We start from the raw sequence: 144,179 nt of genomic DNA, 5'->3' as shown, positions 1-144,179 counted from the left end.
GGGGGAGGCAATGCCTCAGGACCAAGAGGGTTCGGTGTGGGTACCCCTCGGCCCCAGGGGGTGAAAAATATGGGGGGGACAGATGTCCCAAAGTTGAGACTGTGCCTTTTTGGAGTGGGACGAAGCATCCTTAAAAGTCGACCCTAGAAGCAGCTCTGGTCCGTGTTCAGTGGTGAGAGCGCTGGACATGAAAGGAAGAGGTCACCATTGGCACAAGAAGGACTCCTTCTCCTCTTGATGAACTGAGGATTGAGTATTCTGAAGGGTGGTGCTGGACCGAGAGTCGATGATTTGGGGGATGTATTGTATTGGGAATTTGGTGGGGAGGAGGAGGAGATGTATTTGTGAAGTTTTCATTTTCCTTGTGTGTGGTTTTTTTTTTTTTCCCCTTTCCCTTGTAGTTTAGTTAATAATTTATTTTTTTTTTTCCAGAGTGGGAGCCTGCTTTGCTTATTCCTGGTCACATCTCACAGCAGAAACCAGGGAGAGAGTATTCTCATGGAGGCACTAGCATTGTGCCAGTGTCAAACCATGACAATGCCACATGGTCTGGAATATCCCTTTGGTCAGTTTGGGTCACCTGTCCTGGCTGAGTCTCCCCCCAATAACCCCTGCATCCCCAACTTCCTTACCAGCTTAGCAGTACAGAAAGCAGAAAAGGCTTTGGCTCTGTGTAAACTCTGCTCAGCAATAACAAAAACATCCCTCTATTAGCAACCTTGTGTTCAGCACAAATCCAAAACTCAGCCCCATACCAGCTGCTGTGAAGATCATTTACCCCAGCCCAAACCAGCACATCTCATCTCTTTGATCAAAAGCAACACTTTAATGAAAGGAAGCACAAGTTTTCCATGTGTACTCCGCTGGTAGGGCTCACATAACAGGAAACCTTACCTGATCAGGGAATCCTACTGGCAGCCAGGAAGAAGAGGGGACAGGCCAGCTGCCTAACATACAATATGCAGGAACAAACTTGATATTTTGTTCATGAAATATACAGCAATTGGCCCCTCATTCTGCACTCATCATGAGTAAAGACAGGAGTGAGGGGAAATGCCCTGTTTTCCACTAGGTCTTTTGAGGCTCATTAAATTACCCATTGTTTTCTAACCTGGATATTTATGCCCTTCCCTTGTGAAAAAGGACAGCAAATAAAACTGCAATCCCCAATGCAAGTAACAAACCAAACTGCCCCAATCTTATATTTCTCTCAGGGACCATTTCTAGCTGTGAAAAGGCAGCTAGGAAAATACTTCTCAGAGTCACAGATTAGACTAAATTAATTAATGTTTTTAAGGCTCAGGTATTATAAGAATGCAAGTCATAGAAAAAGCTTATCCAAAAAATTAAAGGATCCTAAGTGCCTACCTCTAATCTTAGGAGCTCTCAGGATGGGGAAGAGAGATAAATAAACCCATACTTGCTCTGAGGGTTAACTCACTGTCATGGCTAAAATCCAAATTGAGTAATTACATTCTGTCTCCTGAGTGTGCCCTTGAAGTTTCTGCTAAGCATGTGACTTCTCTTCACTTCCTGTTGCCAAGTTCTGTTACGTGTGCCTAAGGATCATCTGTAGCCACCCATATGACCTGACACACTGCAGGAAGAGGAAGGTTTTGTTCATTCCCCACCCTGCAATTTTTTGATGAAAAGTCTTGTTGCATTATCATACCTCATGTGACTTCCAAAAGCACTTTGCTGGGGCTGCTTCACTATTAGCAGCAATACCGTATTTGCTCCATAGCACATTTTATAAATACCTTTTCCAAGTGACAGCTATACTAGGAGTGTGCCAAGCCTCTAATATCCACAGCACAGCTCTTTATACTGCCTTATTTAACAGATGCTGAAAAGGCTGAGAACATGCTGGCTGTTTGTTTTCAGCATGGGGTTTAAAGTTTAACATTAGAGTCATTCCCTGTACTACAGCAAGGGCCTTTAAAAACCCCCACAAAAATCTCCTTGTGATACTAACAGAGCCATGAATTTTCTCTTGAAGACACTTTTATACATCTCTTTATTGTATATTTACTTAGGCTTCCTTCTTTACAGCACATTTTTTCCTAACAGGAAACATGTTTTATACCCCTACAACATTACTCCAGAGAAGCCAGGATAAAGCCAGAAGCAGCAAAGGCAGCATCTACTTCTAACAGGCTGCTTGATTTTCCTGGAATCCCTCCTAACATTAGAAATGCTGTAAAGGAGATTTTTAAAATGCCATTGGGACAGAAAGGAAACAAAAAAAACCACACACACTCACACAAAAAACCCCAAACAAACAAAAAAACCCCAAACAAGCAAACAAAAAACCCACCTACATGAAATTGCTTCCCCAACTAGATCTTATATCCTAAAGATATACAAGCACCTTATTCAAACTGAAAGGGATTACCATTCGCTACTTGAATATTCAAAAATCTGGTTCCCCAAGTCTCTATTCTCTTTTTCACTTGGCATCTTGGACCCTGCTAGCCAAGATACAGTATCATCTTATAAAACCAGGAGATCCATAGGCAGAAGGCTTCCAAAAGATCCCAAAATGCACACATCCAAACAGACTACCTGTATTTCCTGGAAGCTGCAAAACAAGAGAACTTCATTCTGAAGTTAAATCAATTACCAAGGTTTTTTTTTTTTTTGGTTTTTTAAATCTAATATCAAGCAGCAACTGGGAAAGGTAGATTTTCAGTATCTGTAAAAAATAATAAAATAATCGTCTACTTGTTACAAATGTTTTCCATCTACACAGTAAGTAACTTCCATTAACAGAGAAGAGGTCTGTCTTGTAACATGACATTCCAAAGTGCTAAAAACCTGAAGCTCCATTTAGCTTTAATAAAAGCTGTGGAGAATAAACCAAAAATTAGACCAGAGCTGTCTGATAGTATTTAGCTATACTGGGGGCAAGAAATTGCCTTCATCCATACCTGAAAAGAGGCCAACTGCCATGTAACTTGGCATCCCAAATGACTTCAAGGTTGAGCTCATGCTCTGGCTGCACAGAAGGATGCTCAATGCTCACCTGCTCTTGAAGGAGCAAGATGAGAAAGGCACTTAAAATCCAGCCTTCTGAACATTGGCAGAGCAACAGCTGCAAAATACCAGTCAAAAAGTTGGAATTAGTTGCAGAAAGAGCTACCAAGGAAGGGGCAGCTAGTCCTCTGCTTGGAAGTCTTGCAAGTCTCCAACTGTAACCAGACAAGGGAGGCACTGTCTGGACTGTTCCGCGTCTGTGTCAGTGACTAACCACAGTCAGGAGACACGTAGGCAGCTGACTCCAACACCTCAACAGCAATTCTACTCCTCTGAATTGCATTACTTTTTTAATAACTTCACTCCAAGGTCAAGATATATGTTTATGTGATCCAGACCCACAGCTGTCACCTGTAAAAATGAAAGCCATCTCCTTAGGGAACACTGGAAATGCCCCATGCAGTTGAAGCCCTTTGGCAGTGAGAACAGAAATGTTCAACTGTTCTAGAACAATAAATCACAATGACAACACAGACTGACATGGAACATTTTCTCTCCAAGAGAGCATTTTTATGCTTTGCACTTTTTCCTCCTATTTGTGACACAGCCCACATTCTGTAATCTGAGTAAATGGCCATTTTCCATGCTTGACTCAGGCTAGCTACAGAAATGGAAAGGCAGGAGCATCACACCAAAGTGACATAAGCGAATGAGCCATCTGATGACTACCTACTAAAAGAGACCTAGGAACCTCCTGTTCCCCCCACCCTCCAGTTTGTCACTGCAATGTAGGCTAGGATACTGAGGTCAGAGCACTGCGCACTCAGAGGATTGATGTCAATCTCTGCAAGGCATCATGCACTCTCTTCATACAGGACAGCCCTCTAGCTAGTTAAAATGGGCTTCAGCCTTGCTTTGGTTCCCTATGCTGTCTCATCTCCTCATTGGACTTTGCTTTGCCTCAGTGAACTCCCATTGTTCACAGCAGAACATGAAGGTTGATGAATTTATCCTCACATTACTCTCTGGAAGGCAGAGAAGTGTCAACTTCTCATCTGCAAAAGGGTGATAATTAAATGCTGAGAGAATAAATGACTCGCACAAGGTCACTTGGGAAGTATGTGGCAGAACTGAAAATTAAATGCAGATCTCCAGAGCTGCAGGTCAAGGCCCAGAACACAAAATCTTTCTGCCCTAGTGGCACAGTGAAGATCAGGTGTCCAGCATACCATAAGACCCTCTGTCAGAATGTGTGTGTCACTGCTACTGACACATCTTACATGTTGTTTATCTGTAGGAAGAATTTGATACATTTCAAAGAATCAGCTAAGTATTAAAGATTAAGCTGAGAGGAAAGCAACACAGAATCTACCTGAGAAGTTATTAAAGGCCTTTTCAACATCTTGCATAAGGCAAATATGCCCCATAGCCTTCTCTTGGGCATGCTACTAGTCCAGGGCAAAAGCTAACATCAACACCATACTTAATGTGTAGAAATCATTAAATGCAACCATGGATTTATCTTTATAATTTAACATAAGACTTGTTAACAGATTAAAGGCTTTGGTAGTGCTACAGATAGCATCAATAGTTTAATAACTATTTATCTGCAACGTCACACCTTACTTGCTGTGCAAACCTCTGTTGTCTTCTTATTGCAAAGCTCCCATACCTTCTTGGCAATTTCTCATGGGCATCTCCTCACAGCACTGACTCCTTCTTCACAGCACAGCCAATAAACTCCAACTCTCTCCTCACCCAGCTAACCCACTCTTTTGTAGCACTCATCTTCTTATTGGACACAGCTGTGGCCTGTTAAGGGCAGGCCTGTTCCTAACCTTTGGTGATTAGTGCAGCTGCAACTCCTCAGGTGTGAGACTACTTTTGCACTTTCTTACATTCTATCTCTCCACAAACTTCTACTAAACACAGACTTTTCCTTCTCTTCTTTCATTTGCAGATGCTTCCAGCAGATATATGTGATCAGACTTCCCCCAATATGTGTCGCAGGTTTCCTTCAGATCTCTCCCTAAAAAACTTTTAGCTCTCAGGCTTTCAAAAGGAAATGAGGCACTGGAACAGGTTGCCCAGAGACGTTGTGGATGCCCCATGTCTGGACATGTTCAAGGCCAGGTTGGACGGGACTTTGAGCAACATAATTTATTGGAAGGTATCTCTGCCCATGGCAGGGGTTGGAACGAGGTGATCTTTGAGGCCCCTTCTGATCCAAGCCATTCTATGATCTTAACTAGTATGTGAGTCCTCCATCTGCTGTATTTTGAAGGTAGGAGTGACACAAAGTTGTCTCTGCAGGAGAAATGTAGGGGTCCTGTAAGCCATAAAGCCTCCTTAAGAAACCAGAAAGGTATGAGGAAGATGACTGGGAAGCAGCACAGAGCTGAGCTGTTATGGAAGTGACACTGGGTGGCAGGGCAGGGAGGCACTTCTGAAGGTACTAAGAGAGGAGCACATAAAAAGGTGGAGAGCTGAGAGAGGAAGAAAGTCATTCAAGTAGAGACCTGAACCAGCTGGATTCCAGCCCCAGAAATCTTTGATTTCATAACAACCAGGCAAACCATAACAGTATTCTGTAATTCTTCAACTCTTGGTGCTTCTTTTTAAGAGGTATCAGTAGCACAATGGATTCCAGTGGCTTTGCTCATCACTAATCCCAGGTGTTTGCCTCAGCTCTGTGATGATTCCTCCTCTTGTCTAATGCATGTTGCTGCACTGCTTTGGTGCTCTCTGAACTCTCTGTGAAGTCCCAGAGTGGCCTTTGTTCTTAATGTGTGCACAGAAGAAAGCAGATGGGTAAAGCTTAACTCTGAGAATCATAATAATAATTATAATAATAGAGGTAATAATAAAAAATCAGATGCTTTCATCACAGTTCTGAAAAGTTGCTACTGATTTTGTAACATTTGTATTTGTATTCAAAAAACTCAATTACAAATTTGTGACACTAATTCCCTGCTTCACTTGGACAGCTCAGCTTTCCATAGTGCAGTCAAGTTTCCACATAATTCCATGGTGTTTCATCAAACAAAATATTTGGAAATATTCTAACTATAATATTTTCTTTCAAGGCACATTTCACCATCAAAATAAGTTCGTATTTGTTTTGCATTTTTTTAAAGTAATATAAGTATTCATGGTCAGAAGTAGTATTTGGAGTAGAGAAAAAGATCAAATGGCTATAAATTATAGCCCAAAGGGAGTTAATAACTGTACTCAATTTTTTCTAGTAAATTAAAGTACTGAGGAAAAATTTCACCATGAAAAAAACCTCTGAAATAACTGGGGGAAAAAAACAACCAAATATGTTTTTATGTTTCTTACCTGTTTTTTTTAAGTTTTTGCTTAAGGAAAAACATTACTCTTAAGCTGGTCCCTATAGTGTGTCATCAAATTACACTTTTGGAATTACAAAAAGTTAGGATTATCCAAAGGCTGAATTCATCCTAAAGAACATCCCCAGATGAGACATTCAACTGTTCTCTATAAGAACCCAAATTTGCCCTCTACTGCTATGACAGTATTGCAGAATATCCATAGACAAATCTGCTCTACTGCCAGTGAAGAGACAATGCTGCTGCCCTGTCTTGCTTCTGCATTCACATAGCAATTTTGGTTTTAAAAACAACCCAAATAATCAACAAAAAAGTTGAAGTCAACATCCTAAAGCCTTTCTTGCCTTGTTCTTGGAGGATGTATATGTTGGTACATAAGAATAATCTTGAACATTTTTTATTAATATCTCAGCAATGCAACACTGTATCCCTATCAGGTCTATCTAACCACTGCCCACTGATTCCAACTGATTACTTACATCAGTTTACAGTGCCTAGGCAGAGATAACTTTATAGATCTAATACTGCAGAACTGCCAATGGCCCAAAGCCAATCAGTGGATTTGGCTGCTAGAACCAAAGCTGTACACCCCCTTCATAGCCACTATCTCTGCTAATGAAAAAGGGAAGGCTCACCTGGTATCACTGGGAGACTCACCCCCTCCTTAACAAATATTTCTTTTATGTCCTTCTTTCTCTTCCAAATCCACTGCTCTTAGCTCTAAGAGGCAAATTTCAGTAGGGCACCATGAATAGCTATCCAAAACAAACAGAAAAAGCTAAACCCTGTAACATTTGAGCAGCAGCTAGGTCAGGACTACTAACTTCCATGGAAGAAGAAAACTAAAATTACTTTTACTATTAACAGGGCAACTGTGGGACTAAGGACCATTGGCAAGGGCTCAGGTACAGCAGATCTCTGCACACAAGCCTCAGATGAGAGCTCTGGTTGCCCCACTGCCAGCACTACCCCAATGGATCTCACAGCCAGAGCTGACAATAAAACAGGACAGCTCTCCCTCCAGGCTGCCACTCTGTGCTCTGAGCAGCACCACCCACACAGGAATGGGGCAGCACCACCATCAGCAGGAGAGGAGCTGTGGGAATGGGGCAGCACCACCGTTAGCAGGAGAGGAGCTGTGGGAGCAGGGCTGAATGCAGATGGAGCTGCTGAGAGCCCTCCAGGCACTGAGCAGTGCAGTGTCCTACTCAGCTCAGAAAGGAGCAGTCCCAAGGGGGTGAAGCAGACCCACAACGCCCTCCCACAGCAGCCTGCATGGAGACACGGATTTTACACCCATGAATATACTTAAAATGTGATAAAAGGAGGAGGGAGATGCTGCAGAGGGGGAAATGAAGTCACATTTTCATGGAACAATGGTTTGAGGGGTCCCACAGGATCACGTGCATCATTTTCAACCTGGCAACCCCAAACGTGCAAGGCATTGGGTGACTAAGACACAAAATTAGACACATAAAAATTGTTAACTTTCAAACCCTGGGGGTTTCTCCCTTTGATGGAAACATCTCTTCCCATTGCTGCAACTTCATCATCTTTGCTTTTGAGGGAAGCAAATTTTGATGACTCCAGCGGAAGAACACCAAACCTTGGATGGGAGTCAGAGCTTTGACATCAAAGTCAGCAATGCCCCTGCAAAATGAAGTGCAACTGAGAAGCACAAGCACAGTCACAGGCCCCTTCTCTTCTGTAATTTTGCTTTCAGCATGCTCACCCTTCCCAGAGAGGAGTGAAAGGACACAATGACAGCTTCACCACACCTTTGCTGGGATTGGCAGCTTCACACTACATGAATACCACATTATTCTCTCCCTGATCTCTCATTTTCCACTCTCTAGTTAAAAACATCATCCCTGTTGTGCCCTTCACACCCTTTCCCTCTCAGATACACTTCACCATCTAAGCCTTTTCCCCACGTTTTGCCACTTCCTGTCCTCCGTGCAATCCCATTCCCAGTCCTTCTAATCTGTTCCCACCTACACATCTCTTGCTCTTTCCTTCCTCAGCCTTAGCCCCTCTCCAACCTTTCACGCTTTCTCTGTTCTCCTCACATCTACAGTTGCAATCCCATTCTCTTCCCTACTTCTCCCATCAGCCTGTACTCTATTCCCAAACCTTCTTGCTCCCTCAGACCCTGTTCCCTGCCCCACAGCTCACTTTCCTGTCTCAGTTCCCACACATTTTTTTGTATTTCTCAGCTCTCACCACTTTCCTGAGGGATCATCCCTCCCACCAGGCCCAGCTTGCCACCTTTTGTTTATACACACAGTCAGGTCTTCCCTCTCCAGCTTTGCTTCTAGATCTGCCACATTTAGAGAGTCACCCTGACCTACTTAGGTTCCCTGACCTAGTTATAGCAGAAATACCAATTCTAAACACTTGAGAAAAAAGGGCAGTAGGAGGAGAGAAATAATATTATTATGTTTAGAAATAAAAACAAATCCACCAGCCCAGGGCTGCTGAGTTATTTCAGCTCTGACCATGCCCCCAGGGAAGCAAGAGCAGCAATTCACTTGATATTTCAATGCCAGCATGGCCACAGATAATTCAAACCAAGACGTCACCTGCAAAGATGGTCTGTAGTCTCTTGCTCTCATCCCATTTTTTTTTTTTTTTTTATTCCAGCCTTATTCTGTCTGGCCTTACTCACCCAGAGCTTGTCTTGACCTCCACACAGATATTTCACAGAAAACCTGGGTTTGCCCACTGCTCTCACCAGCCCTCCTTGACTGTGGATCCAGGCGACAGCAGCAACCTGTTGGCTCAGGAACAGCATTTCTACAGCTGGGATTCATTTAGAAATCAAGCAATGCTTTGCATCTGTTTGTATGACAGCCTCAGCCCTTTCATTCTACTTCAGCTATTGTCACAGCTGTCTTCTCCCTTCTTCTCCAAACTGCATTGTTCACTCACCTTGCTCCTCCACCTGGCTTGGTGTTGCAGTGCTGTCACACCTTTTCTTTACCAGCTCTGGAAAGAAATGTTGTCAGCAGTGCCAGCACTGACACACAAACTCAACTAGAAATAGCAAATATTCTTCAGAACTAGTCAGGAATCTTGGGGTTAGCAATGCCCATTCACTTGTGTTCTGTGTCCTGTGCTCATGACTTAGCAGCCAGGAACCACTGCTCTGTGACAGCTGGGGCTGTGATTCACTTCCAGCTAGGCTTTTATTTTAGTCACAGTTAATAGACTTCCCTGTAGTGTTTGTATTTTAGGAATCATATTAGCCCTTTAGTTGCCTGGATGAGTTCATTAAATCAATGTCTCTTTACAGCTGACACTTGTGGTCCTGACCCACCCTGTATAGGGCCAGTGGCCTGACTAACACTAAAAGCAGCCTGCTCTGCACCCTGAGCTCACAAGGTACTCCCACCACCACAGCTTCAAATCTTGCCAAATGTTCCAGCAGAGGCTCTCCCTCCATTGCCAAAGTCCCATCAAAAAAATGTAGCTGAGTGCACTGTAGCCCTCCCGCAATTCCACCAGCTATGTTTATTCAGACATGAGAGTGTAGTCATTCTGCATTTATTTACTGTGATTTTGTACCTGTTTGCCAGCTTCAACATAAACCACGTTTTTTGGCTATTGATTTCTGGGTTATGCACTAATCTGCTGAGCAAATGGCTTTGGAAATTTACTGTGGAGCCCCCAAATCCCTGTGTTGTCATCAGCCACTGCCTGCTAAATGTGCACTTGTAGATATTCAACTGCCGTTTTAGCTCCTGCATTTCCTTTACACCTGATTTCTCCAATCTGTCCCTCTACCTATTGGTTTTTTACTCCTCATTGTACTGTATCTACATTTAGGTCTGGTCCTACAAACGCAGTGCACACCCACAGTCCATTCAACCACCCTTGGTTTTGACTAAAGGCATCACTTGCTGTTAAGATCCAATTTTTGAAATTATTACAGAGATGCCTCTGCCCAAATTAAAGAGCAAACAAGACCACATGCCAAAGTCAATAGTAAGGATTTTATTTAACTATAAATGTGAGGTAGACAGATAGAAAGAAATAGAAAAGGGGAAAAGTGGAGAAAGAGAGAGACAGATTAAGTAAAAAGGTATCACCACTCTGTGGGCCCAGTGGCATCCTGTTGGTCCTCCTGTTCAGTCTTCTCAGTGGTATGGGTGCCACAAAACAAAGAGTTCTATGAGTTAATATAGTCCAGGTATATGTGGGAATGCCCCAGCGCTTACCCTGCTGGGGGGAGTTTTACACTGTCTTTTGCAACCAGCTCTGGATCTGTTGCAACACTTTGGATCATGTGCAGTCCTCTGGTGGAATGCCTCAGAAATGAGTCTGGGGGCACTTTGGGGGTCCTTGATGATTTATGACACTTTTTAAATCATGACAGCTGCCTCTCACGAGTGCCCCATGTGAATGTGACCTTTCAGGAGGAGTTCTACAACTGAGCCCATGTGTGCAAAGGAGGATTCTCCATAGGGTCTCCTTCTTATCTGGTTTGTTGCCTCTGGTGGTGGGTGTTCAGCCCCTCTGTCTTATCCTGAACAAGGATAGAGGTTACACCATCACACACCCAAAAATTCTTCTCTTCTCCCTCAGCTGAGGGAGAGCATGCAAACCCAGCCTCAGCAAATACATGGCCTCCCCGTGCCAAATCTAGCCAGAGCTGATTTTCAGCACAGCTGCTGAGCTTGGCTTTCCTTGTGGATGGATCCTCTTCCCCCAGCTTTGTTTACTTGTCCCATCAGGTGGCTTAACTCATGGTCTAAATTCCCATCAGAAGGCATATTTGGGGGTGTGGGCTTCAGTGGTCACAGATCAGCAGTTGCTTCTTTGCACAGTTTGGTGCAATGGGCAAAGTTCCTCTGTGATTTAAAAAATGTTTGAGCCATTGCCCATTTCAGTATCTCACAATGGCCTCTCTGCTCTTTCCCCCACACAACTCTGCCCTCCCAGCCCACATCAGCATCAGCAAGCCCAGGCACAGGCCTCCACACCATTCTGATAATGCCTCTGTCCTCTGACCTGCATGTTTAGTCAGAGCAAAATTAAATTCTTCCAGCATGCAGAATTGACAAGGAGAGTCTGCAATTTCAACAAATCTTGAATTCTGAATACACTGGGAAAGTGCCTCATGCCACAGGCAGGAACATCCTGTGTTAGCATCACCCCATTACCTCCATTTATAGACTGCCAAAAAGGGGTAAAAGGACTGGAAAAGGACAAAGCTGTGCCTGCACAAAGTATGGGCAGAGGATCCTGGCCAGCTTCTCAAGACAATATAAACCCAAGGAATTAAGACAATTCCAGACATGCTAATTACATTTGCCTTTGCAATTTCTGATGGGATTTTCAGATGTCTCAAAGCATTCTCTACCTGGCGTGTGTCAGCCACACTTCACTGCTGCTTTTATGTTATTAATATTGACAGCCACTCCGTTTAAATGCAGGTTAGGTTTGAAATCCTGTCTGTTTGCTTATCTCTGCCTTTTGCTCTTGTTTGTTTCCATTCATTATGGAGAAATCCTTCACTCCATAAAGCCCCTTTGAATGCCTCAGCAAACATGCAAACACAGTGCTAAATGGATTAACTGGGAGGTACTGGGGTCTGAAGCTGGCCCGAATGGATGCTACTGGATCAATCAGCTCTGCGTACCAACTCACGGTCTACATTCCCCCTATGGTGTGAGATCTTTCTTTTGTGGAGTTCAGAGCAGGTCTAGTGGCATGCTGGGTATAACTTCCATATGATTGGAAACAAGCCATTCACAACTCAGTGCGTTTAATGGGGTTCTGGTAATGAGCACTGACTGCCTAGGAGCATGGGAACAGAATAACTAAACTGAAGATTTTGAATCTTTGTAGAAGAGTTGTCTTAAAGCTGTCACAAGAAGAGGGAACTCCTTTAACAGAAAAGATGGGTGTGAGCATAGGAAAACACAGGTGATGGTCTGGGAGCTCTAGGAGGAGCTGCAAAACATGGAAGACCCAGCCATGATTACTCATCAGATCCTAGCATTTCCTAGCTTTGACATAATGTAAGGCTGCAGAGGAAGGATGGGAAGAAAGCAGTTACTTGTACTTTGCACAAGTAGTCGTTGATAATGTGTGTGGTCAGAAAAGGCAGTATGACCTTGCATTTCAAAGGCAACCAGGACAGATATAAACCACCTTGGAATGCACCTCCAACCTTGATAAGCCATTTTGATAATTCCTGAAGTTCTCCTTCCCCTGCATATTAACGTTGTGATGAAAAGTGACAAGCTGCCTGATGAACGAAAGCAGACAAGCTGATCCTGAGAGCACAGAAGGAAGATATCTGTTAACTTAGACATTAACTTTTGGGGGTAAAATCCCATCAAAAAATAAAGTGTTCATTTCTGTCCACCCATAGAGGTATTTTGATGTCACAGGCAAAATCTGATTACTGATTTGGGGGGTTTTCAACCAATTTAATTTATTGTCAATGAACAAGGTTCTAACTATCGATTCTGGTACTGAGACAAATAAATGGGCACACAGGGAAAGCAGTTCTTGCCTCTGCCAAGATTCTATTCCCTACTTTCTTCTCCCCAGTCCCCCCCTCACACGTTATACGCCGTTCCTCTGACTGACCCTGAGTGCAAGAACAGTGCAAGAAAACGAGGTCGGTGCCTTCGCCTCCTCCGACTGCAGCTGCCGCCCCCGCCCAGCCAAACCCAGCCCAGCCAAACCCAGCCTGCCAGACCCGGCTCAGCTGCTGCTCTGCTCCAACGCGGCCTCGGACTCTCCTCGGTCTCCCCTGCTGCTCTGGCCTCCTTGGTCCCTGAGCATGGCCCTTGCCAGCCTTTCCAAAAATGCTGTGGCGGAGGTGCCACAGGCTCCCAGGGCCCGCCGGCCCCGCGGCCGAGCCCTGGTCCTGCGCGGGGCGCGCACAGCGGCCGCGCCCGCCCGCGCCCGAGCCCGCAGCCCCGGGACAGCCGCTCTTCCCCTGCCGGGAAAGGAAAGCTACCAGGCTCCCAGGGAAAGCTGCTGTCCCCCACAGAGCCCTCGTAGCCCTGCAGAAGCCCCGGTCCCCACAGAGCCCTCCTAGCCCTACAGAAGCCCCGGTCCCCGCCGCCGCTGGTGGCAGTGCCAGCGATGTAAGGAGCGGCCCCTGCGCCACCGGCCGCTCCCGCTTTGACTGATACATAGGTTTTCTGCCTATTATACATATATATTGGTTTTCAGGGAGAAAAGCATTTTTTGCTTTTAGCATGCTTAGGAGTTTAAATAAAAACAAATATATCTATATTGACTGTAGTTATTATGCTTGGTTTCATACAGAGTAAGTGGTTCAAACAAAAATAGATTGGTTGGAGTGAATGTGCATCAGTTCCAATAATAACACAGGCAGCTTCGAGGAGCATATAAGTTTCATTTAATGTGCACTGGGCTTTCAATGAAGAGGCAAGAAACACTGGGTTAGAATAGCTTTTAGTCTACATTTTCTGTCTAAAGGCTTCTGCATTTACCAAATTTCTGAAATAGAATGGAAGTCCATAAACAAGTGGAGAGAGGCGTTGGTCAGGAGGCCAGAGTGGTGTTACAGAGGGAGGAAGTGATATACAACAAAACATGATCCTGAGGTAGAATTTCCCACCTACAGTATCTCTTTGCAGTTATTCCCCTATGTGTGGGATTATTTCCCCCAGAAAGACTGGGCTTCAAACTGGAGCAAAAAAAAAGCTTAGTGTAACAAAGGGTTGCAGGTTGTGAGAAAACTGCAGTAGCTGAGAGCCAGTTTTCACAGGGAAAATTGAGAATGAACTGGGAGTTTAACAATTTTCTTGGGTCTAGGCCACATCCCTCAAGAAATGCTACAGACAACTAGGAGAGGGGTGCCTTGGGCAGGATTCAGACAGGCTTTCTGCCCCTGGTGTCGTGAATCCAGGAGCTACTACAGTCATAACAGCTCCAGGTTAGATAAACACAAAAGGAAAAGAGATCTCTTTAAGATAGCAGATGTTCTTTCAAAAACATCAGGGAAACAATCTGAGGCAGTGATTCATTTCCAGGAATGGCTGTTGATGGTGAAGGGATCAATTAAATCCAGCACCTCTGCTTCCCAAGACTATAAGATAGAGCAAAGCTGGGACTGTAATTCAAGAGTGAAGATTGAACAGTGACTTGTTCAGATCCATGTTAGATCACAAGAGACCTAAAGCAATGGATTTACACCCCAGACTCCAGTCATGATGGAGGTATGTGATGATCTTACCCTAGCAGTGCAAGATACTCCTCTGCAGGCAAGGAGCCATTTGGGAGGCACCAAAAAGTAAGGCCATTACTTCATAGTCTTTGAGTCTATATGTTTTACCTATTTCCCTCTTCACTCCTCAGATTTCTTCTATGTCCTTCAGAAAATTGGACACTGCCTGTGCATTGGAACCCCCTGCTTCAAGGACCCACTCTCACCTGATGGTAATGAAAGGATATTTCTCATGGGATGAGAAACATGCTAGAGGAGAATGCTCTCACTGTGCCTTTAGGATGGGCCTTTGAGGTAAAGGATGGGATCCCATCTCCCACAAAAGCTCCTGGAAGTTCCCAGCTCTGAGGCCATCTGTTCCCCATGGGACCATCTGTTCCCAGTGAGCAACACCCCAGGAGACTGTGTTTATCAAGACTAGCAGGTTGAAGTTTGGCAGGATCTGCAAGTAAGTAATAGGAGGCCTTTAAATGCAGACTTTCTATTTGCAGTATGTGAAGCCTGCATGTGTGTGTTTCCTCCAACCACCCATATACCACAGGGGAAAGCATTCAAAACCAGAATCCAAAAATAGAAGAAATTGTGTGACTCACAGCATTGCCACCCGGAGTTGTATGCTCAGCACAAATCCCAGGCAAAGCAGCTTTAGGTGCCAGGCACCCTCTGCACTCAGAGCTGCAGGTGGCCCCAGAGGAAAACCAACACTGTAACATATATTGATGATAAAGACATGTCACTCAACAGTGCTCTTCCCTTCAGATGGGTGCTGGTCCAAAGTCACATTCAGGGGGATGGGTTCTGCTGGCTCTGTGGGTCTTTGGTGAGAAATAGCTGAGAGGAGCAGCTTCCCCTGGTGTGCAAAGCACAGGCCTGGCTGCCTACATGTATTACAGCATGACACATAAAGAAGTATTAACACCACTGTCATTGGCCACGTTTCTATTTCCCTAGGTTTTTCAGCTAAGAAAGTTATGCTTTACTTCTGCTCTTAAATGTCTTCTGTTCAATATCATCATGGTCCTTCCACAAGATGTGCATATTTCAGAGGTCACTGAATTTGGTTTTGTCTATAGAGAAGAAAAGGTACATGGGAATTACCAAATTTTTCTGGGTAATATCCAGTTTCATGTCAGATAAACAGCAACCAGCTGAACATTTTCTCAAAAAAATGTATTTCTAAAAAAACCTATTTTTGGCAAGTTTCTTTATTTTTTTATTGTAAGACTGTCCAATATTTCAATATATTCTGGCCTCTTCTGTAAGAAGTACAAAGGATAAAATGGGTTGTTTTAAAGCAAGACAAAAAAAAAAATAACAGGATTTTCTTTGCCAAATCCCATCTTGAAGACAAGTGTCAGTCAGAAAAGATAAGTAAAAATTTCAGAAGGGCAAAAAACCTTATTTCATGATCAGCTCCGGCCATTTCTTTTTGGACCATGTTGGCCAGGTGAACTGTGTGATACAAATAGCAAACAGGTTTTCTGTGTGTACTCATGTCTCTCTCTAGTGGAAAGCCCTCATCACTACACAAATACAGATAAGAGGCGTGGACTCGTCAGCTCAACAAGGGGAGACCTGCGCCCCACAATACCCCTGTGTCCTGGGGGCTGATGCTGCCCCATCCTTGGGGCAGAGCTTTCCTGCCTTGCACAGGAACCCATTCCTTTTGCCCTTTGCCCTCAGGCAGGGCTATGCCATGACTTACTAACCATGGTATCTTGGAGAGTGGGGGACATTAGTGTCATATGCAGAGATAAATCAGTACCAAAAAAGTGTTGGCATTTAAGGATTTGAGTCAGATCCATTTGCACTGCAATGGACAAAAATAAAGAAATCTTCAAATGTCTTGTTAAATGCGTTTGCAGGTAGAAAACTGCACAGAAAGAGGCAGGCATCATCTAAATTCTCATGGCAAACCCTTGGAAATGCAGCCAAACACCTACCAGGTACCAGCCATCTCTGCCCAGCTCCTCCTAACCCCTAGGGACAGGCAGGTGGTGAGCCCTGGCAGTGCCCACTGGCCTCAGTTTACCAGTCCCTGCTCACATCCCTACACAGCCACTAAATCTTCACTTTAGGCTGTGATGTAGCAGTTCTGAGCCTGCTGGCGGGAGGCACATGCACCCCTGACTCCTCTTGCAGTGCAGCCAACACCATTGCAAAGCCCCCAGGGAGTGTGGCAGGGGGTGCAGCAAACAGTGCTGAGCCCTGGGCCTCCTGCTGGCAAGGGCCAAGCAGAGCAGCCCCCTGCCGAGCAGATGTTGGGCTTGCACATGGCTGGGTTTTCCTTTCTGTGCTGACAAACCAGCACCATTCATCTGGCAGAGATGGGAGCTGTACAGCATGGAGAGGGTGGGTCATGCCTTGCCCTTTGCCTCTGCATGGCTGGGGGAAGCCAGATGCTCTCTGCTTGCCAGGGAATTGCTCCTTACTTTGCCAGGCCTGGCTCAAGCATTGCTGCCCCCATTTATTCTCAAAGGGCCTTGTATTGCATTTGCACAGGATCACTGTGGAGCACTGTTAATCTGGGAGCTGCAGAGTCAGCACCAGTCATCCAGGGGCCCTGGGAGCAGCCTGCATTTGGACTGGCCACAGCCTGCTTTTCAACACACAGGGACCCTATCAGTGGCAGCACTAGGGTCCATCTCTGTAGTGTGCTGTGCCTGAGAGCACTGCCCCACAGAAACCATGGGATGGCTGGAGGCTGCAGGAAACTCCAAGGGCTTAGCTGGGGTGAGCAGCCTGTGATGGCACTTAAGACCCAGGTTTTCTTAGGAGTGCCAAGTTACCCAAAGTTTACCTGCTGCCACATGGGCTTCCCACTAAGCAGTTTATCTCCTGCAACATTGCCTCCATTTCACAGAGGTAGGAACTGAGAGATGCTAAAAGCAGAAAGCCTCTCTTACAACTGCAAGATGCCAAAATGCTGGCTGACTTGATGAACAGATGCACAGAGGCATGCTAGGTCCTGCTGATGGAGGGGCATCTGCAGGTGCTCCACACTTGGGTTAGCACTAATGAAGCACTCCAAATAACTGGGCACTTCTGAAAAATCCGGCCTAAATGATGCATCTGGGGTGGCAAAGCGTGTGTGAGGCATAGCTGGGAGCAGCAGTCTTCAGGCAGTTTCCCAGGTCTAAACACTAAGCTTTCTTTTCCTATGAACCCACATTTGACTGAATACCTTGTTATCACTGGCTTCTAACCTCTGTTTTAACAGAATTTTGAGCCCTTGAGGCCTCCTGCTGCTCCAGCTCCATGGTTTCCCTGGGGCAGTGCTCTCAGGCACAGCACACTACAGAGATGGACCCCTGTGTGTTGAAAAGCAGGCTGTGGCCAGTCCAAATGCAGGCTGCTCCCAGGGCCCCTGGATGACTGGTGCTGACTCTGCAGCTCCCAGATTAACAGTGCTCCACAGTGATCCTGTGCAAATTAACACAGATTCCATGACAGAAATCAGCATTTTGTTTGTAAGTAATTGTATTTATTTCTAAGTATTTGATGTATGTTGAGAGAAGAGCAGTGCATGCCCATGGGTAATATGGTCACCAAGGCCCTTGAGCTAAGCAGCACCCACAGTGTCCTCTGCTTATGCCCAGCAAAGCTGAAGACTGTGATATTCTTCACTCAGGAGAGATGACTACCATGTATCAGGCATGAGCTTTGAACTAGGGAGTAACAGGCATAAAGCTCTTTACTCATTTCATTTCTGTTACAACATCAAGAGGCTACTGAAAACAAAATAAAACTATTTCAGAGAAATATTTCTACTTTGCCTGTTAAAAATTGGCTGAAAGTGATACCTTTGATTGCCTAATTTGTAACATGCCTCTAAGATGGGATGACAGCAGTGACTGTCAAGGCATGAAATCCCATTTTTTGCCAGCAATATTTGTCTTTTACCAATGAGCTAATTGATTGAGCTTGGCTGTTGGAAGCCATGAGTTTTATCCACAATGAACCCTGTATGTGTTTAATACCTATCAGCTAGAGGTCAAAAATGAAAGGTATTTAATCTCCTCCTCTCAGTCCTAGCAAGAACGATTTTAAAGTGATAGGTTTAAGGGCCCACATCAATTTTGTCTCCTAAACAATCGTTTCGCCACATTCTTTCAGTTACACTTTATCTCCAGCAGGATCTAAGCAGCCTGTATTGAGCCTGACTTTAAATCTCGTCAAGCCCTAGCTTTCCCTGTGGCAATAGAGAGGGAAATATTTAGTGCCAGCCACTCTGCCACTTCACCTCCTGACACAATATTATTTCATCATAACCTGTCCAGTGAGCAAATTGCTTCTTTGGCCCCCTTGCTGTCTCTACGCAAGGGTTGGGCTATTGATTGTGACAGTGTGCCAGTGTGCACAAGGTGATTCCTGGAGAGGAGGGATCGATGGGAGCATAATTGCTACCTTGTTGGCAGCAGCTGGGGAAGAGGGGCTGGAACAAACAACTCAGTGGCAGAAAAAAAGCTGACACTGCTTCTGGAGCATCTTCTTCTGGCTGCAGGGTGCCTCACCATGGGGCAGGGGACACAGCTAAACTGATGCTAGGGGAAAAGGCATCAGTTATTTCCATGGAAATGGTTTTGCACTTATGGAGGATTAGAGAGCTGCAGACCAGGGGAAAGAATGGTGAAGGATTTGTATCTAGAAAGGAGCCATAAAATGAAGAGTTGGTGGGAAAAGTGCCATGGCACTGCAGTTTTTTCTCCAAGGTTCATGTGCATTGCAATCACAGAAAATAAGCCTGGAAGGGAGACTTCAAGGGTTATATAATCCATCCCCCTGCCCCAAGGCATGACCAGCTATACTTACACCACTGCAAGGCTGCAACCCTAGCTTGGGGCAGGATACAGTGGTATAAAATGGGCCATAAACCAGCACTTTAACACAAAACCAAAGGCTTCTATACTGTAGACTGTGCAGAGGCTGTAGCATGCAGAGTGACCAAAATCATGCCAACATATTACCTGTTGGAGCAATCCACTTTGTAAGCAGCACCTCTGTATTAAAGTGCCTCAGTGGAATATTTTCCAAACTTTGCCTCAGAGAAAGGTGTAAGCTAATGGGAGTTTCAATTGGAAGCAGGTCCTTACAGGAACTGAAGCCTGCTTTCAAAAGTTGGGCATACTGGGCTAGGCTCCACCGCTTTCTTCTCTGTTTTCATTTCCTTGCAATGCCACAGATTCATTTCTGCCACACTGATGATGCAAAGTCATGACATTAACAGCTCTCAAATCTGTGTGGAAAAACATGTCTTCAAAATTCAGCAGTGATCTCATGCCAGCAAGCAGACACTCAGCTGGCCAGGGTCTGAGGTGACAGTCCTTTTTGCTTTCAACACACATTGCTGTTTTTCTCACGAGTACCATCCCAACTTATTGCAGCTTCGTGTACTGCAAAAGATAATGTTTGTTCTAAGTGCTGCTTTTGTCTCCCTGGCAGGGAATGGCTGGGAAAGAGCCAACACATTGCTGGTTATCTCCATATCCACCTGGAAGTGGCAGCACCAGAAGTCATGCCACAGAGCATCAGGCTTGGCAGAGGGCAGGGAAGCAGCAGTGTGCTCCAACCACCCATGGTGAGACACACAGAAGAAGCTAAGCAAGGAAGGCCAGAATTGAAACAGCAGCAGTGGGGTGAGGGAGAGCACCAAAACTCAAGTCTCAGCAGCTTAGCTTTTTTCCAACCTAATGTTCAAGAAGCACAGAAGAAAACAGAACCCAGACAAAGCTGAGCTCTAACATTCCCCTGCTGGAGAGCCTGTCTGCAGTGCAGCTCGCTCCACAAAGACAGAAATTGCACATGGTCTTTTGCACGAGGTTCATATATCTTTTGTCTCCTCACTTGTCATGTTACATCATCCTAGGGACTTGCACAATATATCCCCGTATGTGGAGATTGTGTAGAGATGCAAAGTCACTTACTAAAAAAGATTTTTTAACTCCCCAACTTCCCCGAGCTTTATCTAAGTCAGGAACAGACAGCAGCAGGGAGGGGAAGGAGGCAGGCATGTCACTTCATGTTTTGATCAAAGATTCAAGTTTGTTATTGATTCATCCAAGCCCATTTACCCATCTTCCACCCCTGAATTCTTCCTAGCATCACTAATTCTATCTCTAGTACGTACACACAAAGCCAAAGAATTTCCTCCTCAAAACTGTGCTATGAGAAAGCAAAGGCAATGTCTCATTCTCAGAAATTCCATCTTTTCCATCACACACTGGCCTCCTGCCTTCAGGCTCAGCTTGCAGCAGAGAACAGCTTTGTCATCACTTGTAAACAAAGTGCCTTAATGCAGCTGGAGAATAAACACCAACCACAGTGCTGTTTCACAGAGTTACTTCTCTGATGTTCCCAACAGTGTGTAGAGCTTACCTGGTGCTTTGTCCCCTAAGATCTCAAAACAGCAGTCAACTTAGTGGGGAAAAGGGCTTCTCCCTACACCTCAGTCCTAAAATGAGATTAACAGCCTAGAACAGACTTCAGAAAAGTTAAAAAGAGCTTGGAGTAGCTGTAAAGCTGTGTTTAGTGTATGTATGTTTATGATAGCAATCAACAATATTAACGTTAAGTAACTGCTCTACTCTGCACTGATGTGGCCTCACCTCGAGTCCTGTGTGCAGTTTTGGGCACCAAATATAAGAAGGACATAAAGCTATTAGAGAGTATCCAAAGGAGGCCTGAGAAGATGGTGAAGGGTCTGGCAGGGAAGCCTGAGGAGTGATAGAGGTCACTTGGTCTGCTTAGCCTGGGGAAGAGGAGACCAAGGGGAGACCTCATTGCAGTTACAGCTTCCTCATGAAGGAAAGCAGAGATGCAGGGATTGATCTCTTCTCTCTGCTGACCAATGACAGGACCCAAGGGACTCACATGAAGTCGTGACAGCACCAAGGCTGCCAGAGTGCAAGGAGTGTTTGGACAACACTCTTGGTACTTGTGTTTCTCTTGGGGCTGTCCTGTACAGGGCCAGGAGTTGGACTTTGATGATCCCTGTGGGCTTCTTCCAACTCAGGATGTTCTATGATTCTATTATTATATATAATAATCATATAATAGTAGAATAAAAAGTCAATAATCTCCAAATATTGGCAGTCCCTCAGAAGAAGAGGTAAGGTGTTATAGGAGGGTAAATCTAATAGAAGAGAACAAAAAGAAGGTAATAAAGGAAACCCAGCATGAGCATTAGTATACATTTATTGGAAATTCATCTAGTACAGGACTCAGAACTGGAGCACTTATTTCCTCTACTTGCTATAAGTTGTTATAGTTTCTGAGACTAAATACAGGGGAAGATGCCCATGGAAAAACAACTGTCCAGGCTGGAGAGGACTGTGTGCTTCACCCATTAACAGGGTGGCCAATCTGTATCACTCTTCTAGCCAAACCAAGCATAATTCCTCATGGAAAATTGGCAATGATCTCATACTCACTATAACACCATGTTTAGAGAAAAAATCCAAATCGATTGCTATTCATACATCAGATGGGCAAACAGATACCAGCTGCAGAGTAACCCACTTACTCTGAATTAGCAACGACTGTATTGCAATGCAGGCTTTGAGTTTTTCTAAAATATAAGCAGGGAGAGACCATCATAATGTCTGTGTTAATGACTGGGTATGAGGATCATGGAGCTGAAAATTATTTCTCCTAAACTTCTTTCTTAGAAGAGGACATGTGTTCAGATTTGGCTGGTTGGTCTGAAACTGTGCCTGTGTTCATTCATCTCTGGTTCATATCCAGTTTGTGTGCTGGGACGTATCACCATGCTGATTTCGGTTCAACAATATAATTTGAAATAGATGAAAAGCACAACCTTAAACTAACCTTCCACTGGTGCATTATTTAATAATTTAATAACACTTATAATTTTGGAATCAAAATTATACCATGTAGAAGCTTGGATAAGAATGCCAATTTGGTTATACACTGAAAATATCTCCTCTTTTCAGGAGCACAAGCAAGTTTCTATTATAGATTAACATTATAGGCCAGATCTTCACCTAGCATAAACTGGCAACACCACTGTGCTGTACCAATTTATACCTACAGCTGATGTAGCCCAGTAACTTCAAAATAATCAGATCAGCAGCCCCATCCACAGCACTAAGTAGAACCATACACAGGGATAAATTACACATGCCTACTCACTGTGGGCATAGAGCAAGCTAAACTGAAAGGAGTTAAAACTGTGCACTCTGATGCATTCAGTCCTTTGATGTGAGCAACAGGGGTGATGGCAGTGTTGTATTGGAATTGGATATGAAGGCATGAACGTGCAGACATGGCTAAGTGTGACAGCTATGCTAATACTTGGAGACTCACGTAGTACAGAATGTACAGAATTTGTGATTTTCTTGCACTGAGAAAAGACTTCTATCAGATTCAGCTGAAGGTTATTGGTCTCTGAGGGCAAGGGGGACATATGCATCCTTCTTCGCAAACTGCACTGTAGTAGGAAAAAAGTTCGTGTGTCCCCATAATTTTATGGGCTAAAGAAGCAGTTCTAATGGATGCCGAATCAGATAAATCCTGGCCTTCCATATGCTGGACTAGGTCAGTGTCCTAGTCTCAGAGGAAAGCTATAGACAGAGCAGGATATAGCCTTTCACATATGCTGCTAGACAAGATGAGCAAGAGAAGTCCAAGTTTGCATCAGCAGAGCACACCTTGGCTCCAGCTCTTAGTCAGCCTCCCACTCTGCCTTTTCATCCCACACAAGCAGCATAGCACCCCCAAATACCTGCATAGGGAAAAGCACAGCTTGCAGTATTTGTGCAGGCTGCCTGACCTGGCTCCTCCGAGAGCAGGAGCAGGTACAATCAGGAGTGCTGAGCTCTGAGAGTATAGCTTTGCCTTTGAATCTAATTAGCAATGCAAAGTTGCACCCGCAGCAGAGCCTGCCTAACGTACAGAATAAAACTGGCCTATTTCTTAATGCTCTTATTAGCACTAAATACCTTCCCTCTCTGCCCAGACACATGGCAGAGAGAGCAAGAGACGAGGGCTTTAGCTTTTGTGCATAATCAGGTGGGGCGAGCTATCTAACCCACACTTGCCTCTGCCTCCCCCCTTCCAGTTAGTGCTTTCATCATGTTGAGCTCCTGTGCTGTGGTTTCCAGGCGAATTTCCACTCAGTGCTCAGAGAGCTGAAACCTTTAGATTAATCCCAGATCTGTCAGCCTCCATCATTTTCAAGCAGGGCTGTGAGCTGCAGGGCACTCCGTTACTTTCTCTAGTACTGAGGAGCCTTAAGCCTCTTGCTCTCACTCTCCTGGAGAGTGGGCAGCCCCATTCTTCTCCCTCCCCAACCTGAGATGACCTGAGTCTGTGGCCAGTGTGGTTGCAGGAGGATTCTCTGTGAATCAGGTGATAAAATTGTTTCCTCTCCCTCAATGAATTTTGACTTGATCTGCAAAGTTCCAAGTCAAGTAAGAGACAAAGACTGCCAGCAATCCCCAGCAATCCCCTTGTTCCCTTACACATGGTTGCCCAAGCCCTTAAGCTGCAGCCACTCTGGCTCACACCATTATCCTGCTTGGTTGCTGCAATTGTGGAAATGAGCCTAAATACCCCACACAGGAACTCTTAAGCCATTTCACTGATAGTTTAACACTCTTCTTAGGCTAAACTTGAGATTTTGCTCAGATCTGTTTTGGTTAAACTGAACTTCTCTGGTTCATCTTTTGGTGATCAACTGCCAGGGGAAATTTTCCCCTGTTCCAGCAGACCATCATTGCCAGTTACCTAGCCCCCATCTCTAAAACAACACTCAGCAGTCACTCGTGGACTTTGCATCCTTTCCTCCTGCTTATTTCTGTTTTTGCCCTGCTGCAGGCAGCAGCAATGGCTGCTGAATAGTAGCTGAAGTACCTAGAACTACTGCCTAAGACAGCATGGTTCAGCATGGTTCAGTTTGGTTCCCAAGATCTTTGTGCTCACAAATCATGCATGAACCTTGAGAACTATGGAGAGCTTGCCTCCAGCAAGCTCTTAACCTGCTGGAGATGCTGCATGGCTAATCTATCAGCAGAACCCTTGTAAGATCAAGCAGAACAGACAGAGGATTTGCAAAAGTACTCACTGAAGACTCAGTTCTGGGCTCAGCACTGTACAAAGCACAGGCAAATAACTGGTCTCTACTGCAATGACCTCTAATCCACCACAACACTTCTTTCCAGCCTCTCCCCATCTCTGGAAGTGAACTATGCTTACTCAATCTGCAACTGGCTCTGCTGGATTTCCTCCCATGCTCTCTAGCATGGCAAAGGGATAGAAGTCTGCAAGAGCTGAGCACTGCAGAAGTCACCACTGGTAGAGCAAAACAGTCCTGATCCTGACTTGTAGGCATTAATGTCATGTTCTGGAAGCTGGAAGGCTGGTATGAGAAGCTGGCCTGAACCAGAGCACATGTTTCCCTGTATGAGCCTGAAAGTTTTGGAATACCAAGAACCAAGGTTTTCCATGTCTGTGACAGCCCTTTAGTGCTTTAACCCCACTGATGCCAGGGAAGTGATGGGCAAAGAGAAAAGAACAATGCTGAAGCCCATAGAGGGGGCATGAAATGAAGCACAAATAGAACAGTGAGGACTTGAAAGATGTGTCCCTAAAAAACATTGCATACCTTAGGAAAGCCAGAAAGTGTGAGCAGGGTGGTGCTGGTAGCCGCTGCCCATGATACCAGGACTTTTTCTGGGGTCCTTTGCATCACACAGGTGCTGAGATGGGCTAAAGAAACCCCATGTGCTGGACACCAGGCCATGCTTCTGATACCAACCACCTCTTGGAAGAGCAATCCTTGCCAGGAGTTTCAACAGGGACTATTTGAAACTTCAGATACAGCCCGGAAGTAAAGCCAGACATGCACACCATCTGGGATGCTGAGAAAACTGCGGTTTGCTCCGACCCCAGAGGAGCAGATGACTACCTAACACTGCAAGGAGGTCTCCCAGCCTGTAGGCCCTACAAGCCAGCCATGGGCAACTGTGATCCTGTCCTCTGAAACCCTGCCAACCTGGAGAGAAGAGCTGCTCAAGGTGCCAGGCTCACTTCTTCAGCAATTATCCTTTCTATGCGTACCTCCTCCTCATGTGGGTACCTCCTCCTCCTGTGTGGAAAGGAGAAATACTCTGGTGCTAGGTGCTGTGGGAAGAGTTTAACCCTTCAGCTCATAACAAATAAATCCCATTGTTCCAGCACCCTGGCTAGCACTCCCTCCAGTCTGTACCTCCTGAATCCCTTTTGAGAGCAGCTGAATCAATGTTTGACTTGTACAAACAGCTGCCTGACTGCAATTTGGAAGGGATTCAGATGGGGATTACAGCAAGGCAGTGGATAAAAATCTATTACATGGCAGTATTTATTTTAGATCCCTGTGGCACTCAGTGTGAACTCTGGCAGCATCTCCTGCTCCTTAGTCAGTGGCACAAGTGCAAGGGATTGAGAAGAATCACTTTCAGGAGTGTGTACTGCAGAGCAGTCAGAGGAGAGGACTAAGATCCAAACTGAGTACACATTTCCAAGCCAGACTTACTTGGCTCCACAGTGGATCCTCCCAGGGATGGTGTCGCAGACATCTTTTTATGAAAATCCTTTTCTTAGGATTTTTCTTCCTGAGAAGCTGGGAGGCTCCAGGAACAAAATGTAAACAATGGTTGTCTGCTGCTGTGGAATGCAACAGGTGCATCTGTGATTGGCCCATCTTGGATGTTTACAATTAATGGCCAATCCCAGCCCAGTTAGCTTGGACTCTCTGTCCGAGCCACAGACCTTTGTTTTCATTCCTTTCTATTCTTAGCTTACCTAGCCTTCTGAGATGAAACCTTTCCTTCTATTTCTTTTAGTATAGTTATAATGTAATATATATATTATAAAATAATAAATCAAGCCTTCTGAAACATGGAGTCAACATTCTCGTCTCTTCCCTCATCCAAGAACCCCTGTGAATACTGTCACAGGATGGGAACATGTTTCGTTTTCAGGAGGATTTGATATTGGTAAAATTGCATTGCTTTGATAGCCCTAAGGGCCTGTGCCAGCTCTGGTTTACCAGACCAATGTTTCTGGCTTAGTGCAGCTGCATCCAAGATCAAACCCCAATCCTGCCTTCTCTCTTTGGGCACAGAAATGATCCAAGCCCTGAGTCAGCAGTAGGACCTGCCTGGGAGGAGGAAGCTCTTGTGTCTGGAGCAACATTGCAGCAAGCCCCACTTGGCTGCTGTCTACTAATAGCTTAGCAATGAAGGGAATAGGTCAGGCAAGAGGCACCTTCCTGTAGGTGGCGATCTCTGAGATGAAGTGTCCCAGGAACAGGACTGCAAAAAACCCACTCAGTGCCCACAGGGGTCACCACCAAACCACCACTGCTGGCCCAGTCTTGCCAAGCTAGTCAGGAAGGTACTCATACCCAGGACAGGCATGAGTACCGTGAGTCCTTTCCCAGCTTAGGCACACACAGGTTGCTGGCATGAGGGAGCACCGGGGTAGTGCTGAGAGATGCCGCTGATTTAACAGGCTGTGACAGGGCTGTCCAGCAGCAAAGAGAGGCAGAGAAACCACCACTCTTGAAAAAGAAACACAGATAGGGGAAAGGTCTAAAGAGACCGAATTGCCCATCCCCAGCTTTGCCTTTTCTTGTGATGAAAGTACCAAATTTTCATCTGCTGGAGGTACACCACGTGTTGAGGGAGACAGACCTCTCTACACCAGTGCTGCAATATTTTCTCCACAGGGTGATAGTGCTAAGAGCAAAATGAGCACTGGCCAAGGCTGCCACCAACAAGGCAGCACATGTAGGCGCCCAATCCCTGGCAGCAGCATTTATTTCTGGACTGAGTGATGCAGAGATGACAGGAAGAAATGGACTGGAGAAAGGCTGGAGGAGCCAGAGCTTGTTTGGGCAGCCCTGGTGATGAGGGACCGGCCCTGAGCACAGCCACAGACTTCAAAGCCCAGAGTGGCTGTGTCCTAAGCACTTAACAATTCCCTCTGGGGACTGCTCACATGGCTGCATCTGTGCTGTAGTCAGCCCCATGCCAGTGGATGAAGCTTTCCCAAGAGGTGCCAGCAAAAATACAAGGTAGCAGAACCTCCTCTTGCTCAGCTCTTCCATGGGCTCTGCACAAGTCACTGCTCCTCCTGCTGCTGTATGGGTGACTGTGTTGATGGACAGGCTTCAAATTAACCAGCATTGCTGGGGCCTAGGATGGTGGGTCATTTTCTCAGCTTAGCATTTTGAACTTTTAGTTTAAATTTTGCTATCTGTAGTCCATAGATAAGCCAGCCCTACAAAGATGCTGGTATACTTAATGAATGGAAAGCTTGCAATGTGCTTTAAGATCACAAGGGAAAAGATACAAGAGACAGGAAAAATATTGCAATACATGTAACATTTTATCAGATTATAACAAATTTTAAAGTGCTTCATGCATCAATCTTTATATATAAAGATGTGCTCTATCATAGATCGTTTTCTAAAGGACCCACATTGCATTGAAAAAAACTAAAGATCTGGAGGGCTGGGAAGAGGCCATAATTCAGATTTCTATCCCCTGGACTCATCCCCTCCATATGGTCTTTTTTCCCTTCACTTCCTCTTTCACTACAATCCACATTTCTGTTATCCTCCATTTCACCCTGTCTTCCTCTGTCTGCTGTTGTGAAGTTATTGCTCACTGGGTTTTGTTTTCACACAGAAGCCAGAAAGTGTAAGAAATAACATGGGGCCCCAGAGGCAACCACACCAGGACAGCAGCATTCACATCCTTTCCTCTGGATGCTCTGACTGCCTTTAGGAGTTGCAACAGGAATAGGAATCTGTGACTCTCCCAGCTTTTTATGTCATTTCTGTGACCACACAGGCTTTACTGCTGGACCAAGCTGAACTCCCCAAGAAGGAGAGCTTCACTTTTTTGTCATGGAAGAGCCTTCATCCTTGTTCATGTAATTTAGTCCATCCTCATCCCCAGAGATCCTGGCTTACCTGAACAAGCCCAGCTTTTCCTCCCAAAGCAAGACACTGGGGCATTATGCTATATTACTGCTAATGAAGTTGCTTTGTTTGTTCTATTGCTTAGGGGAATAAGTTAATGTCTCAGAATGCCCTTTAACAGTATTTGTCTTTGTTTATTAAATATTTATTTTGCAAGATAAATGCGGATAAGAGACTCCTAACAGGATTCCTTCTGGAAGGAGAGAGTGCTAAGAGTTACAGAGGATAAAATGGGTACAGAGATACAGGTTGAGTTCTTATCCAGAACAGGATACATCACCCCTCCTTCTTAACATGTAAAAGATAAATAGTTTCAACCTCCTAATTCTCTGATTTTATTCCCCATCAACCAAAAGAAAGTGGATATGACGTGCTTATGAATCTTCTGCTCATCTTTGTCTGTGGCCTGACACTCCTTCCCTCCTTTTGATGTAAAAAGACTGAACTTCCCAACACAGTGAAAGGGAATCTTACAGGCTGATTGCTCCAAGAAGGATTTTGCAGGACAGGAGGAGAAAGCAGGATGGCACTGGTACAGAAAGCCTTCTGCAGCAGTATGAAGGGAAGGGACGAGGGGAAAATCACATGGATGTATCACAACCAGGATTAGCCTGTTCACTGGTAGCCTTGCGGACTCTGTACAGATCTGCTTAGCTTTTCTTTGAGTAAGCATATGGCAGAGGAGAAATACAGATAAACCATAGAATGTTAAGGGGATGAAATGGACCTTAATGATCATCTAGTCCCAACTTCCCCTGCCATGGTCAGGGATTCCTCCCACTAGACCAGGTTGCTCAAGGCCTTATCCATCCTGGCTTAATGCAAGAGGGTGAGCAGTTGGGATCAGAAGTGAGCACTGTGGGCTATCCCAGAACTTTGCAGGAAGGTTGAAACAGCCTCCCAACTCCTCCCCATGACAGCAGTTTGGTGGGTCCCTGAAGCCAGTCTATAACTCACAGGATCAGAGTTTTTAGAGAGAGGAACAGAGGTTTTAGAAGGGACATGCCTGATGCATCCCAGCTCTCTGACCCTGATGCCCTGAGTAGAATTGGCAGGCTGGGAGATGGTGCTGGTCTCTTGCACTGCCACATTGTATGATCAGAGTGAAGATGCCATCTCCTCTCTGTCCATGCACATCCCTGGCATTTGAATCCAGCCTTTTTAGTCAGAGCCCACTGTGGCTCCTTGCAGAAAGAGATTCTCCCCCATGGCATCCTTCTGCTGGGAGGGTGACTCCCCTGGCCTCTTCCCTGGGAGCAGCTGTAAGGGAGGAATTGCCATCTTTTCCCAATGTGCATGGGAACTGAGCTGGGAGGGAGTGGCGTGGATTCAGCCTCCAGCCACCTGCAGTACAGAACGAACGGGCACATCATTACCCAGAGAGCTCTGTAATTTTGCTTTGCAAATGCTCGCCCACTGGCACAGAGCCCGAGGAGGGGAATAGGGAGAGGGTGGTTGCTCACAGCTCTGCATGCCAAAAAGGCACTTTACCATGCATGAGGCCACCAAAGCTTCCCCAGCCATGAGACCTTGCAGATTTAACTCTCTCTGCTGCTCCCCAAGGCAGCTTTTTGTAAGAGGGGTGGAAGAGTGGCAAGAGAGGCAGAGAGGGAACAAAGAACAAGGATTTTTTGAAGAGAGAGATGAAAGCAATGCAGGGAAGGGTAGAGGACTCTGGCTAGGGAAAGGGGTATGTGGAGGTTGTGGAAGTATGTCAAGACAGGAGTTCCTACAAGAGTTGCATGAAAGGAAGAAGATTCCATCCCCAAGGCTTTCCAAGCAGGCAAGCTGTAAGAACCCTCTGGGTACTAACAGCAAGAGTGGGAAAGAGCCTGCTTGGGACTTGCTGCTAAATGCACCAGCCTGCTTGTAGGGAGGCTGGTTCACACATAGATACTGTGTGTACCTGCAGCAGCATGCCATTCCTCCTGCCTCCACCACCTCCCCAGAGCTTTTAATTTGTGGACAAATTTCAGCTAAATCTATGACACAGGTACATCTCTATCTGAGAAGATTCATGGAAACAGGCAAACAAACAACAGAATAGAAACCAAATTTCTATTAAGAGATGTGAAATGTGAATTCAATACCAGCAGAGAACTCATACAGAAGAGTGCTTCGTTGAATGTGTCACGAAGTTCAAACTCTAGCTCTGAAAAATATCTTTTCTGCCACCAATTGTACAAAACCACAATAATTTGAGTAAGCTGGATCCCTATGCCCTGCTCTGTGCTCATACTTGCTCACCTGCTAATTTTGAGCTCATGCCCTAGAGATGTCCCCTTCTCTGAGGTGTACATCAGAGATGGCAGTGAGCTGATCCTGCTCAGAACAAGTGTAAACCCAAGTGCTCAGCAATCATCTTTAAAGAAACTCTCCCTGCCCTGCAAGTCTGAGTCCCCCCACACACTGCTAGAGGACTGCTACATCCTACAGAGGATCTGTACAGAGTGCTGTGTAGATCTTCCCAGGCAGCAGGGCCTTGCACTGACTTGGATTGCACCAAGAAACTGTGGCAGAAGTATGGCCCAAGACGCTGTGTGTGGCCAGGCTGCTGCACACCAGAGAGGGACAAGAAGGCTCAGCTGCTTTCCACTTTTCCCAGTGTAATCTTGTGATTTCTGCTGCTAGGCCTATGCCCATCTGGGAAGAGATTTTCAGGACAAAAGGGAAACAAGGCTGAATCCAGCTCCAACTTCTCTAGCAAGCTGGGAAATCATGTTCTGTTTAAGCAGCTCTAGACATTCCTTTTCTACAAGCAGGTAGCTCCAAAAAGAGCAACCTTTATGCTTTTCAAATACCATTCCCCAGCCTTGCCTTAAGGGCTCTGGCTAAATTAAGCAACATGTCAACATCAGAAACATCTGAGAAAAAAAACCAGAAATCATGTGGAAGCAGGTCTTTGGGATGCAGGGTCAGATGCTCTCCCTTTTATAGCAGAACACCTGTTTTCTACTTCACTCTCAATTTCTAATAGCATAAGGCACAAGCAAACTAGATCCACTCTGGTCACTTGGCCTACTGTACCAGCAAACATGCATCCCAATTCTGCTGACACTCTTACATGCTCCAGTAGCATCTACAGCTTACAGTATATTTACTGGGTCTTAAGTCACTTCAAGAAGCAATTTTTAATGTAATTTGATGACATTTTGATGAGCCACACCATTTTATTACAGATTTGGATCAGCCCTTATTTTTAAAATTATTTCTAGAAGTGTAATATGATTTTTTTCAAGCAGATAATTAGGGGTTAATGCCCTGAAAAGCTTCAATCTGTGCCCCTTGATCTTACACATATACATGTAGACTTGACTTCAGCATCAGGGCTTTAAAAATTAATATGGACAAGGAACAGGCAGAAAGGGGGCAAACCCCAGAATGACTAAGAGAGCATTCAACATGTTGGTTGCTGTGATTTTTACTGGTTTTCTTCCCTTTCTCCCGAGTTTTTCTTCCAGTTCTCACCCATTCACAGCATGGTGCGGTGGCAGGTGAGTATTTCCTTGGCAGAGCTGAGAAACTAAAAACTTTAATTTTAGAACTTTAGAAAGAGTCCCTTCAGTAATGCTAACATCACTCAGTGTGATGTTGGAATACAGCTGGGAATTAATGGGTCAGAACAAAAAATTTTCCCCACTCTGGGAAAAAATGTGTATTGCTGTTGATTGCTTCATTTCTTTCCGAAGTACATGGAAGATTTCAAGAAAAGACCCAAAAAGAAAAGGAGAAAAATCACAGAGACTTTCTATATTTAGTAGCTTCTAAATTTTGGCACATTTTCTTGCTAAAAATACCTAGATGGTATTACCCATTGCTGTGGTGGGGGAATCAGTATTCTGCTTTTTACCATCCAATTATCCAAGCAACAAGAGAGGCAGACAATTGGAATTTAATATTCTCTGACAGTTGTCTGCTGAACACAGAGCATTTAAATGCCCGTTTGCAGAACATGTCGAGGAACAGAGTCCAGTTAGTGCGTAGCTGAGGTGCTTGGCAGTGCACCCAGCTCAGCCCAGAGAGCCAGCAGGCAGGATACCAGTGCCACTCCTCACCTTAGGCTGGGAGGAAGTGCCCTCATTCCCCTTAAACAAGGCACAGTGAATGGGACCACAAGCTACCAAAGACAGCAGCAGGATGTGCACAAGGAAAAGGGACATGCCTGAAGCAAGGTGCCTGCCCAGGCTCTCATCCCAGGACACCTCTGAGCAACTGGGGTACACAATCTATCCTCATTTCTGGATCAGGATGCAAGTTATTTCTTTAGGGAATGTGGGACTATGCTTACTCTGTTTCTTTTAAGCACTGCCCCAGCATAGTGCATGTTAGGCAGCCCAGTGCCCAGCCCAGCTGAAGACCCAAGCTGGGAGCATCCACAGCTTGAGGGGGCTTGGTTGTCATAGCCAGCTCTGCTTGGAGCCTGCATCTCTGAGGAAAGCTACTGATGCTGCTGCAGAATTGTGCTGCCCATTGTAACCTGGCTTACCTGAGTTATGTTTTTGGACCAGGATCTAGGAGCAAGTTTCCTTGCGTGGGTTCTTAGTTTCAACCTTCTTTATGTGACCAATCATCAGTTTCCTAGGACTCAGCCTTCAGTATAAATACTAGTAGTAAGTAACTACCTCCAAGTAGGAAGTGGATTTTATGAGTACACCTGAAGCTGCTGAGAGCCATTAGTTTAAAGTGCTGAACTGTATCCTTTAAACAGGAGCACCTTGAACCTAAAGTAGAAATTATTCCTTAAGAGCAGTATAATAAACAATAAGGATTTACAAGAGCATCTCTAGTCACAGAGATCTAGTCTCCCTTTCCAACAGAGTAACAGGGCTAGGGAGGCAGCAAGTGCAATGTCTCAACATTTTGACATGTGACTCAAGATATTTAAGAGAATATTGTCTAGAAGAATGTACTGAGGGATAATAACATTCAGTTAGAAAAACATTTCTTTAAAATAGTTATCATTATTACATTGCCAAATGTATTGAGTGGATCTTACAGGTATTCATTGGAGGGTCCAGCACTAGTCAGTGTTTCCATTAATGACTTGGATAATGGAAAAAAGAATATATACTTATTAAATCTGCCAATGCAAGCTGAGTGGGACTGAATACACCAGAGGACAAAAATAGAATACCAGATAATCACATCAAATTGGACAAATGATCTGAGAACACAAGATAAAATTCAACCAGGACATATTCATGTAATTAGACTTAAGCAGAAATAATCAACTTCATTAACACAGAAAAAGGAACAGCTGTCTAGGTGGCAATTCCACAAAAAGGGGTCTGGAAGTTACTGCACACCACAGTCTGAAAAGCAATTAAAAAAAAGCGTCACCACCACAGGACAAATAAATATCGTATTGGGACTCTAATGTCAGTCTGACAGACCTGTGATGTAGATTTTTCCCTGAAGGATTATGTCCAGTGTTAGGTGTTCCACTCTGAGACAGAGGCCAATTGGACAGAGCCCAGGAGAGAAGGGGAATGGACAAATATTTAGGATCCGTGGCCAACAAGAGTAGACAGAACAGAGAATGTCCAGATAAAGAAATGATAACTGGGGAAGCACACCATAACCAGTTTTCAAATATCTGAACAGCTGCTACAAGGAAAAAGGTAATCAGTTTTCCATGCCCATGGTGAATAAGAGGCAATAAATTCAACTCCAGCATGGAAGATTTGGGTTAATCTGTTGAGAATAGGGAAGCACTGGAATAAATTGCCCAGAGCTCAGTCAAAATATTGACAAAGGCAAAGGAGGTGCAGCTGGATATGCCGTGGGCAAGGAGACAGACGAGATGATCTCTCAAAGCCTCTTCCAATCCTATTTCCTATAGCTTTTTTGTAGTAGCAAGTTTAAACTGAAGCTGTTCACACAGCTCTGCATTCCCCAACTCTCACATCAGATATTTTCCACAATGAAGAGTTTTGAAGTTTTTACAGTACAGCAAAACACACCCACCATTCCATACCCAGCTTCAACAAATCTCTTTTCTAAATATGCCAGACACATATTTATGTGCTCTCAACGCTATGAGGAGCAGAGCCTGGAACATTAATCTTTCAGCAACAAAACTATAGTCCTCTTCCAACAAGCCTGTCTAACTGTTCCTAGGGGTGACTACAGAGCCTCAGACCTCCATGGTTGCCTCTCCCTTACTCCATAGCCCCAGCTAGGAAAACTGTTTACATCTCAGACTCGCTGGGCTGTGCATATTCCAAAAATACAGAGGTTTGGGGGGTTGTTTTGTTTATGTCTTCCTGTGTGAACTTCTCACACCCTAAATCTAATGCACCCACCCAACAAACTACAGTCACATCTAGAAAGATTATAAAACCCTAAAACCACTGTCAGTCTCAGACTCCAAGAATAGGACCAACAGCAACAAATGTTTGTAACACCTGTATTTAAAGTCAGCCCCCCATCTCTTTACAAAAAGAGGAGAAGTCCTTCTGCCAAGAGCTAGAGCTGTTGCAGGATCTGTGGTGCAGGCAGACATGTCACAATGTTCTGCTGTGGGGCAGAGTGTGCTTGAGGAAATGGGCAGGGAGCCTGTGCTGGGAGTATCATGGCCTGCAGTGCTCCTGGAGGAACATGACACAGGTTATGGAAGTGTTTACTACCAAGAGGAGAAAAGTGACCACAGGACTGTAACTAGTGGAATGAGGGCAGACAAAGACATACTGCTTCCTTCTTTAGTGATATCATAAAACTTTCCTGGTGTTATGACCAGGAGTGCATGAAACACCATTTCCCATGCCATACATATGTCTCCTCATGGTTCCATGGTGATTCTCTCCAAATTGAGAAGGTCATGCTTCCTATTCAGTCTGCCAGCAATGAAGATCTTTAAGGCCATTTCTTTGATCAACCATAAAATCACAGACCAACACCTAGCAAAGTCAGTGAGTAATATATTTTCATGCTGAAGAGTTTCTGAGACAAGTTGTCAGCTGGCCCCAGTCATCCCAGCTCTTCCTGCAAGGGCTCAGCTGCAGCTGAGGGGTTTTTCTTCCCTGCTGCTCTGTCTAGCAGGGGGCTACTGCTGTTGCACACTGGGTATCCCCACCTCCTGGAGACTTAGAGGAAACAAGGGCATATCCTTAAGTGGCTGCCCAAGAAGGACACTGAGTAATTTTGGTACAAGACAGAAGGAGCCCGTGTGTGCTTCATCCGGGGAGATGTGGGTCCCTGCAGCCCAAGTGGACGTGCCACAGGGACAGGGCACAACTACACTTTTCTTATCAATGCACTCAAGGGGGAAGGGGGACCCCTGGGGCAGACAATCTCTGCAGCTGCCCATTCTTCCTCTCCCATCTCTCGCCCACGGCAACTCCCAGCGATGCTCCCAACACTGGCTGTGCCCCTGCTGCTTGAGTTAATTACAGTAATTATACCTGTGCTCCTCAGCTCCAGCTCACTTCTGTTGTCACTTCCCTGCCCATTCATTTGCAAACCTAATCACTCCGTGGATTTTTTTTCAAAAGAAAAAGCGGTAGGGAGAGCAAGGATACAAATGAAAAAAGAAAGTATGATTCCTGCAACAACAATACAACAGAAATTGAGACACCATTGAGCAAAACATGGGGTTTTATTTAGCAACCTTGTGAGGACTGCACGCTGCTCCCAGTTCTGATAGATAGGCCTTTGCTGGGTTACAGCACTAGAACAGAGTGGGGAATAAAGAAAGAATTGCATCAGCCTCCCCCAGTGCCTGCCAAATTGCCTCAAGATACTGCCCGGTGCTTGAGAGCTCACCTGCAAAAAGGCAGGAGAGCTTCCTGAGCATCCAGTGTTCCCTGCACAGCAGGATGCCCACATGGACACAGACACCATGAACCCCCAACAACCACTCTGCCTGATGTGAGTCCTACCCATTTCTTGGGCAGGTTTTATGTGTACAAGGGGCACTGCAGGATCTGCAGCTGTGGAAACAGAAACCTCTTTTCATGCCTGGGAGGCTTTCCAGCAGTGACCCTGGAAAAGCTGTGGCTAGAAGCATGCACTTCAGGTCATCTGTCTGATGAGGATAGATTTGAGGTCAATCCTTTGAACACAGAGGGGGAAAAGTGTAACCAGGAAAAAAATGGGCAGAAATGGCTTCCTAATTGTTTGCAGGTGCTCTGAAGAAGCGAAAGCAAGAAAAGGAAGCTATGATGTGCCCCGCCAGCTGACACTGGGACCAGTGTTATATTGCTGCCAGGCAGCAAAGGAGAGCAGATGGGTTTTGTCACCCAGTACTGTGGATACAGTTTTGAGGAGAAAAATACAAAACTGCTGGTTTTGCCTTTTACTGCAAAACAGTGAGAGGCAAAGGGACAGCCTGGCTCCTTTGCACTAAGTACAGCAATTTAATTACACTGCACTGAAGCACTTTCACACCAGCCATTACACCAATTGTTCTGTGTAGCCACACACTTGTGAGCTTGTTCACAGTATCATCCCAGATGCCAGAATTTCCCCACTGCGTACCAAGGCTTCTTTCTCTCATTAACCATGCTGGAAAAGCGGCCCAGGGGCTGCAGAAGTCCAAGAGGCTGAAAAGCTTAGGATAAACCTTGATAAAGTACTAGAAGTATTTAAGAGGACTGAAAACAATTGATATTTCTTATTACCAGAGTAAATGTTTCACTGTATGCTTTATACGCAAAATATTTCTTGTTTTGCATGTCTGCATAGTGAGCACTTTTCTGGACAGAAGCAGGAGGTAGAAAGACCTTCTGAACATCATGGGCAGGAAAAGAGGTAGTCAGGGAAACATGTTGGAACTATATAGTATTTCTATTTGCAGTTAATATCCAACTGGAATATTTTTTGGTGAAGTGAAAGCAAAAAATTCATTTTAGTGTAACAGGCAGGAAAATGCAAACACCCCAAAGTAATGCCTTGTTTCCAGGCAAGAAACATGAAATGAATACTGCACTGCAAAACATGCAACTGCAGCATGACAAACTAAAGGGTCTCCAAGTCCTTTAGGTGATGTGTTCAAAAGGGCTTTCTATCTCCCAGGAGGCTGATTGCTGGGGGAGGAGAGAGAGGACCTACAATTAGGTTGATTAAAATAGTGGTCCCAGCATGGTCTGTTCTTCACTGTTGCCAGGAGACTAGAAGGCTAGGATGAACAGTTCAAACTTTTTGTAACAAAAATAGGTGTTTACTTCCACACTATATGTTCTTGGCCCTCTCTAAGGCTTAGCATTCTCCATTAGTTCACAAGGAAAAAAACCCAATCCAACTTCACTTAGACTTGTGTTAAAATGGATTTACCATGTTCAAAACTGTACCAATTCTTCCGTGCCTCCATCATCCCAGCCCAGTGCCAAGCTCCAGGCTCTATGCTAACTGTTCAGTGGCTGTTCTTTCACTTTTTGTGATATTAATCTGGTCTTTCTTTCCAGATCTGGGCCCTAGAACCCAATAAGCAGGTCAATTCTAGGTTGCTTGTCCCCTCCACGGAATCTACATCTGAAGTAAAGGGTGGGCAGGTGGCTCAGCTGATGGGTGAGGACACTGAGATGGGCAGCCATTCACAGGTTATTTGGCGGACATGCACTACCCTCAGTCAGTGACTTATGCTGGAAGAGGTGACAGTAATACCTCAGGAAACAGAAGATCTTGATGGAGAAACTAAGCCAGGTTATCTTACCAACTTGATCCACCTCCCCCTCCCACACTTTTCCCACCTGATACAGACGTAAAAGAAACACCAAGTATATTGGGGGAAAAAGGTTATAGTCCAGAGTGAAGCCCTAATTTTTTGCTTGAGTCCCTTTTAGTTAGCATCCTAAAGCATACAGAAAAAAAAGCCCCAAAACCCAAAACAACAACCTAAAAAAAACCTGCAGTAGTAGCTGTTCCAAAGTTCTGAGCCTGAAGATCTTTATGCATTTGAAGCATTTGACTTAGGCCCTTTGCTTCAATGTAGGTCTTGTCTTTCCTAAAGCCAAAGAATTAATAAATGCATTAATAAAACTTAGCCAATATGCCTTTTCTAAGGCTTTCACTTCTTGTTGTATCTGTTACTACAAAAACTGTACATGCCAAGCAATGTTTTTGCTTTTTAACACCCCAATGGGTGTTAAAATCCTGAAGCAGGTGGCAAGGGGCTGTTATAGGTGGATGGATAGCAGGCATGGCAGTGTTTTAGAAAAGACTGATCAAGATGACAGTGAAGGTAGAAGATTGCAAAAGTAGCAGCAAAATTAGCTGAAAGCTGAAGTCCCTGCTACAAATGTACTGAACATGCAGAGTTTGAATGCCAAAAGAGAGAGGATCCTTGCTCCTGTTAACACAGCAGCAATCAGGCAACAGCTGGAAAGAGGCATTTAAACCTCCCTGTGTAGCTGTGTTGCAACACAGTACATAATTACTCATCATGCTCCTTTCCACAGCCTGCACAGGCTGCCTGCTGGAATTCATAGAACCACAGAATGGTTTGGGCTGCAAAGGACCCTAAAGATCACCTAGTTCCAACTCTCCTGCCATGGACAGGGGCCCCTTCCACTAGACCAGGTCACTCAGAGCCTCATCCAACCTGGCCTTGAACACTTCCAGAGATGGGGCATCCACTACTTCCCTTGGCAACCTATTCCAGCATCTCACCACCCTCACAGTAATGCATTTTTCCTAGTATCTAATCTACTCTCTTTTCTAGTATATAAATCTACTTCTCTTTCAGTTTGAAGCCGTTCCCCACCTGCCCTATCTGTTGGGGAAGATGAAACAGGAAAGCCTTATAAATATGATTGCCTGGCAAAAGATTTTGAGAATATGGAAACTATAAGCAAGATTGAAATGAAAGCAAGCTTTGAGATACCAAGCCTTAGTTACTGAACAACTGGAAAACAATAGTGTGGCCGGCTGAAGGTAATCCCCTTTTGATTAAACAATACCCTCTGCTTGCAGACAGGTCTAAGGGTCCGAGCAGACCCTACTAGCTTGGCAGAAGGGGTTCAAAGAGCAGTTTTTAGGGTTTAAAATGTAGCACAGTATGGTAATGTAATGATTCTTATAGGCGGTATGTAAATGCTATAGGATTTGTATCTTGTACTAGATTGGTTAGTGAAAATTAGAATATTCAACACAGAAGAAGATTTGCTGTATTGTAAGAGGAACTTCATCCTCTTATTCCTCTCTCTCTCTTTTGGGCTCCTCTTTGGGGCCTGCTCTGAGCTGTGGCTGGCAGCTCTAAGCAGGGCCCCTGCACCCAGGCCCTTTGCAAGAAACCACAAGTTCCACAATCTGGCTTCAGAGATCTCTTGTCTCCGTTCATCCCGACCATCCTACCCACCGTCACTCCTACTCTATCACTACATGATCTTGTCAAAAGTCCCTCCCCATCTGTTTTGTAGGTTCACTTTAAGTACTGGAAGGCTGTAATTGGGTCACCCTGATGCCTTTTCTACTCTAGGCTGTACAAATTCAGTTCTCTCAGCCCTTCCTCATAGGGAAGGTGCTTCATCCCTGTAAAGAACTTGGCCCTTCACTGGATGTACTCCAACAGGTCCGTGTTAGAGCTTCTGTGTTGGGGACGCCAGAGCTGTACACAGCACTGCAGGTGGGCTCTTACCAGAGCAGAGCAGAGGGGCAGAATCCCCTTTCTGACCCTGCTGCCCACACTGCTTTGGATGCAGCCCAGGATACAAACTGTCTCTCTGGGCTCAAGGACCTGGGTCATATCCAACCTCTCATCCACCAGCACCCCCAAGTCCTTCCCAGCAGGGCTGTTCCCATTCTGTTCAACTCCAGCATGTGTTGATACCAGAGATTGCCCCAACCCAGGGACAGCACCTTGTTCTTAACCCTGCTAAACCTCATGAAGTTCCCATGGCCCCACTTCTTGAGCTTATCCAATCCCTCTGGATGGCAACCCATCCTTCAGGTGTGTCAATCACACCATGCAGCTTGCTGTCACCTGCAGATTTGCTGAGGGTGCACTTGATTCCTTCATCTATGTAATAAATGAAGATATTAAATAACACTGCTCCCAGTAAAGACTCCCAAGTGACACCACTTGCCAATTGCTGTACTACGGCCACTTCATCATGGTTTGGCTGTGACACTCCTTGGATACCATCTGGATCACATAGAGAGGAATTCACACAAGAATCTGACTAAATCCCATCATGTGCATGAGGCCTTCATAGTCACCACACCAAGCTTGCTGCTTCCTTGTACTCTTGTGGAGATATGGCACCACCACAGGGATTTCTAGCCAGAGAAAGAGGGCAAGCAGTAGCAGTGCTACCACAAAGTCTGGTTTGGTCCTTAGTCTTCAGGTACTTCACCACATTCAGACTGAACAGGAGCCCGTTAGTGGCCCTTCCCTGCATTTGCTCCAACATGTACACCCAGTACTAGGAACAAGGATCTCTGGCAGACATACCCAGGAATTCTTGGAGGGGCTCAGATGGGAGCATGAAAGCACAGCCACATTAGAGAAGGATACAAACCCACTATTAACAGCACTAGAAAAAGAGCCTCAGATTTCTCAACAGCATTTTAAGAGGACTGTTTCTGCTTCAAAACCACCTTGACTGGATGTCAAGGACATATTATAAAGGCAGGTCAGTCCAGGTGTGAAGCAATGTAGCATAGAGATAGCAGCTGAGACTGCCAGAAGCAAAAAACTAAGAACACAACCCAAAACCTTAAGCCCAGCAAGCTCAGAGTGGAATTACTAAATGAATTGCTTCCTGCAACCTCAGATGCTAATTATTTTGTGTTTTAATTTTTGTACTTAACATTCTTCTGTCCAAATCAAAATAAATCTAATTTAATGCCCCCACACAGACTCCAAGCATCTTTTTCCTTAAGAGCTTTTGCTGCTAGCCAGCACCTAAATACCATAGGGGGAATAGTGTCATTTAAACTCCTATTGTGGCTTTTGTCTTCATGTTGTGAAGACATTAAATTGTGTAACAGGGAAAGAATGGGCCTTCAGTCACGCCCTTCAACTAGACATAGCTATCCACCTTTCAACAAAAGCTATTGGGAGGGTAACAGAGCCCAAAGAGATGCACCACAATGTTAACAGAACATGTGGTGTAATGTCCACAGACATGTTAACAGAATCCAACAGATGCTTCTCAGGTTCATTTCCTGCCTCTGCAAGAAGGAAGAGCCAGACAGAGCTCAAGGGTGCATTTCTAGCTTACCCTCTTAAATTCCTAACTATTTACAAACTCTTCTTGGATAGCAGCCTCAGAGCCTTGCTTATATTCCTTCCATCTTGGATATTGCTCCTCTGACATAGTTCATTCCTCAAGTTTCCAGAAAGTCCTTGTGGCTAAGACAAAAAGAATTAAAAGTCAAGATTGCTTTCTAGGGTCTGCAAAGCCAAAAGTTGTTATTGAGCACCTTGACATCAAAGTAGGTGGTGAATTTACAGAACTATATATCCAACACCTATTTTGCCATAGATTCCTATCACTTCACAGAAGCTCTTTGCTTCCACCTTGATGACCTTTGCCACTGATGGTAGGAGAGGAGGGCATTTGTCTCAGCAGATGAATGGCTTCACAGATACAGAGGAATTCTGTGAGATAGGTTATTGAGTAGCTGACACAAGGGGGATTAACAAGAGTATGGGTTATCTTCATAACAAATACAGCCTGCCACAGACCTTCATATTTAAGAGCAGCCTCTCAGGGTAGACTTGGTAGCTTTGGTCAGTCAGTAAGACCTAGTACTAGTCTCAGCAAAAGTCTCAGATACTGCTTAGTAAAACATGGTTTATGATGTTTTGAGTCTCCCAGAGATGTTTCTACTGCAAACTTCTCCTCACATAGCCAAATTCTGTAGAAGACCAGGGAGGAAAACAGAGGTGCTACTGAGCCAACAGGCAACAATGTTTTTTGTCTGTGTAAGCAATGCATTGATGCACTCAATCAAAATTCTCTTCAGTAACATGGGGTGACAAGGAATATAGACTGGCAGAGACCACCACAAAACACAGCTCCATCCAAAAGTCTCTGCACTGCTTTGCTTTTCTCCCACTCTCATATGTCCTCAGCTGTGATCACACACCATCCCATGCCCACAACCAACATACAAGACAGGATGAAGGTCCCCTCGTGTACTCATTGTCAGGCTCACAAAGAAATTCAAGAAGACATACACTATTGTATTCAAAAGCCACCATCTCCAGGAGCATCACTTCCACTATCCACCCTTGCCTTAGTTGTTTCCCAGACAAAGAAGCAGACAAATGCTCACCTTTCTCCAGGTCACCAGACAAAACAACCCTGCTCCTTGGGACCCTCCCTGCTCTGGGTTCTTCCCCCCGCCCCTTCTTCCCTTCCTTCTTCACATATTATACCAAATGAGCTACCAAAGCCTTCAGCAGATGCACTCATTAACTTCAGCAAGAGAAGACACAACCAAAATCCAGAGCTGCAACCTCATTATCATTTGTAATGAGTTGATGGAAAAATATTTCTGCCTGATTAGAATCTTTAGTGATCTCCTGATTACTTTGAGTTGAATATGGCTGGCCTTCTCCTTTGCCCCAGCCATAATTGCAGGACAGCTTCTAGTACACAGCATGTATCTCTTACAGCTCATACAGCTGCACCTCTTACCCTCAGCCCAGCAGGAAGAGGTATACTCACTCTTCCCCTTCTGTGCCACACCCTGACAACAGCAAAAGAAAAATAGTGCTGGTATTAATATATCAGCCCCTGCTATAAATCAGGGTTAAACCTTCTGCTGCTTGGGAAAAACCTTTAGTCATCAACGATGTCACCAAAGACGTCAGCCAAAGACACTGAGTCATGTTGCACCAGATAATGTGCTGTGGCTGGGGGTTTTAAGACCCTTTAACAAGTGCTTGGAACCAAGATGCTCTTTTTCCCTTGTATTGTATCTATTAAAAAATTGCTCAGTTGAAGCAATGAGTACTGTTGAGTAATTCCATTTGCAGAGAGAAACTGCAAAATAGGTATTTACAAAAAAACATGCACTCAATACAGCATGGTAACCACAGGGCTGGGGATTCCCAAGGCTGAAATGCAGCTCAGGAGCTATCACACTTTCCTCAGATATCCTCCTTGCTGGCAGCTTCAGGAGGAGCCAGAGCGATCATGACAGCAAATGTTCCATCATCCCAAGAGGGCTCCCTGCAAGGTGAGCTGTGGTACGTCTGCAAGGCTGTTCCCTGAATCATACTGAGAGTTTTCTTTTCTTCTTCCAGCTTGGAACTACAGATGGCCCCACAAGACCCTGCTCCTCCATGTTTCCCCTGCACTGCAGGCCCACATGATGACCAATAGAGATGAGCCCCTCTCCACCCCATATTGTCAACTTATTTCAAAAGTTCCACACCTTCTTGGCAATTGCTCATGGGCAGCTCCTCACAGCACTGACTCCTTCTTCACAGCACAGCCAACAAACTCCACCTCTCTCCTCACGCAGCTAACCTACTCTTTTGTAGCACTCATCTTCTTATTGGACACAGCTGTGGCCTGTTAAGGGCAGGCCTGCTCCTAATCTTTGCTGATTAGTGCAGCTGCAACTCTTCAGGTGTGAGACTACCTTCCGCACTATCTTTATTTTCTTACATTCTATCCCTCCATAACCCCATATACAGTCTGGGATTTTATATGTGAAGAGTCCTCCACCTTCACCTCCTGTCCATTGTCTCCAATTCAAGGCCCTCAACTCCTCCTCCTTCAGATTCTTCAGATAAAACCCTTGCAGCCTGTGCTCTTGACTTTCTCTCCAAAAGCCATGACAGACAGCAGTTCTTCTCATCAAGTGATTCCTTCTTCCACAGGGACCAGCAGCATCTTTTCTCTGGCTCCCCAACATCCCAAACACCAGGCCAATTAGTGGGAAGGGACAGGAGAGGTTCTCCAAGCCCAAATTACTTTCTAAAACAACTGATGCACTTGGCATGGAAATCAGTTTAAGTTAGCCCCTTAGTATACACAGAGGTAGATTTTGAAAAAGGGGTAGGGGAAGGCAGGGAGAGAGGAAGGCTGGCTTGGCTCTAGACTTTTCATGCAGTTGACTGGAGCAACTGAACTCATCTTGGGAACTGAGATGCCTCATATGGTCTTGGTGATTCAACTCCAGCCCACATAACCTAAGATTATCTGGTGATAGAGCCAAGTGATTCATATGACTAGGAAGGCTTGGACAGGACACCTTGGTGACCACTGTGACTCAGTCTTTGCCACTGTTGTATCACAAGGAATGGCTGGACCCAGAAAGAGTCAATTGGTTTGTCACTGTACCCTGAATTGCTTATAAAAGTTTCAAGGTACTCAGGCACAGCTGTAATATATGTAAATATATACATACATAGATATTCATAAATGTTAAGAGATACAAACTTTCTTGTTGTAAGTTTAGCCCTGTTATAAATAGAAGTATAAAGTAGGAAGAAACTGCTCTACTTGGCAAGTTTTAAGTGTTGCCCATTTGTGTGGCTTTTCCACCGCCCTCTGCACCAGCCAAAAAACCCTACTTTTAGAGGCTGCAGACTGGACTAAATGGAGCATTGGTCTAATCTGGCCATTAAGATTCCAGTCTCATGTTACAAATTGTGCTTTTAAATCATAAATAGTGCTAATATTTTAATTACTTTTTTCCATCCATTGTCCTTTAGTCTGTGTAATGCCAGATGTTTAGAGCATGTGGTTTGTCCTTCCAGCAAAAGAGAACTAGATTTGTGTCTGGGAATAGTGTACACATTTGCTTTATTCCTGCAGCCCTGGAGCAGAGGTGGTGAACAGCCTGCAAGTGCTCTCAGGGACCTCAGTCCAGGACTGGTGTAGATTTCCCTTTGAACTGACATCGACGAAAACCCACAACAAAACAGTGGTGCTTACAAGGCTCTCCCTTTAGGTCTCTTGACTCTGTCCCAAACCTTGCAGAATCTCTGTGCCATATCACATCCTTCTGTGGCAAACAAAATAAAAACAAATTGAAAGACTCTGTAGTGGGATCATCCATTGGCACATGCCATGACAATATAAACGTATCCTGTCTCTTGACATTTGTTATTCAATTTTTAACTCAGGCATTAATACTCAGGACTTGCAATGCTTTCAACCTCTATATATCAAAGCCCTTCTGTGAAAAGAGAGATGCTGTGTAGGCTGCTAGAAGCCTAAAGATAACCCATTAAGATTTGGAAATAGTGGCTAATATACTCACTGACCCAGCTGCAGATTAGAAAAGTGAAAAACCCTCTGCCCAGCATACAGCTGGTTTGGTGTGAGGCCCAGAATGGCTTCCCTGGAGTAATGTAGAATGGAGTTCAAATACATCTCTATGTGAATGTTGTAGTAACAGTCCCAGTTGCATAGAGCTGCCTTTGTAATCTAAATTCCCCACTCCTTAATACAGTCTCAAGCAGAATCTGTTGTTTGAATCCATAAGGCATAATATACCTGCCTGAGCACTTCTTATTGCTATCCCAATACAGGCAATGAGGTCAGAGATTAAAAAGCACTCTGCTCACCAACCTCTCCCATTTGTAACTGTGCATTGTGTGTATTTATGGGCAGAGGCTGCAGTGTCCCACTGTGGAGAGATCAGTGGGCAGCTGTTTTCCACTGAACATGTGAGAAATCAATGACAAAATGAGGGTGCTGGTGGAGGCTGAGTCCCACCCTGCTGTAATAAACCCAGTCATCTTCTTCTCTCCTGACCAAGCAAGAGCCCTTTGACTTTTTGCTGCATGCTTTTAATTTCCATTTTGTTTCCTCTTCCCCTCCAAACCACACTGTTTTCTCTTAGAATTGCTCACCCTCTCCTTCTCCAACTGTTGTCCATGCTCAAAGTGATTAACTCTGCCCCTTTCTCTGTGCCTGTTCCTCTGAAGATTACTGTCTCATGCTTGGAGTGGATAATCCATCAAGCAAATGGCCTGCTGCCACCCAGGGGTCTGTCGCAGTCCTTTGGCACTGGTGCACAGAGGTCTCTGACTGCACAGCCAGCGGAGCGTGGAGAAGGCAGCGCACCAGGAGCAAACCAGCACAGGCTGGAGTTTAGTGTTCCAGCCAGCATGGGCACACACAGAAATCAGCACATATGCACACTCATACTAGCAGCTCCACAGCCTCAAATCCCAGAAGATGACTGGAAGAGGAGCACAGGAATGAATTAGCTGTCAAGAGACAGCTTACCTGCTCTCACACTGCAGTGACCTCCATTACAAATTCTCCTTGCTAAGAGCCAGGTAGTTTTCAGATGACTTATGGAACCCGAATAGTGTTATTAGCTAAAGCAAATATGGAAGTGAGCTGGAGATGCACATCATGCCCATGCTGAGCTCACATCCTATGAGCACACAGGGTTCCCTGAGCCCTGTTCTTTCAACGCTCTACAAACTTCCCTGCCAGAACTGGTGCTTCTACAGGATGGTTGACAAACTCCTGGCCTGGTGATGCCATTGCAGGCTTGGCTCTTCTCAGAGCCTTGCCAAAATGCTTCCAGCCTGACTGCTCTGCCTGTCCCAGCTGCCCAGGCTGAGCAGAGGTCTGAGTTACACCACTATTAAAGACTAAACTATTGGTCTTTGAAGTGATCTAAAGCACACCCAACATCCCTCCACAACAAGGACAACTGATAAGCAACATCAGCATCTTTACAATATATCCTAACCTACAGCCAAGTCTCCTTCAGCCTGGAGAGGCAAACCAAGCATGAGAGAAACATCACTGCAGAGTGGGCTAAGAAGGAAGGGTGCAGTAAGAAAAGTAACAGAGAAATGACTCAGCACATGGGTCTGCCATGCAGACTGCTTTGGGCAGGTGGGCACAGCCCTACCAGCTTCATGCAGCCAAGATGGGGCAACATCTGCCTTGTGGCTAAAGCAGGGAGCCAAGGGAAGCTGTGCCCCATGCTGTCAGTCCCTCCCTGTGCCTTGTTTTCTGTGCCCATAGCACCAGCCAGCAGTGCCATGAAGTGATGGCACACAGGCTTCCAGTGTAGCAGAAACTGGGGAGAAATCAGGCTCAGAAAACCAGTTGCAAGTGGAACAAATATGCAAGAAGAGAGGCAAAGTGCAAGACACAAGCTTCTTGATGGGAGTGGGACTAAGCTGTCCAGGCTGCTGGCAGAGTGAATGGACATCTGGCTGATATAACAAGCCATTGAAGACATCCATTTTCCTCTACTTTTCACCACTTTTTCTTTCTTTTTTCCTTTGTGTTTCCCTTATTAGTAATTTTTTTAAGGGCAGACAGCTTATCCCATCAAGCTGCCCTGAGAGGAGGGACTGGGCTGCCTGAACCTTTACAAGTTTCCTACTGACAAACATCTATTCAAGTTTTTCTCCAGTTTCAACCGAGAGAGGCATACAGATCCCAGAGATAATTAAAGTCTTTTAAATGTAATGAAAATAGGTAGGTGGAGAGGGGAGAGAGGACTCTCTGAGCACCCCCACTGCGAGAGACTGCAGTGCAAGCTAAAATACCAAGTACCAGCAAACCTTCATAGAAGAAATCCCATAACTACCACAGGCCATAGAAAAAAAGCACATTGAATATGCCTCTGCACTCAGAAGGGCACTTGCAGCTGGACATGGAGCAGGGAGTCAGCAGGCCGATGGACGCAAGCACAGCCCATAATGGTTGGAGCAGCAGCAGGTCTCTGTTTCTGTGGCCTCTCTGCAGACAGTAGGCAAGCATCTGGGAGCAGACGCATCCATTGCACCCAGTCTATCATGAGGGTTCCCTTCCTGGCATCATTGGCCAGCCCTGAACTGTGCATTCATGGCTGGGACTGCCAAAAGTGTTTAAAAGACCTCTCCATCTCTCACAAAGAAAAGAGCATTCTCGTCCCTCTTTACATCTGTCCCAAGGAGACTGTATCCTCTATGCTAACGATGCTGGGCCAGCTTCCTAATGAAGCCACGCTGTGCCACTAATGCTCCCACATCCTCTAGGCAGAGCGAGGCCAATGAGTCTGCTCTCTGAGCAAGTCTTCCCACACCCTCCCCGCAAAGAAGCTCGTGCCAGGTCACAGCCTGACTCCACCGCTGACTCTGCTGGCACAGGAGTGCCCGACAGTGCCTTCAGAAGTTGCTGAACAATACGAACCAGGCTTAATGATGGATGCGACTCTTGCATGCTCCCTGTGGATTTTCTGTACTCTGCTTGGGAGATCCCATTTCCCCTCTGAAGGAAGTAGGCAGCAAATGGAAGGGCATTATCCCTCCTATTTTCACCAAAACTTTGGCAGAGACAGCACATAAAAAATGGAAGGACCCATATACCTTCCTCTTTTAAAAACAGAAGGGCTAGGATGCTTTCCAAGCCTAGAGACAAACTTCAGGCCAAGGCTGATATTTCAGGGATCATTGCCAGTTAACTTAATGAATAAAATTCTCTTCTTCAGCCATGCTCTGCGCATGCTGGAGAGGAGCTAGATTGTTTTCCTGCCCCAGTTCTGGATAATAATTTTTGCTGCATTCACTCAGAGACATCTGTCTGTTTTCATGCCTGCAGTGTAAGCTGGTGTTGAAGTCGCATCTGCTAAGGAGCCTCTCAGCTCCCTATCCTGGGGGCTATTTCAGGGCAAAAGTACCCATTAACTGCTTACTCTGAAGCATGCATTTAACAAAAGCACGAGCAAAAAACATAAGGCTCAAGCTCCATATATAAGTCATTGGCTACGGCTGTGCCTGGAAAGACAGCGAGGGAGTGGTTGGGAGCAGAGTGGCGAGGATGCATGGGCTCCGAAGCCCCAAGCCTGTGCCATGGCCTGGGCAGTAGGACTTGCTCCCGGGCATCCCAAGGCAACTAAAACTTCCAGCATGCACAGTGCCCCCAGACAGTCACCGTTCCCAAGGGCAGCCGGACTCTCATGGCAGCTCTGCCCACCTCTCGCTGGCCCTGGGGGGAAACTGCTTTAAACACTCACAGTCCTGCAGATCTGAATCCACATCACATCCCCTTCCTCTCACTGCACCTAAGGCCCGAGCAGTGCACCCCCATCTCACAAAGGGATGCTTCACCAACCACAACTTAAAAGACGCTGAATAAAATAGCAGTGAGTTCCAAAACCTATGATAAAAAGAGAAAGGGTGAAAGAGAGAATTGGGTGTGGTCTGTTTAGGGGGAATGAATGACTGGAAACAAACCCCAGATCCCTAAAAGCTTAGAGAAAACAGGAACAAAAAGTGGAAGAAAACCACATAAGCAGGGGGGAGGCAGTAAGGAGAAGAGCTCTTGGTATTGATGTTTGAAACGGTCTCTTTAAAATGGAAGATAATGACACTGAAAATTATTCTGAGCTTTTCAAAGGCATAAATGACCAAACTGCCTCCTGACTCCTGAATTACATTATCCAGAAAGAACTTAATAGCATGTTATTATCGCTTCTCCTTGCTGACAGGATTTCGGCACTGAAAAGACAAACAAGAAGAGCATTCATAATCACAGCCGCATTCACCTCTGCAACGCACTGGCCATGGCTAATTTCAGGTAAGTGTCTCGGCAGCCAGCCGGGGAGCTCAGCAGTGAGGTAATTGCCTTTGTCACTACCTGAGAGGGAGCAGCTGGGTGTCCCCAGTGGCAGCCAGCGCCAAAACCCTGCTTTATGGGGAAGAGGGGCACAGCCCTGGACTGGCTGATGGCAGCTGATGGAGACCTACCTCCGTGAGGCTGGCTCCAGTGGGTCACGGTGTGTCCCATCCTGGAAGGTACCCGTGAGGGGCCCGAGGCTGTGTCGATGGCAATGGGTCCCTATGTCTGCTGCAGCTGTGATGCTGCTGGCCTGATGGGAGCTTGTAAGAAAAGCAGCAAGACAATAAAGGGGTATATTGGGATATGTGAGGGGTGGGGAGTGTGAGTAAACAGTATGGCCTGAGCTGTCCAGAGATAGCCCCAACCTTTGGCATTTGTCACGCGGTTAGTTTTCATGACCAGCAGCCCTGAAGAAGACAAAAGTGTTGCTGATTTCCAGAGCTGGAAGTTTGGTCAGCCTCTCTCCCTATTCCCTACCTTTGCTACCCCATCCCCATGCCTCAATTGAGAGGTCAGAAGGCAACTTGGTCATATTGTGCTCCCTGCCAACACTCATGCCCTGGCAATGTCCTGGAGGGGCCTGGGAATCATCCTGGTGTAAGCTGGGAGTGACCCTGGTGTCATATAAAACCACTGTGCCACTGTCTGACAGCAGTTTGCTTTGGGCAATTCCCAAGGTTTTTCTTTACATCTTCCTTGTGCCCTGCCAAGGTGTGCCACTGCAATACAAAGGGGGTGCTCCATCTTCTCCTGAAACCACCCCCAATGGCCAGAGACTGGGCTGGCTGCAGCTAAGGCAAGGCAGCATGGGAGCTCAGCCCAGAGGGAAAGCAACAAGGAAGGGAAAGAGGCAGAGAGCCATGTCTGGCTCTGCTGAGCCGCCACTGCCACTGCCATAGATGCATTTGCATGGACACAGATCATGACACAGCCCAGCAAGATCTTTGTGCAAAAGACCATCCCTGCTATGGTACTGATGCAACAAGGCCAAGCTAAATGCCAGGGGCAGCCTTCACACAGCACTGTGCCCATGATTTATGTCCCAGGTTTAAGAGCATTTCATTTCAGCAGCCACGCTCTGACATCTGCAAGCCCCTGAGCCAGTGAAGAAGGAAACGGCCAATGGTACCTAGGCAGCTCTGTGCTCTGCTGCCTGCCTGTTACTCATGTAGTTGTGATTTTTTTTCCCCCACAGCACAGTATGGCAAATAATCCTTCCCCCACTCCCAGCAGAAGACAGGCTGTGGAGAGAGTATGCAGTGTACCCAGAGCTGTCCACGTCATCAGGGTAGGACTCCCCAGCCCTGACTTTGCAGAAGGCTCCAGGGTAGGGGCCATAGGAGCACCTGCTCCCATAGCAAAATTTGGGTGCTGCCGATGCCCATGTCACAGGAGCACCCAAGCAGCTTTGCAACCCTGTACCCTCTCATGGACACCCCTACAGGATCTGTTTCTTGTGCAGCCACTGCTTGGTGGAGAGAGCAAATGCAGCAATCAAAGGAAACCATGGGAAGAAGACCTTGGACACAGCTCCCTTGAGTAAGACCACGGAGCAGTCGCAAAAATGAAGGAGTTCCATCAACCACATAACCTGGGCAGGATGAAGACTGAAGAGCAAACTGCAGGAAACAGCCCTCAGCCAGCAAGGGCTGCAAGGGCAACCTGACACAGCCTAAGCAGCTCTCCATCACATTCACTGGCTTCAGGAACACCCTGGGAACACAACTGAACAGCCAAGTATGGTTTCTCCAGGGCAAGACTCTTGTTCCCTAAAATTGACTGTTTGGCCGGCTGTGCAAAGTTATCAGTGGTACCACACTTAGCTGACTCCTGCACCACATCTGTCTGCTTTCCTCTCTTGTCTTCCTCTGCTGCTCTCCCCAGTACACACCAATGTGTTTTAGGCCCATTGATACCCCAAAGTAAAGATCTCAGTTTGCATCACCTCATTGCTTAGGTCTCCAAACCAGCTGTTGCAGAACAGCTATTTGCCTACTGACCATTTGCTTACAGATACTATAGTTACAGGCTTGCCCTTCTCCAGTTTATTTGATGACACAGAGAAGCTACTGCAGTCCCAGTACATAGTGGGTGCAGTTCAGGCAGCCATGGGACTCACTGCCCTGTGAAGTATGCATCTCATATTGCCAAGTTTTCCTTACAGCCTTATCAGCATGATGGATAGTTTAGCCTTGGCGAAGTACAAGACAGCAATAACAATGCCCCCCTATGACTTTTTTTTCCCCACATTTTCATTAAGAGCAAAATGGTATTACCAGGCTTTATGCATGTCACTTTGTTTATTAGCTACCATTTAGTAACCTCTTCCATCTTTGCTTTATTAAAGCTAGATGTACTGCTAGGCTGAGGGTTGAAAGGAGAGAAAGGGCTCATGGTACAGCCACCCTGGGAAGATGCTTGCTTGTGTACATCAATGCTGAGCCGAAAGCTGCAAGCCTGCAAACCACCACCAGCTAATGTGCATTTTACATGCAGACTTGTCCTGCTAGATCAGGCCCATGTCCTGTAACCGTCTTAGCAGAGCTTCAGTTACAGGAAGAGACTTTATGAGTGTTTTTAATGCTCATATGTATCAGAGTATGGAAAAGTAGCCTCAGCAAATAAGATTCTGAATCAAATGGAAATAAAAAGAAAGTAAAACAAAATAAAATAATAGTAAAATGCCATGGCTCCTCCCTACTCCACTGTTCATGCAGTCTAGGTGAACAGTCTTTACCAGACCACCAAAAGTCATGAGTACCTGGTTAAAGTAAGCAGCTCAAAGGGGAAGCTGCGCACAGAGCATCCTGAGTTCTGACATTGTGGCTGATCTGGAGTGACATGGAGAATGGCACAGGATAATGCTCTCTGGGTCACACAAGTCAGCCCAAAAAAGTTGCTAGCATTTGACAAGGTCACCATGAGCTGCACAGGGTCAGCAGAAGGTGTGTGGGTAAGAGTATGGTCAATGTCCTGTCCAGGGCTCCCTCAGGCACTGCTGTGGATGGACACACAGCCATGTTCCCTGCAGGGGACAGAGGCACTGATCACTACCCCAACAGGTGTAGCTTCAAATACCCTGTCAGGGAAACTTCAAACTGTCTTGATGGGACCTGATTACCATCACACAGAGACCACTGAGCATCCTTCCCACTCAGGAAGCCTTCAGCTGGATGTACATATAATTTACTCCCTCCAGGTTTAAAACCTACTTAAAACCTGCATAAGCCACAACAGGGTCCTGGGAAGACACCCACTGCCTTCCAGAAGGGACTGGATGTGCAGGTTTTGCCCAAGAAAGAAGGACACAAAAGGCAGCTGGCTGATAAAAACTGCAAGGCAAGTTATGCAGGCTGGCATTTGCCAGCACAGGCAGGCTCACCCACAGCTCCACAACTGAACCAAACAAAAACAGTTGGTAAGCCTGGACTTCAAAGCAAAGATCTGGTCAGGGACATTATCTCATGTCTGAGCACAGACAGTGACACAGAATGAGAGCTGAGAAAGCTGAAACCCAGATCCAACCTCATCCCACAGCACTGACTCAATGGCCATGTGAGCCAGCTCCCTACCTGCTCCATGCCATGGCTGTATGACTTCACCAAGAGGCTGGCTGGGAGGGCCCACTGGGTATCTCACTCCTCTTCTGCCCTGAGGGAGACTCCAGCCAGCATACCAGCTGAGCCACTCTGCTGGCCAACCAGGATGGAGACCCCTTCTGGGTGATGTCTCCTGGCTTTGCACCACCCTCCTGGTGAAGTTCATTACTAACTTTGCAAACTCTGACTTGTGGCCATCAGCCCTTGTTTACTCAATGGTACTGCCAGAAGGAAATTGGCCCCAATCTCCTTTCAGAGCCTCCAGCCATTATCAGTTCATCCCCTTACTTCTTCTTTCCAGGACTAAACAAGTGCATCTCCCTCACAGGCTATAGGAATAGGTCCTGACCATGTCATGTGCCCTCCACCAGACCAAATACAGTTCTCCAACATCTATCTTCAACCAAGAAAACTGAAAGAGGGCATAGTTTCAGGTGTGGACTCAGTAGCACCAAGCAGAAGAGGAGAATAAGCAGCCCTGGACATGATTTCCACTGTAAGTTCATGTTCACATGGGGTCCCCTGTAACCCCTTCCTGCAGAGCTGCTAGACCACTAGTAGGTTTTCTTAGTTTTAGTGATACCTCATAGAGTAACGTGCAAGGTATGTCACCATCACCTGTATGATTCTTGAAAAGGGTAATTTTTCTCAGGCAGATAATTAATTAATTAATTATTTGACAGTCTCTTACTGTCCAGGTCTTTTACAGTCCTGGCCAGCACCTGAGCAGATGGTGTAGGAAGAAGGATGACCCACATCCAGCAGACACCTCAGCAAGGCTGACTGAGGACCAGCCCTTCCCTTTCCCTTCCCTCTCCTTTCCTTTTTCCATCCCTCTCTCTGCTCCCATCTGAATGCTGGGCATCGTGCCCCAGCCCACTGTGTGTGACAGCTTCTTGCATGCTCCAGGACCCAGCAGGCTGCCCATACCCCTCTGGATGCAGGGTACAGGGGCAGATGGAATAGTAGAGGGGGATGCAGGGATGCACAGTGGAGGTGGGAGAAGAGCCCTGCCAAGTGATGCTCTGGAAGAGGGAGTCATTGTGAATGACTTTGACACTGGCCAAGCTGCACTCAAGTCACAGTTCATAAGACAGATGCTGGGAGAAGCAGCATGTGATTCATTCTGAAGCTTCTACACTGCAACTGCATGAGGTTTTTACACCCCTGCAAGATGGCAGACAGCACCATGCAGCCTTGATCTGGAAATCTAAATGCCACCCACCTGTCATCATTAGCATTCACTAGATGGACTAGGCAAAGGCTATGCTGCCCAGCCTGGACTAATGCTCTCTCTGGCTTTCCTTCAGCTGGATGTGCAAAAGCACGTTCACTTCATACCCAAGATTCTTTGAAGTTTTGCACAGCAACTTCATTTTCCACCTCCAGCAGATGTAATGATGGCACATATAAATGCCAGATTAAATGTCCACTGGTTTCCCAACACATCTGAGAGCACTGACAGCATTAGGATTGGTGGTGCCATAAGGCTACAACAAAGTACTTCATATTGCAGGAGCTGAAAGATGCCCATCAGTTTTGCACCTCTGGCCACAGCTCTAACCCCCATGTTAGTCCTGAGGAAGAGTTGGTGGGCTGCAAGGCTAACATTTAGGGTCTGCACCAAACTTCAGTTCACTCACCGCTGAAGCTGGGCATACAGCAGCACACGTGCTGCCTGTAAGCAAAGCAGCAGAAGCTGTGTTTGCTGGTGGTGAAAACACCATTAAATGCAGGTTGGAAGGAGAGGCCACGTGTACAGACCTGGTCCAGGTTACTCATGTTTGACAACTGCAAATTGGGATGAGAAAGTGTCTTTTCAAAATCCTGTTAACACATTCACCTCTGAGAGCTTTCAGCAAAAAGACAAGGCAGGAATGTTACAGGGTCAAACACCATGAGTTTGCTTGTTCTTTCTTAAGACAAACCTTCATTGATTGACTGTGGGAAGGGTGAGAGCTGAGCACAACTGATGGAGGAGTCCCTCTGCTAACACTGCAACACAGAGCTTCCCAGGAGAGACTAATTACAACAGACAAAGCCCTGCCAAATATTCCCTGTTCTCTGCCTGCTGCACAATGCCAGAAACCAATCTGAGGGGCTGCTGGTTCCCTACCACTTTTAGAGTCAGGACTCTCCTCAGGTAGCAAAACTAGCAGTCATGTGGTGGGATTTTGAAGGAGTGAAAGAACATGCATGGCTGAGTGTGGCTGTGAGCTTGACAGCCAATGTAAATGACAGCTACAGGGAGCCTCTCCACAACATGAGATCCTCTAGAAATGAGGGCCTAAATGTGGGATGAGCTTTACTCACAGATGAGAAACCCAAACAATGCTCTGGTCAGTATATCCAGCCATGAACAGGCAAAGGCATTTGCAGAGGCAGCTACAAGGTGAGGATGTGCAATTGGTGACCATTACTAGAGGGTTCCAGGACTTCAACAAGGCACACCAGGCCAGCTTTCTGAGAGGAGCTCTACTTGTGATAAGAACAAGTCAGGTCCACCCATGCTGGCCAGCCTACCAGCTCTAAGTGCCTGAGCAAGGCACTGATTCAGCCAGACTGCTCACATGAGCAAAGATTAGTCATGTACAGGCTGCAGCACCAGTATTCCAGGGCCCCAGTGACTCTTTGTCAACTCAGGAGTCTCATTCTGCAATTACCACCACTCCATTCCCTGATGCCATCATATGACCCAGAAGCCAAGGGAATCTCTGACCTGTCATTGCAGGGGTTGGAGACAAGCTTTGCAAGGACATTCAGTCACACTGGGTTTCTCTTTTGATCTTAGCAAAGATCAGAGAGCACATCACTCCTGCTGCCGCCCCCAAAGCAGGAAGGGCTCAGAGAGCCAATGCCAGGATCAGGTGACTGACTACCCAAAGAGACCTAAAACCCACATTCAGCAATACCTTGTCCAGAACCCTGCCAATCACACACCACTTCTTGGCAGTCCTGAGCCAGCCAGTTCTGCCTAGATGCTTTTGCATGTACACAGCTACTGTCTGCACATCTGCAGTCCCTAACCCAAGGGGACATGCCCAAGCCCACCAGCAGCCAGGTACCTTTTCTGGATTACCTTCCTTCCCTTTCCTGCACAGCCATCAAGATGATTGATTTGCCAGGGACACACACACACACACGTGCACTTACCTGCACTCTGTCCCCTGCTTCCCTTCCCAAGCAAATAAACTCACTTCAAGGTGGGGTCTCACACCTGTGCAAGTTGGAAAATTGTATGGAAACTGGGAGAGTGAATGGCCTTCTTGTGGCTTGCTCTCAGGTACAGTTTGGTGTAACCCTCATCTTTGCAAGCTTTCTGACAGTACATGGACATTCCCATCCTGTCCTTCACATCCCCTTTCACCAAGATAGTTTGAGAAAAGCTGAGATGATGTAAGCAGCCACCTCCATCCACCTTTCCTGGCTAAAGGAATTCTTACAAGCAGCAGAGCTGTACCCCAGTATCTCAATTACATCTCACATAAAGCAGACCTCTAGGTGAGGCTTTCTGTAGCTGTCCCACAACTGCAGAATCAAAGCCATCAGACCTGTCACTTGCACCACCAAGCAAATGGCAAGTTTTTGTCTGGGCCAGAGCAGTAAAACATCATAGGCAGTGACAAGGTGAAATGCTCACTGTGCCATGGGGATGGTGACATCTCACAGATGTGCTGCAGTGCACTCCCACAGGCAGGGAGCAGACAGGCTCAGCATGGATCTGGGAAGAAAGGTGTGAGGTGTCCTCCCAGCAGAAAGATGCCCGCTCCTGCATTCCACCCACATGAGATGCAATGCCAGAGGACTCAGATGTGGCACAAACCTCTTGGACAGAGAAAAGACCAAGTGGACATTTTGCTTACAAGGAGTTGCCGGCACTGCCTGGCATCACTCCCTTGTGGAGAAATGGAAACGGGACTTAGGTTAGAGGCCCAAACATAACTCTAGTGCACAGTCAAGCATCCCTCCCACAAAGGTCTTCAATACAACACATTTATTTTGTTGTGTGGAAGTATTGTACAGTACACATACATTACCAGCAGTTTAGAGCACTGAGCTGTCATTCCTACTGCCTTCCTGGAATTTCAGAAGAGGGGCAAGATCACTGTCCCCTTCTCCCATTTTACCTGAAACAGGTAAGGAGAAGAAGAAGAAACAGGCCAGGAGAAGTCCAAAAACAGAGACACTTGCTGACAGGACTGGAGATGAACCTTAGAAACTTGGACTCCCGGTCCACCACTCTCACCATTTGAGTCCTCTTTCCCTGGAGAAGAGAAAACCCTAGTGACAGCTTTCCACAAGGTCTCAGTCCTCTGAGAAACCTTCTGCACACCTAAACAGAAATCAGACTAAGGAGATTGCACAAACTAATATAAACCCTATTGCATTTTAAAGGGACTCACCACCTCTGAGGGTCTGAGAAATGTTTTGGGGCATTCTAGGTAGGGCTGGGATTCTCTTAAATTCTTTAAGGTTGTTTAAGAAAGAGTCGAAGAGGCATTTGCTTCCAGCACAATCCCACTAGAATCTGAGTGGAACTTAACTTGCACAAATGAAGAAAGAAGGTATCCTTACCTGTCTTTCCTGGCACAAGGTATCATGCACCTACTTTTCCTAAACCACAAAATAATAGGGCTCTGGTACCAACTCAACCTCTCTGTGCCACAGAGGAAGCTAATGCTGTAAAAGAAAAGGACAGTGCAGTGTGTAATGTGGAGTAATACCCAAAAATAGACAGAAATAGTCAGAAAGACAAATGTGCCATGGAGAGCAGAAGGGAGGGAGGGAGCACCCAGGCCTCTCCCACCAGTTCATGTCAGTATGTGAAATGTTGCATCCGTCTCAGGAGAGCAATGACCCAGTTCCCCAGCTGGGACCCCTTCAGCCACAGAAAGAGTTCATATAAGTTGATCTGCCACAGGCTTAGGGCTTCTGTGAGTGAGATCTGGGCCCTCCTGTAAAGCGAGTGACTCTTGCTCCTCTGGTACCTAGAATGAGAGAAACAGCTGCATTAGATCCAGCAGGAAAAAGCCCAGGAGGAAGGAGGCCTGTCCTACATCTTCTACACAACTGACCCTCCCCAGGGGTGGCAACATCCTCCATCTGGAGAATCCCCAGGAAGCAGGGATTTTCTCTAAGCAGTGCTTCTGAGGGGATGGGGACCACCTTTCTTAGAATGAATCTAGCAGAAGAGACAGCCTGCTCCCTTGAGAACTCAGTTCTCTTCCCACTGTGTGTAGTGATCCTGGGGCATGGCATTCCTCTACTTCTATGCCAGCTTCACCTCAGCTTATAGAGACAGGTGCACACTCCTATTGCTTTTCTAGGTAGCACACTTTTAAGAGTCCAGCAATCCTGACACACAGACTCCAGGAAAAGTATTTCTTCACCTTTCTTTAGCAGGGGCTAATTGGGATTCATAGGTCCCTCATCAGCCCAAGAAATAACTGTTATTTCATCTACAAGGAGGAAGAATCTGAGGCAGAAGTGCATTGATTCATAAGACTCACAGAAGGAAATCACTTGCACAACTCCTGTTCCTGGCTTTTAAACATCAGCCTGATCTTCAGTCAGCCCAATCCCCTCAATAAGGCTGTAGTGAACTTTCAGATCTATGCTACTCCCAAATACTGCCTAGTGGCAATGCCTATAATGGGCAAGAAGCCCCTTCCTCTCCTCTGGGGGGAAAAATCCTAAACCCTTAACCTAAGGCCTCCAACTCTAACTCTGTCTCCAGCCCCAGGGTGACAGGTTTGTCCTCTGGAGAGGGTGATGGGTGAGAACAGCACAGACAGAGGCTGAGATGTGTAACTGAGCAGGGGTAGGACCACAATGAGAGGAAGAGATCCACAGCTAACAATAATAGGTCAAGAGGTTGAGTCAGAGCCTTGTCAGGCCCCCTGAGTGGGGCCCTAATAAGCCTTAATGGACCTGACTAGCCTGGAACCACCCCCAACCCTCTGCCCATAGGCCCAGGAACTTCAGTTAATCTCAGACCTGCACCTTCAGTTCCTGCCTGAGCTACACTGGAAGAGTAATGGTCCTCAGCTCATGCCCTGCTGTGAAGCCCCATGGCCTGCACCTCAACTCACATATTGACCTCTTTGCTTGACCTCAACCCTAGCTGGTCACCATGGACCTGCTTGACAACCAACAGACATAATCTACAGATTGACTTTCTGGTTTGTTCTTAGAGCTGCCCCATCACCAGGATTCTGCCTTATCATGTGAACTTTTGATTGGATCCAACCACTATCTCAGGGTCTGTCCTGCAGCTCCTGCTGCTCCTTGTCTGGCCTCTGATGCCTGGCTAAGAGACTCACGTGGAAACAGCTCTGATGCAGCAGCGAGACATGTTGAGGAAGGAGCTGGCACTGGCCCGTGTGTGCAGGGCTGACTCAATCCCCCTTAACAAGTCGTTGGTCTTCAGCAGAAGCAGCATCTGGCGGGGAACGTTGTTGAGGAGCTGGGTGATCTGGGGCAAGTAAGCAGCAGCGTTGGACCGGATCTCCATGTCCTGTGGCCAGCCAGGTCATGTCAGGGAGAAAGGAGAGAGAAGGTGAGAGTACATGGCAAATTCAGGTACAGATGCAGCTGAGATTGGCCAGGAAGAGAACAGTGTTTTAACAGACCATGACAGTAGGCCAGAAGCTACAGAGCTCTGTCCTGCTTTCCTGCAGACACTGGGCACAGCACTCATAGCACAGATCACTCTTGCCATATCCCATCTGCCCCTCAGTGAGGTAAGGACCCTATCCCCTCACTGGCAGGATTAATAGCCTCTCAGGAGAACAGCCACTCACTGCTGTCTTGGTTCTTAGTCCTAGGCAGCCTGCAGCAACCAGATCTCAATACTGCCCTTGGAGACTTCTCACCTCACCAGCCCCAAAACTGGCAGAGTTGAGGTAGCAGAATTGCTCAGGAAGGTGGAGGCATGCTGCAAAGACAACCGAGCTGCTTGCTCTTCACTGCCCCACGCAACTCATGGCTCTATGCTATATTGATGAAGCCGTTTCCAAGGTCTAGTTTAGTCCTCTGTCCTCAACACAATTCAGCAGAGGTGAGAAAAAAATTATGCAGTTAAGCATCATGTTAACCCAAGAGATAAAAATCATCAAATTGTCATCTGTCAGATCTAGATTTATATCCTGTATGACAGCAGCCAGTAGCAGATAATTAAGGAAAGAGTGTAAGTTCAAGGCAATCCTTCATTTTCTCTGGTTCTCCAACATTGCCTACTGAAAGAACCCAGTGCTAACTTAGGGACTACAGCCTGAGCCATTTAAGATGAGATCCTCTCCAAATACAAGCCACCAGAGCATGCAAGACAGTCAGCCACGCCTCTTCATGTTTTTAGATCTGAGAGTTCCCTCACCATCCCAGTAAATGTAGCACAGTGTAGCTGGGAGCTGATCCTATATACACACCTTGTCCCCACCTCTTCCTACAGAGGCCATGACATGAATCATGACATGACATCCAAAGACAAATCTCTGGGACATCTGAAATCTACAAAATCCAGGAGGACACATGCAGGGGGACAGTAAATAACTTCATACAGGAAGGAGGCTCTTTTGTGGGAAATGACAGCTCTAAAGCCTTCTCTCCTCTGGAATGAGGGATGACCTATATTGCATGACATGGGATCTCACACTCTTTGTGAACTTCAAACTTATTATAAAGTAACAGACCTGCACAAACTGGGTGTGCAGGTCATCATGGTCAGTGATGTACATAGCTCACACACCACCATGGTTGCTGCTGACAAACCAATCTTTGTGTCCTCCTGCCTCCATCACTAACCAGATACACAAGGTTTCAGCAAGAAGATGCTTAGCTCTCCTAAATGTTGTTTTGTTCCATTATTTGTTGGCAGAAAATTCCTCCCTGATTATCTCTTATGCCTTTCCCCAGCCTGCATCATTACAGAGCTTACATTATTTTCCAGACATAGGTTTTCTTTTCTATTTCTTTTCCTTTTATTTTTAGCTCTAGCTGCTTGTCCACATCACAAAACAACCACATGATCAGTCATCACAACTGTCACTTTCTGTCAAGGGCAAAGCTTGTGTGCAGAGGAAGAAATAAGCTAAGCCACAGGACCTGAGAAAAGCCCCTTGGCTGCAGCTGCTGAGGCTGCTGCAGGATGCAGCAAAAGACATCATTAAATCAGATGAGATGAGGCTAGCAGCCACCCTGAGCAATCAGCTGCCTGGCCCTGGCTTAAGGCAGGACCAACCATACCTACGGCAATCCTCTTACATTTGCCCAGCCTGCACCTAAATTCTCCAGTAACACGAATCAAAACCTCCCCAGACCATCTACACTGGCATTTCACTGCTTTGCCACTAGATCTGGCTTTTCTCATGTTTAGCTGAATTTAAACCCATGACTGCTTGTCCTGCTTGCAGCACTCTTTAAGTGCTGCAAGAAAATCACTTAAGAAAATCACTTCTACAACTCTTCCTGACCTGCCTTTTCCAGATTTTTTTCTGACCTAACTTCTCAGACCTACCTCATGGATTGCATCTGCTTGTCCACTAGTCCTTGTAGATTCCTACTGGACTTGCCCCAGTTTCATCAAACCTTTCTTGAGATGCAGTGTCCCAGACTGAGTACAGCACTACAGATAAGATTTTGTTTCAGGAAGGTTGTTTCCTTGTCTCACAGGCTATTGCCATGTTGATACATCCTCAGGCACACTCTCAGGAGCTCTGCACTGATGGTACCTGCCTACAGAGCACTCAGCTCTTGCTGCTGATAAAATCTTTCAAATTCACCTCGAAAGTAAGGGCAAGCAGCAGCTCATTTCCTAATGCCACAGCAAATCTGCTCAGCTCCCCATTATCTGCTGCAGGATTATCTAGTTTCAGCATTAATTGCGTCATGTAGGCAAAGACAACAGAGCTGGTTCCATACACGCAATTAAACTCAATGACAAAGTTCATTAGCACACACAGGGTACCATGTAGCTGCAGCTACACCTCTGGTGTAACCTTCACAAGCAAGTTGGGAATAAACATTGCTCTCTAACTCAGATTCAACAATGGCCTTGTAGTATTGGAGTCAATGCTGTGCCAATTTGCTTTGGCACCTCTGAATTTTCTTCTGGAGCTACCAGCTCCAGAACTCACCAGATCGAGCACAGATCTGTTAGACAGTCATTATATTATTTCTGATGTGCAGAAAATTAACTCAGGTAATTGGGAGGGAGGGGTCCATTACCCAAGATATCTGACCAACTCATTGCTATGGATAATGGCAAGCCAGTACAGCAAATTCTGCCACATCCATCAAAATGAAGGAACTTTTGGAAGAGACTTTCATAGGACAGTACTATAACACTACTTAAATGAATTTCATCCACTCTACTACAGATGTGTGCAGATAAAAGCAAACCATAGGATGCAACACACTTCTACTTACAGACACTCGTCCATTGGCTGAATCACATCACTTCATGATCTTCTGTAGAAAGAGCACATTGGCAGGGCTGCTACTATTCTTAAGGTGGGGTATTGTGTGTATCAGGTGTGCAAGGAGGCATGAGAAGGATCCCAGCATGTGTGGATACAAAAGGGTGGAACATGTAAGTGGCAATTTCCCAGATTTGTAGTGATTGAGTTGACAGGATCTGCAGTTAAGCAACCTTGACTCCAAGTTAATAAGGTTTTTGATTGGGAGGTAATTTCCAGAGTTTTTTAGAAGTTTATATCAGTGGTGATAGTCATTTACATGAATAGTGACAATGCATTATCCTTCTCATGTCTTCCCACTAAACCTTTATGTCTCCTGTACCTTATCCTAGCCTCCTTGATAGTTTCCTGCACAGCTGCATTCAACATTTTTTTAAAGAAAAGGACAATCCACTATTTTCCCAGCCAGAAATAGTGAATACTTAGGTATTAAAATATTATACAAAATTTAAGCAGCCCATGACAAGTGAATCTGGGAAATTAAATTCAGCCACTATAAAACACATTGCATATTCCAGAAGGAGTTCTGGTTTTTTTCTAGATCAGCTATCACTGCAGAAATTGCTACAGAGCTGCCAGGGATTGCCCAGCACCGCTGTACTATCAGTGGTGCAAGTGATTTCAACATAGAAAGGTACTAAGGAGAAGCAAGGGCACACTTTAGGGAAGGACACACAAGACCTACCTCGCTGGCAGAGACTGGTGACTGGTCAATGCCCCTGTTGACAGATTCCCAAGATCTAGCAGTCAGCATGCAGGCAAAGAGAGGATACAAATCCCCTGCCCCAAGCCGCCGGCTGTACTTCTGCACCCTCTTCATATCAGCCTTGATGAGGGCCTGCCAAAGGCGGCAGTAGTCCATGCGGAATGACTCACTCAGCACCTGGGAATACAGACATGGTTCCCAGAAGCCCACAGAGGACAGGAAACAGGGGGGAAAGTCTTCCATCCCTTACCTCTGCTCTATTCTCCACTTCAGAGTCATAAAACACCATTAGAGTATTATGGAAGTATCAGGAAAAATTTATTCATATGTGCTTAGAGGGGCAAGGCTGCAGCCTGATGCCCAAAGGCAGCTTCACAAGGCCCTGGAAGCCCCTCATACCCACATACCTGGTAGAGCCCATGATCCAGGAGGATAATGTGAGCTTTGCCAGAGGCTGGGCACTTCTTCACTAGCACATTGCCTGGGTGTGGGTCACAGTGCACAAAGCCATTCACGAAGATCATTTCGCTGTAGAGCTTCCCCAAGTTGCGAGAGACCTGTGAGGAGACAAGAGATGGTCACACGCTGCCACCCACAGTAGGGTGCCTGCAGGGAGGGGAGGCAGCCTCTGTGTGACAACCCAGGAAGCCAGGGTCTGTACATGCTCATATCCCCACAAGCTCCTGCAACTCCTCACACTGATGGAGGCACAGGGTGGCTGCGGGCATCAAAAGGTAGCAGGGTGGTCCAGGGCATTCAGGGAAGGATCCATGCAGGAAGAACCATGAAGGTGTTTGTGGGATCACAGGTTATTTAAAGCCACTTGTCTAGCATAAAAAAAAGAGATAGTACCTGTGGGTAGGAATGGGGTTTCTGGTAATGAAAAATGCGGTTTCTGGAGGAAAGTGGGACAGCAGATAGTGGCAGACATTCATTCACAGGGAAGGCAGGGATATTGCTGCTGGCTGGGTGAGACTGCTTGGAGGAAGACTCAGGTGTTTCCATTCAAGGATGGCAGCAGGACACGGTGAAGAAAGTGTGAGGGTAGACTCAGCTAGTCAGTCTGCCCACCAGAAGGAACATGGGATCCCTCTCCCCTCCCTCCATTCTCTCCATCACACTGTCCCCCACTTCCCCTCTTCCTTTCCTCAGACCCATGCTAATCTGATTTGCAATGTCTGTGAAGACGAAGAAGCAGAGAAAAGCTGTTTAAAACATCCTATCACTGCTGTGTCCCTCCTTATACTGCTCCTTATCACCAAGAGATGTTATTAAAGTTAAAAACCTCCTAGGAGAAAGCAAACATCCCCAGGGCATGAGATCAGTCCCCTGCCATGCACTAACACAGCAGCCTTGCCCTGCCATCCTACCACCAGCCCTCCCTACCATCCCAAGAGGCACAGTGCTCCACAGCAGAGTGCTGAACAAGCAACTAAAAGACAGTTGTTATAAATTATTCCAAGCATATCTCCAGACACACTGTAAGCAGCAAACTGGCAACTGTCCCCATAAGCAGAGGTGGTAGAAGAGGTAACAGGGACAGTAATGACAGCTCATCCTGCAGAAAACCAGACAGACAACAAAGGGCTTTCTTTACTCTGAAACATGGCCACCTCTGAGAGGAGCATTCACTATGAATAGTGGCCGAGTAACTACAAATGAGAAAAAAGAACAAGAACTCTTCCTGCAGCACATTAACAGAGACAGTGGTAGTATCAGGTGAAACCATCCTCTGTCACTCAGGTGGGACCTGGAACCACTGCTGAACCACGTGAATGCTGGCCCGCCCCACGATGAATCACCCACACTGACGAACAGCACAGCCCTGTGATCTCCTGTACTTCCCCAATGCCATGCAGGTGTTATTTTAAGTACTGCCTGAGGGGAGTGATGTTTCCCTTCTGAATCACCAGCAGAGATCACCAGAGCCATGAAGTGATCCCTTACAAGTCTCCTTGATCGGCAAGCTCTATAATTAGATAGGACCAATGTACCAGGTGCTGTGATCTCATATAAGAGCTGAGTAGTCCTTGCTGACAGTCCAAGGACATGCCAAATAGTCTGCTTTAAGCCCATCACATAACTCATTCACAAAGCCTCCCAGGGACCCATACACCAAAAGGAATGGACTCAGACATTATGACCAATCACAGCATCAACCCTGACACTGGTGCACACACCGGGCTAACCACACTCGACCCTCACTGTCTCAGCTGTTTGTCTTCCAAGGCCATGGAAAACCACAGAATTTTAGAAGATGAGGACTTGGGGACAATCTGGGGCCCAACACGATGCCTCATACCCACTGAACACAAGTCCAGACAAGGACTGGCAGTTCTGCAAACCTATTGATTGGTCATAGCTGAAGGGGTTGTGCAATCTCTATCCTTAGAAGTTTTACAGACCTGACTAGCTAACACCCTGAGTAAGCTGGTCTGACCTTATAACTGACCCTGCCTTAGAAGACTTGATAGAAACCTTCCGGAGGCTCCCTTCCAAACCCAAATATCCTAGGATCCTACAAAAACTCCTCTCACCAGGTTATCCATGCCACCCTCATTAACAGCATCTTATGATATGGCTGCAAGTTCCATATGCAGAGATGGTCCCCCCCCCCGAGTCACCATCAGCAGAAAAGCGACTAAATAGATCTATGGTCATAGTCTCTTGCAGCCCATAGTGCATCACAAAAGCAGCTTGAGATCCATCTTCCCATCCTCCCAAGAAACAGAAGGGTCATATCTCTGCTCAGACTCACAGGCTGGATCATGGGAAGAAGACAATGTTCAGTGCAAGATCCCCATCCTCTTGCTCTTCCCTGCTGTTCTTATCGTTACCCATTCCCCAACATACAACCTTGACTATCTCCAGTATCTTCAACTAAACTTTGACTTCTTTAAGACATATGAATGTATTCTGCACTATTTCATTAGCATACAGAAGATATGTTACAGGGATTTATGATGCAATCATATTTCTGCAAACAGTCTTCACTTTCAGAAAAAAATTACCATGGAGCTGTGGTGCACACTAAAGTATTTTCACATAATTTTGTCTGTTGCCATACCTCTAAAATAGGATACAAAATAAATTAAGACAGAAAGCAACAATACTGTCAAATTCTAAACAAAATAGAAAGCTTTACACTCTAGGTCTTAAACTGTAGTATGTGAATAGCAACATATCATCATAATTCAGACAAAGGGACTTCACATTTCTTGAGAAAGAGTTTAGGAAAAAACCATGAAACTTTTATATACATTAATTCTTCAGTACTGTGCCTTGTCACTTCAGGCCCTTATTCCACCCTTATTGAGAAGGCCACTGGATAAATAATAACTACAGAATTCACTTTGGAAGAACACAGGTGAAATGAGAAAACAGACTTATGAAAACCTCTGCTCAGGAGAAGGGAGGAATTCAGCACACATTTAGGCTATGTAAGACCTCAGGGTGAAGGTGCATCACAAATTAGAAAAAAGGTTGCAATGATTTACAGAAGCAAAGACCACAGTTAAAACACAGGCTTTTTGTTATGACACAGAGAGGTCATCAGTCCTTTCCCTGTTTGTCATCCAACAAAAAAAAAGGTCTTTATCATTACCAGTGTCCCACCAGTGTCCCCCAGCATTGTTCTGCTGCACACTGTAAAAAAAATAATAATCAGTCTTGGAATTCTGCATTCACTTCCAGACACCTCATTAACTCAAGAGACACAGACTACACAGAGGGAGTTCAGAAAAAGCAAATAAATGAGCAGGATGCAGGAGGCATTTACTTGGGATAAAGATTAAAAGAGCTGAGATTCCAAAGTTGGCTAAGGAATGGCAGAGGAGGAACAGTCTACCAGTCAGGAGGTTTGAATAGCAAGGAAGCAGAAGCACCTGTAGCTCTGTATGTGCTATAAGAAATACCACCAAAAAAAGCGGGTGTCATCATGAATGGCATAATTTAGGCACAACACATAAGAACAAAAGCTATGCTGATCAGCAAGCAGAGCTTAGCTTGATATATCAGGATGACATCAGGCTCTGGGTCTCACCAGAGGCATGTCTCTGCTATTGCCAGAAGGAGTGTTATTGCCTAAAAGAAGCTAAATTTTCCTGTCTGCGCTGCAGCAGAACATGATGACTACGGTCACCAAGTGAGGCTGTGGCCTTTACCAGTCAGCGTAAATACCAACCTGCCATTGCCAAATTATGTGACATGACCATGACATTGTGTCAGGCAAACCAAACATTTTCAGCCCAATGTTTTCATTTTGAAAAAAAACCAGAGCTGAGGAATAAAAAGATTGCTGACAACAATCAAGCAATGGAGTGACAGATACATTTATAAGAGCTGGACTTCAGAGCAACCTAAACACATTACCCAAGTGCTTTTTACCTACTCAATCTGACTTTCCACTTGACATTGCTCCTTTTTATTCCTTTCTACCACTTCAGTCCTCAAGGTCAACAAGTGCTATTGCTACTCTGGTCCTCCTCTACAATGTCAGACCTCCCAGCTTGGTGTCATCAACAATCTCCTTGATACAGTTCTGTTTGTGCTGAAGTCATCACCAATCTGTTTAATGAGATCTGTCTGAAGAGCAAATCTCATTGCTTCTATGAGTTTCTTACCTGCTTTGCAATTTCCCTACTAATCCCCACTTTTTCTTGGTAATGGAGTCATATCCAGTGTACCAAATATTTTAACAAGTACACCTACTGCATTTCTGTCACCTAACTAAGAGGATCCCAAGCTGTAGTGCAGGTACCAGCAGTGATATATGCAGCCACAATAGGTTGCTGCTATCAGTTTTGAAAGCCTAGACAACCTGTCACGCTTGCCCCTCTATGCAACTCTCCCCTCAACAAATCAGCACACCCACTGACAGAGCAACGTGACAGTAACAAAACTCTAGAAAGTCCATCACAAGTGAGCGTCTTTAAAACACCAATATACAATAATTACCAAGAAACCTCTCAGAAAAGAAAGAATGCATGCAAATTTGAGTTTATGAGCATTCCTACAGTAAAAAGCACATATATCATGCTCATGGGTAGCATGATATAATGCAATGTAACAAACCAGCTTGGATTATCTGGGGAAAGTCACTGATGCTTTCTTTCCTGGACTTGTGAGCAAGCTGGAGTGGTTCTGGCTCTATGCCTCTAACTGACATGAAGAAGAAAGGCAAAGAAAAAAATACTGTATCATGGTCCTGTAGAGATGATCTCACTGCCTGCCCCTGATAAGTCCTAGATGAAACTGCCTGATAGGGCATCATCCCTTCCCATCCCACCTCCATTTGTGACTGTCTCTTTAGATCAGGAGCAGATACTAGTCTCTGGCTTTAATTTGGCTGTAATATTTGCCAATTATTTTAAGAGATGGCGACACTAACTTCTATTGATCTCATTAAAAGTAAAGGTCTTTGTGCAGCTCATTTCTCAGGGCTCAATATTACCTCCTCCGGCCAAAATAATAGCATTGATTTTGGAACCTTAATCGAAGGTTAATTGGATTGAAGACTGTATTGGGTTTTTGCTTGCTTTCATTGTTGTTATTACAGCCATTGTCTAAGGTTTTGCTTAATCCTGCTAGGGCAATTCTGGGCAATTAAACTGGTGTCAAATTAGCAAAGGGTGTGGATGGAGAATAGCCACAATTTGAAGCCTTCTCTGCCTCTGCTCTGAAATGGCTCTGATCCATAGTAGATTAGGATGGTCACACAAGAGATCTGATTTCATACCCTGTGATCCACTTGTGAGGATCAAAAGTGTTCTGTTAGGCAGTTCTATTACTATGCAGTGATCTATCATCACAGCAAGATGATGTCTGAACACACTTGATGTCCTGAAGATACAGGAATAGTTTTTAGGACTCCTGGAGTGCACTCCCAGCATGCCCCGTATATTCTCTGCTGCGGGCTCAGGAAATTATTTTCATGCTCAATGCTCCATCTTCCATGACATGTAGGTGGGGAGAAATACTCTGATTCATCCACCCAGGGAACCAATGGACTAACTCGTCAAGTTTGCAGATTCTCAAAAGGGCACAGCTAGAGAAGACTAGTCATTGTTTTTTTATTGTTTCTTGCATCTGTCAGACCCAAAATGACCATGGGGATCATTTCCCTTGGTTTTAAATGCAGTTGTATTTCCTTGGATTTAATGTAAAGCATCTTGTTGAGACTTAAGCAATTGATTGACACTGATGCCCAATTACAACTTTCAGTAAGTCTGTGTGTAATTTAACTCTTTTACCTGGTGTCTGTGCACAGTTCAAAAGCTGAAAATAGCGGAGGTCATTACCCCTGCTTATCAGTGCCTTGTGAATTTCACTAAGCTCCAGACAAGATGAAATGTAAGAGAATCTGCAAAGAAACCTCTCGCCAGACTAACTCAGTAAGTGCAAAGAGCAAGAATAGCCATTTTCCCTAGAAACAGTGTTCTTCTCTATGCTCTGCTTCATCTAACACTTGAGTGTTATAAGCACAAATACTTCAGACATGAGAGGTTTCCACTGCTGACAAAAGGATCCCACCCTGGGAAATCCCACTTAAATTTTAGCAGCTACACAGCTACAGCTCCTGACTCTTGGCAGAAGGGTAAATCCCACACTGAAAGCCTATTTCAAGTTGCAAAGCCGTCAGCTACAGGAAGGTACCAGGCTCTTTATTGAGCTAAGAGATAGTGTTTCAGTGCAGAATCCATTTAGTAACAGAAAGAAGGAAAACAACACAGTAGGATGGAGTAACAGATGGCAATAATTGCACACAGTAGCTCATCTTAAGTACCTTAGCTGTTTGCTTTCAATTCTCAGCTGGACAAAACACTTTTCTGACTTCTGAATCAACCATGGCTCATGATGAGGCTCTTAGCAAGCTGAAGTACACGGCATTGTTTCCTTTCCTTGACTCAAATCCACATCAGGCTGATCATGGGGACTCTTCACTTGGCTACCTGAGCTGGCTGGTTGGTTTGAGGCTATACAGTACATGCCATGAGCACATCTGGAAGTTCCACAGGTCCTAGAGCCCGCTGATACAGCAGCCTCTGCAGTGACAAGCAGAGAACTCACAAAGAAGGACACAGAGAACCCATGTGGCAGACCAAAGATAATGTTAAGATTTGTATACAAATACAAATTAATCTGGTATCATCAGAATGGATACAAAAAGAATGTTTGTGCTATTTGTGATCTTTAAAAATCAATGCTCTAAGTAGCCTTGCTGCCCTTCCTTTCCTCCTGTATACAGTACTCTACAAACCCCTTGAGAGCCCCTCAGTCTAATTTTTCTCTCTCCCTGCTCTACCCACTTCTTCCAAATATACCTTCCCAACCAAGACTGCAAATGTTATTGTGTTTTAAAATAGGAAGAGCCCAGTGTCCAGATGCCCCCTTCTGAGCCCTGACATGTTCTAGTCTTCCCTTAAAATTCCTGCCAGCTCATTCTTGCTAACTCCCCTCTCCAGATTTCCCTTTCACTGTCAATATCCCAGTTGCATGTTCCTCCTCAGCTACATCAGAGTGTACAAGTACACTTGTACATGAATAAGTAACTGTTCCACAGACAGATATTTCAATGTTTGCACTTGTCTTTAGAAATCAAAGCCTTCTCTGATTAAATGCCATTACAATCCAGCACTTGGATGGATCCAGAGAGATTAATGTGCTTTTGGGCAGCTTTAATGATAATCCTGCTACAGACGGTATTAAGTAAATGTCAGTAACCTGGTTTGAAGGGAGCTTTCACCTCAGGGATCCTTTCCATTTAGAGGAGAGAGGCTCAGCTTGCTTTTCAAGGCTGCATTGTCACAAAAAAGAAATCCTGCTTAGTGAAGACTCCTCTTCCTCCACACCGTAAAACAAAATGGAACAAAATGATAGAGGGACTGATAAAATAAATATATTTGGGTGATTTATAGGGAGCTAATGCATCTCTTGAAAGCCAAGATTGCTGTCATATTATAAACCAGATTACAGTTTTGAAACCTGGGTTGCCACCCCCTCATGCTCCTTTCAGGGTCTGCTGCCTTTTGCTCATCTCCCCACTATGCCGTGCAGTCCTTTACCCAGGGCAACAACAGCAGCAGCCAATAATTAACCTAGGCAACCTTGTCCCCATCTGCTGCACCTTGCCACAGGATAAGCCTGGGGTGTGCACTGCCCCTACTTCATCTTACTGTGGCCATAATAACAGATCTCTTTTCCCATCACATTATTCTGTCTGGCTCAGTATTCCCCCCTTTCTACCTTGCTTTGTTGGCAATCAGTAAAAGTTAATTATTTATTTCAGGGGATGGGAAGAGGAAAGGAAGAAAGAAAATTCAGTCCTACCACTGAGCTGAGTAACATCCTCTACCTGATTGATGGCTGAAGCTCTGAGGCTTATACTTAGCAGTAGTAGAAGTCTGTTGACAACTTTTTAAAAATTACTTCTTAGCTATTATTTAGAGACTAGTTCAGACTCAGGAAAGTATGTGATTTCACTGCTGCATGGATGTATTGTGCCAAGTCTTCCCAATGGAAGGCTGGATAAATAAAATGGCATGGATAAATAAAAATATTAGCAGAACTTTTCACCCTACATTGCTCCTATGACAAGCAAAAGCCTCTGTAAGTTAGAAAGACTGAAATTAGCTGTTTCTCTACAACTGTGCTATCTCCAGCAGTCTGAGAAAATTCAAAGAAAATCCCAGGGAGCTACACTATGCTAACTACCTCAGTCTCAAAATGGACCTGCTGTCTGAGATCTATGAGGAAGCCCACCTCAAAATCTATCTAAATGTACATATTGCTCAAGAGCCTTTCTGTTAATACATCAAAACAAGCCCTTCTGACTCTCAAGACCTGAGGAATATTCACTCTTCTATCTGAGCATGTGGGCTAGATTTCACCTCTGCCTATAGCAGAAGTATAGAATAAACTCACTCAAAGAAACAACTGTCTCACTTTGGACCAGTTGACTTGTCCAGATGAATGGAGCTGACAATGTTTTGCTACAGACAGAACTTCTCAAATCTCTCTTAATAACAAACTTCATGAGATAAAAATAATCAGAAACTGAAGTTGTTCCTTTAGGGTAACAGCAACTTCCATCTTGGAACAAACCATGAGTATCTTTAATGTAAGAGCATGGTCATCTTTCACTGTGTCTCCTTGAAGATCTTCCTAGTTCTGCAGCCTACAGGAAAGTGTTCCTCAAAAGGGATTATGTACTTTTCCAAAGAGCACAAGAAGAGAGATCTCTCAGATTGATTGCTCCCTTCACATCTTTGTGTACTCATTCTTCTGTCCCATCCCATCCTGTCAGCCTCCATTTTGCATCAAGGTCAAAATCAGTTTTGCACTGCTCAGCACGCCAAATTCCAAGATGGCTGAGAAGCTACCTCATTGACGTTGATGCCATTCCTCTCCATATAGGCCCTGTCATTCACTTGTCCCCCTTCCATAAACTCCATGAGAAGGACACGGCTTGTGGAGAGCTCCCAGTAGATCCTGGGGACCTGAAACAGAAACAGATGGGTTAGGTCAAGCAACAGCTTGGGAAAGGAAGAAGAATATATCACACAAATCCCAGAAAAGGAGTAAAAATGGAAGCAGCTGAAGCGAGGACTTGGCTTTTTTGATGAGCACAAGGCAGGTAAATTCATCCATCAGCCTCTTCCACAGGACAGCAGCAATGTGTAGAAGGATAATACACCAATTCAACTACAGTAGGATCTCATCTCATGCAACATTTCTGACCACGCTGTACAGGATTCTGACCACCTCCCATTCCCAGTGATGTCTGAGATACCTTTCTTACCTGCTCTGCAGCTTCTCTAGCTGGGCTGTTTAACTAGTACCTATTGCAAGTTTCTGAATCATCCACTCAGCTCCTTTAGACAGGAACTGCATCTTGTTTGCTACGCACAGCGTCCACTTACGCAGCTTTAAAAATTATAAGCCTTCATCATAAATTGTATCTCCGCAGTGCCCCTTGGAACACGAATGCCTTTGAGCTGACAAACCCTGCATACTTAGGCCATCTGCAATTGAACTGGGAGAAAAATCGAGTGTCACAAATAAGGGACTTGTCACAGAAACCCTGTGAGACCCTTAATTATCTTATTGCCAACAACACAGTAATGAGTGTAAAATGTCAAAGCAGTTTTCATTCAAGCTGTGGTAGATCAAGCTGAGTGAGGTACCAGAGAAGAAGTCTGGTGTCATCCAGGGAGGCAGTGACTTAAGTGTCAGTCAGGCTGGGTCCCCATTTTCCAGCCTCCCTCTCCAGACAAATTTCTCCCATGCTGAAGTCTCTATTGTCAAGAGCCATTTTGCTGAGTTCCCCTTCGAAATTCCTCATGTTACTGTGCTGACCAACCCTCAATCTGCCCAAATCTGCTTTTGAACATGGGTGAAGCCACATACGTACATTTTAGTAAAGACATAAGGAAGCTCCACCCACTCTCACTGCTGTGCCCCCCATTACTGTGACAGACATAATAATTTTGGATTATACAAATAGTAAGCCAGCTGTGCAGTCCCCTCTCCCCACCCTCCTGACTCAGCCATGGACTCCAGATCAGCACCTTAGGGCAGGACAGGAAGAGGTAAGAGTTGTTGTCCATCAACTGACCAAAACCAGGGGATGACCAGCCAGGCCACTGTAGCTCATCATAGCTTCTGAACAAGCAGCATTTGTTGCTTTTAACTATTGACAATATCCCAGTCCCTTACAAACTAGCTGCTTCCCTCCTGTTCCTGTCCTAGAGAAACCACTTCTACTTTACCATGTGTGTGCCACTTTAGATCAAAGGCTCCTTTGCTGAGTAATTTCAGTGCCTCTCAGTCCCATCATTCAACACCCCTGGTTATACTTTGCAGGTGAACCTTGCTTAGACTTTGATGCTATAGATCCACTATAAGCAAGGGAGATTCAGACACTCACAGCCTTCCCAGCTTATCTGCATGCCCATTCTTTGCAGTTAGACTGGTGAGAAAGCCTGCTAACTCCAAAACTAAGAGTTCCCCATCCCATATAGCTCTCTGATCCCTTAGCTCACTTCCAATGACACTCAGTCTTGTCTCAGGATTTACACAGGCAAGTCAGTGGGCTTGTAAAGCGCTATTCATGCTGTCAGAGATGCCTCTCTCAATCACAGCCAAATTCTTCAGTGATTTTTTTAATTACTCACAGATGTTTGGCTCTAATGGTTGTGTGTGGAAATAATTTATCTCTGGCTTTAAAAGCTCAAACAGGTTCACAGCACAAAATCTACTTCTCAGCTTTCTGGCATGTTTAGGAAAATTTATGATACAGAAGCCCAATTCTTCTGCTGCTTTTAGGTGATGAACACGTCTCTGAATTGGCAGGTCAGACGGGAGGATCCATTATTTAGCCATCTCAAGTCATTTGTTATTGTTACACATATTGATACCATGATAGCTCCTTAACCCAGCAAGGAGGTGATTGGCTGTCTCCATGGGGATTTACTTCACAGTACGCTACTTACAGTGCAATGGACATGCTCTCCAAGCTGCATCACTTCTGATATGCACCCACTCAGCAAAACCACTCTGGCCTTCCCTGTGGTGGCTTTTACCTGTGTCTATGGGAAGGCCATTGCTGCCACTGGGCTTCAAAAGGACTGCTCCAAAGCTGGCATTAGGCAACATGGAATTACATCCCTTACATGGAAGGAGCAAGGAAAAATTGACAAATCAGCCTGTAAAGCCTAACAAAAACTCACCTTATTTCACACCTCTGTCACTGCTATCTTGGGACTTCTGCATGAACAGGAGGGAACAAGCTCCTTTAGAAATGTGTATCCACGAAGGTCCACAGGATGTGTTTTTTGCTGCCTTTTTGTATGTGCCATGGGCTCATCAGTGACTGCAACCATGGCACTATATGTGTTTCCAGAAAGCACACACTGGTGGCTTGTGTCTCTTGTGTGTCAGCAAAAGATTTCTGAACATGTGACTTTGAAGATGTGGCCTTATGTCTTTCCAAGACTGAGATGTGTACATGTCTGGTTGTACTTGAGATATTTATCAGTGACCTAAGTATGACACAGGGGAGGTGGGCTAAAAGTATCAGTGGGGAAGACCACACACGAGTGTAATTTGGTTTCTGTATGAAGTAACATGAATGCACTAGCCATAGATGTGTATAAAGGATAAATGTCCAATTCTAGGGTGAGAATGTGCTTTTTTGCAGCAGGAAGGACTCATGTAAATATGCTTTTTCCTGAGATACTACTTGACATCATCAGTTTCAGTCTAGCTTTTCTGCTCTATGTCCATTTCGTGCCCTTAGTTGAAATAGAGCCCAAGGAAAGGTACCACCAGATGGCTCAGTAAAGAATGGCAAATTCACAGTCTCTGAACACGTTCAAAAAGAAAATTTAAATGAAATTCAGAAAGAAAACTTGGGAAAATGAGCAGCAGGCTCCAGAGACTGCTGGTCCCAAGCCACCACTCCTGACCCAACAGAGTGCATTCAGTAGGAGACAAACAAGGAGAAAGCATGTCTCAGAGTATTTTCTGGTCCATATTAGCAGAGCAGTCTAGGATAAACAACACAGAGGGGCTGAACTTCATTTTCCCTCCTTACGTTTCCTCCACTTGGTGAATGAGGGGCATAAGACATAGAGAGGGACACTATTAATGCACATACATAGAAAGAAATATGTCTTTCCTCACCTTCAGGAAGTCAAAATTTTTGAGCATATGAGCAACCTTCTCAGCATTTCTGCCTTCATGGAGGAAATCCAGCTCCAAGGGCAGATTCTTCTTAGCTTCTTCCACCAACCACATGAACTCAAAATCTGGAAAAATCTGCTTCACAACCAAGAGGAGAACCTGAGAACAAGGAAACAGACAATCAGTTGCATCCTGGCTCCAAAGCCACACAGCTACACACAGTGCTGTTTTGATAGGATCATTCCATGTAACTTACAAGTAAAAAAAGCAAGTGCTTTTAGGGTTCCTGCAGTATCACAACACAGTGTCATGCCTTGGTCATGTAACACAAATTCTGGCCTACTCTTCCACAGAGAAAGGCTCATCTAGGAGTTAAATGATAGCCTACACATCAAAGGGAGGGCAGCTGAATGCTGCCTAGAAGCAAGAGAACAAAGCTCTGGAGAAGAGCCCGCGTGGCCAGATCTCACCAAGGGTGTTGCCCTTGTTGAGATCTTCTGAGTCCTATAATTCCTCCAAAGTCATTCTTTGACTTCATTTGAACAGCTCTCAGATAATATAGACGAGGAAGACCAAAAGTAATACTTGTCACCTCTATGTTACCTCTTCCACTGCTGAGCACAGAAAATCCTCTGGGCAGTTGAAAGAAAACAGTGGAGTTTGGATACAGTAAGTAGGCTACAGATCCTTAAAGAACACTTCTGGTGGAGCTCAGAGGGCAAATTGCTCTTCAGCATCTGACAAAGCCATTCACACAAGGCTCAGGAGGTATTTCCCAAGTATCATATATTCACCACATGGAATATATGGAATGCTCTTCTTCTTAAAGAGATTAGATATTCAGAGACACAGCACCCTGAAAATCCCACCCAAAAAGTTCCTTGAAACATTTGACTGAAGCAACATTTAAGGGGTGAGTGAATCAACATTACACAACTGGATGGCATAATCAAAGCTGCACAGCAGCCAAGTATGCTTTCTGTTCATACAAAGGGACAGTTTCTCCACCAGAGTTGCAAATTTACACAAGCTGACAATATGGACCACATGTTAAGGAAAATTGTTTTTACTGTTTTTAACTGAGTCATAAAACAAGTAAAAAAACCCCATAACAATAGAATGCACTTTGCTGTCTTTATTTTACTTTTACCTGTTCTGCACATTCATCTGGAAACAGAAACAGGCTTTTAACTGTGTGTTATTGCACAGTTTCCCCTTCTCAATCTCCACCACTGGGATGGGAACTCCTGCACTGCACAAGGAACATTTAAAGTACACACAGGAAGCTGCTAACATCAAAATGTATGACAAAAATAAATTTACGAACCATCACTGCTCCTGTTCAGTTGTGTGACAACATTTGTTCTCTACCCTGTCTCAACTTCTCTTATCTAAATGTCAGTTGCAAACTCAATGTTCCTTTAAAAATGTAATCACCAGGTTCCAGACACTATTGAATTATATTTTTTACTGTTATATCTAGAGGCATAAATCCTTTCAAATTTATGTCACCCAAGTGAAATGTAACCAGCGATCTTCATGAACATGAACATAAACTTCATAGGGTCTCCAAGACTATTCCATTGGTGCTCGAGGTGAGAAAATTCATGATTTTTTCTTCACTTTCTTCAAATGCTCTTTTCAATCAATTTGCCAACTTGACCATCAGCAGGGACATCCTAACAAGTATTTTGCCCACCCCTTTTCTGACACCTGTCAACATATTGTCTTGAAATAATTATTGACATATAGAGAGCAGTGAGGTATCTCTCTCTGGGTTTATCAGATGCTGTACTGATTTTTAAAGAGTCAGCATTGATGGTATGAATCCTCAAGTGAATTTAGGAATTTTCCAGCTACCTTTTCTTGTTCAAATTCTTTCCCATCAGTCTCTCAATGAGACCATCTCCATCAATATTTAAATCAACCTCTTTACCTAGCTGCAATGTCAGTCTGATTCTTAAAGGATCAGAACATTAGCACATGTGATCTAGCTTTCTATCAGTCAAAAACAGTCCCACACAAGGATACAATGATACATGTAAGCCAAGACCCCACAAGAGAGACCTTTTAAAAACAAAACTGCATGTGTCATATTCTGAGCTACCTTTTCATACCTGCGTATATACAACATGTGAATGGTAAACCAGAATGTCTGTACAAGGACAGTACTAAACTACCAAAAGAAAATGCATTGGTTTATTTCCAAGTTTCCCAGAAGGAATAGTTTAAAGCCAGAAAAGACAGGAATCATTCTAAAATAATTTGTTTAAATGTCTCTTACCAGTATAATCAGCAATCACAGCAACATGGTGTGAGGAGGTATGTTCCTATGATATCCACTATTAGAAGGGCAAATGTCCCAAGGTAAACACAGGTTTTGGGTCATTCACACAGAATCCTCTTATTACCCTGATCCCATATTCTTTCATTACCTGCTCATCCTTAATCCTTGACTGCTCTTTGTCTGCCACCTTGTTTTGGGAGGGAGACAAGGATGTCATAAGCCCCCTGAGAAGTGCTGTGCACATGATGACTCACAGAAGCAAATTCATTGGGCAGACCACTGCAGTGAGTCCTGGAGAAGATCTGAATCAAATTCAAATCTTCAGCTGGAGCCAAAGCCAGTTCAAACAGTTCTGTGTTCTCAAACCAGCATTGAAACAGACTGATCCTATCTATCTTATTGGGAGATCTCTTTGGAACCCAGAAGTTTCTTTCACTGTGAGTTCAAATTAAATACTCAGTTGCAAACTTATGTGCCCCAGCTGGAACCAGCCATGCTTCTATGCAGACTAGCCAGGATTGCTCAAAGCAGGGTGTTTTAACTGCCTAAAGAAGCTTGTTACACAGTGCTCTGAGAGGTTGCTGGCAGAATTTTTGATTTCTGATGTTCTGTGATGGAGAACTGTGTTACTGCATCAGCAATACCCTCCAAACACTCATCAGAACTCCTCAGCTTAAGCTTCCCCTCTTTAGTACCATGGACCTACCTGTCTGCCAATTACTGTGCACTTACTGTATATACAGACATTACATATATATACACACACACACACACATGCTTTATTAGGAGAGCAAAAAGCTTCAGTGTTACCACTTACAGACCTAATCCTTCCCATCTCCTCCACCACAGCCCTGTCCATTTGGTGTTCTATACTATATTGCTGGCATCTTTGTCTGTTGCAATGCAGTACAGGGCTGCAGTTTATTTCCATTTCTTCCTTTCTATAGCAAGACTTAGAAGTTTGGGAAAAGCTACAGCACTGCACTGGGAAATAAGAGTGGTACCTACCATACAGGAGCTAGGCATTGAAACTTTTTTCCTAGCTGAATCCCTCATTTGTATATTTGCCCCTGTTAGGTGACCCTCTCTGTACTTCAGTGTTTTTGTTTCTTCCATTAATCAGTTCAGCATTATGGAGCTGATCAAGAAACAAAACTGAATCATAACAACCTCATCTACTGTTGAATCCACACTAGAATTTAATTGAAAAACATGCTAATCATGAACAATGATTTTCCTTGACCACACAGGCCTGACTACAAGAGATCAGTTCATGGTCCCTGAGACCAGTTAATGAGCACACGGGCTGAAAAGAGACTTCAGGACTCACTCTCTAAAGTCTTATATGGACTTAGTATAATGTCACTAATCTTTACCTGTCTTCTCCTCCTTCCCTCTTACCCTGCTGTTCAGTCTCTCCGTCCATACAATCACCAGCACTGCAATCCTCACCGATTTTCTGTATTAATCCTGCACGACAGCATTGATCTCTGTGGAGGTTTCAAAGCCACAGGTTGGTGCTGTTATACCTGCTTACACCATAGATGAACGTGGTCCCCATACACTTCAATGGCAATTATTCTGTAAGTTTGAAATCAACATGTAATTTTACCTCCATGAGCAAAATATCCTTGGAGCTCTGAGCTTGGACCTTGGGGTGCTGGATTTTCACTGCCACTGTTCTCCCATCCTGCAGCACTGCTTTGTGTACCTGGGCTAGCGATGCTGCTCCCAAGGGAGTGTCCTCAAAACTTATAAAGAGCTCTTTTATCTGCCGAGAGAAGAGAAAAAGGCATCAGCTTGGAGTAACAGAAGCCATGCTCAGGAAAGCCCTGCCCACAGGCCAGAGAGTTCACGTGCCAGAGCTGGGCAGACTCAGCCCTTTCATAGTTCTTCTGTCCCCCCTCTTAGCCTTGTCATTGCTTGGCCTCTGAGTGAAGCCTGCCAAACACGCGAATGCCCTGGAGATACTCTGCTTATGGAAACCTATGACAGAGTCCCAGCAGCACATTTCATCTTGGACTTGTAGTGGCCAGGCAGTGTGTGAGACTTCTTCAGGATGTCCTAAAAATGGCTTGAAGTGATTATGGTCAGCATCCTGGGTGCAGAAGCCAACAGCTGCTCCTTTGCATGTATTTCTTTTGCAGATATTTAATACCACCCACGATCACCCCTGAAACCCGACTGTGTGTATTCCTGTGCACTACAGCAGCAGCAAGCTTACTTGGTGAAAGCCAGCACATGACTGGGGAGCAGTGGTTAAGGGCTGCATTAAGGGCAGGGGGACAAAAATTACTGTTTCAACCGTGACAACTTGGCCTGAAAACATGTTTAATGTGATGGACTTTGCCACACCTTCCATAAAAGTAACCAGTTCTCTCAGCTCAGAAAAAGCACCAATCAGGGACAGCAAAGCACTTGGCAAGCAGGAGAGGAAATTATTAGAAGCTCTGGCTGAGAAATTCAGGACTATAAGGAAAGTTTCAGATGAAGTGGATTTACCAGGAGCAGGTCCAGGAAGCAAAATCCAAGGTAGACAAGGGTGAGGGCAAAGGCTCACCTCCCCTGCATAACATAGCACCCTGCTAGAGACCCTCTTGACAGCACCAGGCAGCACAGGGCTCTGCAAACACTACAACCACGGTAATGCAATTTCAGCCTAGCTGATGAGCCAGGCCCCTCCACACAGTCAGTCAGCTCACAGCAAGGGCCAACACAGATATGTGGCTTCAGGCATAGTTCATATTATACTAGCTGAGGATTTTTGTCCTGCTCTGTAGGGCAAGGTGAACATAAGCTCTGAGGTTTCCAGAAGTCAGCAAAGGGACCCTGTCCCACCCTTCTAGCAGGCTCAACTGATTTCAACTGAGCAGTTGAGAAGCCTGTTATTTATGCAGTAACAAAAAAGAAAGAATGTCAGTGCATTTTTATAACCTGCTTTTTAAAAGGTAATTAAAGATGGGAGCTGCAGCAACCTAGCAATTAAATATGAATAAAGACCTTCTAAGCAAAGCCTTAAACGAATACTCTTTTTGCTGAAAAGGAAGAAAAATACTACAAGGAGCAGCCTGTTCCCTCCTGCAGCTGCCAAGGAATGGGCCCCCTCCCACACCACCCCACCCCTTCTCTCCCAGCCCCTTCCACAGAAAACTATTGCTAGCAACAAACTGGAGCATTTGCAGTAATTAGGTACCAACACAGACTCAGCTGCCTCCAGTAATTCACTAGGAAGGTTCGTTTTATTTATTTAATTAATTCTCTTTGGTCCTGGCGGCAAAATCAATTAAGTAAAACAACTGCATTTAAAAACAACTAGTTATGTGTTTTTTAATTACAGCAGGTCCATAATTCAAACCTATTGACATTTGTGTCTCAAGAGAAAATGTGTTCAAGACACAGGGACTTTTACCTTTATGTGAAGTTTATGTATTCCCTGAAGAAAGGATCTATTGAGGGTAAAGATTTAAGGTGGCCAAGAGCCTGCTGGGCTGTAAGATCCCATAAGAAAGGAAAAAATGCAAACAGAGAACCTGCCACATGAGGTCAAGCTGGGATTTTCTTCAACTCTCTCACTACCCTACATCCTTGTATCAGAGGGATGTATCCTTTACAAATTGGTTACTACTCCAACTATCATAAAGCTGGGTAACATCCCCCAAAGGTTAAAATACAGAATTGGGCGTTCACTGGCTTGATTCCAGTAAGGTACATTTTTAGCAAGATCATATATAAATTGGATAAAATTCCATCTGCTCTGGATTTCAAAACCTCTTAATTGCCTACACTGTCAATCCAGCCATTTTCATGAGAACTGAATGCATACAGGGGGAAAAAAAACTGCACATGTTCCCTCTGGCAGGAAAAATACACCTCATTATCGTGTGACTAAGTTTTCTAAAGAAACATAGTTGAAGAAAGCTGTGTCTAGGAGTTATTTTGTATTGAAGAGTTTAATTTATAAACTTGCTACATACGACATGGAAGTCAGGTTAGCAGTCTTGTCTGTCAGAGCCAGCTCAGTGGCCCTCCCACAATTCCAGGGCAATTTTGTGCACGTTCACAGGCTGCAGACAAAGACAGCAAGGCAAGGGACTGCAATAGGGCCAGAGAATTGATGGGTACCCCAGGAGCAGAAGGGCAGAGCATGCACAGGGGGAGGGAGCAGATCACAGCCTGAGCCATTACATGAGCAGGTGTGAGGCTGAGATAAAACTGAAGCACAATCATGGCTGGGCTCCAGGACCCCCCACTTAGCAAATGACCCTCGTTCATTATGGAATTGTCTTTTCTCAGCTAGCTGGAGGCAGCTAATGCCTCTGCTGCAGGCTGTGTCCCAGACACACAAAAGTGAGCAAGAGGCGGTGTGACATGGAAGCAGAGTGAGCCTGGTTCCCACACTGCCTGCCAGGGAGTAGGGTCTTTCCAAATGAAGGTGGCTGCACCCATCTCATGCAAGCAGCGAGTTCTTGGAACAGGCTGCAGGCTCTTACTGCTCACAAGCACCCTTAACAAAAATTGTCATTTCCAGAATGGATGATTAGCAAGCAAACGTCTGGGGCAGTCTTGGAGCACACCCGACTTCAGGAACTCTCAAGTTTTTTCCAGGCTACAGCTGGTCTCAAATGGCCTCATCAAACTCGCTGTTACCATCTGTAATCCTGGCAGGAGATGAAACAGCCATAGTTTCCCGACAGGTTTAATAAAGGTTTAAAAGGAACTTTAGAGCTGCTCTTTCAAAGGAGCAGGACAGCCAGCTGCAGGTTTACAGCCGTGCAGGTGAGCAGTGTCCCTGCACACAGTGGTTTCCCTTGCTCCTTCTGCAAGCCAGGTCCCCACCAACAAGCACATGGTCCACCAGCAAATGAATGTGCGCTGTACTTCACTTGCTGGAAACATAGCCCTGGCTGTTTAGTTCTGAAGAGTGAAGCTCATTTAATTTTAAATATGCAAAATATGCAAGATTGTTGGTATTAGTATTCACACCTCAAAGAAGTGATATAAAAGCTCTAACAGGATCTATTTACTTTGACACTTACTAGTATGTATTTGTGCTGAGGTTGCACCTAGAGACCACATTAAGCCCAGAGTGCCATGGTATGAGATGCACAGCCACCATGGGCCCTGCACAAATTCATGCTTTCCAGGAATTCCCAGATGTCAGCTACAGGCTTCCTCACATGCTGAAGTGCTTTCCCAAAGCACAGCTGCTCTTCCCAAGGTCTGCAGCACATACCACCTGATGCCACAATGCTGGGCCACCAGGATGCCTCAGTGTTTTTTGCAAATCCTGTCCTTAAACACTTAGGAAGATACTGGAAATCAATTGGATTTAAGCTCCCAAATCCTGAGTCCTTTCTGAAAGTATTACCTTACATGACCCGCCTAGCATGTTCTGAGAAGTCTTTGACAGAGCTGGGATTTAACCCATATATCCCAAGTTCCAGTCTGATATCTTAATCTCTGAACCATAACAGTTAAATGTGCATGTCTTGCCAGCTAATTTCTTTTGAAATATATTGCCTCTTAATCCCAACCTTTTTATATCCATGTTTTTCAGCAAATGATGGAGTACTACTGCCTGGTTTCAACTTGCCCACTTCACAGAGAGGTATGTTTTCTTCCCTCCAGAAAGGCTGCTAGCATGGTGCTCTGGAGCAGGAGCCTAAGTCATGGAGCCCTTCCCCAGCCCAGCATTATATAACATCGTTCTACATGAGATGCAGTGGCTCTGCTCTGTCACTGTGATGAATGTTGGCCATGTGTCAGCAGTTTGTTCAAGACAAATTTAGGAAGCAGTGAGATGTGGGATTGCTAACAGCAGAAGGCATCAGAACTTTTGGAATTCACTTTATCAACACTAGAACGCTATTTACTCTCAAATTCAATGCCCCTCCTGGTTTAAGGAATGTCAACCTCATCCTAGGCTGGTCATCTTTTCAACAAGATACACATAATGGCTCATGTTGCCAAGGACTCACTGATCCCTGCGAGTCTGCAAGACCAGAGCTCTAAGTGTGAGAAAAACATTACTTTGTTGTAGAGCAATATACTTCCCAGACAGCGAGGGTTTTTTCCCATCGTCCCTGCCCTTCTATCCCCTCTACAAAAACAAAATGTCACAGTGTTGCTCTGAGAATTATTAAGACAGCAAAAACTGAAAGATTAGATTTATCATAGTAGACAGTGGATTATGAAGAATAATTCATCAAACATCACAACAAAAAGCCCACAATTTATAGGCGGCTTTGTTGAGTCAGTGAAATCTGATTGGACTTCTCCCCACCTAATGAATGCCAAGCTTAATTGATGGTTCCTAAATTCATCTGTCAAGAACATGTATTTATTAATCCAGTATTTTTAATAATATTGTAGATGTAAACAGAACAGTGGTTTTGTTTTCAATGGATTTGCTGGTGTTCATATTACATTTACACATACGTGCACATATATAGAGAGGCGTACGCTGCATCCAAACGAATGCAGGTAAAGGTATGTGTGTGTTCTCATGCACAGAAACAATTACCTATGGCTTATTACAGAAAATCCCTGCATCTTTCAGTGCACAGGATGGAAAAGTAAGGTGGTTCTTTTCAGGGGCAGAGATGCAATAAGGTGCCTGCCCAGAATTTGGAAGAGCTGAGGTCTAACATTGTTTCTCCTTGATATCCCCTGTGACACTGGGCCACAGGGGATATCCCTGTGGATATGCCATGCAACAGAACTCACGCTTCAATGAGCAGAATCAGGGCTATCAACACAGCTAGAAATCTGCCCTTGTCTAATTTATAAGGTCCAAAATTTTTAGCTTTGCTTTTAAAAACCTATCTGTATAATACGTATACAACAATTATTACACACAGCCACAAACATGTCACTTCACATGCCAATGGTACACATTTGTTCCTGACGTGCCAATCACGGCTAATTTTGTTAATCACTGCTAACATTTCACAACAATAGCACAAAATCAGAGCTGTCCATCAACCATCAGCATTTCTTCCAGAAAAATGTGACTCAGGTGGGGTGTGAAGTTCACTTTTTCCTGTTATTTCTACCTTGTACCACTTTGGACCTCTGCAGCCCACTACCTGCTAAAACCCCGAGAATCTTCTCTGGGATCCTACCAACAGCATTTCTCAGTTACAAAGGCATTAGTGTTACAGAAAATGAACTTTGCTAAAGGAAGAGTCCTTGATCCCCCTCAGCCAAAGACCAGCTGTCATGATTTGACACTGGCACAATGCCAGTGCCCCCATGAAGATACTTTCTCCCTGGTTTCTGCTGTGAGATGTGACCAGGAATAAGCAAAGCAGGCTCTTACTTAGAAAAGAAAACAGAACTTTATTAACTACTCTACAACTATAGATAAAAGGAACACACACACACAGGGAAAATGAAAACCTTACAAATACATTTCCTCCTCCCTCCACCAAATTTCCAATACAATGCATCTATTCCTCAAACCACCAACTCTCGGTCCAGCACCACCCTTCAAACAATCAATCTTCAGTTCATCAAGAGGAGAGGAGTCCTTCTTGTACCATGGGCTTCCCCTGGAAACACAGCTGAAGCCTCGTGTGTTTCTGTGTCACTCGTGGCACTGCCCGGAGTACATCTGCCGTCGTGACCTCTTCCTTTCATGTCCAGTGCTCTCACCACTGAACATGGACCAGAGCTGCTTCTAGCGTTGTCTTTTTTAAGGATGCTCTGTCCCGATCCAAAAAAGGCACAGTCTCTCCTCTGGGACACATGTCCCCACAATCTCTCCTTTGGGACACCTGTCCCCCCCATATTTTTTCACCCCCTGGGGCCAAGGGGCACCAACACTGAACCCTCTTGGTCCTGAGGCATTGCCTCCCCCTAGAATGCAGTCTCTGGGTCACAAGGAACATGGTTCTGTCCATGGCTGTACAAAAAGAGTCCAGCAAAAGCCACTCCATCATCTCTTCCCACTAGGATTCTTCTCTACTCTTCCACTATTTCTCACTCGCCCAGACCTCTCTCACACTTGCACATTCTTTCCTCATCTTCCATTCTATCTTCTAGGAGAGGTCAATGATCTGTAAAGTTTTCATTCTCCGAAAAGGGGTTAAAAGCTCCTACAAGCGGCCGGCTGAACCCCCCCTTCTTCTCCGTCCCAGCCGTGCTGCCGGCACAGGCCCATGTTTATCCAGTTTCAAGGTTACAGTCCCAGGCAGCGGCTCTCTCTCTCTCTGTGTCTCTCAGGGGGGGCTGCCCGATGGCTCCGGGTGTCTCCCTCTCTCTCTCTCTTCCACCCTTCCACCCCCGGGCTCAGGCCTACCTCTCTCGGCCACATGGCTTTCCCCTCCCCCTGCCCAGCCAGCAGCTGGGCCAGGGCAGAGACCCGAACTCTTTCGAACTCTTTCCCGCGGAAACCCAAGAGAGCCTCCCAGGGGAGAGCTCTGCTTTTAACCCCGTGCTCTCAGAGGCAGACCCATGTCCTAAATGGCCAGGTTAAATGCCAATATTAAAGCCTGAATATCCATTGGCCAAAAATACAGCATCCCAAAAAACACATTGCCTGTCAAACCACCACACCAGTGTTCACTCACTCATTCACTATCTGATACCTACGATCCTAGCTACTTCCTGATCTGCTCACCTATGATCCTTTTTCTGTAGTCTCTTTTGGCTAGACAAGCAGTGGAAAAGCCTACACAAAGCCACTCTTGTACTCATCACATCCATCCATTGAGCTGTGCAGCAATACCACAGTCTACTTGACTTGTATAGTACCTTTAATTATTACAGAGCTATACCTTGAGGAAAAAGCACCTTTTATTCCATCCCTGATGACTCCTGCATAATAGTCTGTGCTCAGACACACTCATGGTAGTTTCATTTATTTTCCTGAGTCAGATCCTTAAGACAAGGCAGAACTGTCTGAGACTATCACTCATCCCAGATCGAAACCTGGATCCCAGTGGTGACAGCTACAACAGGCAGTAAGAGCAATGAGCAGACAGAGCAGATGTATGTCTTCTGAGACCCTGTGTGTGAGGTGGACCTCATCTCCCATCCCTCTAAAAGGTGAGCCACTTACCCATGGCTCCCGCAAATAAACAACATTCAGCCTAACATAAGCAAGGATTGTGATGGCCAGACTGGAACATAACTGGCTCAGGAACATCGTCCTGATCGGCCCAAGGAGATAAATGTTTTTCACCAATTAAGCTACTGGATGTCCTACTAGCTTCCAGAGACACAGGATGCTAAAATTAACAGATTAGCTCAGCACCCAGAGATGCTTTAAACAGCTGAGAGTTCTACAGGTTTTCCAATAGCATTTCACCACAGCCTCTCCCGTGTTTAGTTTCATTCAGCTGTTCTTTGTCCAGGTGCTGGTTTCACAAAGCACTCTGAAAGCAGAGAAACTGCACAATATACTTCTGATGTAAGGCAGATATCAAGCTAAACTATAAGAAAGCAGAGTCCAGACATCATCTGCAGGGCTAGCACAACATCTTTGGTAGGACAAACATATAGATGAAACCAGAGAAAGGAAACAGCAAAGCTGGGATGTCTCCAAATAAGTTTCTAATCCATCCACCTGTGTGGATGAACATTATTCCTGGTCAAAGTACTACATCCAGGTAGTTTTCCCTCATGTTTATAATCTCATACACAGAATTACATTCCAAGAAATTCTATTTCTCAAAAATGTCCATTACCAAGGGAAAGGTTTTGCTGTTGGAAGCTACATCATAATTTTAAGCTGCAAATCCAGTTCACTTCCCTGTGGAAAAGATGGAAGGTGGAAGAACCTTGCATGACTGAATCAACTACTTCCTCAGAATCCCCAAGTGATAACAAAGGGATTAACAGTCCCTCTAACACTGGCATGGACATTGAGAAAATGCTTATTTTCTGTCCCCAGATGCAGTTAATTAGCATAATGACCTGTGACCTGTTCAGCATCCCACTTCTTTCCATCTTAAAATATAACAAAACATCTTGTGCAGCTAGTCATCTTCCTGATACCCTAAACCACTTCTGCAGCCCAGCCTGTCCATGACTGGCCTCCAACAGCAGCCAGTGCTTCCTTATCCTAACGGTCAAGCAAGAGTCCACTAACAACTATGCTTGTGTGGAAAGCAAAGATGTAAAACTGCAGTCTCTCCACGTGCACAGTAAACACTGTCACTGTGCACTCTATTTTGCATGACATAAGTATCTTATAGCCTATGCAAAATGCACAGACCAAAGCAAAATAAAGCCAAGGTGTGTATATACATATATAATCCTGTTTGCTTTCCATTCCATCATGCTGAAAAAAAATAGGGACTTGTGAGCTACTTATTCACGCCAACAATGCAGGCTATGGGGCAGATGCTTCCCTGCTCTTCCCTTGCACATACAAATGCCCTGTTTAATTTGCTCTTTTATCTTTCTCCCAGTTGAGCAATGCTCATTAAATCCACTCTTTTCTCTCTTTTTGGGGAAATGCTACTTACTCTTCATCTCTTCTGTCTGTGAAGATGGAGCCACACTGGTCAGTTGTTCAGACTGGAATCACAGTCCTTCAAGAGCACACAATGATGCCACTCCCAGCCATCTTTTGTATTTTAATTGAAAGCATTCTTTCTTTTTCCTCCCCCTGCTAACAAAGGAGGGTCTCATTTGTTACACCAGTGCACAGTGGAAACACAGCAGAAGACAACTCTGCTGCATCCCATCTGCCCAAAGGGATTCTTATTCCATGGCTGAGGTAGAGCAGTAGTGGCCCCTTTGTATTAAGATTTTCAAGGCTTTCTGTGTTCTTTGCAGCTCTTCAGCTCCCAAGCAATAGAGCTGAAAGTGCTAACATAGCAGGAATATCCCAGTAGTTCCTAAGGAAGGGAAAAGTCTCCTCAGCCTTCTGCTCTTTTAATTGCTCTCTTAGTATATCTGAGCAGCTGGCTTATCCTTTTCCTAGCTTTCTGGAGATGTTATACAAAGCTCTGCTCACAACCTCTACCCCCACCACTGCATCTGGATAATGGCTCACATAAAATTCTCACTTCCTTTCTGCTGACTTGTAGTTCTGGCTCTGTACTCTACACCAGCCTGCTTCTAGCCAAACTACAATTTCAGCCTGCTTCTCAGTCATCTTCAGTCATATTCATTCAGTTCACATTCAACAAAGCCAATGCACAGTTCCTAATCTTCTCAGTCAAGACATCCCTTATATCTCCTTTCTCATCACAACAGAGAATATCACTAACTTTCTGTCAAGCATGCCCTCAGCCTTGACCTTATCATCAACACTGACCTCATTTTGAGGTCTGAATCTAGACATCAAGTGCTAATGCTCACAAATGACAGGTGAAAACAAGCCAACTGTCCCCCATCCCCTCAAAGTTCCAATTTCTCTTGAGCCACACATGTAGTAAGATTTATGGAGGTCTCCAACACGTAGAACCCCTTGGCTGAATTCCTGAAGACATATTCCCAAAAGACATATCACCCCTAGAGCTGCCAGCAGCCTGGTGCAAAGACAGAAGATTTCTAAAGAATCATCAAATCACTGAACAGCTCTGGTTGGAAGGGACCTCAAAAGACAGCCTAGTTTAACTTCTCATGGGAAGGGAAGCCTTGAAAATCTCCAGTGATGAGGTCTCTCTCCCACCACATCCCTGGGGAAGTTGTTGCCATGACTGGAAGTTCTCAATGTAAAAAATTTCTTACCTGTAACAAGATAGAGCCTCACTCGAAATGCCACAGAGATGGGGCCAGTGGGCACAAAAGCAAGAAGGTTAGATTTAACAAAACGCCCAGAAGCATATGAACTTCTAAGACCGTTTTGACTCCAGATATAAACACATTGCTGCCATGCACTGGCTGAAACCTGTGTAGGAAAGGATCAAGGAGCCACAATAAACAAGCTCCATGTTAGTCACAGCCAGGCAAGGGGAGGCTCAGAGAAGACTGCAGAGAGGGCCCAAGGACCCTATCAGCAGTAAGCCTGCACAACAGCAGCACTCCTGTAAGAAATAACCAGCTGCCAGAGCCTGAGGTTATATGGGACACACATCACCTGTGCCACCTTGAGAAACACACATCACCTGTGCCTCATCTTAAAGGCCCCTGATTCAGCTTTGAGAACCTGAAGTATATAAGACAAAGCAGGGGGGCTTAGGGTTAATGTGTATGGGCAGTTTTATGTGACTATACAGAGGGTGATGAGGGGATGCTTGGAAGAGGTGAGGTACAAGGATTTGGTCAGGAAGTGAAGCTGTGCCAGGGCTTGAGCATAGAGTTAAAAAGGAAGCATGGAGCAGGGCATTTGTATACACAGCTTGTATGGGGAATGGCAGGCAAAGTCCACCCACAGAGAGGCAAATGAAGAAAAGGGTCAGGATGGTGTTTGTGTGTGTGCAGAGGCAGGGTGTGCAGGAGAAGTGGAGGGTTCCTGCAGTGTGTGTGCAGGACAGGACTGCATTTGTTTCAAAGTATCATAGTTTGGGTTAGAACAGACCCTAAACATCTAGTTCCAACCTCCCTACCATGGGCAGGGGCACCTTCCACTAAACCAGGTTGCTCAAAGCCCCATCCAGCCTGGCTTTAAACACTTCTAGGAATGGGGCAGACATGATTTCTCTGTTCCAGTACCTCACTGCCGCCATAGAAAAGAATTTTTTCCTAATATCTAACCTAAACCTACTGTCTTTCAGTTGGAAGTCATTCCCCCTTGTCCTATCACTACCACACCCTTGTAGAAGTCCCTCTTCAGCTCTCTTGTAGGTCCCCTTTAGGTGCTGGAAGGTGCTATGATGTCTCCCCCAATCTTCCTCCAGGCTGAACAACCTCAACTCTCTCATCCTGTGTTCACAGGAGAGGTATTCCAGCCCTCTGATAATCTTCATCACTTGGGACAAAGAGCAGGAATGACAGAAGCAGCATTGGACAATCCAGCAGCCTGTCACCAGGGTGGACAGGGGCACAGTACAATGATGACATGCAGAGGGCAAAGCCCAGTCCCAGACAGATTCTGCCCAGTTATATCCTTTCCCCGGCTTTGGTTATAATTACACAGATACAAGCAAGCCTGAAGTCTTATTGAAGCACAACACTGCCCCAGATTAATAGAACAGGGAAGTAGGAGTAGGGATCTGAGGTGGACCTGGAAGTACGTGAAATCTGGCAGATGTGGGTGGGCAGCCATGCCTGAACTGAACTGGTATGAAGAGATGGATATAATAAGGTCACTATTTTAAAAGACTTATACTTGAAAGGTAGTAAAGCTCTGCTGAAGATGTAAAGCTCATAAGCCAGTTACTGGTGTTAACTGTGCCTTGATGGGTATTGAAACACCAGCACACATGGCAGACAAGTCAATATGAAAGACACAGCTATTCAGCAGTCCACACCAGAGACCGAGATGCAGGGAGTACACAGGAGCTGAGGAAGAATAACTTACAAAGAGGTCTGGATGAAGCCCTAGAGTTTGTATCCTTTGCAGCCAACTCTCAGGAAAAAAACATAAAGAGATCAGTAAAAGTCCCTCAAGAGAGACAACTGCACGACAAATTAAATCCACAACTGACTTCACCAATAGTGTCACTGGCACCATGCATTAGATCATCCCTAATGACCAGCCATACAAACCATGGAGCCCTGAGCTCTCTGCACTGATGCAAAGAGAAAAGTCCTATGCTAAACCAGCCACATCCTGTCCTGTTTCCTTCTTGTCAATCTCTCCTCAGAATATAAACTTCTCCTTTCTTCTCCTGACCATATTTCCCCTACTTTTCACATGTCTGCTCTGATCTGTCTGCCTCTTCTACAGCTCACTTATCTGTCTTTCTCCTCTTCCTCCCATGCTTTTTCCTTGCCCCCAGATCTTAGTGCAGGGCTGTCAAATCCCTGTTTCAAGGGTGTAACCAGCTGATTTTCTTTCCTTAAAGCAGTGTCTGCTCTCATGTAAATTACCCTCCAAACCGAGCCTGTGAAACGGGCATGTTCACTAAACTCTATGAATAGGAAAGTAGGCACAGCTGGCCTATTCATAATCAACATAAAAAATAGATTAGCACTTTACAGATTAAACATTATTGTTTCAACAGTTAACATAAATCAACTACACTTACAGGCCTAGCATTGCTGCTGTCACTGCAGGGTGACAAGTACTGCAAAGGGAAGGGCTGACAGTCCATGGTGCAGTAGGAAACAGCCTGAATGTAAGTTCTCCTCTGGCATCCCCAGTATGTACTGCTAGAGGTTGTTACCAGGACAAAAGTCGGCTATGGAAACAAAGTTAGGGGGGTAATTTTGATTAATTCACATGCATTTCCAAGCAATCTAGCAACCCACTATTCTAAAGCCAGAATCCAACTGCCTCTCTTCCTTCCCTCAGGCTGATGCAGCTCAAAAATGGAGCAAAAAAGTCATCTTCTGGAATAGGAATGGGACAGGAAGCCTCTAAATACTAACTGGTATGTAGCTCTGTTTCCTATAGTTCAAAATATTTGGGCTTCTGTGGATGAAGATAAACAGTTTGGGGGATTCCATCTATTGTAACCGTCTCCAAAAGCACCTCTTTAGAACTAAGGATTCACCTCACCAAAGAGGGGCCAAGTACTGAGATCCACTTTAGACATGTCCTGTGGAGAGCAAGGCCAGGAGAGAGTATCCCGGAAGGGTCAGGCTGCACTTTCTCCCTTATCAGGTACAAGATACTAAGTCACTGGAGACACTCAGTCCAGTGATCACACATTGTGATCAGTGTGCTATGGCTGTGTAGTCATTAGAGAGATAAAGCCCACAGAACCAGTCTGCTCCATTCCTTTCCATTCCTTCCTGCTCACTCATTGAGAACCACCCACTGTCTCAAATGTTTATCTCGGAGCAGCCATTCTGTAATTTCTGAGCTGGTTTTAATGACTGCAAGGGACTGGCAAAGGCCTTGGCCAGGATATCCCATTAAGAACCAGCTTCACACCTCTTTCAAACAAAAAGGAAAAGAAAATAGAAGAGGAACAGATTAGGTTATGGTCCAAAGGACAAAAGATGGATCGGGAGGGAGGCATTGGCTTATAGGTTTTCTTGGCAGCCAGGGCAAAGACATTTGCAGTTTACAAAGGGCAAGGCAGGAAAAGTTACATGGAGAGACTTCTTTACTATAACCCCTCTTAACAAGCCCTGGTAATTTTAATTGCTCTAGCCTCCTTCTAGGCTTTCTTGATAAATGGGAATAGCAGTTAATAGACCTGAACCAATCAGCTACATCCAATAAGGTGCTTGAGAAAATTAGCTTTGTTCTCCATGCACAACTGATACCAACTCAGTTTCATTCATTATCCAAAATGAGCTAATGAATGTAAATTTTCTATTAATAATCTGAAATTTGGAAGGATTGGTGCTGAAGAGCCTTTTCCAAGAACTTGCCAATTAGAGATGCAGTGATTATGTGAGCTTTGTAAGGAAGAAACTTGTAGGTTTGCTTCAGCTGAGCTCTCCTGGCACAAGCAGTAGGCCACATGAATTTACTTCTTCAGTTGTCACAGACAGCTTCAGAGGTTTGGCTCTGAACTACACATCCTGTAAAACTAAATACTGTAAAGCTTACAGAAAATAAGTGCAAAATATGTCTAATGTTCACATACATAACATGACAAAACTTCCTCAGGCTGGTCTGCCTATAAGGAACAAACACACTTTGCTGACTAATGGTGTAAAGAATGTTCAGACACCTTAGATCCCAATTTTTGCCTCGGTTCTCAAAACATAAAAGCATGTTGAGTGTGTGGCTTCTCATAAGGAGAATTTCCAATGCTCCTAGCAGTTTTTCACAGGAAAGAAAACTTGCAAGCAGAGTTGAAGTGTTTTTATAGCTCAGCATCCTTCCATAGAAATCAAGAGCTTCCTGTCAGACAGATCCCAGAAGTGCCATAAAACAAAACGTATTAGATCACTGTACATCTTATAAATTCATAAAAATTCTATGTGACTATTCTGTGTGTTAGAAAAATACAGATATGCCAAGGTCAGGCCCTGGAACTCCTTATTTCATCTTATGTCATTTGTTTCACCTACAAATAACCTATTGCCAAAAGTTTCCTGACTCACTGCATCATGTTCTCATGTTTCTGATGGGTCAAGAGCTGAGCAACTGTGCAGATGTAAAATTGTGAAAGAAATTAGGAGATAATAACTAGGCAGCATCAAGTAGGATATTAAAAGATCAGTGGGCAGGCAGATGATGGGATTTTTCACTCCCTCAGAGAAAAATCAGGCACAGTAAACCCAGCCTGTGTCAAGATCAGAACATCAAGAGTATTTCAGAGAGTATCAGCTGTGGGCTTTGAAACAGAAGCCAGTCCCTCAACATAGCACCTCAATGTTTCTGCCCTGACACAGATCCTGCCTGGAGACTGCTGAGCAAAGGAAATACACACTTGAAAAAAGAAATTCTCCATATGCGAGAATAAGGACTATTAATCCCAGTTATAGACTGCAATTTCCAGCAATTGTCTGAAATTGGAAGGGTTACCCACATGCTGAAAAGTGTTTTCTGTCAATGGCTTGAGCATTGCTGTGCAGCAGATGCACCACCTCTGCAGGATATGGACACTGAATGCAGCCTGACACAGCTGCTGTGTGTACTGTCAGCCAAGATGTATTTGCTTCAGAGCAACACTTCAGGTATAATCAGAACTCTGAGAAAACTGTACTGAACACAGCCCACTGTCTGCACAGACACTGAGCCAACAAATTCCATGTAGGTACATCATACACTAACCCCCAGGCACCTAAAGAATTTGTAAATTGAAGGCAAAAAATGTCACTAGGCATCCAGTTCAGAACTATTCTTACCAGGCCATTCCCCATTGCACTTCCTATCTGAAGCTTTTCTCTTCCTTACAGAAGGCCCTCCAAACTCCTTCAGAAAATCTACTGTCCAACTTCCTATATTGTAAATCTTACTAATTTGAAAGAAGTCAAAAGAGGTTATCCTCTAATCTATACTCAAAACCTTCCCTCTCTTAGACTAAGGGGCCTAGAGTACCCAGGAAGAGGCTGCCATGAGCAGGACCCAGCCAAATTCTCCCAGGAGCTCTGAGTGGAGAGAAAACCCATGTAAAGAGACAGTGCCCTCTTCAAAAGCTCCTCTGGCAGTAAGGACAGCAGGCTGTCCTTGGCACGACAGTAAGGGTCAGTAACACTGGAGCTTGCATACAGAATGAGCAGGGACACAAGAAACAAAGCAAGGTTCACTACCTGAGCCATATAAAGCTCTCTGTTTGCTTTCCCCATCTGCCCTTGGAGCAGCAGTTCTGGACAGATGCTGCCCACCCAAGGGCTCGGTATAGAGGCAGCCACACTGGGATCTGCCAGTGAATGGGGCCTCTTACCAGAGACAAAGCAGGGCAAGCACAGCATAGGCTGCAGCAGCAGCAGGGACCTGCACAGGCAGCCACTTGTGCCTTTCAGTTGAGTAATGCAGGACCATTTGTTCTGGGTGACATTAATGCTATTCGCCATCCATCTCAGACTCTTTAAATTACCTTTTTATGGCCAAAATCCTTTTCATAATAGATAAAAATCTCTTTTTTATATCCCAAGTTATTGAAAGAAATGTGAAGGTTTTTTATTTGTCATTACAGTTTTAATAAAAATGTGGTTTTTATTGACGTCTGCTTGGAATCCCTGCTGGGTGTACTGCAAGAGACTCAGAGTGGTGGGAGAAGGGACATATCTTCCCATCCCACTTTCCAGCCCCTAACACTGTCAGAGTAATGGCCACCACAGCTCAGCTTCCACATTGGTGGGTAATGGATGGTAATGCAGAATGAGTGACTGACAACACCCATAGCAGGGAAAGAGGCTCAGGTGACCTAGATGTGGCTGCCCAGAGTCTGTTAGGGATGTAACACATAGTGATGGACTTCACAGACCATCACTGCAGACCATTCACAGCACAGTACTGCTGGCTGGAGATGGTGTATTAGGACAGAACGAGGTTCACAAGCCACAGGAGACCTGGGTGTTTGGCAAAGCCATTCTGCGTCAGTCCACAGCCCCAAGCAACAACAAGAGGGACTGTGCACTGTGGTATACATCAGTGCTTGTGGGCAGAGCACTCAACCACAAGGCTCTGCAGCACTGCAGGAAGCAGGCACCTGTCCTGACATCCTGGAAGGGTTAGACAACACTGCTCACCCAGGAAAAAGCATTCTGGAGCCATAATAGAACCTGCAGCAACCTTCATTATGACATGAAGACTTTGTGATATAGCACAGTAAATGAAACTTCTCTAGAGCACCATATGGTTCCAGCTACAGAAAGTGGCTCATTTTACCCTGGGAATAACTTGGATGCTGTAGGACATGCGGCATAATACCCAACAGCCTATTGAAGGCCTTGCTCTTCTCCCACAGGGCTGAGCATTACTTGAATCATTCTGCAAATCAGAAATAAGCATATGTCTTGCCAGAGCTTAAAGTGCTCATTGACAATTCCAAAAGAATCAGGGAATCAGGTCCATCCTTCTCCCTGTCACTGGCACAGCAAAGGCTGCCATACTATATCAAGAACTCATACAGAAATAGGAGTAAAAATAGTTTTTTCTATTTGTGTTATTTCTCATACTTTCATAGCAGTATGAGGACTGGGAAATCTCTTGCACTGGGGATTAGCACCTTGCTATGGTCTCATTTTCTGTCTTTCCCGTGGCAGTACACGTGGGCATACAAGTTCTGTCCCTCCCTGTCAAATGTCCATGCAGCATCACTGCAGATCACTGCAGTGACCATATTCCCAGGTGTATATGGGTACATTTCAAAAACAGATGAATAATATTTCCTGTACCCAACCCAAAAAACACTTTGGGAACTTTGGGAGTGCCCTAGTTCCAATTAGGACCAGGTTCATTTTTTGCAATAGCCGTGAGCAGTGTGGCCAGGACCCTAAAGTTACTTGATACCACCTCATGCCATTGCCAGTGGCAGGAGAAAGGGACTCTCTTCCAAGGAGAAGGGGCTCCTTCCAATCGAGTTAAAGTGGTGGACAGAACAGTCAGGTATTGTTTATTGTCAGGAGCTTTTCACGTAAATTGCTTCGTCTTATACCTTTCATTATTAATATTGTTGCTGTTATTGTTTGTCTTCTTATCTCATTGCTGTTTCCAGTAAATTGTTCTTATCTTAACCCATGATCTTTTGATAACATCTGAGACTGCTCAGCTTCAACCATTTCTACTCCTCTGCAACAGTTTCAGGACCTGTTAGATGTGAAGGTAAGTCAAGAGACAAGGAGAGACACTCATTCCCTTGGCTAGCCACATGCCTTACACCAGCCCATCACCCCCAAACAATGACAACCTGCACACAGCACCCGGGCAGCTGCACTACACAAGCACCCCCTCAACATGGGAAAGACCTTGCTTGGGACCACACCACCCTCAGATGCGGGGGGGTGCAAACTTTATCCTTGCCCTAATCCCCAACCAAACAACCTTACGCAAGAGACAGGAGCAATGACTAGAGAACCTGCCCAACAGGAACCTGCCAGAAAGGAGCAGGAACCGGGATATTTCTGAAAGGAAAGAGTGAGAGATGGGGAGGAAGGGAGTGTCTCCAACCAAAGAAAATTACCTCCAACATGAGTAAAGGCTTGGGTAGATTATGGAGTACACAAACATATCAAGAGGGAGAATAAGAAGCCTTAGGGAAAAGGTCAATAATTAGATGTAAAAATGCCAATGTGTAAGGATGGACTGGCAGCTGATGAGCAATAGGCTGTGAAAAGTGACACCTTGTTCTATATAGGAGAAGTAATACAGTGGTGCTGAGTGGATAGACCTAGGCTGTGGCCTACTGGGATGTGCAATACGAGGAGGTATTTTGGGACTAGAAAGAGGTAAAAGTGTGTGTTGGTGTAGAGAAGAGTACACAGTGAACCATGGAGATGTCCCAATATCTAACCTGTGACAGCACTGTGCAGCAGCAGAGAAGTGAGAACCATATTAGGGAATGCACTGGCCAGTAGTGGAGCCAGGCAACAAAGGCACAAAGGATATTTGCAAGACCGGGGTTGTAAAAGTTGACAAGCAGCCATCCTATTAAAAGGGATGCTGTGATATGCCCTTAATCAGAACAGAGTGGCATCATCTCCCCAATATCCCTGTATCCCACAGCCACATGACAGTAGTTTCCAAAAAAACTACTAGAGGGAGGAAATGTCCCTAATCCCAGTGCTGTCAAAATTTCTTCTACCTTTTCTAGTTTCTAAGCACAAAGATTTTGTGTTTTTAAGGTGCACCCACTCTGAAAGTCTTGTTTTGCAGAGCTCCTCATCAGTCCTTCTTCCTAAATGCGTGGTGTCCACATCTTACCAGAAGTTGCCTGACTCTGCTCTGCATGTACTTTGTTGAGTTAGAGCACTTAGCTGAACCAGCTGTCTGTCCCTCTGTCACTAACAGTTCTGCAGAGAAAGAACATATTCAGCTTGCTTTCATTTTCCACGCTTGACACCTTTTCACTTTCAGAATCTTGTTCAAGCAAGGAAGATAAAAATAGAGGTAGGAGAGACTCTTTCATTCATATCTTAACACCCATTCTTATCAACACAGCTTTTCCCAACCGCTCCAAGAAATTCACCCAGAACAAGCCCAACCTGCACTATCTCCACTGTCTCCCCAAAAGATTCTTGCTCTGTGATCTCACTGGTGACTGTTTCCAGGAGTTATTGTAAAAATTTCTCTGCACAGCCTCTCCCACTGCTACTACCCTGTGAATCCCACCCCACCCACCTCAACTTCTTGCATATTAACACTCCAGAGAATTATCACCTCCCACCATCACTCATCCAAACCACTGTGGCTGAGATTAAAAAGCCAGCGTTTGCTCACCAATTATTTTTATCCCAGTGATCCCTGATAGGTACACTGGCCCTGGACATAAAATAGGGTTGGACAGGACAACCCAATAGTCAGCATATATGATGCTTCTGCTTCTGTGTCAAATCAACACACGCCATTCACCTTTACATCAGAGCAGCTCCCAGTCCCCAGCCATGACACCGGCCTAAAATGGGAAACCCCCCATCATCAGGGTATCAAGTAGGTTTGTGTGGAGACAACAAACTCATGGTGAACTGCCATAAATCCACCTCATAAATGCTCTGTCTTTGCTCAAATATCTGTCCCACTGGCATGGTCTCCATTTAAGCCAGTTTTCCCACAAAACATTTGTTAAACACCCAAGCCCGTGATAAGATTCACAGGAGTAGGTCACATCAGAAGGCAGACTATTTCTAATTGACTGAAAATATAATGCTTCTGTACATGAAATTGTTTTTTTTTGATCTTCCTGCCCTTTTGCAAGCTCTTGCCTACTTTGTTAGCTTGTCACATTCCTCCCTAGGTATCTCTGTATTTCCAGTTGCTCTTCCTCCCATTTGTTCTGCACTGATCCAAGCTGTATGTAACTACTTCTTGGCTACACCTAAGAGTCATCTGAAGAGCCCTGCTCTTGGGCCTGATGGCAGAACTGGAAGTCTTACCACTGAATTTGAGAGCAGCAGGACTAGGCTCAGGCACTCTGAGAAGATTCCCTCATTGTCATTTTTACTTCTATTTGAATTCATCTGCAAGTTGAATCTGCAAGTTCATCTCAGGTATAATGCTGGCCCCAGAAGGGAAAGTGTCAGATTCCTCTCTGCACTCTTCTCTGCCCTGATACTCCACCTTGCTGCTCTGCTACCTGTATTTCAGATAAGTATATCATATTTAAAATATACTGAGGATCTAGCTACATTGGAATTAAATTTGTTCCTGAAGCAACCCTATTAAACCCTCTAGGCTCCAGCAATGACAGCTTTGGTGCATTAGGTTCCTAAATCCTTTCTGCTTTTAAATATCTTGATTTGGTACCTTGTAACTATTGATACGGGCATTTACATCAGCTTTTAATACTGCCCAGTTTTACAAGGTCCTTTATTTTTATACATGTTATTCTCTTCATTTATCTCTTTTATCATTGCTCTTTTTCCCTTGTTACCATTTCCTCTCCATCGCTTCCTTACCATTTCTACCTTTTTTACCCTCCCTCCCCTGTAACTTCAAAATTAAATATTGCTCAGCACTGCCCATGTGAAAGAAGTGAATGCTATGAGGTAAGACTGTATTTGAGCTGCTTCACTGGGAATCAATGAGGCACAGAGCATTCCTCTAGCTCCCAAGAAGCACAAAGAAATCAGGGATTATCAGTGGCAGCTGAACACACACTTGAGAGAAAAGGTCCCACCTCCAAGAGACACCACACAAACTGAGCCAGAGGTGCCTAGTGTGGTAATTTAATGTGGGTTAACTTTGGGGTGGCTTTCCACAGCTCCTGTGGAAGGGAGATTGCCACATGGAAGCCCATAGAGGCAAAGGCCTGCAGGGAGCAGCCAGCTTGCTCTGCTCCATCTATCCACTGAGCTATGAAACACAGCTGGTACCAGCCTTGCTACAAGGATGGAATGCTGATAGAGGCAGCATGTTTCAGACTGGGGGCTGACATTAACCCTGCCATTGAACTGTAAGGAAATATTAATGGTCATTCCTGGCTAGACAATATGTAGACCCTTAAACTACACAGAGGCAGACTCACCCTGTCCAAATCTGCCCATAATATACCCTCTAGATGCAAATACTTCACTTACCTCATGTTTCCCCAGCACCTCCTTACCACACAGTCAGACAGGCCAGAACAACCAAAACAGCCCTAAAAGCATCTATGAGAAACAACAGATGTACACACCACTTCCCTTCTTCAACCTTCTGTCTTCCTCCCCCCCCACACACACACTTTCCCTAGCATCACCTTTGCACACTGTTGTCTCCAGCCTCCCTCCTTACCATGTCTGTTGTGATCCTTGAAAGGCCTCTTCTCAACCTGGGCTACAGGTGAGGGGACATCTTGTAAAGAGCAAGATGCAAAGTAGCAGAACACCCTCTGTAATTTACCATGGTAACTTCCCTTATATCTGATGAACACAGTCACTTACCTACTGATCTCAGTACTGTGGGCTGCTGAGGGTTAATGATGGCACTGACTCCTGAGCTACTGCATTACCTAACTGCAGCACCAAAAGTGATTTATGCCATTATTTTCTTTGGGGGTTAATTAGGGGCTCGAGAAAGTAAAGGGCTGTCAGTGCTAGCTGGAATTGGTCTAGTGCAGCCAGGGGAGAGCAGTCATCCCTCACAGAGCTCTGCCAATACGTCTTTGTCTTGAACATCAATAGCTCCAGCTCCCACTCCTCAGTGTGGCAGACAGCACTCCATCCTGACCTCCAGCAGCCCCGTTCATCTTGGCATACAGAGTACACTGCTCTGTTGAGTCCTGCCATTTCCATCTGGCACCTTTCACACCCTTACTCCTCTGTTATCTTCTCCTCCTCACCAAAGCCTGCCAATAATGCCCATTGATGGACAGGGAAAACTCACATGGCCTTCACCCAGAAGCAAGGAAGAGGTATCTCCCCTCGGTATCTCTTATAGCTGAGAATCAGCAGTTTTCCTTCCTCTAGCTGTCCAGGGCTTGCTGAGGCCTGAGAAGCCACCACAAGCTATGGCTGCTCCTACCTCTTTGCCCAGATCCTCACGGATAACTTGCTCAATCTCCTGCCTGGTGCTCTGTGGGGCCTGGCTGTGCAGCACCTTGAGGGTGCGGGTGTACTCCTCGGGCAGGAGGTAGTCCAGCGCTCCCAGGTGCTGTCCCACCTTGATGAAGGTGCCTCGGTTGGAGCAGCACAGCTCCCTGAGGCGCTCAGCAGAGCGCAGGTGCACCTGTGAAGAGACCAGAACATCAGTCAAGCCCTTTTGCTGTTACATGCATATGTCCACATACACATCTTGTTTTGTCCAGTATTTAAGCAGACCAAGGATTTCCTTTCTTGATTCTGGGCATCATCATCTAACATGTCAGTTCATTAGTAGGACTCTGGCTGGATTTAAAGGGTCTGAACCAGACCAGGACAAGATGCTCCAGAATATAAAGGGTTTCAACACTTGTTTGTATAGGCATCATGATCAGTAACAGCACATTAATTTTTGGCCCATCCTTGCACAAAATAAAATGTCTGGCCATAGGGCAGCATTGATTTGTCACTGTGATTCTGCACTATGGTGCACTATGCACTGTGATTCTGCATAGTTTGGAAACTCCTTGTCAAAAGACAAAAATCACAACCTCAACCATTATGTTAGACTCTTAGCATGAGTGCAGTGAATTAAAATGAGAAGAAATTCACAGGTCTCATCCCAGAGACTTCCAGGAACTCAGAAGAAGAGTCCGTTAAAAATCAAAATTAAAGATCTCTCCTTTGGCAGGGAGGAGGACAGTATACAGGCAGTCCTTTATCTTCCTCACCTCGCTTTTACACGCACAAGGAGAATTACATCCCTCCAGTCCAGTCAGGTCTTGGGTCTTACTGCCTACATTGCCAACAAAGTCTGCAATGACAGTTGTTTGAGCAACTAAGTGTTAGAAGACTTACCAGCTGTGCTCACAGTGGCCAAATGCAACTACCAAATGACAAAACCCATTGGCAACCACTTGCCTGGTCTGTATTTCAGCTCTTTCAGTTCATTTTGCTCCTCAAGAATATACCAGCCACCACATCCTTCAGTGACAATGATTTATTCCCCCTTTATTACTGTCACTAGAAAAGCCTCCTACCAAGGACACAGCTATATTGAATAATATTTAATGAACTTCATATAAGTTTACCCTGATACATTAATAAAACCTACGCAGATCAATAACAAAAAATAACTGTGCACCCATCCTCTCTTAACGCCTGACACCAATCTGCATGAAGTCTCCTCATTCCTCTGGCTTCTGTGTCAGACATCATTGAAGGTCAAATCCTGTGTCTACAGCCCTCATCTGCACAAGATCCTGTGGTGATGGACTCCAGCAAATGCCTTGAAATACATGACAAAAAGGAACAATTCCACAAACATTCATGAACACCACATACACCCACACCATCCAGCAGCTATCTTTGCTCTCTGTGCAAAGCAGTGCCATGTCACATCATGGGACAGGCTGAGTGACTCGTATTTGGGAATGTGTCAGGGGCAGACTGAGTGCTGAGCTGCAAGTGCATGAAACACAGGCCTAGGGGAGTGTGAAGAGAAAGCCTAATGTGCAAGTCTTGCCCTCAGTGTGAGACTTGACAGTTTGATGCCCACGTGCTCACACACACGTATACGCGCATTTTCCTAAGTGGGCACATACAGGCAAGTGTAACTCGTGTGTGCCTGAGCTTCCCCCAGCATACCGCCAGCTCAAAAACACTCCCACATGTATAGGCTGCAAATAACACCCATGAGTATGCCTCAAGTCTCCCACATCATTCTCCTGCATTTTACACAACAGCTCTGAAGCTCCTGCTGTAAAAAGCCTCTGCTCTGGCTCTTTCCCTGTTTTCCTTTCCTGTGTGCAGCAAGGCCAAAAGCAGGCCAAAAGGGAACAAGGAAAGGAAGCCGTACCAGAAGATGAGAGAGCAAGAAAACCACGGTGGGAGTAATGGGACAGAAGAGAAAGGGAGAGAGGGAGCCTGTGCAGCTGGGTTGTTTGTTACAGCACCGGGAGTGCAGCCCATCACAGAGAAACAGCTTTTTTGCAGCTCCAATAGTCATTGTCTACCCACTGCCTCCAGCTGTGGACGAGAACCCCTGCCAGCAGTGAAGGAGAGTGGTGGCCAACCACACACCTCAAGGTGTTGGGCAGCCATAGCCAAAGGCACTGGCAGGAAGCAGGGGCAAGGCTCTTTACAGATATGCTTCAAGAAAGCCAGCACTGAGCTCCCAGCATTGAGCTCAGGCCAGCACAGGGTCCTGTGATCTCCCACACACAGCAGGAGCCCATCAAATGACTCCAGGCTGCAGCATGACTCAGGGCAGAGCAGCAGCACCCGGGGCTGTAGTGCAGTGCTGGGTGACAGGACAAGCAGCCAGCTCAGGGTAGCTGAGGTGCTGGCTCCAGTGCATTACCACACCACATGGATTCCCAAGGAAGATGGAAAAAACAGGCTGGAAAAGTCATCTAGCTAAAAATGCAACTGCTTGTAGACACACTTGCATACAGGGTGTATCTTCACATGTGGGTCACTGCTGGGAAGGAGTTGGCAATAGCACCTCTTTCCTCTAGCACAAGGTGAGAGGAAATTTTTGCCCTCACAAATTTATCCCCCCTGTTGAGAAGCTGGTTGGCTTCATGAATGCAGCTGTCCTGGACAAGACAGTCCTTAGAGAGGACTCCAAGAACAAAACAGAACAAAGCATCCTCCTGCAAAGCATCCTCCAGAGTGCTCTCACAACTGGCTTGGCTTAAATTCCTAAGAGATAGATGTCCTGGCTGGCTGGCTGGACCAGGGAATTCCAGTTCCCGCACTTCTAGAGAGACAAGATGACCAAGCAGCTTGTCTCAGAAGAGGTAAATCTGTATCCCTACATCTTACAAAACTCCAGTCTGCATTAGAGGCAGAAGTACTTTGAGTATGAAGCAGGACTGTGAATGCAGCTTCCAAGGACTCTTTTCTTATAAGCCAGATCAGGTTTTTTAGCAGAAAACTTTCTTAATGATCTCTATTATTTTCTTGGATCTCCCCAACACAGGTCAGAGTTCAGATGCAGCACTTGTTCCTCTGACAGACTACACTCCCCTAATCATGAACAAAGTAAGACCATCACATTCCTATACGGTGTCCAATAGTGGTGGCCCACGTTTCTGTTCCACCTTGAAGAAAATGCAAGGTAAATGGAAATCCCCAGAATGCCTCAGAACTTTTCTTCAAGATACTGCTCTTTGTTGCCCAAGAAATTCTTTGAAGACTATTTTTATCAGAGGCAAGAGCTGGAAACAACACCTAGTTTTACACAGATGTAATTGTATGCATCACTCCTGGGAGCACACTACAAAGCAAGGAAGCATTTCATGTACTGAGGAATATCAAGAATAAATTTCCATCAGAAAGGCCTTCAGATCACAAATGTTGCCTGTGCACATGGCTCTTTCCCCAGTCCACATGGGCATCTCTTTCTGTCTTAAATCCTTTCTGCAAATTTCATCAGGACAAATTCTACATTGGCCCATATGGCTATCAGACTCCTCTGCTTTACCTACACCCAGGTTAGAATAGGATTAACACTGATTATTAAAACTGTGAAAGTAACAACTCTTAGGTATAGAGAAGAGGCAACTCTGGGATGAAGCACACGCTCAGCAAGCAGAGCTGCAAAGGGATATATTTTAATTTATGCTTGATGTACAAGCAGACCTGGCTTCTCAAGTAATTTGATTGCTTTTGAAGGAGCTTTTACTCACACAGATTACTGGCAAAGAACTGCTCATCAGAACATCAGATGTACAGATATCATGAACTGGCAGGTGTTAATCTAGTTTTAAAAACAAAGGAATTAATTTAGAAGAAAATAAATACTCGGACTAAAATCTACCAGTGAGAATTTCAGTATTTGATATCTAGTGACAGACCTGGTGGCAAAAGTGCTCAGAAAGGCCACTGAATACAGTAAAGTAAGTGGTCGAAGCAACTCCTCATATGAAATCCCTCAGAAAAGATATCCCACCTGTGCAGGGCATACTCTTAGCTGGCAAAATGTGAAATGAAGATTAGGAATGCAGAGAGAACAGCCTGCCCATCACTGCATACAATGGAGATACACTCTCCACGACAGTATTTCAAGAAAGGTGTCTCCAGAAAACACATGGAAAACTTCAATCACATAAAAATTAGAGATTAATTCCAAAATTAGCTGAGATGCTAATAACCATAATAAAAGGAAATCTCATATTAAAACTGTTAACTTGAAGAGGACTGAAAGGGAATAATTGTGTTGCCCTGTTTTTAAGAAAAGTCTAGACAAATCTGGGAAACTACAGTCCTTCAAGCTTTAATTCTGTATCAACTAAATTACTTGAGACAATAATTACAGAGAGTACTAAAAATCATCTAGCTAAACGTGATATGACTGACAAAAAGCCAACAGGGATTTTGAGGGGAAAAATCATTCTTCATCAGTCCACCAAAATACTGTGAGCTTGTTAATACAATAGCCAATAGAAAAGAGGTATTTACTGGGACTTTCAATAAATATGCTCACAAAGAATGAAAGGAAAACTCAGTAATTATTGGAGATACAAGAACATCACTTGCTCATTTTATCCCATTTCCAGCTCAGAAACCCAGCACTACAGACAGCAGCAATGGAAGACACCCCAATTAGGACAAGGCTGCAACATTTAGTGCTGTTTTCACCACAGCTTCATTTCAACCTGCTCTGAGCATTTTTAAACCAGATAACCTTGCAGAAGCCTTGTTTATCCATTCATTGTTTCTTCCTGGGAGATTGAACTAGCACGGGAAACAGAAACATGATGAAATGGGGAAGAGGTCCACATAATGCACAGAAGGCAGGAGCTCTCTACCATAAAAGGATTGACCTGCATTACTGTCAAAAACAACCAGCAAAGTGTCCCATTATGCCTGTTCTTACACCAAAGTTTCATTTTCCTGCCAGTGATCTGGCAAAGAAGAGAACAGTGCAATGACAAAAATACCATGAGATGTAAGAGATATTATTCACCACTATGGAAAAATCAGCCCTGCCAAGTCCCTACCAAAGACAGGTGAAAAATCAATACACTGAGGGATCTCACCCTCAGCATAGATGACTGCAAGGTTACACATATTGGGAAGTGCAGTCTCTCCTCCCCACACACGCTGCTGGGCTTTCAACTCACTGGAACCATCCAGCACTTGGATCACATTCTTGTGGATGGCTCAGCCTGCTCAAGGCACAGAGTGAGTCAGGGAAAAAAAAAAACTGTTTGACTGTGATAAAAAAGATTAAAATGTTAAAAATATCAAAACACTACTGTAAAAATTGAATGCACAACCCCACCCTGGATTCTAGACATCCTATCACAAAGGGGGTAGATAAATTAAAAAGGACAGAGAAAGACGAGGAAAATATGACCATGTCATATAAAAGTCATATTAAAAAAGATATCTGAAATGTTAGGAGATTGTTTAGATTACACAGAGTTGATGCATAAGAGAGAAAAGTTGTATGCAATAATGAAAAAAACCCTCTCATTCCAACTCTCATAAACCCACAAATAGGGCATTCCACAAAACAACAACCATTTTTAAGTAGTTGGGGTTTTTTTACATCCCATTTTGCACAATACAGCATTAACCAGTGGCACTCACTGTCAGAGGATAGAGAAGCCAAGACCTTAAGGGAATTCAGAAAGGCTTTAGATATTTATGATAAAACAACCACACCTGATTTTATATGGAGCTTTTCATCTCTAAAAGTGCTTTTACAAAGCTCTTTACAAAACTCAGGACCGCTATTCTCCATTTTACAGGCTCATAAGAACATTACAGCTAATAAAATGTCTAAAGGGCTTTAAACACTATTGCTCAGGGCACCAAGACAAAAATTACCCTATTGTCTGGCCACAACCAGAGAATGCAAACAGGGCGCATTATTAAAACCTTTAGAGAACCTATTTGGTGTATCCAGCTCCCAAATTCTGGTTAAATCTTCTGCTGAGATCAACCTGTTTCCAAGGGTCTTCCATGTTCACTAAATTACCTGCCATTCAAAGGACTTGTGACATTGGTGATGAACTCTTGCTTTCCCTCCACAGAACAACAGAACTGCTGCTTATGGTCTTTCATATTAAGCCTTTGGGATGCTGGGAAGAAACTTGTGGCACACAGTGGGTGGAAGCATTCCAAACATATATGCTTTCAGCCATCCTGGACAAGAACACTCTTCCAGAAATGCAGTAGACTAGAAGAGCCAGGCCGTCCTTTGGACTCCCTACAGAGGGAAGAGAGGATGTCATCACCTCTGTGGTGGATATCTCCAAAATACAATTGGGTAGGGAGAAAAGACATGTCAGAGAATATAGGAAAGAAATCTGGTCATAGTACTTTTCTCTTCCACCCCCGATAACGACAGGGTCATATGCACAGGACTAGTAAAACTGTAGCAACAGCTTTAGATGACCCAGGACAGCGCAAACCAGAGAAAAATGAAAAGATGTCCACCTCAATTTAACACAATGAGAAACTGAAATCAGTGGCCACACCAAAAGATCTGTAAAGATGCCTAGGAAGGATACAGCTATTGGTGATGTGAATAGGGTACTTGGGTGCTTTAAAAACAGCAATACAAAATGTTGAACCCATTTCAGTGACAGTGCAGTTCTGTCTAAGGGACTGTTATCTCCTCTTTCAACTAATCTGAATAAACATACAGTAAATGTAAACTACTACAGCCTTGACTGACACTAGCAGCCTGGTAATCAAACTGACTGGCAGCAAGGATGCTGCAGGAAGACACACAACTCTAAATGGAATTGTTATTGCCTGCTTTTTGTATTATCTTTCCTACTTACTTTTTACGAAAGCTCATTCCCAAGCACATTAGGTATTTGCCATTCAAATGCTTCCTTATACCAACACTAACTGATCATACTGCTGATGATGGATAGATCTACGCCTTTGGAATTGGAATAAGTCCCGGTGCAATGTACCTCACTACCTAATAATTCATTATTTGTGTGAGTTATGTTTAACTTAGTAAGATCTTTCAGAAATTCTGGCACAACAGTTGGTTGCCAGTGGGACAGAAAGGAAGTGAGAAAGAGAGCTTTATAGTTTAGAAAGGATTAAGGAGGGAGATGATCCCCTGACTAAACTGACAACTTCTTAGGCTCTCAGTCTCATAAACACAGAAACAAGGAGTCACACAGGATGACTAGCAGGATGGTCAGTAAACTCAGTACTAATGGAATATAGCCAGTAGGCTTACAGACAGCTGAAATCTAATGTTGGTATTGGGGCCTTGTATCAGTAGTGCTACAGGTAGCTGAAATTAAAGCAAACACATTTCATAATTCGTGCAAAACTTCCCTGGAGATCAAAATGGACTCTTCCGAACCTAGGCCAACACATTTTACACTGAACAGATATGCAAGCTCACACCTTCCAAGCCATCAGGTCTTTGTATTTCTACATACAAGCGCACACAAGTGCTGACATCCCACCTGTGCCACACATACTCCCAAGCCTTCCAGCTAAAATCCCTATTCACAACTTGGTTCATATAGGTGACTGAAGGCTGGCCTAGCAACAACTATTAGTATGAGATGCTACTTGGTTCAGAAAACATTTTTACACTAGACTGAGGTCCACCTCTTTGGCCAGTTACTCCCCAAGCTGCTCTGGAGAGTGGAAAGCAGAGTTTCTCAACTGCAGGGCAGAGCATCACCAGTCACCTTGCTGAACCCTGCCCTTGCTGGCTGGTGCATGCACAACCAGCACCGATCGCCTGCCTGTGTTCCATCTTCATTTTACTCCAAGCTCGGTCATTTGTGCTCTGATTATCTCTCATTACTGACGACCTTGCTGTAATGAGTTTTAATCTGCCTCGTATTAATTAGAAACATTTTCATTAGCCAGCTCAATTTTAGGTAAATAGCTAATAGAAGCAACTGAGCTGCAATTAGTTATCTGTGGGGCAGTTCAGGATAAAAATCTGGAGAGCAGCTGGTTCCCCTCTAGACACCCCTGTGACATAATGCACTGTTCTGTGTAAGTCTCCTGAGCCAGGAAAACAAGGAGCACAGGGAAGGGCTGGTCAGAGACAAAGGGAAAATAACATGCTAAAATAACTGTGCTGTAGAACTTCTGTGCCTATGGCAGGAGTCAATTTCCCTACACCCACAGACTTCACTTCCTGTGAACAAGGTTCACACCTCTGCTCTTGAGGCTGTTTTACCCTGTGACTACTCAAGAGATCCTTCACACAGGCTCTCTTGTGGGGCACGTACATTATTGTGAATGGTTACTTAAACATGAGGATAAAGTCAGACCAGATCTGCCCAAGACAGAAGGTTCAGACCCATGTATACACAAACATATAGTACTTGCAAAGACAGCAGGTTTATAAAAGTGCATTCAGTGCCTTATTGTCCTGATAGCTGATATACAAATACATCTGTCCTGTGCTTCATTGCAGAGGACCCAAGGAGGATAGAAAGTAACTCAACAGCATGTCTGCAGAAGGCACAGAGACATTCACAGAAGCCACAATGAAATGAGGCACATGTCTTGATCCATTGATCACGGAGCTACAGCTCAACGGAGGCAGGTGAAATGATAATAAATTTGACACAGCACCTCTCAAAATCTGGCTAACAAAATTAATTCACTTCAGCTTGGATCAAACCACGTGGGATGCCAGTGAAAACTGTGAAGACACCATGTTATTTAGTGTTGTATTTAGCTGTGGGGGGAGGCTCTCATACCCTTCCATCAGTCCTAGGAAGCCCTTTTTCATTTGCTGTTTTCAGTTACTGTAAGCAACAGTATCAATTAAGATGTGTATTACACTCGGAAATGTCCCCCAAACAGGAGCTGCTGACATACCCTGCAGAAACTGCACACTATTGACAGAATAGCAAGAAATGATGTTGTGCAGTAAAAATGACCTGAAGGGAAAACACTCCCCAGACAGCTACTTCCATGTAAGAAGACTGTGCAAAGGCAGTAGCATGGGAAGTGAGAGCTGGTCTTGGACCATGGGTGGCGGGAAGAGCTCAAACAAGGCCACAGTAGCAATTAGCTTTGAAAGTGTAGCCAAATCCGTATGAGCTTGAGTGACAGCTAAGTGAAGAATCGTAGCAGCAGGATCCAAGATGGAGATCTGACAGCCTCTTCCCTGAGTTCCCACACCCCATCCTGCAATAAAATAGAGCTGGAAAAGCCATGAACTCCACAGGAAACAGCAACATGCAGAAGACAGACTGAAAGGCACACTGAAAGGTAAGTTTTGTAAGGAAGGATGGCCCAAGCACCATTGAGAAAGCTCAGTTAAATCTCATCTACTTCAGCTGAGGGTCCAGATAGAGTAGCTTCAGTCTGCTCTCCTACTGTGGGTGTGCAGAAAAGTAGGAAGCACAGAGGCAGCTGCTGCAGCTGGAGGGGAGAAATCATCACATCCACTTTGTCAACGCTGAAGAATCTGGGCTGGCATTTTTCTCTTCCCAGCAGTCGAATCCCACCCTACCAGCTGCACGTCACAGCTGACCTCCAGTCAGGACCTATCTGAGTCAACGTCAGGCAATTAAATCGTGCAACAGCAGCTTCTCTCCCTTGTACATATGTAACTTCTCTCCTGGCAGGTCACTCCAACAGCCAGGGGAGCAGAGCAAGCCTGCTCCCTCTCTTACAGCCATGCAGACACACACCAACATTCACCTTGGTGGCAGACCCCAGAAAGAAGGGTTTTTATTGCAGTGGCTCCAAAGAGTATACAGCCTCTTACCAAAATGACAGAGGCAGATTCCTTCCCCCTTCTTTAATCTGAGAAGCTCTGACCTTTAAAGCACAGACCTCTTCCCACAGGAACAGGATGCCTGAAGAGGAAAGAGACAGTAACACATGAAATACCTACAAGTGATTAAATTGGATTGACGAGGAAGTCAGGAAAGATAACAACCATGGGATTACACTGTCAATTCCAAAAAACTGCAGTGACTGTCATAGCACCACATCCAACATAGAAAGTGGCTGCAGTGCCAGTAAGTCATCACCAATGGCAAAGTGTGGTTCTACGTTCAAAAAAGTGCCTATGTTAAAAAAGAAAAAAAACCACAAGGAATGTCCCTTTGTTACTCAGCAGGTCTGTTCCCTTCTGGCTATCTGTCAGAGTTGCTGACTTCAGTGAAAAAATATATATATAAATATAACTCCAGCTTTTTCATCTAGTTGACACCACATAGCTCCACACCAAGAAAGGCAGCTGGTGTCTATTAGCATCCCATCAATGTCACCAGTATGGGAGACTGAGCTGGTGCCTCTTCTGATTCATACACAATAGACTTGTTAAACTGCAATTAGAAGGTCCAATCCTTTCTTGCAGCCAGTCTTGTACTTTTTCACTGAAAACAATAGGTTTCTGCACGTGTCAGTAGAAGCAGAATTTGGATAAAACTGGCTTATGAGGGTGCCAGTGAAGGTAGCATTTGGTCTACTGAATTCTTTTGGCTGCTAGGAACACAAGGAAGAGAGACCTGTATTGACTGTGAGAGTGCCACCACAACATAGCATGAGATAGCAATTTAATGAAGTAAAACACAAATATCTGACATGGCACCAAACTGAGATGAACAAAAAGATGAAATGAAAGCCCAGGTGAGGCCACATGTTACCCAGAGTAGATTACTTTTGCTCCCACAAAAAGCAGAAAGAATTATCTCCAGCAGTACCAGAGGCAATTGCCTTTACTACAGCTGGTATCACAATGAACAATATTGTCCATGCCTTCCCTGCACTTGGCTGTGGCTCACCAAGGTTGTGAAGAGAATAAAGCTGAGATCATCTTTATATAAAACTAGATATGCTACATTTCTCCATCAACAGGCTAGTCAAAGATAGCCAATGTCTAACCTTGGCTAGAAGGCAAAGAGTAAACTCAAGAGAAAAGATATTGGTGCAAAACCTGACAGAACAATACTGACAAAGATCCTCCAAAGAATCAGATCTTGCTGGCCAAGTACAATCACTGTGTATGTTCAACATTTGCATAGCAAAAAAAAAGGGCATTAAAGAATTTGCACAACACAAGATGGACATGAAGCAAGGAAATTAAAGCACTTGCTAATAATCCTAAACTAATACTATCTATGATTTCTAGCCTCAAATATTTAATATTAAAGCATTTACATACTCCACACAGAGATCCCATGAAGAATGAAGTTACAGTGAAACTGAGAGTTGATGTCAGCAGGCAGGAGAAGATAGAAAATGACATAAACATGTTCTTGGTTCAGTCTCTGGAAAAGAAGGGAGCTTCCCTGTTCTCTTATTAAGGAGATCATGGCATGAATGGGGGCTGTGCACTGATTACCTCTGAAGATTTGCTCCTTTTCTGGACAGAGTGCTGCAGGGACAAACACTTGGCTGGAGATGGTAAAAGGGGACTCAGTTCCAACTACAGAGATCCTTTGATCTGTAGTTGCAATGACAACTTGAGGGAGACATCAAGGCAAAGCTGAGAACATGAACAGACCTCATCCAGGAGCTTCTTTAAATCTACATGATTTCTATTTTGAAGTCTATAATTGGCTCCCTCTTAATGGTTTGCTGATCAGCACCTGGCAGCCACTAGCACCCCAGAGTAGCCAGTCAGCCACGAGGCTGCCTGACTGCCTCTTTGAAAGCACAATTACCAAGTCTACATGGATTGCTGTCCAAACTATTCATACACCATGGGAGCTTTTAAACACAGCAATGAGAAATACAGGTATTTCAAAGTCCTCCTCCTCTTAGCATTGACAGAATGGTTCAGTCACAGGGAAGCAAGGTGCCACAGTCACCTCTACTAGAGGAAAGCAGACATGTTTGGGCCACATCACAACAGCTCCCAGAGAGTATACCATAAGAATAATTTGGAGCAGGTGATCTGGAACTTCCTGAGGGACACAAGCATACTGGCCACTTGGAATTCAACCAGCACATCATTTTGGCCTCCCCGACACAGAAAACCCCTAGTGGCAATAAAGCAGTCCAGATAATGACTTTGTGTCTTGTTCTAAAATCCATAAAATTCACAAGTCCAGCATTCTTCACTTCAAGCCTTCATGATGCTGCTCAACCACAACCCAGATAGAAGGCGTTGGTCCAATACCAACCATGAAGACCTCCCCTCCATATGGCAATGCCCCCACCCTAGATCATTTTGTCACATAATGTTTGGAAACCAAAAGCTCAATAAAAGCAAGCTTGGAAACCCATTCTACACTCTAGTCCTAGTATTTCAAATCTCCCATCTCTAAGAAAAAATCTGTTGGCTTACAGAGAAGCATGTGTTTCAAGCAGTTATATGGGAGCTGTTAGATTTTACTACTCAGTTGCCTGAAAGAAAAAAAGAAATCCCCTCTGTTGGCCTATTAATCTGTCATAACAAGATTCTTCATAATTAGTTTGTCCCTAACAGTTGCTTTGTAGTGGTAGCAAGAGAATATTTCAGGAATGGCAATTACCTCTGGTGTCAAAATGATCAGGAAAACAAATGTTCAACCATCAACAAAATGCAGTGCCTTTTCCACTCCCACCTAATGGTGGGTGACAGCACTGCACATCAGAATTACAGTGTGGGTAATTACGAGGCACGTTGCTATTGAGAATTCATTTCCTCTCTTGAGAAGAAATTTGTTAAGCAATGCAGGTGGAAGGAGAGGCATCTCTCACAGGGATGGGGGTCCTGTGGGTAAATGGTCTTATCAATACATTGCTTAATTTACTACACATATGTCCAACAATTATAAGCAGTGAGCACTATTTAAAGGAATTTTCCTTTATTAGATACTCATACATCCCACCATTTCAAAGATTTTGCAATAGGACAAAGCTTGACCTCTTTATTGTTACTTTATTTAAATGTAGTATCCTTCAAATAAAATTCACATGTCTGCATTAGTCCCTTCACTCCATCCATACTAACAGGAAGTACAGTAGGTTTTTAGACTTTTTGTAAATGGAAGAGTTCCTTGGATTTCAGCACATTGTGAAACCTGACATCCTACTGTCTCTGGAGTGAGATTTACAAGAATGAAACTAAGGCACACTGTGGAGCTCATCTTCTCAGATGAGGACCAAGTTGTGCCAAAGCCAGGAATCCTACTCCAGAGAGGGACTGGGAAGGGGAAACCTGCTGGTTTGGCTGCCATTGACACAAGTGTGCAAAGCCAGACTGGGAGAGCTGTCCTGTCTGGGTTTGGAAATGTATCCTCCCAGCAGTTGGGTCTAAGTTCTCAGAAAATTAGAATTGTGGCAAATCTTCCCCACATGAGTTACCAAGGAATGCAAGGTCAGGTGGGGTAAGCCTATATCCAATCTGCCACCAGGGCAGAGGCCAGGGAGGCGGCAGCCAGGGCTGAGGCATCACTGGGAAGAGGCAAGGACAGAGCTGGAGCAGGCAAGAAGCTGTTTCAGGCCTGGTACAGGATGGCAGTAGAAGTGAACAGAGAGCTCAGCTGTGTAGGGCCAGTGTGGGAAGCTGCATGCATTCAGATGGGGATACATCAGGAGGGATACATCCATGAAACTGCCTCTGTGTGCATTTTGCTCAGTACTTAACCACATTACCAAACACTTGTTAACCCTAAAATCAGAACATAGGTTTAAAAGAATCAAACATCACCTTCACTTCTGGTACAGATTCAGTCCACTTTGGGAAGACTGGAAATCAAGGAAGTTGCAGAGGACACAGCCCTGCCAGTCAGGGTGGCAGGAGCTGGTATTGCTCTTGGGAGCCCATCAGATTGCAGTCACCTCTTGTCTTCAAGCACACAGTCCTGAACTAGCACCAGCTCAGAGTGAAGACAGTGCAGTTCCCGCTAACAGCTTTGCTGTTTCTCAATCCCCATCACTCAGGATTTCAATTTACAATTCCCCAGCCAAGGATCACCACTCTGTATATTGGCATGGAATAACTCCCAATTCAGACTGACATAGCAAAACCTCAGCTTACTACAAGAAATAGAAGCAGGGATGTTGTCCTGGAGAGGAAGAAGAGAGACTGAACAGGCGATACCAGGGCATTGCAGAGATGAAAAAGCTCCTGCTGAGCTCTGGAAATGCCTGGCTGTGCTGCCTGACCGTGAATGCAAAGGAAAGGGCCCGAGGGAGAAAAGCTTATCTTCCCTACTTCTCTTCACACAACAGTCCTACGATAAACAAAACCTGCTGCCCTTCAGCAGTTCTGTAAAAAACAACTTGTGTTCAGAAAAGCCTTACAATAACAAACAGGCTGCACAGTTACAGAGTTCACAGGCAACTCAAAATAAGTACATTTTCAAACAAAAGACTGCACAGGCAGTAAAGACATTTTAAGAGATGGAGCTTTTTTTGAAAAGCAATTCTGCTAGTGACCTTTTCAGGGAATTTACCTCTAAATTCAGCAAAACTATCAACATAGTAAATGGATTCAGGCTTGGCAGAAGGCATTTCATAAAATACTGGCCAGTTTCATGTATGTGCAAGCTCACATGCAAATTCTTGGTTAAAGTGGAGCTTGGAACAGAGTGGAGGTTTTATAAAGACAACCCTTGTTTATCTGTTGGCTGTGGTCCTCTTCCATGTCACATTGGCTCAGTACACTGACAAAAACAAGTTGTTACTGGTGTCAGACCTGCCAAAATGATGCTACTGCAGAGGAAGGAGCAGCAAGCTGCTCTGAATGGTGCACCATCAGCAGAACTTGCAGCCACTGAGCCAGAACTCTCAAGCCAAAAAAGATACAAGTAAACAAAAAACCCAACAAAAATTAAGACACCCCAAGCCAGTTCTACAGGACCAAAAGTAGGCTTAACTAGTGTAGCAGTGAATATGATTACCATCTTGGATTAACTCTTCCAAAGCCATCTTTGAACCTTTGACTCTGTTCAAAAAATGGCTACTTTGCTATAAGGATTCCCATCTGAACAAACTGGCACATGTCTACAGATAAGCAGATGAGCCTGTCCAGATGTACAAAAATGCACACTTCTAGGCAGGGCACATGAACACTAGTAAGTAAAGCAAGGGTAGCTTTAAAACCTGACACTGAACAGTACTTTTTGGTTTACTCCTAGAACTAAATCATCAACTACTCTAGCTCAAGAGAAACACAGCTTCCTTTTTTCCTAGTCCACAGGCCTTCCTCAGGCCTGAGAGAGTCCTGCCTGGCCCTGGGACACCAGATGGAAGAATACAGCAGTTCCTTTCAGAGACACCCTTCCCTCAAGTATGCAAACAGTGTAGCCCCCACATATGTTATAAGGATTTGCCTGGAACCTACTAAGATGCCTCCTACATTACAAACAAGTCCAGAGGAGTGTTTGCAAGACACCACCCATCACAGCAATTCCCTCACCATTGACTTAACTAGCTAAATGAAATCACTTTCTTGACAGGTAAGGTAATTGTGAGCTGCCCTCCAGCACATTCTTTTATCAGATCTACTTTGGGAAGAATGTGATAAGGTCACTGCTTTAGCAGAGCAAATCTACAATATTTAGTCCTGCTCTGAAATTCCAACCTGGACTGATACATGAAATATCCTCTGCATGCCACCTATTCTCTTCACCCCTGATTTTACATCTAATTTTTACTCCTAATTTGAAGTCTTTCAAGATAGTGTTTTACTGCAAGCTAACTACAACAACCTCAGAAAAGGGAACAGAATCCACAAGATGGGTCTTGCTCAGGACTCAAAGGGCAAACAAAACAACACTTTAGAAGTCCACTTTGACATTGCAATTACATGTCTCTGCCCCCAGATGAAACTTTTAGGTATCTATTTTTCCTAGCCTCAGATAAGATTATTTTTACTCTCAAGCCAGCTGTCTTCCTGTTCTTAGAATAGATGAAGTACTGGCTACCTGTCAGCTCTACTGATTTTACAGGTGGCCTCCAACAACCATATGGGCCATTCCCTTTAAAGTTGGACTCAATGATCCCTGTGGGTCCCTTCCAAATCAGGATATTCTGTTTCTGTGTTCTGTGAACCATATAAACTGGTCAGTAGTTCAAGGCCACACATTTAGAAAACATCCCTAATCAGGGCCAGATCCAATATCAATGGGATCAGTGTTAAGTGACTTACAGTGGAACCCCAACTAATTTCTGCTTTTTGTATCCTTCGCTCTTTACACAGATCTTCCAACTCTAAGAAATCCCACGTTTGCATGTATTTACACCACTCACCTTTAGGGTGAAAATCTAGGCAAATCAACCATGACCATGAGCTCTTCAGAGAAAATACTATCTCTTGCCATACCTCTTGACTTTGCACTGCTGAGTGCTCATTTCACACTGGGACCCAAGGTGTAGCCAAACACTAAATAAAACCTGATTATTTCTTCACTTCTCATTTTTTCCTTTTATAATGTTTCTTACGATGCAAGCTCCTTGCAGCCTGCATCCTCCCAGGGCTTCCTAATGGTTTCCCCACTCTACCAGATGAGATGTTCTTCAGATACTGCTCTGGCTCCTATGTACCCCTCCAGTAGCTCTAAAGAAGCAATGTGACGACGTCCACAGGGATTCAAATGAAAAGGGATAGCCCCACCTGGAGGAGAGAGAGCTAAATGCTCCCCAGGCATTTCTGTCACTCCTGGGAAGCTGAGAGAAGACGGCTCAGGCAAGCCGAGTGCGTGACAATTCACACTTATGCTCCTGGAGCAAAGCACTTCAGGGACAAGCGTGCACAGCCAGGAAAAAAGCATGAAACACTTGAGGCACTGCCTCCTTACCCTCACTTCTCTCCTTCTTCCTCCTTCAAAAATGTCACAGTAGATGGGCCATTTCTCTGAATAAATCACTGCAGATGACTGAAGAACATCTAGTTTCATAGACACAGATCCCACCAAAAATGGACCTTTTCAATGCTACAAAATTAAAACCTATAGATGCTATGGCCAGAGCATTCAGCTGACACCACTCCAGAAAGCACAAGGAGGAAAAGGAAGTGTATTAATTATAAGATTTATTTTACAGCTTGTTATGTTTTCAGTGCAAAGCTTTCATGCTTTATGTGTTGGCAGGAAGTTTGCTAGACAGCAGTGCTCAAATGTAGAGTCATCAAGCCACCAGCTGGCCCTGACAGTAGCTTTTTTAGACTGCATTAGTGTTGACCATGCCTTTTAGATGAAGAGATATCCTGGGGAGCACATAATAGGGCAACCAAACATAATCAACTCAGGGATTGTGGATGGGCTCTGAAGCTCTTCACCTCTCTATTACTGGTTCCCATTTAGTTTGGTGACAGAAAGTCACTGCCACCTAATGGCTATTTGTGTCCCATAAGAAAGTTCATTTGTTTCTCACCTTAGTTCACCAGAGCCTGAAGCACAAGTAGACCCACCACTGCACACACTGGCTGTGGTGGAGAACAGTCCACAGTCCCCATTCACAGCTGCCTTTTTGAAGGAATGCCATGGAGAGTTCCTGAGGACTTCTCTCTGCAGACGCAGTCCACTTCCATCAGGAAGAAACTATTTTAAGACAATCACTTAATATTTAAGGCACATGGTGTTACTGAATCACAACAGAAGTCCAAAGGCACAAGCTATTTCATTGGTCTGAGCTATCCAGAAACTGTAGATTATTTTTGAAAACACACAACGTATACATTCATTCCTCTTTGTTCCAAGATCCTTCCACTGTGCAACTTTATGGTGAGACAAAACTTATTTTGAAAATACCCACTCCACTGTGAGAAGTAAATGCAGCAAAGCCAGGAAGAGCCTCCAAGGAGCAAGAAATCGTATTCTATATAATGATGGCACAAGGTTATACTTTCCAAATATTTGCCCAGGTACTGACAGCCCAATAACCATAAGTTTGAATGACGAGAACATCCTCATTCTGCTCTCAAAAGGAGGACACTTAATTAACCTCCCCAAATGGCTTGTCCCTGACAAAGCAATTTTGTAGCCAACAAAGTTAATTCAAACATGGATTCCCACTGTCTACTGAGATACCCTGACCACAGATCCTTTTTCTCCTTGCTGTCTTCTCTTTATTATAAAAAGCAAAACTCAGAGCAGTAAAATTTTGTCTTACAGAGGAAAACAACAAAAAGATGTCCTGCTCCAGATTTTCAACTGTGGCCACTTGTGCCAAAACCAAAGACAACTGACCCATTGCAACCCTCTTACTACACTGACAACTCAGAATTCCATTGATACCAGGCATTGAACAAACTGCATGTTGTGACACACCTCCTGACTGACAGCAGGATCAACAGAAATTGATGCCAGCAATGAAGAAGTGTCAACCAAGACATCCAGATGCTACACTGAGAGGAACACCACTGGAAATGACCCATGGTAGGCTGACTTGGTACTGAGGAGAAAAACACTGTGAAGGGCCAACATTCATTGAGGCAGAAGAATGTCAGAGAAATGTAGCCTCCTATAAAACTAAATGTTTTGTTAAGAAAACAATAGGTAAGGAAATGACACTGAGCATGCTGCCCTTCTTCTTCCTCTGGCCCAGTGCAAGCAGGAGTAGAAATGAAAAGAAATGCCCAAGCTTACATGTGCAAAGATGTCCAGAATCATTTAATGAAACAGACATGAAATGAAGAGAGGTCATACCTCCCCTAATACTCCTGACACTAGACCTACAGACATATGATGTCTTGGAGCCAAGCATTGACAACCGCCTTTGACACCAGTACACGGGCAGTACCATCATATGCAGGAAAAGGGCCCACACACCAGGAAAGGACCCTAACTTAGGAGAAAGATTGAATTTCCAATGTGGTTGAGCCATTGGTGGTGAAATGAAGCAACCATTGGGAAGGACATAAAGCCCGAGCACATAAGGAGGTTCATCTCTGCCTCAGGCAGGGGCAGGAATGAAAAATAGCTGCTGCTGAGGGACAGCAATGTGTGCCATCTGGCAAGTGGGCTCTCATATCTCCTAGCTGACAGAAGATCCAGGGAGAGGCAAGCTAACCTCAGGACACACAGTGAATTCCCATCTACTGCTTGCCACCTCATGGAAAGTAGTTAAAACTTTGGCCATAGTATGGCCAATATGCTAGCCATAAAAAAATGATGGGAACTGAGGAGCTTAGAGTATTAGCATCAAAACTGGTCACAAGGGACAGAACTATATAGTAAAATTGAGGATAATTCCTTGGAGCTAAGCAGGAACCTGGCTAAAAGTCCCCGGGGAACCCATTTCCTTCTAAATCTGCTTTGCATTTAATTGTTTCCTAATGACTATGTTCCTGTTTGGCCCCAGTAGGCTCAGGCACTGGCGCTGCCACTGAACCTTCCCATCTATCATGCAAGGCCATGGGTAATTTAGAGACCTCAGTTTAATGTCTCAGGGGGAATCCATGGAGAACAAGTTAAGCATTATTTGCACTGGAGTAGCATCACCAGTGTGCTGAGTACCAGGAGGAGATCCACAGAAAAAAGTGTTTTTGCTCTCCCAGCTGCAAGAACATCACAGACATGTATGCACCTGCACCCCAACACTGGAGACAGAGGCACAAAAACCAGAGTCAGATCATTTGGCACTATCAGCAGTTCCATGGTCACCAAATCTCTCTCACACACACAGAGATACACCTTGCCTCACAGAGTCTCTCTTCTAGGTACAGCACCAAAACTGCATCTGGAAATCAGCAGCTAATTCATACACATGCTGACAAGAAAATTACAAACTCTCAGTATGTGAAAAGCAGGTTAAGCTGGCCTCACTAGAAGGACAGAAACAAAGACAGTACAATGAAGGGCTAAGAGTACTAGAGATCTATCCAGGACAGAAGCTAGCAGAAGCAATATCGTGATAAGTATTGTTAAAACACAACACTTATTTGGGTAGGGCATTCACATCATCTAGGCCCTATCCACTAACTAATCTTAAGTACCAGCTCCAATGGGGTAACTTCTTACAGGTCATTCTGAGCTAGTACAAGACCAACAAAATCAGCTATCATAAAGAGTTAAAAGAGCTGCAAGGTGGTAAAGACTTGGTTGCCATCCACTTGAAACTGCACTGAGATAAAGTCTGGTGTGCAATTGCCAAGGTCCAAAGTATCTCCCATGCCAAACTGATGCTTCACTAGCACAAGCTCTACAGGGATGTTGCTGAAGAACCCACAAGTTTTTCCTGCCAGGCTCAGTGGTGGCACTCCATAGCACCTGTCAACAGCAGGACCAGACTCCACTGGTCAGCGAGTTTCACCAACTCATGCCATGCCTCTGCCAGCTTCCTCCTATCTCCCAGCTCATGCCCCTTTCTGCAGCTGAAGGCTAGTGCTGGCCATGCTGGCATGCTGTGCTTGCCACTGGCTCTGCCACACGCAGGGGCTGACTAGTCCTGGCACCTGGTCCTGGCTGCCAAGCAGGGAGGACACAGCTCTGTGTAGTGCTAGCAAACAGGGCCCTTTCTGGCTGCTGGGGGCGGGAATTGACAAACCATCAAAATCCACGTAACAGAGGTTAATGAAACCATGGAGATACACAGCAAAACGTGAGGAATTTGCAACAGCTGCTGCAAATTCTGCCAAATGATAAGCTGTCTACAGTACTGATAACTCCACAACTTGAGTGTCGCTCAAGGAAGCTACATGCAGCCCTTCTGCAAACCAGGTTTCAAAGGCTCAGGGCAGAGACATGGGCAGATGAACAGTGAAGCTCCAGACTCCAACACACCTATCTCCATTTTATGCCAGAGCATCAGTGTCACTCACTTGGGATGGGGAGCTACATTAGAACAGCTTAGCATCTTTAGACAGCAGAGGATGAGAACAAGCCCAAGGAAGCCATTCTGCAAACCACTGCAGGTACACTAAGACCATATTGATGATGTGGATTTTCTGCCAGAGGAATACTAAAGCATGCTGGAATCCAATGTCACTGATTTCTACCTTAGTCAAGGTTGTTTCCAGCCTTATAGTCCCTCCAGTCTGAGAATCCCTGGAGAGCACCACTCCATGCATTACAACCAACCACATCAGTGGCCTAAATCCTACCTGCGCCAAGAAGAAAAAGGAGGCTAAAAACCTTACTTCAAACACACTATGCAGACTGGCCTTATTTGGCACAAGCTGTATTTCCCACTCCAAAGAAGCCTTGAACTCAAATAGCAGAGAAACCCTGGCTAGCATACATCACAAGCACCCAACTAAAACCAAGCGTCATTCACAGCTCAATGAACTATATGGCTATAGGCCAGAATGAAAGGTGCAGCACAAGACTTGAGAGGAGCAGTGAGAGTGCTTGTCTTCCTTCTCACTAGAAATGCTTTTGTTAATGCTTTTTGTATTGTTAATTACTGATATCAAAACACAACAGTGTGTTTCACAATGAGATGTACACTACTTTGCACAATTCTCATTTCCTCAGAGATCTGCAAGTTAGATTCATCTCTATTATTTCCTTTTCAACACGCTCCTTTTACTTAAATCAGTCAGCCTTCATGTTATGGCTATTACCAAACAATATGCAGAATAAGAAAGCACCACCAGGCCACTCTCAGCAGCTGACCACCACACAAACAGTCTGACAGCAGAGATCTGGCAGCAGAGCCCAAATGCATACACCAAGGACTTGAGTCTGGTGAGCACTGAATGCATACAGCTACCTTTGACAAAGGACCTTCTCCACTGGGCAATGCAAATCCTAATATGGGGTTGTTATCTAATATTGCTGTTAACAATCTGGTAGAAAGCATTTGAGTTATTAAGATGACAGCATTACAGCAAGACACCTGTGCCTTGCAGTTTCCAACGAATGCAGTTCAGTGCTATTACCTACCTGTGATTTGAGGAACTCATACTCCTCTGATCCGTACGGGACACTCCGAAGAGAGGTGAGGTAGTCATAGGTGATAACTGCTGTCTGCAAATGAAACCAGAAATGCTGAGCAAGCTCTACAGTTATCAAAACAATAAGACTTCTGTTAAAGAGAATGCATGTACCTTAGGCTTCAAAGTTCAGGCTCCACAGTAAAGCCTATGGCAAAAGACTCATTAATAAATTAAACGAAAATAATTTCACTTCAATGAACACTTATAAAAAGAAGTGCAGGGGCCTCACTGATAAGTAGCTATATGTAAGCAACACCTGACACTCCTATACTATCTTCTATTTGAGATGCTCAAAGCATTTTCCTAATCTCTGTACAGCACCTTGCACAGCAGACTCCCATTTTCAGTCAGCCATGTGGGCTTCCATGGTAAGATCTGCTGCTAGTAACAGAGGTCATTGAGACTCTGTGCCCCATCAGTTATCCCACAGCTTCAGAGCTCCAAACTGCCTAACCAGCTTGCTCTGTGTATAGGCTCAGCAGGGAACAGAGTGACTGAGGACAAACTCAGACTAGCACAAGCAGCAGTACTTTTGGGGATATTCAACTGCACAAAGGATTGTAGGGCCAAAGGGTTGAATATCCAATTACAAAAACAGGATCCAACTCAATGGGATCCAGCTCAAACCTGTTAGGTAGACATTGCCATGGACAATGGAATTATATTCTTAAGTGACTTCATGATTTTTGAAAATAGATCTAGGGTATTTCACAATTCCTATCACTAAAGTTCTTCTCTTTCCACAGTCAGAACATCAGTGAATGGGAGAGAAACATACAGGTCATGTTTGGAGGGAGAGAAGGGAATGTACACCTAGAGGAGCCTGTCCACTAATGTGCCATTTGAATTTCAAGATCCTTGCCATGAAGAACCATTTCTGTAACTCCCATTGAAAGGCACTTTTCCTCAAATCTCCTTACTGAAGGGGTAGCATTCCATTCTGGCACAGGATACTAGCCCCACCTTTCATCATAGATATGTCCAGGAAGGGCACAAAGTACAGTCAATGTATCATGAAAGCCAGGGAGGCAAGGGAAGCAAACCTGGTCTGAGACAAAGCCAGCAGAACTGACAATAGGGAAAAAAAGTCTAAAGTTCAGAAATGCATCCAAGAATGGACCAAGCTAGGAATCAGTAATAAACAGACACACTCCCTCCTTGTGGAGGTTAGGTTTCTCATGTTTCCTGATTTCCAAATTGTAAACTGAACACAGCAAAATTTTTTTCTGGCTTTTCAGGCTCTCTTGCCCCTGGTGAACTGAGGAGCTGCACAGCTACAGAGACCATACAGAAGAAAAATTTTTCAAAGCAACTTCACAACCTCAAAGAACAACTTTGAAGTGGAGGGAGGCTCGAATCAGTCTTGCATCAAGGCTTGAGTTGGTTCTTATTTTATCTCTGGTCCACAATGGTAATTATCACCTCCAACTCTAAAAGAAGCAGCTAACAGATTGGCCTGTATTACAGAGGAAGAGGGAATTAATTAAGCAGTTGCTAATTACACTGTAATCTTAAACACTAAATTAATATTATGATGATCCTGATAGGCAACTCTGACATTGTCAAATCCCTCCCAGTGTCTAGCTACTGCACAGAATGTTCCTTCCACATAACCAAAACAACTGGTATACTCTCAAAAGAATACAGCAAATGCACAACAGCTCTGCCAGTTTCTAATTTTACCGGAATACAGAAACGCTCTGCAGCATGATGCTGCCCACGCCACTGACTTCGTTCTCATCCAAGACTAGTGCTGTCATTCATGTTACAGTGTGAGACTGAAGCCCAGAGTTATAAAAAGATATACAAAATCAACCAATCCCTTCCTTTACAAATGCCAGATTACTTTCACTGAGCTTGCATCCGGCCCAGTGTTAAATGTCCCACTTGGTATCAATGAATTCTCAACACTGTACACTCCTCCACTGCTCCTAAACCTATCCTCAGATCTTACCAAGTCATAGCACAATGTTCCCCCTCAATAGCTGTCTACCCATACATAAGAACCAGTTCCCTAAACAGAGGCTTCAAAAGAAATTTTCTGCTAGTGAGCTGTAAGCTTCATCAAGTTTCTTATGGAGTCTGCAAAGAACTACTGAACCAACATGCTTAAAATACAACCAGACTCAAATCTCTCTAAACAAACTCAGACGAAATCTGTCCAGAGTCTCATAGTTGTATGTCAGGTTCCTTGATACTCATGTGTTCTTTTCTCCAGGCTTTTGTTTTGTTTTGTTTGCCCCACTGTAACTTGTCTTAAAGTTTTGTGTCTGCTGCTGAACTTATTAGCTCTTAAGAATTGCAGTCTCTTCATTACAGTCTGCTTTTGCCTGGCTATGGTTCAATGAGGAAATCAAGCATCCAGGTAAGAAGCCAGGGCAGGGCTAGATTGAAGGACAGATACTTTAGGTCTATGCAGATGTCACTAATATTCAATATCCAAAATCACTTGTTTGCTACAGAGATTTATCTTTCATTTGCAAAAAGAATAATCCCCAAGGTGAGCTTCTTAGAAGTAAACGTCTGCTCTATTGGCTTCACCTGGTCCATGGCTAAGGAATGACAGCAGTTCAAGCTGCCTGTGCTCAGATGAGAGCTGACTTCTGACTGTCCAAAAATGAGCAGGGAAGGCAGAGGTCATTGGTGCAGCAAGACTAAAGAATCTATCAGAAGCAACTCAAACACATGCAGTCATACATACCAGAGGAAACTAAGAAATCAGAAAGAGACAGAACATTCTTTTTTAAAAGTATACACACAGATTTAAACACATGCTGCCATCACCTACAGAAGACTGAGCACTGGTAGCTTGGTTTTGGGGTCACTGCTTGCAGCTATGGGTATAGAACCCTCTAAAGCATTTAAGAGCAGGACCAGTGAAGCGCTTTATAGCCAATGACTTGTGACCTCCCTGAAGGCAGAGAACATGAAAGTCAGGCATGTCTGTGATTTGCCATCATCTAAAGCAAAGAATTTTCCCTTTCCCCTACTTCCTATTCTTCAGAAAATAATCTTTTACCATCACTCAAAACACAGACCAACTGCACAGTCTCATCACTGGAACTTCTCATTTATTTTTGTCTTAAACAGTAGATTACCTCAAAAACAGTGACTGAGAAACACTAGTCAAGCAGGCAGAACTCAAGGACACATTGGAGAACCCAAACACCCTGAATAATAGATTCTCCTCCAGCAACAAGAAGCTTCATTCCCTCTCTACGCCTCAATTTCCTGTGCTTTAAAAAGGAAAGAGCTGCTCCCTGCCACCAGGTAGCACTACCTTATGGCCAGGGACAGAGCATGAAGCTTAGCACTTGTTAAGTAAGAAGGAAAGATTGCAGTCTGCATTTCTGCCTTCACCCTTTCGATATAAACATTCATTTTTCACAACAGTTTATGATGCTGCACACACACGGCACCTGAGCCAACCCACAGAGCTTGTTTCTTATTGCATCTGCCCTCAGGAGCCAACTCCTTGTAAAACTCATTAACAAAGTGCTTAAAAGTCACAGAAAATGCAGACAGACAGCTGCTTACCACTGGGGGTCTGTAAATGATGGAGATTGTGGCCTGAAGTGACAGATGTATAACGCAAGTGAGGTACGGGGAGACTGATACCCTCTCCAGAGTCTCTGCTCTCCATGTTCCTGGCTGCTCATGGATTCATCAGTGAACATTGGCAAGGAGAAGGCAGCAGCCTCCATTTCCAGTTTTATGAGAAATATCAGTGATGCATTCATTTTACAGATATATAAAAATATCAGATATAGCATTCATTTTGCACATCTGGAAACCACTCCAATCTCAGAAGTATGTAATCACCCATCCTCACTTTACTCTTGCTTTGAGAATGATCCCCAAAATAGCAGTCCTTCTCTCCCCAAATCTCATACCAAGGTCATAGTGCATTGGTTACCCTAGTTTATCAACACAGCCAGGATACTTATAACAAAATGTAAAAATGGCATATGCAGAGAACAGGGTTTGACCTAAGTCACTCTTAAAAGGCAGCAGGACACAGTACCTGGGTGACTGACCTTAAAGAAAACATGGGCCCAAAGTGAACCCTTGCTCTGAAGGTCCCACCCTACCCAAGGAAGCAGACACAGCTCTCAGTATCTCCATTTTTCTCTTTCCAAAATGTGTTAACAACAGTTGTATTCCTTACATGCTTCCACCTCCTTCCTCCCCACGGTGTCAAGAACTTGAAGAGCTCCCTACAGACATTCTGATTTCCTAAGCCAGCTGAAAATGCAGACAGGGAATGCAGAAAATCCCAAGTTCTTGTGAACTTCAATTCCCTTACCCATCTAGGAATCTTCCTGCACATTGCTATGGTAGAACTTACTGTGGCAATGGCTCGGCCCACACGAACAACTCCAAAATCATTAGGATCCAGGAACTTGTTTCCATACAGATAGATGCCAGAAGCAGCTGCTGTCAATGAGGCAAATTTCAAGGCCCTTAATGCCATGACTGATGAACCCTGCCAAGATACAAAACAGCAACTGTAACATCTGATAAGGACTTGGTGATCTGATGCTCACAGCCCCAGAGGACCTGACAATCCAAGTTTTAATTGCTCCTTTCCTAATGACACATTGCTAGCAGTGCCCCCAGCCAAGAGCTCAAGCAATCACCCAGAAACTGGAGGTAAGTTGCTCATTGCTATTCTTAACTCAACAGTGTCTACAGGCCACAAATCCAGAAGTAACTCACTGCTAGACCTTGCATGAATGCAACAAAACACTTGTTCAGGATCCCAAAGGCTTTTCAAGGAGACACAACAGGTGGACAGACAGAAGGAAGCATGAGATCACCAAAAGTCAATTCTGATCCTATCAACAGGCACTTCTTCAACACAAATTTTTGAACACATCACAGCATAGGCAGATTTTAAGAGGACAACAGATGATATAAAAACCCAGGTTTAAAAAGAGCTCTTGCAACATCAACAACACCCAAAGTTTGTTAGAAACTCTGCTAGGCTAGTTCTAAAAGCTCCACATTGATGATGAGTGGTCTAGGAAGAAGCAAGGCATCCCAGGAGGTTGTATGCCACTCCAGCAGTGTCAGACAACCACAGAGAATGCAGATGGGGGACCTGATCAGTGACCAAGTGAGATTTGTGTTCTCATTATCACCATCCCATTCAAGTGCAAGACAGGGAATGTACTGGCAGAACAGCAATCTGCAGGAATGTACAGCCTATTCCTAGCTCTGTCACAGGCCAACACAGGCCTGGGGTGAGACACTTCTCAACCACTTTTTTCCTGTGGGACAAAGGTGGGGAATGAACACATTTCCCACACTAAGCACTTTGGATCACTACATTCATTGTTTGCAGCATATAAATGTAACTCATTACATGTTAATTTATATATTTTCCATTTCTTTATTCACCATAGAGGACCCAGATATAAAAAAAGGTAACAAGGAATTAGGTACATTTTTCTTTCCTTTCCCTATGGCTGGTACTGGGCAGAAAGTATGACTGACCATTCCTTCTGCTTCTACCACAAATCAAAAGGTATTGTAACCTCTCTGCAAGCTCTCAAGACCACCCTTGACACAGTGCAGGCTCTTACCCCATCAAGATGGAGTCTACTAATCCTCCCACTCCTAGGCTTGACTGAGAAACTTGCCTGCTTCTCATTGTGAAGCTTTAGCAGGGTCAGTCTGGCTTGTGCCTTTCCTCTCGGAGCCTTGTAACCAAAAAACACATGCAGTGACACAGGTCAAGTCTTTCAATAACAGTTCACAAGAACACAATCAGCAAAATAAGCTAATATAACACAAGAGACCTTGGTACATGAACCTTAACTAAATTTTATTATTTCCTTTTATTTCCTTACAAACCCTAGGCAATTGTGAGGCAGAAAAGCTGAGGCATATTCTCTCAGTGCCTGTCACAGCTGCCTGCAGCAACCCAGCTCTTTCTCCTGTCAGAATGGGTAGCTGGCTGACCAGGACTCCTTTGAATCTATGATCAAACTCAACAGAAAATAAACCTGGGCTCTTGACTGCAGACAAATGTACATGCACTTCACAAAAAAAAAGTCGCCCTCCTTCCCCTGCCTCACTGGAATTCTAGAAATTTTGGGGGTTCTTCCAGCAGAACCAATCTTTTTTTGTACAGAGATCTCTTGTATCCTCTGTCACCTTCAAAAGTAAATATTTTGCAAAGTATTTTAATTAAACAATTTGTGCTCCTTGTATATTTCTGTAAAATGTCCTTTATTGAAAAGGGAAAGGTTCAGTGGCATTTTCTTAACAGAAAATATGCCTTTCCTTTCATTATTTTTTTCCTTCACTTTCTCAACTACTAAAAGAACATTTTATTGAAAGAAGGATTCAGGTCCATCTGTTCTTGCATGTTATTCCTACCTGAAGCTATAATCTGCAGTTTGTTACATCACATCTATTGCCATACCCGCCAGCTGTACGTCACAAAGAGAAGATGGGAACTTTAGGCAGCAAATAAACAGGCAGCAAAGCTGAATTTTCTGCAAGAAAGTTCCTACTTTCATGCTTAGCATGTTGAAGCAATAAAAAGGAAATAACTAAAACCCCTTCAATAAGAGGTACAGAAATAGAATTCTCTAAAGTAAATTGTATTTCAAAGTCTTGCATAAGGTATAGTGGAGCCTTTTCCATGTAAATGAGCCATTATGACACCCCTAGGGATATCTTAAGGGCCCTGTCAGCTGTGAAACAAGCCTTGGGATGTCACTGCCTCTCATTATTAAGCCCTGCGTTGATAGATCACCTCCAGCTCTTTTTTCACCTGAGTGAGGTGGCTCCTTTGACTTTCACACAACTTGGCACACCTAAGTGTCCCCCACGTTACAGCCAGGCTTCTCCTGTTCCCAGCAGGGGCAGCCGGGACGGTGCCGGTTCCCTGTCCGAGCCCCGAAGGTGACCCCACCGCCGCCTGCCGCGGCCCGGGAGCGGCGGTGACCGCTGACCGCCCCGAGGACCGTGGGAGCCGGCGCCGCTCAAAGCCCCGGCCGGGCCGCTCCGGCCGCCAGGCCCGCGTCCGCCGCCGCGCCCGGGATCTGCCCGTGAAGGACACGAGGGGCCGGCGCCGCCTGATCTCCATTCCTCTTCAGGCCGGGCCGGCTCTCCCGGAGCAGCTTCCACGCTCCGCGCCTCTCCAGCCTCCACGAACAGCCCCGGCCTCGCCGAAGGCTGCGACAACCGAGTCCCCGCCGCCGGGGCCGCAGCTGCGGGCGGCATTCGCCGCCCGGGCGCGGAGTCCCCTGCACGGCCGGGGCGGCCGCGAGGGCTGTGAGGGAGGGACGGCCCGGGCGCTCCGCCGGCGCTCGGAGCGGCACTTACCGACCGCCTCGCCGGCACTTCAACTCGCGCGCGCCCCACGCCGCTCCCCCCTGCACCTCGCACATGGTACGGCCCTGGCCCGCGCGGCACGCCGGGAAACGTAGTCTCCCTTGGCGGTAGCTCGGAGGGGCGGGGGCGCGGTGGGACTGCAAGGGGCGGTCCTTGGGCGAGCCCACGGGGGACTGGCGGGGGGAGCGTTGCGCTTCGATGGGTCCGCGCTGCGCTTCGATGGGTCCGCGCCGCGCTGCGCTTCGATGGGTCCGCGCTGCGCTTCGATGGGTCCGCGCCGCGCTGCGCTGACGCCTCCGCCCTTGCTGCGGGGAAGTGCGCAGCTCGAACCCCGGATTGCAGGATTGCTACCTGCTCCTCTTCAGTAACTGCAAAGTAACGCAATCTCACTTTGTCAATGACGCTTCCAGAAAACCTATGCTCTGCACTCTTAAAAAAAATTCACACTTAAATTAAATTTGACATTCTATTTCGCAGAATCTACTAGGTTGAAAAAGATCTTTAAGATCATTGAATCCTATCTATGACCTAACACTACTTTGTCAATTAGGCCATGGCACTAAGTGCTACATACAGTCTTTTCTTAAAAACCTCCAGGGACAGTGACTGCACCACCTCCCCGGACAGCCCATTCCATTATTTAATCACTCTTTCAGTGAAAGAACTTCTTCCTAATGTCCAGCCTAAACCTCCCCTTCCACAACTTGTGTCTTGTGCTATTGATGGCTTCCTGGGAGAAGGTGCCACCCCTCACCTGGCTGCACCCTCCTTTCAGGTAGCCATAGAGAATGGTAGTGTTTCCCCTGAGCCTCCTCCTCTCTGGGCTAAACACCCCCAGCTCCCTCAGCCACTCCTCATAGGACTTGTGCTCCAGACCCTTCACTAGTCCAGGTAGACAACATCCACAGACTCTCCCTCAGATACCAGGCAGGTCCCCTGGTCCTAAAGGGAAATAAGGTTGGTCAGGCAAGGCCTGCCCCTTCAAAATCCATGCTGGCTGGGTCTGATTGCTTGGGCATCCTGTAGGTGAAGTGGGGTTTTACTCAAGATGATCTGTTCCATAAACTTGGAACAGTGAGGTCAGACTGACCTCACTGAGACCTTGGCAGTGAGGTCAGACTGAGAGGTCTGTAGTTTCCCAGATCCTCCGTTTGGCCCTTCTTATGGATGGGTTAACATTGGGTAACCTTGAGTCATCTGGGACCTCCCCAGGGAGCCAGGACTCATGGTAAATGATCGAGAGCGGCTTTGCAAGCTCATCTGCCAACTCCCTCATCACCCTAGAATAGATCCCATCTATTCCCCTAGATTTGTGAGCACCAAAGTGGGTCAGCAGGTCACTAACTGCTTAATCCTTGATTACAGGGTGGCTGTTCTGCTCCCTGTCCCCATCAACTAGCTCACGAGAACATGGCATTGCCTTCAAGAAAACATCCTGATGACAAGTCTCTCATCCTGGATTAACAGGTTTTCTATCCCTGTAGAAAAGTGCTGTAAAGGTGATTTAACTCCCTTCTCACTGCTGTGGGACAGTAGTGTGTTAAGTATTTTTCTAAAAGATAAACATAATACTGAGAACATGTGAGGGTACTTGTATTGGATTGTGTGGCAAGGTTTGATTGTGGGGGGTGGGGGATGCTGCAGGATGGCTTTTGTGAACAGAAGCATCCCCCATGTCTCAGAGGGCGAGCACCAGATGGCTCCAGGACAAGCCTAATGCAATGGGCCAAAAGAGAATAGAAGGACTCACAAACACAATGGAATGGAGATATCACCCACGGAATTGCAATTGTGAAGAAAAAACAGAAATATGGGAAAGTTAGTGACTACAAGAAAATCGACCAGAATTATATCCACTAGAGTGAAAAAGACCAAAATAGAAACACACTAAGCTCAGACATGTTTCAAAAGCAGCGAAAAAAGTCAAGGAGGACGATACAACTTGAAGGGGAAGATATAATAGACATGGCATGGACGCTTAAAAAAAATAAAATAAAAGAAAAAACTTTTTCCCGTATGCTATCAAGTGCAGGCACATGCAGCAAAGCTTGCCAAAATGGATCCCCGCTGAAGGCCAAAAGACAAAAGAAGGACTGAGAAACATGCTGGAAAGGAGATACCATCAAAGGAATTGCAATTGGAGGACAAAAAAAAAACAGGGAAATTTCGGCAATTTAGTAACTAGGCGAAAACGGACCGGGATTATATCACAGCAGGGCAAAAAACCAAACCATGCCAAAACTAAGCTCATAGACATTGCAAAAGCAGGAGAAAAGTCAAGAAGGAAGACAAAACATGAATGGGAAGATACGAGGGACATGGTATGGAAACTTAAAAAAAAATACAAAAAAAAGGAAAAACTCTTTCCCAAAGTCAAAGCCATCAAAAGGCATGGCATGTCCTCAAGTGCAGGGACATGCACCAAAGATTCCTCTCTTGGTCCCCATTGAAAACGCAAGATTCCCTTTCCCTTCCCGAAAGGAAATTTCATTTCCTTTCGGGAAGGGAAAGGGAATCTTGCGAATCCGAAAAGAAAGGCTTACAAACACTCTGGAAAGGAGATAGCATCAAATGAAATGCAACTGAAAAAAACCCCCAAAAAACCAGAAAATCAGGAGTTTTAGTGTCTTCAAGAAATGGTCTGTGAGGAAATGAGCAGCGTTGCAAAGGACCAAAACATGCCAAAACTAAGCTCACGGATGTCGCAAAAGCAGGGGAAAAAGTCAAGGAGGAAGACAAAACTTGGATGGGAAGTAATGCGGGACAGGGCATGGATGCTTAAACAAAATAAAAAAAGAAAAAACTTTTTCCCGTATGCTATCAAGTGCAGGCACATGCAGCAAAGCTTGCCAAAATGGATCCCCGCTGAAGGCCAAAAGACAAAAGAAGGACTGAGAAACACGCTGGAATGGAGATAGCATCAAAGGAATTGAAATTGGAGGTGAAAAAAAAAAAATTGTGAAATTTGGGCAATTTAGTGACTATAAGAAAATGGACCGGGATTATATCAGAGCAGTGCAAAAAACCAAACCATGCCAAAACTAAGCTCACAGATGTTGCAAAAGCAGGGGAAAAAGTCAAGGAGGAAGACAAAACTTGGATGGGAAGTAATGAGGGACATGGCATGGACGCTTAAACAAAATAAAAAAAAAAGAAAAACTTTTTTTCCCGTATTCTATCAAGTGCAGGCACATGCAGCAAAGCTTGCCAAAATGGATCCCCGCTGAAGGCCAAAAGACAAAAGAAGGACTGAGAAACATGCTGGAAAGGAGATAGCATCAAAGGAATTGCAATAGGAAGAGAAAAAAAAAATTGTGAAATTTGGGCAACTTAGTGTCTATAAGAAAATGGGCCGGGATTATATCAGAGCAGTGCAAAAAACCAAAACATGCCAAAACTAAGCTCACGGATGTTGCAAAAGCAGGGGAAAAAGTCAAGGAGGAAGACAAAACTTGGGTGGGAAGTTATGAGGGACATGGCATGGACGCTTAAACAGATTAAAAAAAAAAGAAAAAACTTTTTCCCGTATGCTATCAAGTGCAGGCACATGCAGCAAAGCTTGCCAAAATGGATCCCTGCTGAAGGCCAAAAGACAAAAGAAGGACTGAGAAACACGCTGGAATGGAGATAGCATCAAAGGAATAGCAATTGGAGGAGAAAAAAAAAAAAAAAGGGAAATTTGGGCAATTTAGTGACTATAAGAAAATGGACCGGGATTATATCAGAGCAGTGCAAAAAACCAAAACATGCCAAAACTTAGCTCACAAACGTTGCAAATCAGGGGAAAAAGTCAAGGAGGAAGAAAAAACTAGAATGGGAAAATACGAGGGGCATGGTATGGACACTTAAAAAAAACTCAAAAAAAAAGGAAAAAATCTTTCCCAAAGTCAAAGCCATCAAAAGGCATGGCATGTCCTCAAGTGCAGGGACATGCACCAAAGATTCCTCTCTTGGTCCCCATTGAAATCGCAAGATTCCCTTTCCCTTCCCGAAAGGAAATGAAATTTCCTTTCGGGAAGGGAAAGGGAATCTTGCGAATCCAAAAAGAAAGGCTTACAAACACTCTGGAAAGGAGATAGCATCAAATGAAATGCAACTGAAAAAAAGCCCCCAAAAACCAGAAAATCAGGAGTTTTGGTGTCTTCAAGAAATGGTCTGTGAGGAAATGAGCTGCGTTGCAAAGGACCAAAACATGCCAAAACTAAGCTCACGGATGTCGCAAAAGCAGGGGAAAAACTCCAGGAGGAAGACAAAACTTGGATGGGAAGTTATGAAGGACATGGCATGGACGCTTAAACAGAATAAAAAAAAAGAAAAAACTTTTTCCCGTATGCTATCAAGTGCAGGCACATGCAGCAAAGCTTGCCAAAATGGATCCCCGCTGAAGGCCAAAAGACAAAAGAAGGACTGAGAAACATGCTGGAATGGAGATAGCATCAAAGGAATTGAAATTGGAGGAGAAAAAAAAAAAAAAGGGAAATTTGGGCAATTTAGTGACTATAAGGAAATGGACCGGGATTATATCAGAGCAGTGCAAAAAACCAAACCATGCCAAAACTTAGCTCACAAACGTTGCAAATCAGGGGAAAAAGTCAAGGAGGAAGAAAAAACTAGAATGGGAAGATACGAGGGGCATGGTATGGACACTTAAAAAAAACTCAAAAAAAAAAAGGAAAAAATCTTTCCCAAAGTCAAAGCCATCAAAAGGCATGGCATGTCCTCAAGTGCAGGGACATGCACCAAAGATTCCTCTCTTGGTCCCCATTGAAATCGCAAGATTCCCTTTCCCTTCCCGAAAGGAAATGAAATTTCCTTTCGGGAAGGGAAAGGGAATCTTGCGAATCCAAAAAGAAAGGCTTACAAACACTCTGGAAAGGAGATAGCATCAAATGAAATGCAACTGAAAAAAAGCCCCCAAAAACCAGAAAATCAGGAGTTTTGGTGTCTTCAAGAAATGGTCTGTGAGGAAATGAGCTGCGTTGCAAAGGACCAAAACATGCCAAAACTAAGCTCACGGATGTCGCAAAAGCAGGGGAAAAAGTCAAGGAGGAAGACAAAACTTGGATGGGAAGTTATGAAGGACATGGCATGGACGCTTAAACAGAATAAAAAAAAAAAGAAAAAACTTTTTCCCGTATGCTATCAAGTGCAGGCACATGCAGCAAAGCTTGCCAAAATGGATCCCCGCTGAAGGCCAAAAGACAAAAGAAGGACTGAGAAACATGCTGGAATGCAGATAGCATCAAAGGAATTGAAATTGGAGGAGAAAAAAAAAAATTGTGAAATTTGGGCAATTTAGTGACTCTAAGAAAATGGACCGGGATTATATCAGAGCAGTGCAAAAAACCGAAACATGCCAAAACTAAGCTCACGGATCTCGCAAAAGCAGGGGAAAAAGTCAAGGAGGAAGAAAAAACTCTGATGGGAAGATATGAAGGACATGGCATGGATGCTTAAACAAAATAAGAAAAAAAGAAAAAATTTTTTCCCGTATTCTATCAAGTGCAGGCACATGCAGCAAAGCTTGCCAAAATGGATCCCCGCTGAAGGCCAAAAGACAAAAGAAGGACTGAGAAACATGCTGGAAAGGAGATAGCATCAAAGGAATTGCAATTGGAAGAGAAAAATAAAATTGTGAAATTTGGGCAATTTAGTGACTATAAGAAAATGGACCGGGATTATAGCAGAGCAGTGCAAAAAACCAAAACATACCAAAACTAAGCTCACAGATGTTGCAAAAGCAGGGGCAAAAGTCAAGGAGGAAGACAAGTCTTTGAGGGGAAGTAATGAGGGACGTTGCATGGAGTCTTGGAAATAAAAAAAGAAAAAAATCTTCCCCAAAGCCATCAAAATGCTGACCATATGCTATCAAGGGCAGGGAAATGCACTAAGCCTCCCCGAGATTTATCCCCGCTGAAGGCCAAAACAGATGAGAAGGACTTAGAAGCTCTTTGGGATGGAGGTACCTTCAAAGGAATTGGAATTGGAGGAGAAAAAAAAAAAAAGTGATATTTAGTGAATTCAAGATAATGGACCGGGATTATATCCAGCGCAGTGCAAAGGAGCAAAACACTCCAAAACTAAGCTCACTGATATTGGAAATGCAGGGGAATAGTCAAAGAGGAAGACACAAGTTGGAGGGAAAGATATGAGGGACACAGCATGGATACTTTAAAAAAAAAGATAAAAAAGTCTGCCCCAGGTTCGAAGGCATCGAAAGGCGAGCCTTTTTCCATCAAGTGCAGGAACATCCATCAAAGTTTTCCCAAACTGATGGCTCCAGAGCAGGCCCAACGTTGCCCAAGGCCGTGCCTCTCAGTAACAGGGGTAGCACATCTGCAACAGTGTCGTTAAGAAGAGAGAAAACATTATTTTGCAGAAGTTATTGCACTCCAAGAAGAAAGGAGTAGAAATATGTGAGAGAAACAGCTCTTTCAGTCACTGAAGTCACTGGTGAAGAGGCAGAAGGTGACTATTTTCAGATCACAGAATATCCTAATGCACCCAATAGTAACATCAAATCTATGTTGAGTGAATGGTCAACCTTGGGATCAATCCCACAACCTCAGTGTTATTAACCGTGTTCTCTAACCAGCTGAGCTAATCTGTGGGTCATAATACTCCAGGTGCCAGAGTTGGGATTCCCTTGCAGCCTGTTCTGAAGACCATGATGAGGCAGCTGTGCCCCTACAGCCCATGGAGTGCCATGGTATATCAGATGTCCACCTGCAGTGTGGGGAGGAACCGTCACTGAAGCAAGTGGATGCCCAAAGGAGGCTGAGACCTTGTGACCCCCTAGAGCAGGACCTGACAGGACCTGTGGACCTCTGAAAAGAGGAGCCCACCCTGGAGCAGATTTGCTAGCAGAGCTTTGTGACCCTGTGGATAGGCTATGCTGGAGAAGTTAATGAGGAACTGGAGGTCATGGGAAGAACTCACATTGGAGAAGTTGGTGGAGAATTCTCCAAGAGAGGGACCCCACAACAGAGCAGGGGTATAGTGTGAGGTGTTCCACCCCTGTGATAGAAGGAGCAGCAATATAGATTTGTTTGTGATGAACTGACTACACCCCCCATTCCCTGTCACCCTGCTCTTCTGGTGGAGAGGAAATAGAGAAATTTGGGAGTGAAGAAGAGAGAGTTGGGAAAGGTGTTTTTTAAAAATCGGCGTTATTTCTCACTATCCTACTCTGATCTGATTGGTAATAAAGTAAAAATCAATTAATTTCATTTTCCCCAGTCCCCATGTTTTGCCCCTGACAGTAATTAGTGAGTGATCTCTCCCTGTCTTGTTCTCAACCCATGAGGCTTTTTTTGTTGTCTGTCCCTGTCCAGCTGAGGAGGGGAGTGACAGAGCAGCGTTGGTTGGCACATGTCATCCAGATAGAGTTAAGGTGCCACAGTACCCTTTTGTTTCTGTCCAGCTTCACTTCATTTCTGTTTTCCTCACTTGTACCCTGCTGCAGACCGTAATGTCAGTGCCTGCACAGTGAGGGCTTGCTGCTAAATATCATCTCTAAGAAACAAAGCAGCTACAAATTATGAAGGGCAGAGATAAGGGTGATTACCCTGCTAGCACACTGAGGATACAGGGCCCACATGGCCAGTTGCTGCATCAGCTATATGATGGCTAAACTGGCTGCAATCCCATAAGTTTCTTTCCCTTCTAGGACAGATGGGAGCTTTTGAACTGATGGGGGGCAGTGAAGCATCACAGCTTAGTTGTGGATGATTACAAATTATGTAGGAAAGACTATTTTTTGGAAGAAAGCTTCACGGTTTGGAGGGAAAAGAGGAAGAAATTAAAAAGTCGGGGAGATGTGTACCTGATGTGCTGCTGAGGGAAGGAGAGAAATAAATACAGATTGAACATGAAGTAACAAGTCCAAATCACATAATTTAAAACGCTTAAAAATACAGGGAAAAGCTCTACTGTTCTTTTCTCTGCTAAAGCACATGTAAGTTTTGCAATCGATTTTTGTGTTTGCAAATTCACAGCCTCCATGGCTCAGGCTGATAGTGAGCATAATAGTGGGGTGTCCATTTAAAGCTACTGTGCTATTGCATATAAAAATCAAAAATAGCAACTCTAACCTCAGCACAAGCACTGATTCCTGACCACAGCCTGCTGCTTCTACCCGGGATGCTTAAAAGACTGCTGCCCCGGCTATCAATCCTCTGCTTTGATGGCTAGATCCCACATGCTGGCAATGCTCCCAGCACAGGGAGCAGGTTAGCATCTGGTTTTTGCTGGCCTCTCCTGGGAAAGCTATGGGAGGTTTCTTCAGAATTATTTTGCTCCTTGCAGCTTTCTGTTAAACAGGCTGACCTGGGTCTGCTGTAGAGAGAGGAATAAAAAAGAGGCTTTTGTAGCATAACAATGCCTTGTGCTGATGTGCAGTGGGCAATTATGTAACCAACGGCTAAATCTTTCTATAATTAGAACAAGCACCTAGTTAGAGTGATCAGAGCTCTTTTGTGTGCGCCTGCACGGGGATATGCAAGAAAAACCTTGGCTTGAAAGAAAGATGCTGGCTTGATTTCCCTTCCCTTTTCAACTGGTGAATAAATTAAATCTCAGATTACCCCAAATTGCTGTGAAAGACAAACTATGAAAAGCATTTCCTTTTCATTCCTGTTGAAGACATTTGCATCCCAGGTGTGAATCTCATGCAATGCAGATGCAAACCCGAAGAACCCAAAGGCTCAGCCTCTCCGTCCCAAGCACCGGAGCAGCAAGAGCACAAGAGCAGCCCGACTGCCTGAAGAGAGGACAGAAGGTCAGCATCAGCCCTCCCTATTGAGAATTGATGTTTTTTTCAGCTTCACTTTGATGAAGAACATGACAAGATATCTGCAAAGGCTCACTTATACTAGATATTCCTCATGTATGGAGAGAAGGCATAGGAAAATAGAACAAAACAGTCCCAGAAAGGAGGTGATCCTATGAATATTTTTTTCCCATTCTTGGTCCAACTTAAATGCATATTGGCAGGTTTTGCCTTTATAGCGGCAATAGAAACTTCAGAGCTGACTCTGGAATCCATAAAATTTTAAAATAGCATCTTCTTACCAATCATACTGTACAGAGCCAATATTTGGATAAAACATGTCTCAAAAACATGCCCATTGCCCAGGGTCATTCAGTCCCTGTGACTCAGTAGTCACCAAAGTCTGAATGTGACAATGGAAACTGGTGTGTTCCTTGGAGAGCAGGGCTTTACATGAGCAGCAAAATCCACTTCTACCAGTATTTTGTTCCTTCAAGGCCTTTGCTCAACCTTGTTGTGTGGTATCAGTTTAGGCAATTGCATGCCAGCTCCATACCTCTCTCATAATTTCTGTTGGCAAAAAAATTCCCCTTACTTTATTTGCTAAAGTTTTTGGTGCCTAAAGGGCACTCCACTTCTTCTTTAGGTTGTTGGGAAATGTCAGTGGGCCAACATGTCCTGTGTGAAATGATCTTATCACCTGGAAGTGGAATGCTTCCAAGACCTTTGCAAAACACCCCCAGAGTCTGTGGTTTTTACAGAAGTACAGGAGAACATTTTTGCCTGAGAAAGTTTACTTTTCTACAATATGCAACAAATAACAGAAATTAAACCAGCCTTCATTTCAGTTGTTCCAGAGAACAGAGACATGGCTTGAAGAATATAAAGATTTTTTTACAAAAGCAGCAATAAACCTTGTGATCTTCTTCCCCCAGCTATAATTATTCCTTCTGTGTGCTGCCCGTAACATCTAAGGGAATGTGAAGTACAGGGATTGCTGATGTGGTTGAACCTTTCCATCAAGTTAAATCTCTTCTCTTTCACTGTTTAGCACCTTACCTGTCCATAATTTATCCCTTGAGTTAAGAAGATTTGTTTATTTTAATAATTTTTATCCAACTATCTGCAGCAACTGGTAGCATTCAGGTATCTGATATTAGCAATTGCTTATTCCATTACTTTGTATCATCCTCTTCATTTGTTACAAGATATTTCATGAACCATTTAATTCTAGATTTGCAAATGTGAAAAGTGCTGAAGTAGATAAAAAAGGTACAGAGGATTTAACGGCCTAAACCTACCCCAAAAAAACTTCTTAGAATGCATCAGAAATATGTTCTTAAAACCAGCTGTGATATTCTCATCAAACTAAAAATGTCCCTGCTCCCAGCCATGCCAAAACCTCCACAGAGCCTGAACTCCTTACTCACCATACCAAGGATCATTTTGGCACAATCATTTTGTGAATAGAGATGCATGTGGAAACCTGATATCATCATTGTCCAGAAAGATATTGTACAAAATATACTGATAAAAACAGAAAGGAATTAGTCCTTTTTGTCTTAGAGAGAGATTTATATTTGAGGAAAATATGTCTCAGATTCTCAGAACCATTCCTTGCCTAATGTTTCTTTTGTGAGAAGCACAGAATAAGCTAAGTTGGAAGGGACACACAAGGATCCTTGAGTCAAACACCAGGCCCTGCACAGGACTCCCCAACAGTAACACCATGTACCTGAGACCATTGTCCTGATGCTTCTTGAACTCAGTCAGGTTTGGTGCTGTGACCACTTCTGACTGTTCCTGTGTGGGCCCTGGTTGCTCAGGCTTGCCCAAAGCAGATCTGGTAATAATAAAACTGTCTCTTCCCAGAAGATTTCAGCTTTGATTAGAAGATAATAAGGGATAGAAAAGTGAGCACCTCCCACAGTTTTTCAAAGGTTAAACACTCTAATTGTTAAATATTTCAACCTTATTTCTCATTTGAATTTCCCTAATTTCTACTTCCAGTCACTGGTTATGGTTTTGCCTTCCTCTATGAGATTAAGGAGTGGCTCAATATCTTGCATTTCTAATTTGTACAGGTACATATACAAGATGGTCAAATCTCCTCTCAATGTTTTGTAATGAACAAAATATACTAAATGTTTTCATTTGCTCACTTAGGTAATTTTTTCTTGCAATCTAATTGTCAAAGAGCAGATAAATGCAGTTAACTTCATTCTAATCTGGCAATAGTAACATTTACCTCTTAAACTTCACCACAAAACAAATTTACTTATTGTATTTCCCCTACACTTCCAATTAATGGTAGCCTTTGTAGTCTTTTAAACCTCTTCTACCTTTCAGAATTGTTTTAGAAACTTGAAGACCTGGACCAGAGTTTCTCTAGAGTTCACCATATCCCTACCTCTACATCCATGGCCTGCATGAGACTTTGTGTTACTTCATTGCACAAGAAATTTGTTCTAAGCTGCTTGTCTCTCATAACCCTCATGGGTCCTTTTCAAAGTCACTGGTTCCCAGCACAGCCTGTACTTAACCCCCCATTTCTTACTTACAGATATATGTTTGCACAATGTGACGCTGGAACACAGCTCATTTAAAGGGGTTCTACTTACCAAGTCATCTAGCTCACACTGTAGGACTCTCCTCCCAGTATCCCTGCTCATTTTGCCACTCATTTTGAAACATACAGACTTTATGAATAGCAATTTCATATTGATGGCAAGCTGATGAAAATGGTGACGAGTATAAATCATAGTGTGTGCCTTCCTTTCTCTGTAATTTCCTCAGAAATACTTTAAGCAGCATTGATCCACTGTTGACGATTCCTTTGTACTTGGAAATGCCAGCCACTTCCCAACCCCAGTGGCACAGCTCTTCAAGTGTTGCACAGTGCTAATTCATTAATCTGAACATCATCATAAGCAGAAGATAGAAGTAATGGTGTGGTGATGCATTCCCCCCATACAGCATTAAATAATACTCCACAGCAAAGAAAGAAGGAGGAGAAATGTCAAAGTAGGAGGGATAAAGTAATTTTTTCACTGAGACTGCTATAACAGCTGGGAACAGAAGCCTTGGCAACTTCTAAGGGGGAAAGAAGACTCCTGAATCAGATGGCAATATTGCCAGATGTGACAACAGCAATACTGTTACTAAATGAGTGACAGAATTGGGTAGAGGGGATGACAGATGAGTTTTGCTAAGGAAAATTGATAAATGGTAAGACAAAGTCTTGTATCTTTACCTTTGTATGAATTGCTCACAAGACACCAGCTATCTCAGAGAGAAGGGGAAGTATCTGTCATTAATAGAGGTGGTGACAGAGCTGCTGTCACCACAATGTTAGACCAAAAGCTGATTCCCACTGGAGATGATGAGTTCAGGCATAGAGAGACTGCACAGGATTGCCCTTACCTTCCTCCAAATCTCCCCAGTCCTAGAAGATGTAGCAGATTAATTTAGCCTGAAGGAGTAGTTTACCCTTCAGATTAGGAGATGATAAAGCAGACAAAATGACTAGAGGACTGCAAGACAGTTACTCTGCTGTATCATATTCCTGCCTCTTATGGTATGATTTTTTTAAATCTCTGATAGACCATGTTTATTTCTTTAGTCATTCTACCCTTTTTTTCTCTGTCTTCTCTATTTCTCTCTAGATGAACCATGCCTGGCTCAGTGAGACTCTTCTGCCTTTGATTCACTAAATGTGATGTAACAAAAGCAACGATTCATTAATAATGTCTCTGGTTATATGTGGTGCTATATATTGCCACTTTAACTCAAATAGTGATTTTCCTATGTAAAGCTCCACCTAGTTCCCATGTATTACAACTCCCTGAGAAGTATTTTTCCACA

General features: G+C 44.7%; 1 protein-coding gene across 5 annotated transcripts; it reads right to left on the bottom strand.

Moving 5' to 3' along the window:
- Positions 1-57,600: 57,600 nt before the first annotated feature.
- ADCK1 (aarF domain containing kinase 1) lies at positions 57,601-131,735 on the bottom strand. Of its 5 annotated transcripts, none has more exons than XM_036384450.2 (12): positions 131,537-131,735; positions 129,784-129,900; positions 128,544-128,681; positions 124,143-124,226; positions 102,347-102,550; positions 80,387-80,545; positions 76,488-76,646; positions 73,184-73,300; positions 64,211-64,360; positions 63,783-63,980; positions 59,945-60,138; positions 57,601-58,609 (listed from the first exon to the last, which is right to left on the bottom strand). In XM_036384450.2, the coding sequence occupies exons 3-12, from the start codon at positions 128,667-128,669 to the stop codon at positions 58,438-58,440; spliced, it is 1,563 nt and encodes a 520-aa protein (XP_036240343.1). In that variant the 5' UTR covers positions 128,670-128,681; positions 129,784-129,900; positions 131,537-131,735; the 3' UTR covers positions 57,601-58,437. The 5 variants fall into 5 exon arrangements, with proteins under 5 accessions (XP_036240343.1, XP_036240340.1, XP_036240342.1 ...); XM_036384447.2 differs by lacking the exon at positions 131,537-131,735 and adding an exon at positions 130,983-131,393; XM_036384449.2 differs by lacking the exon at positions 129,784-129,900 and having other exon boundaries at positions 131,537-131,604.
- Between the last annotated feature and the right edge of the window lie 12,444 nt (positions 131,736-144,179).

Source organism: Molothrus ater, chromosome 6 (genome assembly GCF_012460135.2).
Source record: "Molothrus ater isolate BHLD 08-10-18 breed brown headed cowbird chromosome 6, BPBGC_Mater_1.1, whole genome shotgun sequence".
NCBI classification, from domain to species: Eukaryota; Metazoa; Chordata; class Aves; order Passeriformes; family Icteridae; genus Molothrus; species Molothrus ater.
The sequence above is the reverse complement of the archived record's forward strand: the minus strand, read 5'-3'. Positions and strand labels throughout refer to the sequence as shown.

Bases quoted from the DNA above. Each gene is read 5' to 3' on its own strand.
- ADCK1 (XM_036384447.2), bottom strand. From the start codon at position 131,297: ATGGAGATCAGGCGGCGCCGGCCCCTCGTGTCCTTCACGGGCAGATCC. The intron at 102,551-124,142 runs GTAGGTAATAGC...GTCTCTTCACAG, and splicing joins ATGAGTTCCTCAAATCACAG to GTGCACCTGCGCTCTGCTGA. The intron at 80,546-102,346 runs GTAGGAGCAGCC...TTCTCTCGGCAG, and splicing joins GTGAGGATCTGGGCAAAGAG to ATAAAAGAGCTCTTTATAAG.